The 144,179-nt window shown below is 39.4% G+C and overlaps 4 protein-coding genes across 7 annotated transcripts in view; 1 reads left to right on the top strand and 3 right to left on the bottom strand.

Moving 5' to 3' along the window:
- Window positions 1-40,294: 40,294 nt before the first annotated feature.
- RBM46 (RNA binding motif protein 46) lies at window positions 40,295-49,623 on the bottom strand. The gene is made up of 4 exons (XM_009898454.2): window positions 49,458-49,623; window positions 47,237-47,704; window positions 45,000-45,782; window positions 40,295-40,329 (listed from the first exon to the last, which is right to left on the bottom strand). Exons 1-4 carry the CDS (start codon window positions 49,606-49,608, stop codon window positions 40,295-40,297), a joined length of 1,437 nt encoding a protein of 478 aa, XP_009896756.1. The 5' UTR covers window positions 49,609-49,623.
- A 16,884-nt stretch (window positions 49,624-66,507) lies between these two features.
- Window positions 66,508-69,536, bottom strand: LRAT (lecithin retinol acyltransferase). Of its 2 annotated transcripts, XM_054165473.1 has the most exons (3): window positions 68,941-69,536; window positions 68,292-68,379; window positions 66,508-66,842 (listed from the first exon to the last, which is right to left on the bottom strand). In XM_054165473.1, the coding sequence occupies exons 1-3, from the start codon at window positions 69,475-69,477 to the stop codon at window positions 66,835-66,837; spliced, it is 633 nt and encodes a 210-aa protein (XP_054021448.1). In that variant the 5' UTR covers window positions 69,478-69,536; the 3' UTR covers window positions 66,508-66,834. The 2 variants fall into 2 exon arrangements, with proteins under 2 accessions (XP_054021448.1, XP_054021442.1); XM_054165467.1 differs by lacking the exon at window positions 66,508-66,842 and having other exon boundaries at window positions 67,837-68,379; window positions 68,941-69,530.
- A 5,318-nt stretch (window positions 69,537-74,854) lies between these two features.
- Window positions 74,855-132,121, bottom strand: LOC104298760 (uncharacterized). 3 transcript variants are annotated; one of them, XM_054165445.1, is made up of 20 exons: window positions 131,935-132,121; window positions 131,524-131,624; window positions 131,185-131,254; window positions 130,222-130,352; window positions 128,577-128,665; window positions 126,298-126,397; window positions 124,954-124,997; window positions 123,268-123,345; window positions 113,969-114,165; window positions 111,800-111,864; window positions 110,611-110,717; window positions 107,029-107,140; window positions 100,237-100,339; window positions 90,749-90,788; window positions 89,719-89,770; window positions 87,816-87,927; window positions 83,071-83,154; window positions 81,419-81,542; window positions 76,531-76,621; window positions 74,855-75,445 (listed from the first exon to the last, which is right to left on the bottom strand). In XM_054165445.1, exons 1-20 carry the CDS (start codon window positions 132,098-132,100, stop codon window positions 75,371-75,373), a joined length of 1,941 nt encoding a protein of 646 aa, XP_054021420.1. In that variant the 5' UTR covers window positions 132,101-132,121; the 3' UTR covers window positions 74,855-75,370. The 3 variants fall into 3 exon arrangements, with proteins under 3 accessions (XP_054021420.1, XP_054021428.1, XP_054021433.1); XM_054165453.1 differs by having other exon boundaries at window positions 100,237-100,336; XM_054165458.1 differs by lacking the exons at window positions 74,855-75,445; window positions 76,531-76,621 and adding an exon at window positions 82,403-82,442 and having other exon boundaries at window positions 81,431-81,542.
- Window positions 132,122-141,884: 9,763 nt separating this feature from the next.
- FGG (fibrinogen gamma chain) overlaps window positions 141,885-144,179 on the top strand; it is a 4,745-nt gene continuing 2,450 nt past the window's right edge. Inside the window, exons 1-6 of the mRNA XM_009898443.2 lie at window positions 141,885-142,033; window positions 142,133-142,177; window positions 142,609-142,792; window positions 142,877-142,970; window positions 143,502-143,632; window positions 144,071-144,179. The exon at window positions 144,071-144,179 is cut by the window's right edge and continues 25 nt beyond it. Of these exons, the coding sequence (XP_009896745.2) occupies window positions 141,959-142,033; window positions 142,133-142,177; window positions 142,609-142,792; window positions 142,877-142,970; window positions 143,502-143,632; window positions 144,071-144,179 (638 nt within the window). The 5' untranslated portion in view covers window positions 141,885-141,958. The remainder of the gene's footprint in view (window positions 142,034-142,132; window positions 142,178-142,608; window positions 142,793-142,876; window positions 142,971-143,501; window positions 143,633-144,070) is intronic.

The following is a 144,179-nucleotide window of genomic DNA, read 5'->3' as shown; positions in this document are numbered from 1 at the left end:
TCAAACACAAATAATACTATTACTACCTTTTCATTTCTGTCCTTCATTGTTACATTATCTCCCTGAAAAGATAGTATTCCCTGTTTAGCTTTAGAATTAAATTGTACGTAGTCACTTATCATCTTTCTCCACATTTTCACTTTCTTTCACGACAGGTCCTAATACCTCCAGACTTAGCACTTGGTAAGTGTCTGTATAATGAAACTTTGTAGAGAAGGTTACCCAATGTCATCCATACTGACCAGATGGAGGTGATTGCGAGTTAGAAACTGATTCATTCCAAGGTTTTAGCACAGGCTAGAAATCAATTCTTGTGCTGACAGCTACTCACCAAATTCACCTTCTCTTAGAGACTTCTTCATTTTAGTGTTTAACTATTTTGACACTGCATTTTAGAAGTTCCTTTGAATCCTTGTTCCAGTTCCCTACCTGAAAGGAACCTAAAAGAAAACAGTTGGAAAGAAAAACAACTAGAAGGAACTACTCAGATTCTGCCAAGCACACACAAGTACACTTTATTTTCTATTCCACAACCACTGAAGTGCTTTTATATACAGAGGAACCTCATTATTTTGTACTTCATTATTCGTATCTTGAGCAAGCTACACAATATAAGCAGAAGATAACAAGTACTTCCCACATCCAGTAAAAAAACTTGGCAGTAAAAGCTTAAGGAACTTGGTTTCAGCATATCACTGGTTTTACAGAAAGAAAATGCCCTGCTTTCATTTGTCTGCAAATAAAACTAAAACTGAATTGCAGAATTAATTAAAGCTAATTCACAGATTTCACTGTACTTCAAGTTAACTATACTGTTGCATTCCTCTTGAATGCATTTCCTCTTCAGAGGAGCAAGAGGTCTAATGCTGCCAGCAAAATTGCTGTGAAGCCTTGAATCTTCCCCTTCCAAGGAGAAGTATGTAAACAGATACAGAGTGACATGAAAATTGTTGCATAAAAACTTGAGTCAGCCAAAAGGCACAATTTACTTTTTTTTCTTAATTCAGCATGAGATGGTACTAATATGGAATCCAGTCAAGTTTGTGCTGTAAGCAGAACCAAAACCCAATACAGTATCTCCTTCAGCATGGATGTGTTTCCAGAATTTTCATTTTAAAGAATTCATTCCAATTGTACAGTCAAGGTTAGCATAGGCAAACCTTTCTGAAAAAAACCCTCATGTATGGCAGACACAGATATTAAAAGTATGAACATTTTGCAGATATTTCAATAAGAGCTGAAGAACTGCTTCATGTTTGCTTTTGTTAATTCATTTATAACCCATAGCAGCCTTGGCCTAGCCTAAGAATGCCAAAACCTGAAAATTAAACTGAGGAACATTATGTAAAGTTACAGATGGGAAAAGGAGGTGTTTAAACACAAAGTTAAATCCTGCTGCTGGAAATTAAGCACAACACAAGGAACAAAAAGCAATTAATTCAAAGGACTAAATCTGCCAATTGAATGGCAAGAAACTCATAAATATCCTTCTGTACAACAATAAACCGAGAACATCTGTTTCACTGTAATAATTGCAAACCTCCAGGTTTAGTGCAAGTCATTCTCTTTTGTGTATAAGGCCACTATCCTAATCAACAAAGAAACAGCGCTGCAAACGTGGGATCCAGCCCAAGGGTTTGTTCAGTTTGAAATCTTTTGGGTATTTTGCATCTCTGGAGTTTAGTTATTAATAATATTCATTCTGTTGCTTTTCATTCAAATTCTGTCTGTGGTCGTATTTTCATATAGCAGGTTTTGTGTCAAATTCTTAGTCCTGCAGCAAATCCAGACAAAGGTGGAAATGGACAGAAGATACTCACTTTTTATTTGTGAAAAATACTTTATGATTTTTTTTTTTTTTTTTTTTAGTTTAATCTGTAGTTAGGGATATGTTTCAGGAGATACTGACCTCTGCTTTCTCATGTGAACCTTTCATTTCCCACTACTCAGATGTCCTCATTTGGTGCTTTCTCCTAGTGTAGCCTGCATAGGACAGAATAGTGAATGTCTGATCTGTAGCCATTCAGAAAGAAACCAAAAGCTTTCCAGAAGAGAGGAACTCCCTGCTGCATGGTATACCTTGTTACACATGCCCTGGTGAACGGGAGCATAAGTCCCAAGACAGAAGGTTATCACTACACAGATTCCTAATTCAGGCCCTCAAGACTCAAAACCTGACCACTGCATCCATCTGTGCCCAAGTGTCCACCTTTTCCCTATGGATACCTGAGTGTGGTAAGATGGGAGCTGCCTGGGCCACACCCCAGTTGAGAATGCACAAAAACGACCAAAAAAACTAGGTGAAAAGATGTATAGGTGTGTGGTGCAGCTGTGACAGAGGTGGGTGACAGGTGAAAGTGGTAGGAAAATAAATAGTGGCAGATGTCTTGGATGAGTGAGTCCATTTTAATTTCTTGAATGAAAGTCTTTTGCAGCTGAACAAGGTTCGTTCTTTAAAGTATTTTCAAGTCCAGTAAAATATGAGGAAAAATTCTCTGCCTGTCTTATTCTGGTCCCCATATTAACCTTCTTAAATATTTTGGGTTGTTTTTGTTTGGGTGTTTTTCTTCCAAAATACCATACTTCTAAATTAGAATAAGATGTAGCAGCATATAAAGGCATCCTTTGTGACAAAGGGAGAATGTCATGTAAATGAATTCACTAAATCCAAGTATTTTCCACTTTTGATAAATACCAAGATTGGCAAATTCTGTAAAGGCCAAAGAGGCAGCTAATGTTTAATATTATGTTGTTACTGTGTGTGCACAGATTTTCCTCTTTGGTCCCAACAGAATTCCTACAAATCTCAACTCTAAAACATTTCTGTGAGTGAGTCATACGGTAAATTCCCCTGTCAATCTTGAAGATATGAAACAGCAATCCCAGCCTGGCACAGTGAGTCGTAATACTTAGTATCTAAAGAGATAGCTCACAAAAAGAGAGATGTAAAATTGAGAATTACAGTTACAGTAAAACTCCTGACACTTTCCCCTCCTGCTTTTCAAACTGCACCAAGCACAAAATGATTTAAGGTCAAATCCTCACTAGGCAAAGCAGTGTATGCTCAGTGTTGTGTGAAAACCACCACACTTATTATCACAGAACCCATTTAAAGTGAAAAAAAGAAAGAAAAATGTTATTAAGCCCAGTTTTACCAGGGAATGATCAAATAATTCTGAGAAAGTTCAGGGCTGAATGGTGCTGTTATAAAAATGATAACTTTTTGCCTCAACAGAAGCAATTCTCCCTGGATCAGTTCGTTATCCTCCTTATCTGCTACTTCAAATTTCTTGTTATTTATCTTCAAATATTACCATTCCTTTTCAGCCAACTAGAAATTAACTTGAGACTTTCTTGCAGCCAGTATATACATTTAAAAAAAAAAAAAATAATCTTAGCTGGTAGAAGTCTGAAAAACATGAAGGCCATCTTTATTCTTACAAAGGAACCACTTTTTCTAATTTATTTTTACTGTATTGTTAGCTAAGATGTTCCCACTGCAATTTTTCCTTTCTGTGAACTCTATGCTCTCTCTTCCTTTGTGCTTCATGGGGTCTGAGTGGATATGAAGAGAGTACACAGTCCCTGGATGAGGGCTTATGTACTCTGGCGGTGCCAATGAGGGAAGCAACGAACTATGTCCACTGGCTTCCCTAGCATCTGTACATGAGTCATCGATTTCTTTACACCAGTAGTCACTGGTGTTTGGGGCAGAGAATTAAATTCTTTGGCTTTGTGACTTAGGAGTGAAACATGCTTTATGAACAGCTTGATCCATTCTTCAGATTTTTGATTTTTTTCCACTCTAAATTTTCTGAAACTTCAGTATGTGAGAATAAAATTCTGCTCCCCTTCTGATCTGATGTGAATTCTTCATAATTAGCTGGAGTCCTAGAGAGGAGCCTGGGTACTTATGCATCTCTGTCTCTGCCTAGAGCTGAGTAGGCCTTTGGCTCCAACATGTTTTGGCAGAAGGTGACAACTGTCTTCCTGCTCCACCACCAGTCTGACATGCACTGAGACAACCTATCTGTAGCCTGCCCTTGTCTGCTGGCTTGCCGACTTACACCATCAACATTTGGATACTCAGACACAATGCCAGCTCGGTCCCTGCTGCCTGCTGAGTGAGATACCCAACCTTAGGACCTTCATTTACACTCTCCAAGAGCTATACACCATTACACACCTGTGGACCAGCATCCCTGACTCATACAAGTAAATAAAGGAATGCTGAAGCTTTGTCTGAGAACCTGAAATACCTATAGTACTCAAAAAAGGCAACAAGACCTGCTTCTTCAGATCCTTTCCTGTCTTGCTGTGGTACACATCCTATGGTAAGCAGGAGAATGAGTAACATCCTTATTTTGATCACTGTGCAGAGAATGGCTTTGTTAGTAAGTTACTTTGCAACAGAATATGAGATGATTGGACTAAAGAAGCAGTATAATAGAAACACACCCAAAAAAAGAGGCATGATGTTTACACCAAAACATTTAATATGATTTGGAGATAATCTATTATCTCTAGAATGTCTTTTCAAAGGAAATAGATTAAATGACACATCCAAAAGTGTATTTTTGCTTTTGATCAGTGAACTCTGCAACAAACTCAGCTCCTGGCTTCTTGGCCTAACGTGGGAGAAGAGTGCAGCAAGGGCAGTAAAATAGCTTCTGCATAAACTTACTTGGTTGACATGATAGTATTGCTAATGATATCTAGAATATGCATGTATGACTGTGAAAGAAGAAACAAAAGAAAACACAACACAAGAGCAAAATGACACATTCATGGGAAAAATAAAAGAAAAAAAAGAAAAGGTGATAAAGCTGTTACTAACAAAGTATTTTATCAGTCTGCACATGCAGACCTCAGTGCTGAAAATAATAAGAAATAAAATCAGAGGCCAGCAATTCAGTATGCCTTCAGGCCTATAATAATAATAATAATAATAATAATAATAATAATAATAATAATAATAATAATAATAATAATAATAATAATAATAATAATAATAATAATAATAATAATAATAATAATCCTGAGAAAACACTATGTTTAGATTGGAAACCATCTTTCTTTTGTGTCATTTGATATATTAATTCCCTTACCAATGAGTTTTACATATACATTTTCTATCATATACAAGTACTATCTCATTTTAGACTTATGCTTTCTTGTTTCTCTTCACTTTCTGTTGAAAAGTAACTATTTGTTTTCTTCCCAACTCTTCCCATTGTGCTTTTATTTAAAAAAAAAAATATATATATATATATGCACAAGCAATGGATAAGTTATTTATAAGCAAAGTGGAAAGACTGCCTAGGGAGCACATTTAAAATTCTTAATTTTTAACCAAGAGGATGCTCTTAATCAATTAATCTGAAGTACTGACTCAGAAGTAGGTGATTCATAAGTTTGGGATCTTTTCCTAAAAGAATGACATTTCAATGTACCCATGGTTCAAAGGGAAGGTATTCTGAGGACATCCAATCCCCAAGATGCTCTGTTTTGTGGTGATTGGCACTGTCATTAAAGTCATCATACTGTGTCTTAGTCTAAAAGAATACAAGAGATGTCATTACAACGTAATATTTTTTTCTGTAGTAAAAGTTCAAACGTGTCTGGATTCAACAAAGGCTGAGGTTCATATTCAGTATCCAGGTTCAGTAATTTTAGTCAGACAAAAAGTTTCTGTTAGTGAACCTGCAGCTAAAATTTCTAATTGCCATTCTGCTATCCATATGTCCACTTTTGCATCATTCCATATGGATATTTTGCAAGGAGCAGGCTTTGCTTTGAAATAGCCACTGACATTTGTGCAAAGTGTTTGTGTTATCTGTCATTTCCGTATGTAGCGGAGAGTGGAAATAAACTCCTAAGACTCCAACATAAAATTCTAATACAAAGCTCATGCTGAAGTTCCGTTCCTTACAAAGTATATTCCAGAGAACAGAGCAGATATTTTACTTCATTGGAGTTTGGTAGAAATGAGGGAAAAAGTAAAATTGTACAATCCACTAAACTGATTTGTTAATAGTCCTGATTCTTTTGTAGTGTCACTAGCTTCATCTGCTGTCTGAATGTCATAAATAGTTCATAGGTAATAAGAATTATCTTCAAAATCACACAGAAATCGCAGTATCTTTTGTATTGCTTGGAAGACTTTTATCTGACTACTAATAATTCTTGCATAATGATTTTTTTATTGACAAAGCATTTATCTATGTTAGAATCAACACCATGTATTAGTAAATTATTTGATTAGTCAGCTACTAATTACAATACTGCATTGGTTAAACTAAGTCCTTGACTTTTCTTCTGTTCATATATAGAATCTTGGCCCCTTAGATCTTTAAAAAACTACTAAAGCACATGTGTGTATGCAAATATGTATCTATGTATTTCTACCCATAACAGTTAAGTGGATTAGAACTGCTACAATTAATAGACTGTCTACAGTGATGGCCCACACAGAGGAAGTAAACATCAGTTGCACATCTTAAAGGCAGTCACCTGAAAAAAGTTAGAGCAGTGAAAGGACAGATCAACCACAGACCAAATTTATCCCCTAGAAATCCCAAATTCATCCCCTAGAAATCCAGTGGCATTAATTATCCCTAATGTGGTCTTGAGAGACGTTAGTCCAGAATGCAAACTGTTGCATTCCTGGCAGTGGGAGGGAGATGTTAACAGTATGTCACTCCCTCCAGAGAAATTTGAAAATGGATCTCTGTGGTCCATCCACAGCCATCAGCAGCATTCCCATACAAACACAGACACTTTCTGAAAAACGCTTTGCAGGGGGAAAGCATGGAAGCAGGAAAATGAGAACAAAGAGGGCAGAAGAGAGAGTTTAAAGAGTCTGTTCTTGAGCAAAATCTCCTCCTTTGAAACAGTTCATAGATTTTTATTGCCCAGCCTCCTAAGAAATAAACAAGTAGACAGAAACATCTGGCTGATCACTGATCTTTCTAGAAACAGCTTAATTACAGCAACATTTTATTAGTGTCATAAATAGCAGCACTGACAGCATCAATCATTGCTAGAGCTTCTTTTGTGTATTTTACATAAAGAATAAGCACTCTGTCATGAACCTCAGTGAGAGCCTGTTGCTGAAACCAATCTTCATAGCTAAAAACCAAACCAAAACAAAAAAGTGAAGTAAGGCATAAGAAGAGGTAAACCAACATGCTTAAGCCCTTGTGTTCCTCCTCGTGTAGAAACTCTATACAGATTCCAGTGTCAGGCAATTTCTGGTCAAGGATTTTTACAAGCAGACAGTACATTTATCAATTGCTCCCACGTGAAGACAACAAAAGATATGATAGCAGAGTTCTTTACTTGTGTCCTGGGGATCTATCTGGATGCTTAAAATTCTAGTAGAGAAGTTTTGAAAGAATTTGTTAGGGCCGTTGGCTTACTCTGATGCCCTGGGTCAGTTCCCTGCCATGGAGACACTGCCTACCCCTGCTTGTCCCTGCCTACCCCTGCTTGTCCCTGCCTACCCCTGCCTGGCTGCTGTGTGGCTGCCTCACCTCCCAGCTCTCCTCTCTCTGGGGAGCAGCCTGGCTCTTGCTGTTCTCCAACGGAATTGTGTATGAGATGGTTTTAAAACATCCTTTTAAATGTCAAAGCACTTTCAGCAGCTGAACATGTTACATAGTAACATGTTATTTCTTGGCCCTTGGTTCAAGGCCAGCTAATACATTCCACTGTGCTTGTGGGAAAAGGAGTAAGATTTTTTTTCCTGCTCTTTTCCCACTCTGCATTTACTGTTATGGAGCCGAGAAGACTCTCCAGCTGTGGAAAGTCCCACAGGAGAAATGTTGAGGAAGAAAATGCCTCTGGAGTATTCTGCTAGAGAGTTGCTCTCTACTCACTGCAGTGCCAAGGCAGGTAATTGACCCTTTGTGAAACGTGCTACAGCACTGAACTCCAGATTTGACAGCTAGAAGGATGTGGCAACTTTTGTGACATTCACATGCTATCAAATAGCTGAGCCTCAAGAATTACAGAAACATTACGGTTGGACCTTGAAGATCATCAAGCCCAACCATAAGACAACTACCATGACCACTAATCTATATCCTGAAGCATCACATCTACACACTTCTTGAACACCTCCAGGAAAGGTGTCTCCACCACATCCCCTGTCCTTGTGGTCCTTGTATCCCTGGTGAAAACATAATACCAGTGTGGTAGGTTGAGAGAGGGCCTAGCTCTCTCTCCTCCACACAGTAAGAAACCACAGCTAACCCAGTCGAAGAGCAAAGCTATATATTTACAAGCATATATGGAAAGCAGGTTATATATAAAACACAATATATACAGGTATTTGCAATATATACACAGAAATATACAGAAAAGAGAAATAACACAACAAAATTCCCTCCCCGAGGAGGGATCCCCTCCCTGTAACTCCCTCTCTCCCCCCCACCTCCCTTTTCCCCCAAAAAGGGGTTAGAGAGAAAGAAAGGCAAGTTATTAAGGAAAAGAATCGTTATAAAGCTTTCAAAAGCCCATGCAGGATTAGTGTTTGCTTATCTCAAGGCCAGCTCCAGCAGTTCGCGGAGAAAGCAGGCAGGGAGAACAGGCTGAAACCCAAACTCCCCAAACTCCCAAACCAAACTCCCAAAAGAATTCCAACTGCTCTACAATTTAAAGTTGCATTTTATCCATCCACCAATGAAATTCGTTTAGAATATCAGAATGTTTTTGTTCTGGTACCGAAAACATTCAGCCAGAGTGTCCCAGCACTGTTTGTTCCTTAAAGGCGCAGCCTCAAACGGTCACAACCAGGCCTGGCAGTATTATCTCAAGGAGCCCCAAATATAGGTGGAAAAAAACCATGATGCTAAAATGGTGAAAAAAAGTCCTAATGCTGTTTCCAAACAATCCATTAAATGATCAAGATGTGTTAGACTTCTGACATCAGGCACCCGCATTCAGGTGAAATAGAAGCAATCGCTGGAATACAAGGATCTTGTGATTTACAAAATGAATTCTGGGCTGTTCCAGCCTTGTGCTTGATATTGATTCACTGCCTGTTTCCAGGCCAAAGGGCCTTCTACCACATTTTTCTCAGGGATCTTTACCACGGAATCATGACAACTCTTAATTAGGAGGTTTTCAGTGAGTTTTCCCAGAAATCAATGCAAAAATATCTCAGCACTACTCTGTATAATGATTAGAAATATCATGAGTGGTTTTCTTTTCTTTTCTTTTTTCGTTCCCCCCACAAGTACAGATATATCATCCAACATTCTGGTGCTTATAGCTTTGGTATAGATTACAAAGCTTTGTAATAATACTGCAGAGATGTAATTCATCACTCAGCTCTTCACCCCGTACCTGCACTCAGGTCCTTAACTCGTCAGTCAGGGACATCATGAAAAATTTCAAACCACTCAGCAAACTCTAGCAGCTCCCATCCCTTCCAAAAACCCAGTTTGGCAGAATTATGTTTTCTCCTTCCTCTCCAACTGTGCAATTCACACACCCCCACAGACTTGTCTCAGAACCTTATGGCATGAAGGCTGGATTCAGGCCAGAAGCAGCAGGGCAAGGAAGAGTTACTGACCAAAGTACAATTGTTCTCAAAGGTATTCAGGCCCTGTAACACCATGTTGATACTATGTGTCCTGTTACTTAGTAACGGACAGCGCAGAGGCAAGGGGGTACTGGCAAGTGGAGATGAGAGGCGAGGACAGGCAATGGTGCAACTAGGAATGATGCAACCAAGAGTCCTACCTCCTACCTTGCCTTTCTGGCTCCAGACACAGCCTCAAGACATCTGAGGCAGCAGAAAAAATTAAGTCCTGCGGCAATTTGCAAGGGAAATACAATTAGTGTATTAAGGTTATTTCACAAAATGCCTTTTGCTCCATCACAAGAGTGCCTTCCCTGACCTCTACTGAGTAGTATTGTACACTCCACAGGAGGCAGGCTGAAAAACCACAGTTAGTCAATGGCTGGTTTTCTGCACAAAAGCATACAAAGTTCCATACCTTTGGAGTAAAGGAAGTACACAGCTACCACCTATTCAACATTTCAGAGAGGCTGTGGAGATGGGAGTTTCAAAGTTTGTATGGGAATTCGAAATGTTTTAAGGAAATGTTTCAAAGAATGACTATGTTCTTGCAAAGTGGTTGATTATAATGGCTTTCTGCATTCTATAGGTACCAAAGGATTGTGCTAACAATCCTTTTCCACAGAAACAACAGGAGAATCATGTAAGAAACTATCTGAAGAAGTTCATTTGCACGTTATCATTATAAACATCAGTTCAGCCATCCCTTATAGGATGCTACACACTAAATCCTTCTGTGACTGGCATCTGAATCTCTTTTCTCCAGCAGCACTGCAAGTTTTCTGTGTGCCTTTTGAGTGATTAGTTTAGCTTGTAACAACTTCCAAAGATCTGTTAAACCAGCAACATGAGATTTGATTTATCATAGCTACCTATCACCTCTTCCTCTGCTGAAACATTGAAATAGATGCACATTAGAGGTGAAAAATAGAATACAAATTCCAGTGGAAAGAATGCTGAAGCAGGAGACAAGCTGTCCTCAGACACAAAATTACAACTGTGATTGGTCTCAAAGCTTAGTATTTAGTATATTTACTAAAGTTTCAAGTTTACTTAAATTTTCCATTTAATCAAATCTTACTTTTTAAAAACTGTATACATGTTTAATCCTTATTACCTAGTACATTTGTTTAACTAGTATGAGGCAAAAAAATCTTCATATTTTTGAGCTGCAATGAAAAGGATTCCATTCAGTTACATATTTTCCATCACAACTAAAGTAAAACACGTGAGTGACCATGCAGTCTCTTCCTGAAACCCAACACCAAAGAATCTATCCAGACAGACAGACACCCAGCCACCCAGACAACCATCCACAGGTTTCTACAAAAGCAAGTTAACCCTCTCATTGATTTCACAGTATCACAGTGTCACAGTATAACTAAGGTTGGAAGAGACCTCGAGGATCATGGAGTCCAACCTGTCTCCACAGACCTCATGACTAGACCATGGCACCAAGTGCCACGTCCAATCCCCTCTTGAACACCTCCAGGGACGGTGACTCCACCACCTCCCTGGGCAGCACATTCCAATGATGAACGACTCACTCAGTGAAGAACTTTCTCCTCACCTCGAGTCTAAACCTCCCCTGGCGCAGCTTGAGACTGTGTCCCCTTGTTCTGGTGCTGGTTGCCTGGGAGAAGAGACCAACCCCTTCCTGGCTACAACCACCTTTCAGGTAAGTTGTAGAGGGCAATGAGGTCACCCCTGAGCCTTCTCTTCTCCAGGCTAAACAATCCCAGCTCCCTCAGCCTCTCCTCATAGGGCTTGTGCTCAAGGCCTCTCCCCAGCCTTGTTGCCCTTTGTGGCCGTTTGACGCTGTGCCTTTAAGGAAGGGGCACACTGGCTAAATGTTTGTAAAATATTTTGGTTTTCTAAACGAATTTCATTGGTAGGATTGTGGGAGGAGAGATTGGACCCAGGGGAGTTGGGAACTTTCTCAGTCTTCCTTCCTTCGCTGTCCCTCTCGGCTGGATCTGCTTCTGGGATTCTGGCCAACTAAGATAAGATACTAACTCCCTGTGCAAGGCCTTTATTCTTTTCCTGCCCTGTTAACTGTCCTCGTCTCTTCTTCTACCTCTTTGGGGGAGAAGGGAGGTAGGGGGGTGAAGGGGGCACAGGGGGAAGCCCCCTCTGTGGGGGGTCTGGTTTCTGGTTGAGTTCATTGGCTGTATATTCCTGTATATACTGTAAAATACCTGTATTTGTTGTGTTACATAGAATCTGTTTCCTTGTAAAATATACTCTCATTTCTCCGACTGGGTTTAGCCGTGGTCTCTTTCTCAGTGGGGGAGGGAAAGCAGAGCCTTTCCTTTCAAACCACCACACACTTTTTTATTGGCGCCCAACGTTCAAGTGTCTCGATGTCCTTCTTAAACTGAGGGGCCCAGAACTGGACACAGTACTCAGGGTGTGGCCTAACCAACACAGAGTACAGGGGCACAATGACTTCCCTGCTCCTGCTGGCCACACTATTCCTAATACAGGCCAGGATGCCAATGGCTCTCTTGGCCACCTGGGCACACTGCTGGCTCATGTTTAGGCGGGTGTCAATCAGCACCCCCAGGTCCCTCTCTGTTTGGGAGCTCTCCAGCCACTCTGACCCCAGCCTGTAGCTCTGCATGGGGTTTCCGTGGCCAAAGTGCAGCACCCGGCACTTGGACTTGTTAAATGCCATCCCATTGGACCCTGCCCATCTGTCCAGTCAGTCAAGGTCCCTCTGCAGAGCCTTTCTACCCTCTAACTGACTAACATCTGTTCCTAACTTGGTGTCATCTGCAAACTTGCTGATGACTGACTCAACCCCCTCATCCTGATCATCAATGAAGATGTTAAAGAGGACAAGCCCAGTACTGATCCCTGGGGGACACCACTGGTGACTGGCCGCCAGCTACAATCTCGTGCGCACTGTAGGTCTCGTGCACACTGCTGGGTATGGAAGTGTACTTGAGCAGTTACCAGGGAACCATTAGTTTACCTTGGTTTGTGGTTACTGCTCACGTAAGCAGCCACAAGATAAAGAGACCTGGCATCAGATCAATGACAATTAGTTGCAACTGGTGGGAGGCAAAAAAAAAAAGGTCTTTGTCTATATCTTGGACTAGGACCCTTGTTTTCTTAGAGAACATGGTTATCAGAAGGTTTTCTGTAATACAAGAAATTTGGAACAGTTAACTCCTGTGGATGCAAAAAATGCTTGAAATAAAATCCTCTCACCAATGATGGAGACTACTTGCAAATGGAAGTGTTGATTAATGACCTGTTTCAATCAAATATTTAAGCCTGCCTTGTCTAAACTGCATAAAGATAGAAAAATAATTATTAAAAAAAATCTCTGTGTGTTTCTTGGCAACAGGTTATTTGGTTTGGCTGAGTGAAATGCATTTTCATAGAACCTCTGATGAAGCTTAGCAGGAAGGTAATACACGCAAAGTCATTTGACTTGGCAGTAGGAACTAAATGGTTGCAGAGTGATGAATGATAACACTACATTTATTTTCACATACAGTATTTATACAGTACCTTTCAAAGATAATAGCACTTTAAGATTTTCCTCAACAGAATCCTAAGAACTCATAGTACCCATGGAAACATAGTCCAGTGCTTTACCAAGCTGTTCCACAGAGCCTTACACCTGAGAGGAGCCAGCCTTCCCCCAGGCTGAGATACTCTTTGTTTTTTAATTCCATGAAATTCTGAGAGTCAATAGGGAACAAAATCATGTTTCCTATATGTTTCCTTCTACCAGTTCCTGAATTAAAACCAAAACAAAACACCCACAAACAGTAAATAATATTCCAAATGCTGCAAACATTAGAGTTCAATGCACTTACATGGTAACAATATAGGAATTGTGTGGTACAGGGTGGTGATGAAGACATTACATGATCATAGCTATAAACATTGTGTGATCACAGATTCAGCTATACACATGGCCAAAGCAGCAAATCTTACATCTCCCCCAGCAATGTATTCTAGGGAATACATATCACACATTACAAGGATAGACAACAGCAAAAACCATATGCTGTATCAGTCTTTCAGATTTTGTAAGGTGTGGCTGGAGAGGTTCTCCAAAAGCAGTTGTTGAGAACTGCACCAATGTTAGATGCATACAGACAGACTGAAAAAGCACACCGAAACAGAACAAAAGTATCTGTTTTTAAAAGAGGGATGTTCAAGAGGGGATTGGACGTGGCACTTGGTGCAGGGGTTCAAGAGGGGATTGGACGTAGTCGTGAGGTCTTAGGTGACAGGTTGGACTTGATGATCTTCGAAGTCTTTTCCAACCTTATTGATTCTATGATTCTAAAGCTGACTCTGCTTATTACCTCAGCTAGACAGTTCTGGCAATGAAAAGCCCAAACCACATGCAACTTCTCTAGTTCCTGAAATTTTAGGGTCAGGACGGCTGCTGAATTGAATTTGCCTCAGCTAGGTCACTCATGATAGAGCTGGCAAGATGTTCACACTCACAGAAGTGTTTCTGAATTAATTTTTTTCCCAAATTTTGCACTGATAGATTTATCAATTATCATTTACTCTAGTAGATTAAGACTTAAGAAAATGTTTTCTTCTGGAACAGATACTTGGAAGATAAACTCATTGTATGAGTATTGGTAGGCATGCCCTGCACAGCAAAAGACCCTGATTTTTGTCTTATCCAAACACTACAGGTCCATTCACCTGATGAGACTTCATTCAACATGGATAGCATTTACATGCTTTTATTGGTTCAGAAACATAGCTGTTGATATATCTTACCAGCTTCATTTTTATTCCTATATTTGCAACAGATTCTTTTACAGAATCTTCTTCAACCTGAAATAAATGTACTGAAGATAAAGGCAACCTCTGTAATCTATGTATTTGCTATTTTTAGTTGTACTATGAAGAAATATACATACATAAGATTGTCTCTATTGGGAAGAAATCAGATGCAAATGTATTAATTGTGTTTTAAGTGTCACAGGGCTGAACAGAACAATATTTAAGACTAGTTTAGTCATTCAAAGGCTGATATATTGTCTTTTTTTTTTTTTTTTTGGTAAGAAATATAACTTTAAAAAACATCCTTAATAAATGCAAAATAATGAGTGTCCCATTGGAAGTTCTTGAAAAGCTGTTGTATAGAATAATCATATTGCTTTTATCTATTTGAAGAAAGTAACATTCCCCCTATGTAAGCAGAAGCTTACTGGGGTTTTTAAGTCAGTACTAGCATTTCCAAACAGATTGCCCAGAGCAACTATCCCTGGTGAATAACTCTCCAGATTTTCCATGAACTTGGACCAAAATCCACAGTTAATAGTCACCATTTTTCCAACTCACAGCTCTGGGCAGCAGTGCTAAAATATACTAATTTGAGCTAGCTCTGATACAATATTTCAAGAAGAAAGTTTATTTTTTTCCCCTCTTTTTGGCAGGTTATTTTAAGGTATTGCTTAAAATTGTTGGCACTGACACAAAATCTTTCTGCAGAAAAGCTGTTCCTATTCTCCACAGTGCTGTTAAATGTAGAAGCAATAGACTTTATTCTTCACTACTTGTAATTTTTCCAGTATCTTGTCAGCCCTGGTAGCTTTGTCTTACCAGAAGAAAGTTGTCTTTATTTGTTGTGTCTTGATGACATTTTCATCAAGAAGGAAGAGGCAGCCTGCAGCACACAGAGATTGCTGAGGAACAGGAAGGAGATGAGCAGTAGCTGTGGCTGTGATGTGAACACGTATATAGCTCACATCTGTATATTTTGTGGGGAGGATAAATCTAACAGTAGAAATAATAACAATGGCTATGGTGTGTGCAGTGACATTTTACAATGCGGAAAGTCTTTCAGACAAACCTTGACTCTAAGCATCCCCATGTGACATTAAAGAATGTCCTGACTGGTCTCTATCTGTTAATGTACTGTGTAGATGAACAAGGACTTATATCTCTTTCCACAGAGAGCACTGTCTTACTGCAACAAATTCCTCTATTTCTTTGTGTCTCATTGTACAGTAAGGTGCTGCTAAATGGCAGACACACTTCATAAGCTCAGAAAATCACAGAATCACAGAATTCTAATATAAGAAGGCCACTGAGGTGCTGTAGCGTGTCCAGAGAAGGGCAACAAGGCTTGTGAAGGGTCTGGAGCACATGATCTACAAGGAGTGTCTGAAAGAACTGGAGTCTGGAGAAGAGAAGGTTGAGGAGAGACCTGATCACTCTCTATGACTACCTCAAGGGAGGTTGGAGTGAGGAGGAGGCGGTCAGCCTCTTCTCCTTGATGACAAGTGACAGGACCAGAAGAAATAGCTTCAAGCTGCACCTGGGAAGGTTTAGGCTGGATGTTAGGAAATACTTCTCCAGAGAGAGGGTTATCAAACACTGGAATAGTCTGCCCAGAGCAGTGGTAGAGTCACTATCCCTGGAGGTGTTTAAGCAGTAGGTGGATGTGATGCTTAGGAACATGGTTTAGAGTTGACCCTCCAGTGCTGGGTCAAGGGTTGGACTGGATGATCTTTAAGGTCTCTTCCAACCAAATGTATTCCATGACTCTGTGCTGCTAAATGGCAGTCACAATTCATAAGCTCAGAAAAAGGAAACAGGAAGTAATATATCTGGATAAAGGAATTTACCAGGAAAATGCACAAGGCAACAAACTTGTTCTCCATGTTTAAATGCCTCACTCTTCCTTGGTGCCTTACCCCAAGGACTGAATTGCAGTGGTAATCCCAGATGGAGCAAAGCACTCAGGGAAAGTAATAGCTTCCTTCTGCACTGGATTCAGGCTCTGTGTCCAGCAATATTTCCTGTGCAGTACAAGTTCACAGAATCACAGAATCACCAAGAGACCTCAAAGATCATCAAGTCCAACCTGTCACCCAAGACCTCATGACTAAACCATGGCACCAAGTGCCACGTCCAATCCCCTCTTGAACACCTCCAGGGATGGTGACTCCACCACCTCCCTGGGTAGCCCATTCCAATGGCTAACAACTCTCTAAGTGAAGAACTTTCTCCTCACCTCGAGTCTAAACCTCCCCTGACGCAGCTTGAGACTGTTCTGGTGCTGGTTGCCTGGGAGAAGAGACCAACCCCTTCCTGGCTACAACCATCCTTCAGGTAGTTGTCGACAGCAATAAGGTCTCCCCTGAGCCTCTTCTTCTCTAGGCTAAACAATCCCAGCTCCCTCAGCCTCTCCTCGCAGGGCTTGTGCTCGAGGCTTCTCATCAGCCTTGTTGCCCTACCCTGGACACATTCAAGAGTCTCAATGTCCTTCTTAAACTGAGGGGCCCAGAACTGCACACAGTACTCAAGGTGTGACCTAACCAGTTCTGAGTACAGGGGCACAATGACTTCCCTGCTCCTGCTGGCCACACTATTCTTGATGCATACCAGGATGCCATTGGCCTTCTTGGCCACCTGGGCACATTTCTATTATGTCAGCTAAGCACTGTTGGGAAAGCAGAATATTTAGAAATGGGATGTCATGTCAAATTAACATCATAAACGTTTAGGAGGAAAGAGACAACTGCTCTGCTTTCTCTGTTTAGTCAGAAATGAACCTGCCATTTGGGATTTTAAAACCAATTAATCATGCTTCACATCAGTTTTGATCAGTAAGCATATGTTCCATCCTTTGTATTACTTTTATAAAAGCAGGAAGCAGATTTTTTTAAAGTGATTTTTGTCAGTTAAATGTTTGGATTCTAGAGCTATTGCCTTCCAGAGACAATGTCTTAGAAGTCCTTGTGTGCTGACAAAAGCAAGCACAGTGAAACTCTCAGGCAGTGAGCCATAATTTCTATCCTGGAAAGGAGGGCTGCTCTCCTAACAGAGCAGATGATAACTCTACCATTGTTTTCCTCAGATTTCCAGTCTTAGAGAAACCTCCAAACTGCAGCCCTAAAAGAGGAGGATCCCTTATCAGAAGCATTGAGAGTACCCTGTACTAAGCACTGGTTAGGCCATACCTTGAGTACTGTGCCCAGTTCTGGGCCCCTCAGTTTAGGAAAGATGTTGAGTTGCTGGGTCATGGCCAGTGAAGGGCAACAAAGCTGGCGAGGGGTTTGGAGCACAAGCCCTATGAAGAGAGGCTAAGGGAGCTGGGGTTGCTTAGCCTGGAGAAGAGGAGGCTCAGGGGAGACCTTATTGCTCTCTACAACTACCTGAAGGGAGGTTGTAGCCAGGTGGGGGTTGGTCTCTTCTCCCAAGCAGCCAGCATCAGAACAAGAGGACAGAGTCTCAAGCTGCACCAGGGGAGGTTTAGGCTAGATGTTAGGAAGAAATTCTTCATAGAAAGAGGGACTGGCCATTGGAATGCTCTGCCCAGGGAGGTGGTGGAGTCATCACCACTGGAGGTGTTTAGGAAGAGACTGGATTGGGTGCTTGGTGCCTTGGTTTAGTTGATTAGATGGTGTTGGGTGATAGGTTGGACTTGATGATCTCAAAGGTCTTTTCCAACCTGGTTAATTTTGTTCTATTCTACATAATGTGCAATTATCAGGAGACTTTGTTTTCACAGAGTCCCATGGTAAAGACAAGGGGCAATGGGTACAAGTTGCTGCTGGGTTCATTCAAACTGGATGCCAGAAAAAAAAAATATTAAACAATACCACTTGCACTATTAGGTATTGGAAGAAACTCCCAAGGGAGGTGATAGATACCTCTACATTAGACAGCTTCAAGTCCCAGCTTACCCTGAAAGGTTGGACTAGATGATCCCTCAAGTCCCTTCCAACGTGGTATTCTACGAATCTGTGAATATTGCAGGAGAGACCAGACTGCTTTAGCCTTAGATCTCCCAGAAAGACAGTTTGAAGGGTATTTGCTGAACTTTCTTCGGCCAGGAGCTCACAGATAGTTCTTGTGCAAGGAAAAGGTTTTAATGTGTTTTCTGTCCTTTGCATATTCAGAGCATTCAGAGTAGCTTGTAGGATTAAATATTTACCATTCCCTTCCTGCTACAACAACAGTTTTTGCCATCTGTATGTGAGCTGCCTTAGCTTTATAACATTCAGTATTGTAATTGTCTCTGTGAGTTGAAAGATGAGGGAAATGTTAGCCTTTATAAAGGTGCATTTTTCAAACCACTGTGCTATCAGTTACTTAAGCCAATGGGGAAAAATAATAATAAATAAATAAAAATGGAAAAGCACTGGTTCAGAAGTTCAGGTGAACTTAAGAATGAAAGAGTAGAGCAGTGAAAAACAAGTCATACAATTATGCTGCAAATGTGTCATTATACTCAATTGAACCTGTATTTCACTGGGACAAAATACTCAAAACTGTGCTAAAAAAGCCCCACAAGAAACCTAAATCCATGTCAACATCAGATCACACCCATACTGAGCCAGATGAGAGTTTGAGCAATTAGTGCAGGATGTCATTGAGTGGGCAGCTGTCTCAGAGGTTCTGCAACACTGGAAACTTGTTAGCCCAGCTTTAAATCCACTGTCATTAAAAATAGTGCATGCAGAGTCCAATAGGTGATAGCTCCACAAAACCCGGCTTGCAATGGTAATGGAGGATAGGAGTATTCAGCTTTGCTTGCTGGCTTGAAGTTAGTCAGGTCCCTAGCTCTGCAGGCCTTGAAAAAAAACATGCAAAATTGTAGGGTACCTTAGTAAGACTGCTGGGAGAAGTAATCCTGTCAGAACCTTTAAACAGGTTAATCTGTATTTCTTTTCTCTTTCTTCTTCTTCCTGCTCTTAAAAGGTTTATGACAAAGAGGATGATACTCTTTTTGCCTATTGAGGTATCCTATGTATTGAAGCTGCAACTCAATTATTTGTGAAGTTTTTCTGAAATCTTCAGAACTTCAGCAAAATTTATCATGGATTAGCTTCCATCTGGGAAAATATTAGGTGGGAGTTTTGTTCCTTTATATATGGAAGAACAAATACACAGATAATTCTACATAAAATGGTAGCAATTTCTTTTCTGTGTATAATTAATTACCCATGACTTGAAGTAGGTGAAAGCTAATGACTTTGCAACTCAGCCCTGTACCTACAATACTGGATGTCTAATCCTTTGGACTTTACTACTGCAACCCTGAAGGCCTTTTGTTTGCTGAGTATTTGGACTAGAAAAGGAGAGAAGTGGCTGCTGCAGTATTTTCAACACTCTAACATAAGAATGAAAAACAGGCCTGAGCTTAAATTCTATGCCCTGTTTCCTTATAGTATGCTAGTGTTCTTCTGAAAGCTAGGTTTTACTGATGCTTTGATTCCTATCTGTACTGCCTAGCAGCACATCAGTTCTTTGCATTTTAAGAGCATTTTAAGTGATGCTCTAGTTCATGAGATGGTTTGCTGATAAAAGTGATAGGGAAGAGGAGAAAACCAGAACTTTCAGGTGGATCAGTGGTTTGAGCACAAGGTACTGGTAGTTTACTTGCTATTTAAACTAAGAAATGTGAATGTAGCTGAGTAAGATGGAATGACCATATTCTGCTTTTTTTCTGGGTGGACTTTTTAAGATGTTTTCCCAAAGTATTATACTTGCATCTGAAAGGTTGAGCTCTGGTGTGGGAGGCAGCTATATGGAGAAATAAGTCTGAAACACAGTCCCAGAATATCCCCCTCTGTTCTTTCAGTAGGTGTAGAAAGCCGGGCTGCTGGGAAGGGAGAAAATGGTCTGCTCTAATTTTTTGTCTAACTAGGAAAAACACTGTAGAAAAATAAAGCACCTGTGCAGAGAGGGGAAGGAAAAAAATGTGGGGTGAAACTATCCATATATTTAGATTCTGAGATGAGGAAATGAATGATATTCCCTAACACCCTAGTTGATACTTACACAGTGGTAGCTGATTAGAAGAGGAAGCATTTATGTAAATGATCTTATTTTGTGATTCAATTTTCTTTCAACATCTACCATCTGTTTTAAAATACATGGTTCTCTAGGACGCTAATAGTACACGTGGTTTAGTGCTGCATTCTAGTCACCAGTAGCTCTCAGTGATTTAAATGCAAATTGTATTTTGCTTGAATCTGGTCTGCTAGATCTGGTCCCTGTTTGAATTAGTTTCTGGGAAATGCTGAAGAGGGAAATGTTTATGGAAGGATATGTTCACGTGTTTCTTTAGCTTCATTTGGAAATGGTCCATCAAAATGTAGCTGAACTTTGTGATGTTTAGAATTGTGTTTTGTGCCAGGGGAACCTATTTATAGCAGGCAAGTCTCTGGCTTTTTTCATTAGCTGCTACATGGTACTTTTCATGATAAAGGTAGCACTGTTTGGGCATTTCCTTCAGTTCCACATGAAATTTATCTGGCTATAAATAAATACAAGCCTTCCAAAATGGGATGTTAATTTGTTGGTGTATGTGAAGTTTCCTCCCAAGCAAGGAAGAACAGCTCTTAATGAAGGGGTGATGGTGAATGCTTTACATTCAGGATTCATGGGAAACTTTTAATACCTAAAACCTCCAAGAGCTATAGCTCAAAACTGGTCTGACAGTGGAAATTTTCAGCAACATCATGCCCCTTCCCTCAAAATTGAGTATTTAGCATTTCATGTAAGACTCTTCCACTCTTCAGTAAAAGAGCTTGCGTGAGTGTCTGCTTGTTCAAAGCATTTATTTATGTGCCTGGTCAAACTGATGGCATGGAACAGAGAAAAGGAGCAAATGTGGCATTGTTGGCTCAGCCACAAAACAAATACTTTTTTGTAGCTGTGTGGATCACCATTCCTTTTCACCCAGAGCCCATAAGAAGAAAGAGCACAACTGAACGTTGAATTTGTTTGGTTGCTGGGAATCTGTATGACTCACCTCTGCTAAAATTAGCTAATCTTAATGCGTAACCTGTACTCAATAAACACACCAAAAAAAACCCACAAACAACACATTAGGCACCAAGGGATGGTGTCGATTTTGTTTTCATGAAGATAAACTTGAAAACTGGTATCACTTACTATTATTTCTAATAATGTCTCAAGATGAACTGCAGACGAGTGAGTTGCATGCATTTTGTCTCTCTTTACAGTCTCACCTTAGTCTCACTGCTGCTGAGAAATCTGTGAGAACATACAAAACCTCAATCACAGAATCATAGAATGTTAGGGATTGGAAGGGACCTCGAAAGATTATCTAGTCCAACCCCCAAAGCAGGTCACACAGGAATGCATCCAGTTGGGTTTTGTATGTCTCCATAGATGCAGACTCCACAACTTCTCTGGACAACCTGTTTCAGTGTTCTGACAACCTCCTAGTGAAAAGGTTTTTCCTTATGTTTAGGTGGAACCTCCTATGCTCCAGCTTGCACCCACCGCCCCTTGTTGTATCATTGGACGTTACCGAGAAGAGACTAGTGCTGTGGGTTGGACTAACACTACCAAATACCTTTCTGGTCTAAAGCAGATGCTGGCAAGTGTTAAAATAGGAGGTAATGTTAACTTTGCCATTTAAGCTTTGTCTTAGTGCCAGAGATAGTATAGTCATGAGAAGCTTAACCAAATCTAGCAAACTTCAGTAAACATATCTTTAATGTTAAGATCTTTATTATAGCTATTTTCATCAACAGCCTTTCTTACTTTGAAGATGGTTGTTGAGATGATAGATTTTTTGTCTGAAATGACAGCTGCCCTGGCCAGGAGATTTCTGTTTTGAAAAACAGACATATCTTCCCAAGATGGGGATTCATTTTCTTAAAAGAGTGACCCTTACCTCACTTTAAACTTATTTGATTTCATAAATGGATATTAATACTAAGCAAATGAAGAATACCTCTGGATTTGCACTTTATACCTAGTGCCAAAAAAAAATCATCATGACTATGTTAATTTTTAGTATTATAATAAAACTTCATCAGAAATTGCTATCTTCTGAATGCCATATACCCAAGTTTAATGTCTTAAACTTATTTGTAAGAAGGATTAGACAGGATCATCTAATCCACACTTCATTTAATCTGTTTTATTAATAAATACTCATTCTAATTATGTCACATTCACCAAGGGCCTGACCCCTAGAGATGCTGAGTTCCGGACCCACATAGATTGCCATGGATGTCCTGCTCCGACTTCACTCTTGTTTTCCCTACATCCTGCTTTACCCAGAGCTGTATTGTCCTCTTTTGTCCTGGCTGAGGTTAAATGCTAGCAGTGTTTCCCCCAAGATGACTACTAGCTCATTGCATTTCTGGGACAGAACCACAGGCCAGCCCTGAGCTGCAGCCCATTAGCAGTTCTGAGTCAGCCAGCACAGCTGGCTTAAGCTGGCTCACAGGTGTCTCCCAGATGACAAGCATCACACTCAGTATAAAGGCAGAAGGTTGCTGAGGACAGGGGAATCTCATGTTAGAGTCTCCTCTTAGGACTCCTCCTTACCCTGCTCTTCTTCCTGCTCTTGAGAATATCCTTCCTGGATATTGTGCTGCATTTCTGCTGGACTGAGTGTAACTTCATACATCTTGTACTGTCAATGGTATTAATGTGGCTATTTCATTAAATCTGTTTTCCTTTCAACCTCTGGGTCTTCTCTTCCTGACTCCCCGACTCCTGGGGAGGGGTCATCGGGCAATAAAGTAACTGCCACAGTTGAGCCCCAGATATGCTAAATATAAATAGGGATGCAATGTAAATAGAGTTAAAATCTGTCCACTTGAGGTGTCATCACACCACTCCCCCAGTGATAATATATAATGAGAAGAAAAGGGTAAGAACTCTGCTTTTGCACTCAGTATAGCCGAGGATTTGCAAATCATTAGTAACCATGCTGCTGTGGGGTGAGAGAGACTTGAAATGGATGTGGGTGGGGAAATAAAGGAAATATATTTCATACACACGTAGTCCAAGCACAAATGGAATGGGTGACAGTATAAAATTGCTACTGCTGCCTCTGAGACATGTTCACAAATTCAACAGGAGCACAGAAACAAGCTGAGCAGCACATTTCAGGTCACTCCATCCAAGCACTTTTCCTTTTGCTGCTTTTTAAAGCCTACAGTTCACCATTGCACCAGAAAATGAGATTGATAGCAGATCTCTGGGAACAAAAGTGTCTCAGCAATCATCCAAGACAGCTTGCCAGCCTGCCAGGAGCAGGCTATGAGACAGGTGTAACTCCTTTGGTAACAAGGGTATACCCCAGACCCTGGGGGCTTCTAACTATACTATGATAGGGACACATCCAGTTGTAGAGCAGGGAAGTTTGAGGAAGTAATGGAGGAATATGATGGCTAGAAGCTGTTTGCACTGATGAAAAGTTCACTCAAAATATGGTTGTCCCCATTCTTGTCTTGTCACTAAGAACATGGGAGCCATTGCTTGAGATGAGATGGCCAGCGTTCCAGGAAAAGCTCTGGTTATGACTGACTGCTCTTTCTTGGGAAGACACTTGAGGTAGTCATAGGCTTGGTAAGTCTGAAGTGCTGCCCTTGTTGACTGGCACGTCGAGGGATACGAGACTCTGCTGCAATGTTTGACAGATGGCTCTGCTCAAACAACTTGCAAAGACAAATATAGATGGTCTTGGGAAGGTGACAAGAAAGCTAAAGGGATGAAAAATACTTAGACTCCTGTGTTCACAAGACTATGCAACTTTTTAACTTATAAAAGCCATCTGAAAGAAATTATTGAAAGTTGCAGTAGCTCTTGAAACCATGCACTTACCGCAATATTGCCAAGCTCCTGAGACAGACCCCTCAAATAGCACTAAAATAATATACAGCATGCTTCATAGATCTTGTTAAACATTTATTATTTGTCTTCTGATTTTTGAAATGCCAGAGTTCCCTTAAGCCACACTTAAAAGTTTGGGGGCTTTTTTTGCAACTAGCAACAGCAGAAAAACATCACTTAATTGGTTACTTTCTTTTTTTTCCCCTCCAGCAGTTGGAGCTCAAAGTAAACCCCAAGACAAAAAGTTTCAACAAACTGATGAAAGTTGGTGGTGCTGGGGTTGGAATCAATGATGAATGCATTAGATAATACAAAAGTTAGTTCTTTTTAGTAAAGTAGGGGGAGGAAAACTACTGCTTGTGAACATCAGTGAATAGAGTGGTGTCAGGGAAAGCAGAGGAGTAAAATTGGACATGAGTAAAACTTGGTTGCAAATTGTAGTCAAGTCATAACTCAGATGAGCAAGGCTCTGAGACAAGCCATTGTCATAGCAATGGGAGCAGCAGTAATCTTCTAAGAAAATTTGTTGAATAGAGTTGGGTGCTCCACTTCCTCCATAAGCACCTTAAAGAGGGTTTCTGGTCTTCCTAAAAAGGAACCTGTACTGTGGCAGCTCCGCAGTGGTGCTCATTTGAAAAGAGCAATGAGCTTCTGAAACAAGTCCAAAATGGTTTAACAATTTTATTTTAATGTCACAGTGAGACTATGAGTTTTACTTTGAGATGGAAACCAATAATTACCTTTACAGTATTAAACTATACATCCAGTAAAAGACCTAATTATCTATGTTAGATTGAGTCTTTTGTTAGTATTTCCCATGTCGTGCTGCGATGCTGGCCAGGTATGGTTATAGAAGATGTAAAAGGAACCAATAAAAAGTAACTTTGAACTTGTTTAATTCTAGCTTGTGGCATTGTTGTTCTGTGTTTAAAATATTAAACACTTTAAGGTTTTGGTTACTTGTCATCTCAAACAGATTTTCTTTGTGAGAAAAGAAACAAGATTTGAACTATGCTCTCTAAATGAAGATTTGTACTATTGTTTCCTACACAATAAGAAAAACTGGATCTGATTCCTCCCCCACCTCCAGTTCTTGCTCAGCCATCACAAGTTATTACCAAAAATATGGTGTAGGTCCTCAGACCTTTAAGATTGATGTGCCAGCCTGCTGCAAAGACATCCTTGCACCTCTCTGTGTTACATCCTTTGCTGTAAACTAGTCTCTTCCACACAGACACCAACACTACCACATTATCAGCTCCTCAACCCCCGAGCAGTTAGGCAGTTTGTAACTTTTTTGATACACCAGGAGAAGCACTCAGTCATGATGGTACGTGCTGTCTTGATTTCAGAGAGAAAAAGACTCATTTTAATTCAGACCAGGTTAAGGCTAAAGCAAACAAATATTTTATTTATAGAATTCATGCAGAGTTTAAGGAGAGTTTTGAAGAGATAGGACAGAAAGGAAAGGAAATCACATACAGTCAAGATGTTACAGGATGGTATCTTTAAAAGCGTCTCTTCCCTCAACCCAGCAAGAAACAGGCTTACCTGACATGCATTGCCAGGACTCCAGCTGTGCTGAACATTGTCTTCTGGCAGCAGCCACAGGAGGTACACTTGGATAGGGAGCAGGGGAATGAACACTTGATATGGCTCCATGGGAGAGAGGGATGCAAAGGATGTCCTTCAATTTCAGACCTTCCTGCTCTCTATTGTATTTCCTAACTTAGTTACCCTCCGGAAATGCCAGTGACACTAAGCACAGGTAGCATGTACCATCTCACATCTGGGCAACTGACATTTTGTTTAGTTTATCCTGTGTGATTTCTAGTTTTATGGCCTCATTCAAGTCAGGTGGGACTTCTAGTGCCTAGTCCAACTCTTGCTCCAGCAAGACCAAGAAGTAAGTCAGATCAGGCACTGGGGATCTTGTCTAAGGGAGTCCTGAGTATTTGCTAGGACAGAGATTTTACAATCTCTCCAAGCATCCTTTTGCATTCTTAACCACTTTCATTTGGGGGGGGGGGGGGGGTGAGCGAGGAGGAAAGAAAAGAAAAAATTAGATGGAATTTTTCATGTTCCTACCCATGATGATTGCTTCTTGTGCTTTCACTGTGCATCTGAGAAGGATGTGCCTCTCTTCTGCCCAGCTTTTCCCACCCTAGCACTAGTGCTGCCAGCCATCAGATCCTCCCTCAGCCTGCACGTTTGCAAGCTGAACATGCTCAGCTCTCTCTGCGGCTCCTCATGGATGTGTGCTCCAGTCCTTGACCATCACAGTAGTTCTCCACGGAGCACTTTCTCTCCTGTGCTAGGGAAAACACAGCCAAACACTCTTCCAGGTTTTACTTTGAGCAACGGAAAGCAGGGTCTATATGTAGGTAGCTTTCATCACTACAAAAATGTACTGTTGACCTGTTTGTCTGCCTGCACTCTTCTGCAGACTTGGTCCCCAGCAAATCCTGTCCTGAAAGTAAGGACAGCATGTTATAGCTACCCAGCAGGACAGAGTTTGCCTTTCAGTTTTCCATATAATCCCTTTCTGCACATGCTGAATTTCATTTTGTGTGAACCACATTTTCATCAGTCACATACTATGATGCTGTGTAGATAAGATTAATGCCTACCTCTTGCTAAGCATCACATTTGACAGTAAAGAAGTACTCCAGAGTGATAGTGGGTGATTTGGGATGACTGAGCTCCTCCATCCTCTTGCTGGTGTACTAAGTGTAAATAATACACACTTGACAGAGTTCTTTCAGTGGATCAAAAAGCTGTAACTTCATCTTTTTCCTAATGTAGTGAAGACTTGATAAGTTATTGCTGAAATCCAGTACTATTTATAGGTTGTTTTACTATTTAGTTCTGAACTCATGCTGATTAACAATAACAAATGATACTGTACAGCCATCAAGTGTTTCTAAATACTCTCTGGTAGGTCTCTCCTAACATTCATTCTTTCTTTCTTTCTTTCTTTCTTTCTTTCTTTCTTTCTTTCTTTCTTTCTTTCTTTCTTTCTTTCTTTCTTTCTTTCTTTCTTTCCTTCTTTCCTTCTTTCTTTCTTTCCTTCTTCCTTCCTTCCTTTCTTCCTTCCTTTCTTTCTTTCCTTCTTCCTTTCTTCCTTCCTTTCTTCCTTCCTTCCTTCCTTCCTTTCTTTCTTTCTTTCTTTTCTTCTTTCTTTCTTCCTTCCTTCCTTTCTTTCTTTCTTTCTTTCTTTCTTTCTTTCTTTCTCTCTTTCTTTCTTTCTTTCTTTCTTTCTTTCTTTCTTTCTTTCTTTCTTTCTTTCTTTCTTTCTTTTCTTTCTTTAAGCAAGGGGCAGGGAAAGATTAAAATACTTGTTCTTCTTTTCTTATTTTTTTTTTTTGGGGGGGGGTGGTGAGTGGGAACCAACCAACAAAACAAAACCCCAAAACCAAACCAAAACAAAAACACCAAAGAAGGTATTTCTATTTCAATGCAAACATTGCATAGTAAAATTTCAACAATGAAATATCGGCTCTGGCATTGATTGAAGTCAATTGATTTTCTGCCAACAATTTTATTACGGAGTTTCCTTAACACCCTTTTTCTGCTGAGGGAAGAAGGTTGAATCAGTCAAAAATGCAAGCATGTTGCCTGTGGGGAACTCAGTTTGTTATAATTCAGTGAAATCCTTCCCTGAGCCAGAACGAGTCTGTGTATGCCTTACCTCCTGTTTTGAACTCTGGTTTTAGTCTATTTTAATTGCACAAATTGTGGAGGTGTGATAGCAGATAAATACCTGTACAATGGCAATATTGCTTAGGACTGTAAGGTGCTTCCACCAGTGAGCATGACTGTCACCCTGGGGATGTAGCCATCAGGCTGGAAAGACCTTTTCCAGTTTTCTTTAGAAGGAGGAAGAAAGGAGGTAGAAATATACCACAGAATGGATCTTGCCACGGAAAGTAGTGTTACTACCATTCCTTGCCTACTACCATTCCTTGCCTACTACCATTCCATTTACTTGCATCTCACAAGTAAACTCAATGTCATCTTCCACAGCTGGAGGTACTTCAAGCCTGAGGAGGGTGTATTGAGAAGTGAGGAAAGGAAAAGAAGAAGGTATAGGCTCTACACCCCAGGTTACAGTATCTTGCATAGGTCTCCAGTAATTAATTTATGATGGACTAAATGTAGGAGAGGAGGCAAGTTACCAAGGGCAAGGACTTGCCAAGATTACTCGCATCAAAAGGCTGAATTTACAGTACCTATGCTAAAACCTATCAGTCCAAACTTCTGGGCTTGCATAAGCATTCAGGCTTTAAGGGGTGAGAGAAGCAGGAGATGGTGCCACTGTTGCAGGGATGCCCCTTGAGAACTGCTTCCTTCTCCCTGTCTGTCACAAGCTGGCACTCTGAGCCAAATGGTGCCCCAAAGCACCTACATGTGCTTTATTCTTCACATCACAGGCTACTTCAGGTTTATAATTCTTCTGTCTGGGCTGATTAAGTCAGATAATTAAAATGGGGTTGGAGGGAGATGTGTGTATTTCTCTGTGAGCCAGTGTTAGAATTATGAGTTTTCTTTTATTCATTTTTTAAGAAGTAATTTTCTGTGCATGGGTGCTGAGACCTTGGTTCAAAATAGCAGAAGTGTAACAAAGCGGGGGAGGAAGCCAAAGCTATTCATAACTGATAGGATCAGCTGCCTTCTTGACTTGAAAGGCAGTCTTTAATGTCTTTTAAAACTCAAAGGTAGCCAAATCCTTGCCTTTGGAGTAGCTGAAATTTATTCTATGTCTGGAAGTGGATGGTTTGCATATTTACAGCCTTTTTGTTATGCATGGGGTTCCCACTAAGCTAGGTATTCCCAGAGAGCTGCCCTTGGCTGCCTCACGTACCTAGCAACAGCAGCACCCCCAGCTTCTGTCCAGGAGGGCAGTACCTTTCTCTGTGCTCAGGGTTTCACCTTTATAGGTTAGGATATTGCTGGCACTGTCCTGCTCCTCAGCCTTCTCTGTTAAACTTGTCTTCAACAGCTGCAAAAAAAAAAATAATAATAAATTCTTCAAGCCAAGCCTTGTTTCTTTCCCCTTTGCCTTGTCTCTAGCCTGCATGGATATTTCAGGATATGCAAATATAAGCATATGTCTCAGGTTCATATGGTGTGCACACCTTCCAAACCCAACTATTATTTTAAATGCTTGGTAATGAGTTTTGGCTGTGGAGGTGCCATACTGAATCTGGTTCATCACATCTGAACGAAGTCAAAGCAGATTTGAGACTGGGTTTGTTCTTCTGCAATACTCATTCACTTGTAATAACTAATGAATTAGTTGCAGTACAGAAGCTTTGTTCAGTGAAAATTTGTTCTGAAATGTTGTTATCATCGTGTCTTTGATTAGGATTGCATGAGCAAGTGCTCTGAATAAAAATAAAAAACAATATTGAATAAGATCTTATTCAAAAAATAATGTTTCTTGAAAGCCTCTGAAATTCTTCACTTACCATGTATTGCAAAGTTGGATATAAAAGTTACCAATATTAAAAGAAATAAAGCGTATTTTATGTCATAAAGCTGTAAGTTCATTTCATAGCCAGAACCTTCATTGTCTCAGTAATTTAAATTACCACTAGATGTCTTGTCATCATAGGCTGATATGAATAATGATTGTTAAATATTGCCCTCAGTTCAGTACCTTGCACAATAAAAGGATTCATCATGATACAACATTTTATCTTTCACATAACTGCTGCTATTAGTGCTATTACTGAGTTTTACTGCATTCAAAGCCTAGCTTAAGCAACTGACTTCATTCTCTTGATGGTCATCAAGATTTAGTGTAGGGGAATATTTGCCTTTGTTCAAATTATGCTTTATATGTCTATGTCTACTATGTCTACTTTTGAAAAACTTTGACTGAATACCCTAGATATTGATGCTACAGGAATAAATTTTACAATATCAAAATTAAATGCCCTATCTTTCTTTTGTAAGTTTTGTTAAGATAGATGGTCCTTCATAAAAACAGTTCTCTGGAGAAGGGATTCCCAATGTGCTGCATGAGCTTTTTGATGAGAGCAGCTAATGCGGATGTTACGGAAATCTGTGTGCATCTTGGGTTAAAGAATGCAGCCTGGGAGAATTAGCAATGAACTGGGCTAGCACAGTCTGCGTCTTTCTGCATCCCTAGCTCGAAATACCACTTCAGAAAGCTGTTCTTCATTTGGGGGATTTTTACCCCATATATCTCTGCTACTTGGTGACCAACTTAACTATGAACTTTTGTATACTTTCTCTGTACTTGGCCTCTAAGTTCCTCTTTCAATCCCATGGTTGTTTTCCATACAGATTTTGGCTGCCATGGCCTGAGTTTGTTTTACATGTTCTCCACTCCCTGTATTTCTCAGAAGCTACCAGATAATAAACACTGAAAGTTCATCAAGTGCTTAATGAATTGTGTTTGCACAATCTACAAAGACACTGTATTACCACAGTACCTGTTTATCAGATATATTAATATAAAATATATGCACTGCTCATGTGGGAACATTTTTCCACTGAGTAAAGATCTTCTTGCCAAAGATACAAAGATGTGGTATATGCATTGAACGCTCCCTTTGTAGAACACTATCTGTCAAAATTTACTTGTCATGAAAAGAACTGAGTTTGTATTTGATGCTTAGCAGAAGTCTGTAATGCAAGCTTCCAACAGCACTCTGTTGCAGGCTCTGTTAAGGATAACAGAAAACATAACCAGTGACAGACACAGCTGAGCTGGCAGAAGCCTGTGTGCTAGTGATGCTGAATCCATACTCAAAGTGATATTCTAGTACTTTATCTCAAAAGCATTCTTAAAGATGGAGTATTTGAAAATATTCTGGAAATGCTCAGGAGTGGACTAGTTTGATATCAATCTATCGGAGAGCTGTCAGAACTGTTTTAAGTAAAAGAATGAGAATAGACGTGCTTGAGGGGTGCTCTGCATTGGGGGTTTCATTTTTAATTAAAAAAGGGAAAAAATCACAAACAAACAAACAAACAAAAAACCCCCACAATGTGAGCTGACAAGGGGGAAAAGCAGCAAATGGTTTTCACTTAAGCGTAAGAGTAGACTGAAACCAAGCTCAGGATGGGCAGGGCTCTGTGCAACCTGATGCTCAGTGCGGGGAGGCTGGACTTGACAATCTTTGAAGGTCCCTTCCAACCTAAACCATTCAATGACATAGGAAAATTTGAAGGGGGAAAAAAGGCCAAACAAGATCCACAAAATGATGAAGTAGCAATGAAGTGAGGGTGATGAGAAAGGCAGTACAGTTTGAGATACAGCTTGCTGAACTGTCTTGCAAATTGGGACAAAATGAGTAAACATACACTGAAAATGTTAATCATAGCTGACTTCCAGGAACTGTAAAATATCTGAGTCTTATTTACACTGACTAAGGCTGTTTGGTTATTCTCATTTCTAGACAAACCTCTGTTTATCCTATGATTATGAAACCTAATAATCCAGCATGTTTATAAAATTATGAAAGCTATCCATGTGATGCAGCTAAAAAAAGTCTACTGATACTTAGATCTTTATTCCTATTTTTCTCAACTCCCTCCCATGCAACAGTAATTAAATTGCCTTTTGTTTCATCAGCTGTTAAACTGCCATGAGAAACTGTAATTTAAAGTGGAATTTTAGAAATAATTTTAGAAATGTTTCCCAAAAATCCTTCATAAACTCTTCCATAAATTTTCAAACAAGATACTGACAGGAAGCTTCCTTGATTCTCATCTTCAGGCTGCTAGTATGTTCTTCTAGTGTTAGATCCCTATCCTATTTCAGCTGGTTCCTTTTTGACAAACAGTGGTCTGGGATGTGAGCATATAAAATAGGAATCACAGAATCAACCAGGTTTGGAAAGACCTGAGAGATCATCAAGTCCAACCTATTACCTAACACCTCCTGACAACTAAACCATGGCTTCAAGACCCCTATCCAGTCTTTTTTTTTTAACACCTCCAGGTGGACTCCACCATCTCCCTAGGCAGCACATTCCAATGGCAAATTCTCTCTGTGAAGAACTTTCTCCTTACCTCAAGCCTAAACTTCCCCTGGTGCACTTTGAGACTGTGTCCTCTTGTTCTGGTGCTGGTTGCCTGGAAGAAGAGACCAACACCAACCTGTCTACAACCTCCTTTCAGGTAGTTGTAGAGAGCAAGGTCTCCCCTGAGCCTCCTCTTCTCCAGGCTAAACAACCCCAGCTCCCTCAATCTCTCCTCACAGGGCTTGTGCTCGAGGCTTCTCACCAGCCTCATTGCCCTTCTCTGAACATGTTCAAGTATCTCAATGTCCTTCTTAAATTGAGGAGCCCAGAACTGGACACAGTACTCAAGGTGTAGCCTAACCAGTGCTGAGTAGAAGGGCAGAATGACTTCCCTAGTGCTTCTGGCCACACTTTCTGATGCAGGTCAGGATGCCATTCGCCTTCTTGGCACACTGCTGCCTCATGTTCTGCCTACTGTCAACCAGTACCTCCAGGTGCCTTTCTGCCTGGCTGCTCTCCAGCCACTCTGTCCCCAGCCTGTAGTGCTGCACAGGGTTGTTGTGGCCAAAGTGCAGAACCCAACACTTGGACTTGTTGAATGTCATCATGTTGGACTGCACCCATCTATACAGCCTACCAAGGTAGTTAATGAAATACTGAATAAGTTTCCCATGAGACTGTGAAAGTGCAGCAGGAAAATACAGCTGGAAGCTATTCATAGATGTTGTTACCAGCATGTGGAGCTGGTAAGTGGCCTTGAGAATTTCCTGAGTTCAGAGAAAGAGGAGGTACCAAGCAATTAAGTAATACCTTCTGCATGTGTGAAATCAAGTATCTTTGCAATGAAGTACTGCATCTGCTTAAAGTTAGAAAACTCTGATCCTATTTATGTTGCAAGACTCTGCACCTTGTGGACTTTCATGCCTTTTTGAAAGATGCGCTTTCATCAGCTGTTATTTGGCTTACTGCAGGGTCATGTAATGAAATTCAGTCATGTGTTTGGACTGCTTGACAAACTGGGTGCTGTTTGCTCTGGTCTTAATCTAACACTTTCATAGCTTCAATCCTTGCCTAGGATGGATAAAATAAATATGATTTCACAGTAGCTGAAAACCACATGCTTTTTTAAGGAAAAATATGTAGTGAAAATTTCATCAAAACATATGCCTCAGTGTTAAAAAGAATTCAGGTAGCTTTCTCTCAAGAATGCTATGTAACTACTTGGACATGGGATTTAGAGGGCAGAGGGTTGCCTATTTTACCCCACTCTCCCTCCCCCAAAACCAATCAAAAACCTTTCATTGGTGTTCCCATGATTACAGTTTTCACCATGAGACTTCACATAGCAAAAGCTGCTCACCTCCTCTCCTTAAAAGCTTGTGCTACAAAAGAGGTGTCATCTGATTTAAACTTCACTCATTGTCTACAAAAGAGAACTGAAACTGGGGACTTGGACCTTGTTGTGTAGTCCCACATCACTCCAAATCCAACCTACCAACTGTTCTGTAGAAGTGAGTTGCAGATAAGTTCTGATTGTGAAAAGGTACTGGGAAATGGAAAATTTTGGCCCAGAGGTAGGCTCCTGAATCACAGAGGTAGGCTCCTGAATCACAGAGGTAAGTTTGAAGATGCCTCTTTTGTTTTTCCCCATGATCTGATGATAAACTTTCTTTGTTCAGAGAGCTATTTTATCACTTGAAATGTTTTGACTTCTAAACAGCCACATAACTCAGTGAATACCATTCCTGCCATTTGAGTCTATTCTTTGCTTATGCACAGACACGTTTTCAACTCTGACAAAGATAATTTGACTCAGGATCTGGTTTTCATGCACTAGTGAATACTTCCCTCTGCAGGAAACTGTAAGCCAATAGCAGCCACAAGCTTCTGGCAGTGCAGAAAAAATGTTCGAAGCCTGAAGTGGCAATTTCTGTACTTACTGGAATGGGTACTTGTTTTCTGGCAAGTGGCCTGAGTGGTATGCACATTTTTCACCTTAAGTTTTCCATCAAAGCATTTCAACTTTCACTTAACTGTGCAGTTTTGTTTGTTTGAGTGGATTTTAATAGCACATAAATAACCTGAATTATCCATACAGAATATTCCAGTACTGGTGCTTTCAAATACTACCCTCCTTGGATTGTCAGAGCAGAAGGGTTGCCTCTCATGTCAGTCATACTCTGCCCTAGCTTTCTAAAAGAACTTGATTTCCTACCTAAACTGCACTGTAGCAAACAGCCCAGCCTTTGTGAGCTAGAATTTGCTTTGTTGATGCTTTTGTTTCCTGCGTTGCTTTATTTCAGTTTCTGATTGTGTCAATTATTTTGCGAGTCATAGTCTCCTGTACCTCAATTATTTCCCTTCCCCATATAAGTATCTTAACATTATGCCTTCTGCCTTCTTTCTGAAGCACCACAGGTTATAAAATGCAGAATGATCACTCTGTTTGATCCATGAGCTAGTTCTGCACTTGGTGGTTGTAACCCTGAATTGTTCTTCAAATACAAAATTTTACCTGTTGGCTTAGTTAAAAGCATTGCTGCATTCTTGAAACAGTAAGAGTGGAATAAGTTTGGTTTTGCAGGCTTCTTTTTGATGGTATTTAAATGCCCTCAAAATGTCTTCAAGCAGTACAAAAGATTTTCTTTCAATACCCATAAGCAGGTATTTACATTCCAGAGTCCTAAGAACTCCATCTAGGTTGACAGTGGTTGTGTCATTTAATTGCTCTATGGCTGCTGTTTGCATTCCTGGAAACAGTAAAGCTTCTTTTCCACCCGTAGAGAAATTAAGGCCGAAGCTTTATCAATTAGCTATCAGATGGATGGAAGACTATGTAAACAAAAATTAAGCTATTATTGGGGCACCCTTAGAAAATTCTTGCCACTTAACCCCTCCCCACAGTAGTTCTGCACTGCCTGCCCCTTTGGAAATTACTTGCCCTCATCCCAGTCCCACGTGCCTGGTGCCATTCCCAATACTTAGTGGCAGCCCTGGGTTTAAACACTGCTTTCATGAGGCAACATGGACTCCACCTCCTGAGGAAGTTAAGGGAGTTTGCTGGTCATTTTATTACTTGTTGCAGCTTGTGATGTGGTGATGCGGGTTAAGCCTCTTCACTTTCTGACTCTTAAGCTGAATACTTCAGCCATGACTTGGAACAAAGATTTTAAGTCATGGTGGCTTCTAACAGCCTTGTTAACACAGTGAGAAACTATGAAGGGTTGAGGAAGCAGCTCTGAGTGCCTTTGTAAACCATTCCTTTTCTTGGCTGTTTTCAGGAGCCTATCAGGACTCTTCCTCACTTTAAAGACTGTTGGATCAGTACCTGTTTTCCTTCCTCTGTCTATAAACTGGCTGTGAGATAGCATGAAGAGATGCTAAACTGGCAGTTCTTTGTTATGCACAGCAACTGTGCTAAGAAATTCAGAGAAGACTTCTTGGGGGTTGCTTTTCCCTGAAGAACATTTATTTGTTAACCTAGTAACTCCCAGGTGACTTGCTCCCAAATTGTCCATTAAATTAGTAACTCATTTGTGTTACTGTATAGGATGCTAGCTCTTGGTGACAAACAGATGTAGTTCCTCCCACTCCATCTACTGATTTTTCCCTGTGAACAAATGGGCTGGAAGATATTAGGCCCACAACATGCCTGCTCCATTGCACTGGCTTTACAAAGCAGTAAGAGTAGTATTTTTTAAAAGGCATGCAAGCAGATGAAAAGGGTGACTGTAAGAATAAGGACCATCTTATCTTATTTAGGGCAAGTTTTTAGTGCAAAGAAACCAAACTTGGTTTCACTGAAGTCAATGACCTGTTTTCAGAGGGACCTCTTAGTTCTTTAGTTGTAGAGCAGGATGGTCTACGTATTCTTTTATGAGTTACACAGCAGTACTGTTAACACCATGTCGTTTTTAGAAGAAATACATTGGTTTGGGCTTTGTTTTTTTGGTGTATTGTTTGTTGATTATTTGGTGGGTTTTTTTTCCCCAAAAGGTCAGTAAGCTCCAGTGAGACTTTATGAATATAAAAAATGCTAGCAATTTTGCTCACTCATTAGAGATTTTTAATGATGTGTTCTAAATAAACTTCAAAACCCCTCAATTACAGACACTGAGCACTACTGCTGCTTCAGCTGCTTACTCCTTACACCTTTGCTCTTATCTGCAAAACAAATACTAAATTCTAAGCATTGTATTTGGCTTACATTCATGCAGTACTCATTACATTCAAACAGCTGACCACTCCTTTTACAGCCACACTTCTTGAGAATAGTGAAAATAACTGCCAAGGTACATGCTCATGTTAATGATGGGAGTTACTGGTTTTAACAAAATTGCTTTCTGCATGAGACTGCTTCAAAGATGGCAGCACAGTTAGAAATTATCACAAGAACACACCTGAAAACTACAATCCCATGGCTCAGGTCAGTACCTCCTTTTGGTCACTGGGTAAGTCAGCTGTTCTATGCATATCCATTTTAATGCTATGCATCTTTGTGCAGTTCCCCAAAGTATCTAATTATTCATTCCACCTAGGTTTGGTTGGCCCAAATTTCCATCAGAAGTTTTACAGAATATTGTTTTATCAAATCTTTCTTGTATGTGCAAAAAGCCTACTGTATTTTCAAGGTGCCAAAGATGACTATATAAAACACTCGCAATAAAAAGTGATCTGTAAGGCACCTGAAAAACAGACATAAAGTTCATTTCAGCAGTGTGTAGACTAAAGTTCTCAGGCTGCCAGGCCCAAATACATTTAAATAGGTTCCCCCATATCCCATCAGCATAATACTGTGTAAGCTACCTCAAACACTTTTGTCTTGGCCTCAGGGACTGCTTGGCTTAAACATGAAGTAAAGTAAGCCTCCCTCTTCTTTCCTAACAGTTTCTTAGCAAATCATAACAGTTTAACAACTTTCAAATGTGACAGAAGCTACTAAGAAAACTTGGGTTTTAAAAATTATTTTTCTTTTTTTTTTTTTTTTCCCAAAGGTCTCACTAAGCCACTTAATTACCCTTCCTCTGTTGAGCAAAGCACTTCCACTGGAACTTCTGGTCAAAGCCTGTTTGTGACCACGTGTAAAATAATCCTTTTTTTTTTTTCCCAACACACCAAATACTAACAGCATAAATGTAATACAAATGTTAATTCAAGTATAGAAGTCAAACACATGATTTCAACATTAGAAATTACAACATTTAAAACTACTATGTAGCTAGTATCAAACACAAATTATATTTAACTTCTATAACTGCATCTAAATTAACATCAAAAAAAGACAATTCAATATGGTGATGAAACACATTGAACCAAGTATGTGATGAACCACAACAGGTGACTGGTTTAAGAAAAATTATTCAACTTCAAATCTTTCCATTGCATCATTGTCTGTCTACATCAAATTCCTTTTTGACAAATGCTTTTCAGAGAAAACAGATTACAAACAACACTTGCATAGGTGAGGCCCTTAGAGTTTTAACATACGTCACTTGACCCCTTCTTTGATCAGGAACTGAAACTACATAACAAACTCAAAAGAAGGATGATCTACCATATTACTTTCAGATCTTGGAGAAGAAAAAGAGGTCTTTATTTTTTTGTCATTCAAAGCACTTCACTGACAAATGCTAAATAGTCACAATAAAAATAAAGATGGCTCACAGAAAAAGAATTACTAATATCCAATTTTAAAAATCTATTTTCAGTTTAATGCTAAGTGTTTTTTAAGTACATGGTCCGCTTAGAAAGTGAGCAAGCTGCTGCTCATTATGGCTACCACAGGCAAGTAAAAGTGCTGGTTACAAGCAGTAGCCTGGGTAAGAGTAAGGCTTTTGTGAACATGGATGTACACATGTCGCAGCAGAAAGGTGCTAACAACAGAAAACACAACTTAGTGATCATCACAGAAAGGTACATGTAATTTGTATGTGTCAAGATTTTTCTTTTGCTCATTTCTGTCTCACAGAATTATCAAAGGTATTGAACCACAATGTTATGACTACAGCAGTAGATTTCATGCAGCCTGATGGTACACTGACATGAAGTCCTTCAAAACACCACTCCTCCGTTGATGTAATGCTATACCAGAACCAAAGGTTTTATTGGACATGTTCTTCCTATAAAATTTTACATCAAGTTACAGAAACAAACTGGAGTGTGGTATTTAGATTTCGTATTATGTATATTTATGTATGAAAAGGCAGGGTAACCAGGGTGGTGTGGTTCTGCTTGGTTTATGTTTGCTTAAGAATTACTTCTCACAGCAGAAGTTGTAGAAATTCTGCATGAAACTCAAAATACAAGAGTAGGAATAGCAATAAGTTATTTCAACACTAAAAATAAGCTACTGTTGTATAAACCATTATAGGTAATAAAAATCTTTTAAACAAATTATCTTCTCAAAACCAAGTTTATCAAGCCAACCAAAACAATTTAACATTCAATTTCACTAATGTTTAAAGTTAAATGTTTAACACAGAGAGACACACACATGTGCTTTGAAGAATTATTCATCAATAAACATGTAATGTGAATTTCCAGTAATTATGTATCAGTGTTGTGTTCTTTCCATGGCAAGATCCAAAGCAACATATTCTGAACTTCTCTTCTTCAGGGTAATTCAAGCCAAATAAGGTAACAGTTGGCTGTAGAAAGAGAGGGAAGAAGAAACTTTTTATTTCAGCAAGCACACTGAACCACCTATTCCAAGATGGACTTAATGAACTTAAGTTAATGGTGTAACTAAAGCATTCACAGTCTTATGTCCATTATATTCTTCCCTTTCTTCTGCACCCTTAAGAATATTTAAATCATTACAAAATTATTTAATCAATAGTCCAAGTATCATCAGAAAGGACCTAGTAAAAAAATGGCAATGAAAAATGAAAATGTATTAATCTGTTGGGTTTTTTCCTAAAAGCTTTATCCTTTAAAGAAATCCCAAACATTTTGCAGCAGTGAATCTATTTTCTCACTCTATATATGTGTATCTCTCTCTCTATATATATTCTTAACCAAATTTTATAATGACCCTTTATTTCCGCTCCACTGAGCAGAAAATATTAAGACAACTTTAATGTGCAGATCGCTGTTATGAGTTGTAGGAGTCTATTACCTATATCATACATATAGCAGCAGTCTTTCATACTGCATATTTAACACTTTAGATCAGTGTACAATGAACTAAGCACCAAGTTCTGCTAAACACACTGCATAAACAGAACCTAATTTCATTGTGATCATCAACAGAACTCAAAAAGGGCAGTAAATACAGTTCTGCAATTGACTCTACTAAGTCAGCCAAGTTATTTCATGGATTTCATAATCCAGCACTGTTGTGTTTCTTATGTCTTTTTCTCCAAGTTCTCCTACACAGGCCCAGATGTATAACTTTTTGTTCTGAATATATAAGCAGCAGAAACAGGAAAATAACTGAATCTTCAGAACAAATCCTGGGTGACTCAGATTAGAAGCTTCCAGCAGTAAAGTTAACACTAAGCATAGATTTAATGCTATTTTCAAACTGCTTTATAAGCTTTTTAAAACCAGTCTCACAACAGTCAGAGAAGATGGTAATCCCCATTTTTAAAAATGAAAGAGGCTTCTGAAATGACAGGCACCCACACTTAAATTCATCCACAATAGCATAATCAGAAAAAGATAATATTCACCCTAAAAATAACACTTTTTGCAAATCAAAGGAGACAGTACTCTTTTTTCCACGACCAAAGAAATAGTTCAGGTCACTGGTGTAGTAACAGCTCCACTTCTGAACATAAATTTAAACCCAAAGTGGAAATCTAAATCAAAGATGACTAAAATATTACTCCCAAGTCATTTTAGGAGGAAAAACTATAACCTTCCTTTTGTGCTACACAGTCCACACAAACATCAGCCTCAATGATCCATCAGCAAGTCTCCTTCAAAAAGACAACTGGACAGAATATTTCTACAGCCTTCTCAGAGGCAAGTAACCTTAAGAACAATTTCTCTAATAAACAGCACAGCTAAGACTTTTTTTGAGGAGAGGAAAACCTGAACCAAACACAAATCTGGGAAATTTACTCACCTGCACTATCCAACTATGTTGCATTCAGGACAGCAAAGTTATATATGCTTGCTCAGGGGCTGTGATAAAAACCATTATGTGTTAGTCATCTGGTAAATATTTAAGACTTAAAAATACATACTGTTAAGGAACATCTCATAGAATACATAGAATACATAGAATACATAGAATAAACCAGGTTGGAAGAGACCTTCAAGATCACCGCATCCAACCCATCAACCAATCAAACACCACCCAAACAACTAACCCACAGCACCAAGCACCCCATCAAGTCTCCTCCTGAAAACCTCCAGTGATGGCGACTCCACCACCTCCCCAGGCAGCCCATTCCAATGTGCAATCACTCTTTCTGTATAGAACTTTTTCCTAACATCCAGCCTGAACCTCCCCTGACGCAGCCTGAGACTGTGTCCTCTTGTTCTGGTACTGGCTGCCTGGGAGAAGAGACCAACATTCGTCTGTCTACAACCTCCCTTCAGGTAGTTGTAGAGAGTAATAAGGTCACCCCTCAGTCTCCTCTTCTCCAGGCTAAGCAACCCCAGCTCCCTCAGCCTCTCCTCGTAGGGCTTGTGTTCCAAACCCCTCACCAACTTTGTTGCTCTTCTCTGGACTCGTTCCAGCAAGTCAGCATCCTTCCTAAACTGAGGGGCCCAGAACTGGACACAGTACTCGAGGTGCGGCCTAACCAGTGCAGTGTACAGGGGCAGAATGACCTCCCTGCTCCTGCTGGCCACACTGTTCCTGATGCAGGCCAGGATGCCATTGGCCCTCTTAGCTGCCTGGGCACACTGCAGGCTCATGTTCAGTCTACCGTCAACCAGCACCCCCAGGTCCCTCTCAGCCTGACTGCTCTCCAGCCACTCTGACCCCAGCTTGTAGCTCTGCATGGGGTTGCTGTGGCCAATGTGCAGAACCCGGCACTTGGATGTGTTAAATCTCATGCCGTTGGACTCTGCCCATCTGTCCAGCCTGTCGAGGTCCCTCTGCAGAGCCTCTCTACCCTCCAGTAGATCAACTCCTGCCCCCAGCTTGGTGTCGTCAGCAAATTTACTGATGATGGACTCAATGTCCCTTTCTAACTCTCCACCCGTAATACCACTTGTCATCTGTATTTGCTAAACAAAGTCAGCAATTTCTGTTTTTTAGCATCTTTCATTTTGTCCCAGGCTGTTGTTTTTTCCAAGAGCAACACATTTATTCTGATAAAGCAAAACAAGACAGTGTTGAAGTTAATAAAATCCCTACAATAAAATGGTAACATTAAAAAACAAAACAAACCAAAACAAACAAAAAAAAAAAAAAAAAAAAGAAGAAGAAAGAAAGAAAGTCAAGTCACTTGAATTTTAAGTGTTTAATATCCAAAATCTGGGACAACAGTCTAAACCCAAGTTTCTTCCAAGACCCTGATGCTGAACACAGACCCTTGAACTTAAAAAAGTTTTATCCATGACTTGTAAATCACTCCTGCATGCAACATTTAAGAAGCTTAAGCAGGTAAATTCACTTTGTTCCACCTGTTTAAGTACTGTTTATTATATATATATTCTACTGGGAGGTGGTGGAGTCACCATCACTGGAGGTGTTTAGGAAGAGACTTGATGGGGTGCTTGGTGCCATGGTTTAGTTGGATGATAGGTTGGACTCGATCTCAGAGGTCTCCTCCAACCTGGTTAATTCTATTCTATTCTGTTTCTAACTGGAATTACCTATGTGTTATAGTTAGTCATTAAAAAGTTTTTTCTTGAATCTCAGATTACTATATTTTTCTTTTTAATACTTTCTGTTAAATGCTTTTGAATACTTTCTTCTAACTAAAACTTAATTTCTTAAATTGTGTTTCACTTAGACATTGCATGTGTGAGTGAACAAATACCCTAGTGTGGAATATGTGTATAATCCTTGCAGATCCCCAAAACCAAGAAAACTTCACCTAAACTTCTTCCCTTCTTCCTCATCACCCTTAAGCAAGACTCAGTAGAGAGCAAACTCCCCAGGTTACCTTCAGGACTAGAAAGAGGTTCTGACATCTTCTGGTATTGCCTTAAACCAGTTTAATTCCAACAGCAGTAAGTGAAAACAAACAAAATCACAAAAATGTCCCAAACAAACAAAAACCCCAAACTAAAGAAATAAAAACATCCAGTCATTCTCAGAAGAATGTTCTGCTTTTCCAGGCTTCAGATGTTTCCTCTTTCTGAAGAAAAGCAGGTGGAACTTTCCCTACAATTCAGAGTGCATCCATGTAACTTCAGGTTCTCTTCTGCCTACACTTTGAAGTCATCTGGCAGCACCAATGAAATTCCCTAAGGTACAAAGCTACATTACTGATGAAAAGGACCTGAATGGTAAATAATGCCCCCTTTTTTGGGATTGACTCTGTCCTAACACTTCCTCTGGACCAGAGGTGAAATACACAGAGTCTGTGATAATTAGCACAAATGTATTATACAATCGCCAAACTGGAGCTGCCTCATAGCTAGTCAGCCCCCATGACAGGCAAGAGTAGGACATCTTAAGTGTTTTTCCAACTGGATACCACATTTAATGGCCAAGCACCATTCTGTAAACATGAAGGTGTTGTGTAACTTCTGAAGATACAGAATTATTTGCGTTGAAATGGGATTCAAGTTAATGGGAAAGGTATTAATTTCTTTCATGGGGCATTCTGGGTTTTTTCCAATTCTGTTTCTCCCCTCACAACATCCACCCCCTGGAACTTCAACATTTATCTCTGATCTCTTTCTCAGGACATCCACACACATCATGTCTATATATTTAAACAAGACAGAGTTTTTTCAGTCCCTGGATCTATTAATGATTTATCTCATAACGTTAAAATGCAGTTTATTCACGTTTCAGTGAAACAATAGCCTTCTCCAAGCATCGTTTTCAAAATATTCAGGTGACACCAAGTGGTTAATTGTTGTACTGCTGCCTGTTCAGGATTACTGTATGCAGTAACAAGGAAGGACCCTATTACGTAAAAGTAAATACAGAAATAAAGATCCCAAAAAAACCAAAGTGCTTCGAGATTATTAATCATAACAGACCAATTTCAAAATTCTATTAAAGCAGCTCTTTTATATTCACTTACATTAGTCTGTTTATATGCTTTTAAAAAGAAAAAAATGTCTGCACACATTACCAAAAACAAACAAGCAAACAAAGTTCTTGTAAAAAGTTCCTTACCAGATGGAATTATTGCCTGCACCATATTTGTACACTCATCTTTATGGTAAGTTGCTTCCAAGAGGAAACACACACAAATGCTACTTGACCAAAGAAAAGGGAAAAAACACCATACAGAAATACTCTACAAAAACCCCACAGCCACCACACATGCATCCACCCATTCAACATGCCAAACCATCAAACATCCAGCAGTGAGGAAAGATCCTTTGTCAAATCAAGCAACTCTTCTTCAGCTTTAAATGTTTCCTTTAGTGCAGTGTAGGTATCAAGTGGGAACTCAAACAACTTCCGTAGATAATACAAGGGAAAACCCAACCAACACCAAAACAACAAAAAAAACCACAACCAAAAACCTCTATAACTTTTTACAGCTAGACAAGAAACTATATAATGCCTATCATCTCCAACACAATTCTTCACAGAAAAAATTCCACACTGAAAGAAGGAAAAAAACCCAACCAACCAACAACGAAAATCCTAAACAAAAAAACTAACCAAACTAAACAAAAAAGCCACAACCACCCAACAAATCAACAGAAAAAAAAAAAAAAGAAAGAAAAAGAATTAAAAATAAACCTTTGGCCTTAAGCATCATTAGAAATGTTTTTGGTAATGACAAAAAAAATATTTATGTTGTTCTAACAAAGAGAAGTAAGAATTAATTTCATGACATAGTCATGCTGAAAGAAACCCTGCAACAAATACACAAAATGTCACTCAGCAGATCAGGGAAATTCTGTGATGGTTCAAAATACTTATAAAATTATAAATATCAGATCTATCTCATTTTCATATATACCAGGATGTGAAGACCAGAAAAAGTGCTGACTAAACTGAAGAAAAACTATTCAAAAGAACAAGTGGAACAAATACACAAACCATTGCCTGGAAGTAAGAAGAGCTTTCAAACCACTACAGCATGAATTGAAAACAGTCTTCAAAACTGACAATTTCCCTTTTCTATTAGTTACATTCTAATTAAAAATAACAGAATATATATAAACCAAGTAATTAAGAGTAATGGTATTCCTATTTTCTCCCATTTTCTGGTTAAAAACCCTTCAGCAGTAAATGACAGCACTCTGCCCAAAGATAATAGATGCAGAGCCACATAATGATATTCCGCTTTAGCTATAAGCCTCAGAAAGACTTCCCAAACCTATTTATTTATGTGACTATGGATCTATCACTTCTGTTCTCCCTATTAATAATAAATCAAGAACACAGCCTTTCAAATAAATTCTCAGCACCATAATCTTCACACAGATGACCTTATACCTAAGTTACTTAACATGTCTTCTGCTTCTTCCTTACAAATCACTACAGTAGGTTAACACAAGCAAAAAATGACCCTAGCATTGCACTGCAGAGATGTCTACAGAGTGTTTCTTCAGTGCTCTCACCTCCTGATCCAGACTCAGATAACTACATAAGAAACAGTCCTTTCAATATAGATACACACACAAGCAAAGATTTATACACAAAGAATAATTTTAAAGTAACTTCTCTAGCTGCAGCTGAAAGTGCTCATGCTTACCTAGATGCAGAAGTGTGAACTGAGCTGCCAATTCCCTTGCACCTTCTACTGTTGTACAGAGTTTGTCTGGCATGAAGTAACTCTGGGAACCATCTGCAATACTAGGAATAAGCACCTTGTACACCAGGAGTATTTTTCCATCCTGACCTGTGGTTGAATACAAGTAATATTCTGGCGGTGTCCAGTTATTTTTATTGCAAAAATAATCCAGATGCATTGCTGCAGAACTGAAGTGAGTGGATTTTAAAGAATACATGCTAATTGGAGTAAGCTTTATTCCTGGAAAAAATGGGTAAGTACATCTCTCAACTTCGGAAGGGCCTGGACTGTGCTGACCATTAAGACGAACTGAAAGACTTGCTGGTTTCCCTAGGGATTTTTGATGACTATCTTCTTTGTTAGGAAACCCTAAGAGATTTTCAGAAATGGGGTTTATGTGACCATTAAAATGTTGCTTCCAAGTGCTTTCCTTGTTAACTGGCTTTGCCAGTGCTACTTCAATGGTAGCTCCATCAATGCACTTTCCACTCATTACAGACATAGCAGCAACTGCATCTTCTCGGTGGAAAAAATGAACAAAAGCATAGTCTCTGAGCTTTTTCACACGTTCAACTGCTCCTGGCTTGAACTTGTTAAATTCAGCTTTAATTGTGTCCTCTGTAGTAGACATCATTAAATTTCTCACATACAATACTTTAACTCTCTGCATTGTTTCTTCATCAACTTCTTTCTCAGGATCTGCCCAATCTACTTGAATAGCATGACCCCAGAGCTGGAATGTTCCTACAGCAAAGAAGTATTACATTAATAAGAAATATGCAAAGTAAAACAAAAATATTCTTGTCAACTCCTCTACAAAAAAGAAAGCATAATGCATGCAACATTGAACTAGTTTTTCTTGCCTGTGTCTACTTAAGCAAAACATGTAAAATAGTGTTACTTTCAATTACTAAATAAAATATGACTCCGCAAAAATTCAAGGTATTCTATCTGTACCCTTTGGGTTCATTAAGTACCATAAGCTGTCAAAACAGACTTAGTGATTCCATGACACATACGTACATGTGTCTGTAAAGCAATGACAAGCAACATGCTACTTTACTAGTTAATATATTAACACTGTCTCTTCAAATAATATTATTTCAGAAAGTAGGTGAACACCCAGAAAACCACCATCCAAATGTATATGCAGTAGCACAAGCTTTATACTATGTTGCAGAAGACACCAGAATCATAAACTAAAAAAAAACCACAAAACACACACAAAAACCCAAAACCCCCAAAACAAAAATCCCCCACCTTCTTACTCCTTTCAGGGCAACATTTTAAATATTATACAACGACTTTATTTTATGCTCAGTGATCTGGCCATATTTCTCCAATTACTTGGCAGGACCTATGCAAGTCTTCGGTAACACTCCACCAATAATTATCATTAGACTTGCCATCATTTTAGCCTTAATTAACTTCGGGGAGTTTTGCCATTCATTTCAGCAAGGCCAATGCTGTATTACCTGTTTTAATGACTTTGCTTCTCCAACTACACTGTTTCATTTCCTATTTAATTTCTCTTACTTTCTCTTCTAGAAATTCCTTTTTTAACTGCAACTTGACCTATTCTCTCTTCTTTCAGTATATTTAAACCCTTCTACTTTCCTTCCCTCAAAAGACATGAAGTGCAAAGTCATCTTCTTCTTAAACTCTCCATTTTCTAGTAAAATATTTTAAAAAACCTACTTTCAAACAGTTTTAAAATATGAAACATCAATAACATCACTCATGACAATCCAAAAATAAAAGGTCCACATTCTAAGCATTCTATTTTTTAAGTTTCGTTTTAAGAGAATTCATGTGCAGAGATCCAGACTTAGCAGCTAAGAGAATTATGTGCAGGGATCCATGCATACAAATGAAAACTGAGTATGTCCCCAAGAAAATACGTATCTTGGTGTAAACCACAGTAACTTGCATTTATAAAACACTTAAATTTCATCTTCTTTAAATAGAATAAAAATCTTCCCCCAAAAGTACAACAGAAAAAAAACCCAAACAAAAAACCATTTGATTCATGAACCAATAAAAGAAAATAAATCCTATTGGAGCTGAAAGCTACTATAGTGGTTTTATAACTCTCAAAATATCTTAAAAGAAAGGAAAACAGGGATGATTCACCACCCTGTCCCTTGCACAATGAAGACAGATACTAACCAAAAACACTCAATTATAAATTGATTTACCTGGGATTAGTCGCCTTCTAGCCATTGCAGCTGCTCTGTGAGATTCATATTCTACAAAAGCAAAGCCACGATTTTTAGTTTTGTCAGTGGCATTTGGATAAACAATGACATCCACCACTCCTTCTGTAACTTTTTTCATTTCATTCAGTATTTCTTCTTTCTTCTTTTCTTTTGGAATTGCTCCAATAAATAGCCTGCAGTTGTCCAGGCTTACGCAGACACCAATAAATTTCCCTGGACGAATTTCGTAATTATTAAGAATCTTGATGGCTAGCTGGGCTTCTTCTTTAGCAGTGTACATCACAAAAGCATAGCCTCGATTCTCACCACTGAATTCCATCATCAGTCTGAACTCGTAGATCTTCCCAGCTCTCTCAAAAACAGGAACTAATTCATCTTCGTACATATCACGAGGAATCTTACCCACAAAAACTTCACACCCACGAGGTGGTGGAGGACCTTCCCAACCTTAAAATAAATAGTTCAATCTTAGTACAAATGCCAGAGAGGTATACTTGCCCTGACCACTCATCTGGAGGCATAAGTTACTTTATTTTCAGTCCCAATTTAAAGCTAGCATATCCTAATCCATTATTTAATTCTTATGTTAAAAAAGAAAAATAATAAAATCCCCAGAATAAGTAAGTCTCTACATCACATCTAAAGTTACAAGAAGATCCACGCCTCTGTCCCTGAGCCACGGACATTCATGCATTCTTTTGTATCCCTGCCTTACACAAGGAAAGGTATGTTCAACAGATATTGCAAAAATGCATGCATACATTTAAAAATCTGGAGTTCTGTTCCGCAAATATGCATTTGTTAAAATAAATAATGTGGTTGTTTTTTGTTTTGGTTTAAAAACACACTGGACAGATCAGGCAGAAGGTTCAAAGGCAGGCAAACTGTTAAATCATAACTAACAGCTTTTTCTAAAGCTTTAGTAAGAAGTGCTCTCCACAGAACAGAAAGAAATGAGTACAAAGCTGGCAGAAAAAAAAATAACACAAAATCTGGTAAGTACTAGTACTTACTAGTTACTAGTATGAAAAGACAAAGTATAAGGAAGCAAGGTGAAAAACAAAAAAATACTGCTGACAAGCTGTAAGATAATTAGAAGATCAGAAGATCAGTTAGAAGATAACTGAAGTAGTATTTTGTTTTGAAGTTCAGAATGAACTCTATTTAGGTGATTTTGTAATTAATTTTAAACACTTCCCTTCATGCAAGTATCACCAAAGAGCACCTAATTGTGGGGGGGGAAAAAACAAACACCAAGCAGACAACCCAAAAAAATCAGAATTGGAAACTTTTTGCCTTTTCACAGAATGTATTTTCATCTATAAGGTGTATGTTAAGAATGACAAGGTACACAGGAAGCTACCAAGGCATCAGAACTGATACGCATTTGGAGACAGTGCTGTGGCTTATCTAGAAAAAAGTCTGGCACTATTCCAAACGGCATTCAAAATCTTCACCATTTTCAACTTTGTAAACATTTATGACCACATCATCTGAGGTCTGCCAGAACATGGCAGATCACACAGTTTGCAAGCTAGTACTGCTATTGCTCACACCATGCCAGTCAGTTACCTGACAGTGAGACTACCTCCTATGGCAGCAACACAAGCTTATAAAAACCACATTCTAAACAAGCAAAACTTACAATGAAGATCTTGATTTTTAGTTACTGCAATTTCTTACAAGCTACCTCAAACATTCAAGTCTCATTTGGCCTAGAAAACCATTTATAGTAACAGGGTAATTTCCAGCCTAAGCAAGTATGAAAATGCATGAAGATTTAAAGGAGAGGTATATAATTAACATCAATGAACAGATTTATGGAAGATAACTGGTCAGACACCTAGTCTCAGACAAGATAAACAAATTTAATTAATAAACGTAACTTTGCCAAACAAATGCACTTGATACCATTTCATGTCATTAAAAATTGTAATGTAAACAAAAAATTGAAATAATTTAAGAACAAGCTGAGCTCTCTAGAAGCAGTCTGTGACGCCCTGCAGTTCTCTTCTCCAGTGTCATTTTCAAAGTAATTTCATAGGGCTTCCTCTGACCATTTTACATAGCCTAGTAAAAAGATTCATGAAATTTTAGACAGGAAAAGCTCCCAAAGAGAACTAACTGTGATGCAGCTTCATCTTGCAAAATGAGCAGTGCACAGTTCACTCCAGATTCATAATTCAAAAGAAATTATTACCTGGTGGAGGACCACCAAATTTTCGTTGCCCATTTTCTTGAACCATGCTGTATCCAGTCTTCTCCATCAGGGCCAATAAAGCAGCCTCATTCTGCGTGCTGCTTCGGATTTTACCACATCCATTTGCTGCAGCATTGTTTCCCTCCTGCATATCTGCAATAGCTTCAGCAGAAGATTACAGATATTTCAATTCAGGTAATTAGAGTTTGTTCTAAACATACAGAAGCTACCAAAGCACAGAAAACAACTTACACTATGCTTGGCTATTTACTGTGACTTTATTTAGCAGTCAATTGTACATTCAACTACTACTACATTCTCTTTAATTTTGCATCTGGCTACTGTAATCTATACTCTCACTTTCAAAACACCGTTCTGTAGCTGTGATAATGTGAACTTTAACTTCCAACTATACTCAAACTTTCATAAATGAAATCACAACTATTTTTGAAACATGCTGTCCTCAAGTAGAATAAATTTTCATAAATCACATTACCACAGTTGTGTAGAGGATCTATATACCACTTGAAAAGTACCACTTCCATGTTACTAAAATGTATAGAAATGTCAGAATTTAAGACTGGTTTTGAGTACAAAAATACTTAAGTAAATTATGTCCATGTCATGAACAATTCACGAACAAAAGTAATTTAATTAAAACCATTATATAATAAAACTAGGCAGAACTGTCTGACAAAACTAAATGGTTGAAGTAATCCCAGCTCTGGAATCCTTATTTTCATTACTTCCTCCATTTTCACAATTTCCAAAACTAAAACAGGTTACCAATATGGTTGTTGCAGTTCTACCCACTATTTCCCTGGTGTGACAAGATCTCATCCAACAGCTTTACATTTCTGTCATACAGGTGATGGGAAACAATCACACCAAGAAATTCACTTGGTAATTACTAACTTTAATAGTTTACTAACTAGTTTACTAACTTTACTACAAAAAGTCTTTTTTCCCCACTCTTTTCGGTTCCCTAATTTATGTCTTCCTTTCCCAACAATTCCCACCTTAAGATCTGCAATACTTAAACAAGAAATCTTCAACACTTCAATCCTTTGCACAAATGGTATGCCCAAATTCTATACCACTCAGTCTCCAAAATAAATGCTTCCCAAAAAACTACAGCCAGAATAATAAGCTACAACTCCTCCCTTTAATATCCAGCTTGCTTTGTCTTCAGGATCAGGCTCCCAATAAAAAATGTCTTGAGACATCAGCAGTTCATTTATTCCAAGAAAGAGTTAAAATCAGCTTAAATTTCACTCATTTTTTCTTATCAACCCACTATTATTTGCTGAACAATGAGGCTTCCTAGTTAAGGCTTCAATGGGTAAGGTATCTGCAAAGCAGAGAATAAAAAAACTAAATCGAGGACAGTAAAAAGTGCTTAAGTAGTTCAGGTATTCACCTCTCTCTCTATTAGAAATCACTACTCAAGGTCCCAAGAAACCAACTATCTCCAGCACTGCAGTAAACTCAAATTTGTTGCACTGAACACTGCCAAAAGACAGTTCAGAAGCAGTTAAAATGGCATCCTTTTTCTACAGTCAGATGCTGAAACAACCTTTTCAGCTTGTCACTTCTGGTGCTTTTGAACTAACTAAACTCTTAGTTTTAGCTTGATTATCAAAATGAGCATTATCTATGTAGATTATTTACTTTACTTGACAGCTGACTATGTAACTCCCTACAACTGGCAGAAAGAACAGTTTGTAAAACTACAGCCATACATAGTAGTTAATACACCAAATGTTATGCCACTGATCTTTATATACATAGGCTTTCAGAGAATTGCCAATCACAGTAAGCCAGCTTTTGCCTCCACAGTCAAAACATTAACCATCCCCAGGGTTGCTAGTCCTTTTAGTCTTCACTTAGATGCTACATTCTACTGAAAACTACCCTAATATCTCAAGTTATCTTGCATAAAGGTTTCCAAAAATATTATGAAGTATATTTATGGAGTCATTAAGCCCCTTCCATTGCTGCATTTATGCAAGTTATGCAATGATATTACTGTCCAGAGGTGGACTTTCTCCTCATCCCTCAACAGATCGGAAATTTCAAAAGTGCTTTGAATCAAATAAGGAAAACTATTTTTCAGTGCATTCTTTCCACAAGTGGCATACTGACAGATTACACATCCCTTAACTACAATAGTGACAGAACATAACTGCACTTTTTTCTGTCCTAATAGTCCTCTAGCACAGGCATGTCTGTCTTTTCTACAAAGATGGTATTCACTTTGGGACAAAAATCCATGGAATCACCCACCCTAGGAAAGTTAATTTATGACATCCACCACAGGTTACTAAGAGTCAATCCCTAACTCCTCCTGGCTTCTAAAAATGAGATTCCACAAATGAAGCAGAGTACAGCACTGCAAAGGCAGCACCAGCATGATGCCTGTCCCCTACAAATGGTGTCCCATCATTTATTTTCAGCAAGCAAATTACATTTACATTCTCAGCCTTGAAGACTGCATCAATATTCTATAATCAGGAAAAATTCTTGGCCATTTCAGCCCCTAACGAGGTATGAAAATAGACAACAAATCTGAGGCAAAGGAGAGAGGTAAATTAATTGTCTCTTTGTCTCTACGAGTTCAAACATTCAGCCAAGAAGGTTTACTCTAAAAACTGAAAGGGGTGGCTAGATTAAAATCCTGGGCGTTGATGAGGTTGCCCAGAGTTCCCAAAGAGGTGAAGCAGCACAGAAGAGTTAGGGTAGGAGTCCTACAGGGGAAATAAGCAGACTATAGACAGGCCCCAGGGTGAAAACGTCGTCTGAGGTAGCAAGACCTCACATGGGGCACGAAAAAACAGCAGCCCCAGAAATACCCTGCGATACTCCCGACGACTTGAACGTTAAGGACGGCCGCTGCGACCCTTTCTCGCGACTCCTCCACACACCCTCCTCCCTCACGCCGTTCTGTGCCTTTTCCCACACAACAGCAAGAGCCCGAACCCGCCGCTATTCTCAGAGAGATGAGATGAGATGAGGCGAGGCGAGGCGAGGCTGCGGCACGACCCCCGATTTCCCGCTCGGAGCCCTACGCCACGCCGCCAGACCGGATCGGGGGTGCAGACCCGCCCACCAGCTCCAACAGCCACCTCACCCGCCTGGCCCCACCGCGACAGTTTTCCCTCGCTCCGGTCCCGCTGCCACAGCTTTCCCTCGCTCTGCGCCCGCCTAGCCAATCACCAGGCAATCACAGCGGGCACAGGCACAATTGACAGGCAACGCTAACCAATCGTAGCAAGACAGGGGGTGATGCCCAGCACGCGAGCTGTTTTAAAACAGATGCTGGTCGGAGGCTATAGTCTTGCAGGCGCGCGTGGCGGAGGTGTCGCGGGCGGGGCGGCTGCAGGAGCCGTTGGGGCTTCGCGCGCCGCCGCCGGCGGCGCGTGACCGTCTTTGGGGCGGGCGGGAGGAGGCGGGCAATGCCGCCGCCGTAGAGCCCCTGCCGTAGAGCCTTTGCTGAGGGCTTTGCTAGTTGCCAGCCCGCCCCTGCGGCACTCCCTGACCCTCCCTCTTTTCGCGAAGGAGGGCCGGCTGCTAACTTCTCCGTTAGCTTTTCAGAACCTGGCTGGTGTTTTTTTGTATCTCTCGTATTATTTCCGGTCTTGAAAGATGTCCCTGGGCACTTAGGGTATGCTCTGATGTGCAGTTATGCTTTAGAGAAGCATTTGGTTTTGTGCAGGTCTATGCTGACCTGTATTACCTACCAGAAGTAGGCCTGTTTGCAGTCCCTGTTGCTCTACGTAGTATTTGACAGCTTTTAGTTAAGGATTTAATGGGTGGACTGTTCCGTGGATAAAGAATTGGCTGGATGGTTGCATCCAGAGGGTAGTAGTTGATGGCTTTAAGTCCAGTGGGTATTGGTGGTAAGTGGTGTCCCTCACGGGTCTGTACTGGGCTTTTGTTGATGATACAGTGAGACAGAGTGCACCATCAGAAAGTCTGCGGATGACACCAAGCAGAGGGCTGTTATTGATACGTCACAGGGTCAAGATGTCATCCAGAAGGACTTAGAGAAGATGGAGGGTTGGGCCCAGGTGAACCTCACAAGGTCCAGCAAGACCAAGTGTAGGGTCCTGTGCCTGGGTCAGAACAATCTTCATTATCAATACAGACTGGGAGATGTGGTGATAGAAAGCAGCCCTGTGAAACAGGACTTGGGAGTTCTGGTGGAAAAGAAGCTGGACATGAGTCAACAGTGTGCACTTGCAGCCCAGGCGGCCAGTTGCATCCTGGTTTGCATCAAAAGAAGCATGGCCAGAAGACTGAGAGAGGTGATTCTGCTACTTTGATGGAGTACGTCCAAAGGTGGACCACAAAAAAACAATTCTACAAGGGCAGGCTGAGGGAGCTGGGGTTGTTCAGCCTGCAGAAGAGAAGGTTCCAGGGAGACCTAATAGCAGCCTTTCACTTCCTGAAGGGGGTCTACAAGAAGGCTGGAGATGGACTGTTTACAAAGGCCTGCAGTGATAGCATATGGGGCAATGGTTTTAAATTAGAGAAGAGTAGCTATAGATTGGATGTTAGGGACAAGTTCATTACCACAAGGGTGGTGGAACACTGGAACAGGCTGCCAGGGTAGTTGTGGCCCCATCCCTGGAGATATTCAAGGTTAGGTTCAACAAAGCTCTGAGCAGCCTGATATAGTGGAAGATGTCCCTGCTGACTGCAGGGGGGTTGGACAGTATGACCTTTGGACATTTCTTACAATCCAAACCATTATATGATTTCCATTTCTTAGAAATAAACGTTAGCTTAGTAACCATTACAGGCACTTTTCAAGCCAGTTGGGCTGGAGGCTGTGCAGTGCTCAGTACTGCTCCTGAGTTTCGATCAAAGCTCTTTAGGGAGCACAGCTGTGCAGCTGTAGCACTGCTGTTTGATGGGCAGACATTAAATGCAGCTGATTCAGTAAAGAATATGGGATTAGCTTGTGAGTTCTTCAATTTATGAGATAACCCATGTAAATTCCTCTTTATGAATACATTCCAGAGCTTTTAGCAATCTAGTTTTAAATATGCATTGCCATGGAATTGTCACATCGCAACTACTAGACATTTACCTGTTTGGGTTTGCTTATTTTTCAAAGAAAGCCTTATAATTCTTTTATCAAAATTAACATAATACAGTAATGTATTTTATAAACTGTAAGTCTTCATTGAAAAGTTCTGCATGACCAATGTAACCAAACCTATTGCCTTCAATATTAAATTTGACTGTATTTTCATTTTGTGTCTGCTTGGGTTTTTGACCACACCTAAATCAGCCACACAGCTAGTATGACTAAATTTGGGCTGTGTTAAATTAAAGTTTGGAGCATTTTGACTGCAGCTTGGTTTCCTTGTTACCTTGGAGATTGTTCACCCCATGGCAGAAAACTCCATGCATCTCAGTTGGTGTTGCTGACAGGAAGTACTGAAAGAATGCAGTCTCAAGTGGAGAAAAAAACTCAACAATGCACAACTTCTCAGCATTTTCTCTATTTCATGTATGTTACATCTTACTGAATGGGATACCACATTACAGCCTTTTTGGAGTACAAACAGCTGCTTGCTGAACCAGTTGCTCAGCTGGAAGTGGTAACCTGTGCCAGCACTTAACAGCAGAAGGTCTCAAGGAAAACATACAAATTTGCCATTAGGTTTTTAACTTTATGACATAATGTGAATAAGAGAAAAAAAAATCAAAATAAGCAAGAAGTATTCCATTTTTACATTATTCTCTTATTAAACATCAAAGTCAGACATAGAAACTAATTTGATTTTCACTTTGACCTTTGCCTCTCTAAATGAAATTAATGATCCTTTTTCCCTTTGTTCCCCATGTGCTAATTAGGTATCAGCATTTTCACTAGCCTTTTGCCCACAGGTGCTACCTGCTTTTTTTTGTTCACTATAATTTGGATTTACTAAGAATGACTCTTTCTAACGTGTGTTTACTTTGGATTTTGCTGTGACTAGTGACAAAGTCTGAGGTGAATATTTTAATTTCTTTTCTACTAAGACAAGCTTTACCGGGCATGCAATAGATTTTATTAAATCAAGCAATATATCTGATTTTCTTCAGGTCTTCAGAAAAAGTTTGTACATCTGGAAGCTTGGCATGGCTTAATCAAAAGTGCTTGTCCACCTCAGCACTCTCTGAGACATTGTTTTTCTTGTATTACAACAAGCAGAATCCTCAGCAAGCAAACCCTTCTGTCAATCCCCCATTTTAAAAAGCTAGGTCTAGTTACTTGTACCCTGAAACACAATGTCTAATTCCATCAAGTTGGAACAGTTGTAAGGAATAAGCTGCCCCTTTCCTCCTCTAGTAGGCACTGCTTCCAATAAGTTCAACCTTGCTTTAATTTCCTCCTGTTTCTCTCACATAACCCTTAATCGCATTGAGCATTTAAAGTTGTATTTCACTTGTGTAGCAGTAGCTGTTGTTGGGGGAAGTGTGAAGAACCATTAAAATTTTAAATCAAATTTCTAGGAGTGGCAACTATTCACAGCAAAAGGACAGTTTCTTACAGGTGTAATTTCTTTCTTCTAAAATGCATAAATACCATTCATTCGAAAATTTAATTCACTTATCTTTAATGTTTAGTAGAGGATAGGGAAAAAGACCAGGCCCAGAACGATATTTGTTATTTATCAGAGTATTTAGCTTTTTACTGCTTTATTAAATCAGTACCTTACTATGTATCTATTTAACCTTAGAACTCATTTTAAAACTTTTTTTTTTTTTTTAATTACTTTACAAGAGTTATAGCATAATTTACAAAAAGCACTTGGCACAAATTCTGGTTAGAAAATGACTTTAAATTGTAAGTAATACACTATTTACCCTGAAGCTTTATAAGGTTTCCATTAACACTGAGTAACACAAATACTTTTTTGAAACTATCACAGCTCTGATGGATGAGGAATGAGGGCAGAGTCCTGCCAAGATTATGACATTTATTCCTTTGGCTAAATTTGAAAATGTGAAAGAGGTCTTTTTCTTGCACATTTTATTTTATAGCACTGCACCAGACAGTTGCTTTTCTTTTCCTTCTAAGTTATTTTAAGTAGTTGTAACATAGAAGTCCTTGATGATTTCTAACTTCTTTTTCTTTGGAACTCTAGCAAGCCCTGGCATATATGTTCCTAGAGTGGGCTATTACTGCAGTTGTAATATACTTTAATAGAGGTGTAAGCTTTTCTTTTTTTTATTTTGTTAGGGTAAATTCTACTATGGCCTGGAGCAGGAAAAGAGGGTATGTAGTATTTCTGCATTCTGGACATGTTTGATATGTGGAAATACTTTAAAAGGAAGTAGACATCCTTTGATGTTTAGACAGCGGTCTCTGTAGAAAGCCTAGACATAATATGATTGTAAATCTAATTATAGTAAGCTGTCTAAAAAGACTTCAGTCAATCAGACCATTTTATTTGGGGTTTCATTTTATCAAGGAGCTGCAATGCCTGTTTAGCAGAATCCTCCTAGCAAGGCATTCTAGTGCCTAAAGGATCTCTTTACTTGAAAGGTTCTGTTTGCTGTCATTCAGCTTTCTTCCTTTAAAGTGTTGGACTCTTTTTAATTATAAAATTAGAAAATCTCATATCACTGGAACAAATATTTAAAATATTAATTGCAGAGAAAACACCATAGATAATTGCCTTCTTGATTCTGTGAATCAGTTTGAAACTCACATGCCGCATGATTTTAACATAAAGATATGCAATGAATATGAAAAAAAGGATCCTGAACCATGTCTGGGTTTCCCTAAGAGAGTATAAATATCAACATCAGTGGTGTAAATAGAATTAAATCAGCTTTAAGCCAATATTGCTGAGTGCAGAGCGATGTAAAATGTGCATAACAAAGTGTCTAAAATCTCTTTGCTTGTTTCCTCCCATTACTTTTAGAACTTTCTGCTTTCTGCTCCCTCTCTATCTCACTCTAAAAGCCTGGACGCTGTGTGACAAAGCTATACCCGTAATCACTCAGTGAAATGCCTGTTTTCTGGCAATACAGCTGACCTCAGAAGGATGGAGCAGATGAGAATTGCTGAAGAAATTAACACAGCAGAAGGTTGGCAGAAGAAGGGGTGAACATCAGGACATAGAGGGGAAGAAAGGGTGGGGAGGAGGGAAGGGCTGAGGAAGATGGGGAATCTTGTCCTGCGATACTGCAGTCTTTTGAGACTCCACCGTTACAGAATGCTTTCCTGTTTGCTTTTAAGGCAGACGTTTTAGATTAATTCTGAATGTCAGTATATCCTCCACATGTCTGTATAGCAGTAATTAAACAGGTTTGACATTTTTAGTGCCTGTGGAAGTGGCTACTGCTCCGGCAACATTGAAACCTAAGTTTTCTGTCCACAAGGATGTGAAACAAAGTGCTACAGGACAGGCTTCCTTTCATCATACTGCTGATATCTCAGTCCTCACCACAGGGCTTGGAAAGATCTGAGACAGTCCCCCCCCAGTCACTGCTTAGTTTTATATTTCTCTGCAAATATTGTCAGAAAATACATGAATTTATGGTAGCTTCTGTGAAAATCTTAGAGCACATTTCATCATTGGAACCAAACAGGTTTCAGAAATCAAACTGTAAACTCTGGTCGTATATACCTGACTCAAACGTTAAGTGGAATTTTACCAGGGAGGCTAATGATTTTTATATCACATTGCCTTTTGAATATTTGATTTTCCTGGACATAAATTACATTGAGTGCAGCAATGGAAAACAATATTTAATTTCTACTTTCCCTAGATTTAAACATTTAAAGTACCTTAGCAGTAGTTTGACAAGTGGAAAAGAGTCTGCTCGCTCTTTAGGCCATACTTGGCTTTAAATTTCAGCTTGTTCTGAGAATCCTAAAAGGCATCTATGTATCAAGCTCACATCCTTTAAATTTATAATCCTTCTGCTAACTAGCACTTTAGTCAGGAAACTCTGGACTGTCAATGCAAATTATAAACAACCTAAGATGCTTGTGTGAAATTTTCTTTATGTTTTCTGAGGCTTTGAGGATTTGGTGACGTGCTTGGGGACACAATTAAGAAGGTCTGAAGCAAAGCAACCTCTGTTTCTGTAAATTTCTTTAATTTACATATATATGTATATTACACATATGTAGAATCCCTGATTTAACTTTAGGGGTGTTTATAGTATTCATTAACTACAGCTAACAATGATTTATTTATTTGTTTAGATGTCTTTCCTACAAAGCCTCATGACACAACCAAAATTGCAGTGGCAAACTAAACCAAGAATCACTACCTTGTGGGCGACTCTAAACAATATCGGTGTTACGCAGTTTAACTATGCCTTCCTGATTTCTGGTTATATGTTACAACAATGAAGCAGGAATTGAAAATTAACACTTCCAAACCTACTGAGCAGTTATGTCAACTTAGTAAACATTTGATTTAGTTGTATTTTTAAACATGAGTTTTACAGGTTACTGTTTCCAGCTTACTGGAGAGCTGCGCAAGTGCAGTTTCCCTGAATACAAGAAAGCCACTAGGTGGGAGCATGTAATCTTAAAAGAAGCTTTGTCAACCCCATCTGTTTTCATATTGAAGGAGCTTTTCCCAGCATCCAGGAGATGCTGCAACACCATCCACATCGTGTCAAGTTTGGGATCAATTCGGGATTTTTCGAGGCTCAGGATCACACTGGATGCTGGGGGGACACTGCCTGCCTTGCTGCTCCATCAACCCAGGAAGGCTTGAGCTGGAGCAAAACAGAGGCAAAGTCTTAATAGAAGTTATAACCTCCAAAAAGAAGATCTCATACCTAAACAAGGACCACAAGTACTCTGCTTAAGATAATTATGTAGAAAGCCCCAAAGAGCTAGACTGAAAAAAAAAAAAAAAGGGGGGGGGGGGGGGGCGCAATGCAATATTCCATCCAAAACCTATGGAGATTTCATAGGATACCCATCCACCTTGTTTTGTTTGTTTGTTTTCAATGGGAAATACATCATCACATGACTCCTAACCTGAGGGGATCAATAAGAAAAATTGTAGGGCTGCCAAGTAAACTCGAAGTAGCCAACTGACCAGTCTGGGTTTAGTCAATTCTAAAGAAACTCCAGGATGATGTTGTTAGACTGAGAGGTGTAACGTGCAATAACTTTCTGAGAGCAGCCATAGTACTAGAAAGATGGTGCCAGATGAGCTGCTTTCAGAAGAATTTCATCAGCAAACTGAAAAAGAAAAAAAAAAAGAAAAAAATCTGACATCCACAGCAGGAGTATCTGAGAGTTGGAAAACTGCAAGCGGAAAAAATGAACACAAAATGATTTTTCATTGTTCCCTGTAGTATGAGAAGGGGAGGAACAGCTAATGTAATCATCAGGCAGCCAATTCAAAATAAAGTGGTTTTTCATATGTCATAATTAATCTTGCCATAGACTCTGTCAGAGACCAGACAGGTAAGCTGAAAAAAAAAGTAAGACAAGTTCACATAGGGTAGGAGTAGTAAACATGATGAAATGAATGCAAGCTTTAAAGCTGGAAGTTTGTGAATTGTTACTTATGGAAATTTTTGAGACTATACCAAGACTCTGTCTGTGCCTGTACCCTGTCCCCAGGTTCTCACTGTTGGTTATTGGTGGATTATGATACGTAGCTAAACTGATGTGCAGATATTGCCAAGTCCATTCCTGTCTTCCTGTGATGCTGAAAAATTTGGCCCATGTCTGTAAGCTCCAAGGCCCTCAAAGCTAGTTAACAGTGTCTGGTTGTCTTGGATTGAGAGGCCAGTATTCGTGAAGATTAATGGGAGTAGTTGTGTTCAGAGAAAAAAATCTCAGAAGCCAGCTGAAGTGTGCATTGCTTAGACCAGCACAAAACAAATAGGCAGAAATACTGGTGGCAGCACAGAAGCAACCATCTGCAGGTGGGTGTCTGAATAGATTTAAAGAAGTGGGGGGAGGGGGGGAGGAAGCTGTACAGTTCATGACCTGTAAGATTCTGTACGATTCTTCAAATCATAACTTGGTATAAAGTTCATAGTGATTGGATGTTCATTTCTGAATATCATTATTAAATTTCCACAGGTACAAGATTTTGTAGAGGCCAGGGAACAGCTGGCGAAACTACAAACTTAATCTTGCTCTCTATAGAGACAGTGACAAAGCTCATGTTGAGTTTAGCTAGAGGCATAGCCCAGTGATGCTCTTACTATAAAGCTTGGAGTGCTATGTACTCAATTACTGACAGACTGTCCTAATGGGATAATTTGCAAATATGCAGTACTAGTAAAGTGATTTTTTTTTTTAAAGTAACTCCTCTTACTATTTTTTTTAATTAGGATCAAATGTTTTTTGTGTAAGTAGATGACCTGCTCACATCCCATGTTCCCTTCCTGCTCAGTTATATAGTGAGCTCACAATTTATTCACAAACCCAGTGTCTTTCCCATTAATCTGTAAGAGAACTCTTAGCAAAACCATTCCCCAAACTGAAAAATGCATACTAGAAAGTTACTGAGGGAAACTAATTTCTGTAACTGGTTTGGGTGGATATTTTCAGTTTGCTTGTGAAAAAACCCTCTTTGCAAGTCATAAAAACCTCATTATAATTTTGAAACACATTTCATGTCTATGCATCAGGTCTGCTGCCTGTGCAATTCTCAATGCTTTAACAGTATTAGTTACTGGAATTACTCAAGACATCAGAAATAGAAACACTCTGTTCCTCACTGGAATTTTAGTTCATTGGCCAAGCAGAGTTACTGCTTTCTCCAGGCAAGTTTTTGAAATGTCATTCCCAGCCTCTATCCTGTATATCAATATATGATCAAATCGTCATTCTGAAATGCTTAACTGTACAACTGAGTGGTTATTTCTTATATACAGGATGACCAAACCTGCTCACTGTCAGAAATTTGGAGTAATAACTACATGGAAATAAAAAAATTGTCTGTGATTTAGTGCTATTTGGCTGATATGGGAGGTTTAGGCTGGAGGTTAGGAAGAAGTTCTACACAGAGATTGCCCATTGGAATGGGCTGCCCAGGGAGGTGGTGGAGTCACCATCATTAGAGGTGTTCTGGAGGAGACTTGATAGGGTGCTTGGTTGCATGGTTTAGTTGATTAGGTGGGTTGGATAATAGGTTGGACGCAATGATCTTGAAGGTCTCTTCCAACCTGGTTTATTCCATTCTATACAGTGGGTGAAGAAATGTTACTTTTGCCTCTATTTGCCAAAGCTTTGTCCTAATTTATTACACATTTGGATTTCCAGAGGAACTAAGTTTTGTGCATGTCCTGAGCTTGATGAAGGACTGAGGGAATTGAGACACAGCAACATGACTATGGCTACCATGGGCTACATCCTCATGTATACTTTAAGCATTGCAGCCTTATGCACCTACCAATCTGAGGTGATCCTCAGGCTTTCGGGCCCCTCTTCCAAAGCTTGGGAAGAGTTAGATGCTTTAGCAAGGACTTCTCAGGAACTGGCAGAGCTGGAACCTGTATGAATTAACCTGTGAATACAATGAGGCTTGGCATGGAATTTAAACAGTCTGGGGCATGTCTGCATATCTGCTTCAGGTGAGTCAGTGTGACTGCAAAGACTGCAAAAGAAGACCCGATCATGAGGCACTTTCTGTTCGGGCTCCAAAATCGACAGAGCTGTGATAGCATGATACTGAACCAAACAGCCTTTTTGCCCTAGGTCTAAAGGCAGTTCTGATTTTTTTCACAATTATGCTGTTTCTGGCTCTGGAAGCAACCAAGTCATTGTTAGCTCTAGGCTGCTTAACAGTACCACGTTGCTTAGACAGACTCCAAATTAATGAGGTTGAAACCAGATGCTTCCCTCCTACTAAGCATTCACTTGGAGCTACATACAATCTTATCTGCAAACATAAATAACAAAAGTTACTCTGTTTAATATCTAACTTTAAGTTTTCCTACCAGGGCTGCAGGAGACCTCTCATTATCTTCACACCCATATTTCTTTACTTTTATCAGAATTAACTACTAACTTCTTACCTACTGTATGGCAGACCCACCCCTACCTGTGTTTCTGCACAGTACTAAAAGGGAACGTGCAGGTACTTTCTGTAAAACTGCAAGAAATGCAGGTGCAAAACTAAGTTGGGTCTTAAGACTATGCAAAAGCACAGGATGAGGTGGCTTGGCAAGTTTAGCAGAGCATAACCCTTCATTTGCATGTATTGTTAATTATATAAAATAGTGCACCTCCTTTGCCTCACAGAAAACTCTGGTTTCACAGGCAGGGAAGCTGCCTTCTGCTAAGGAACCACATATTATGTTTATTTGGTATGTCCAATGCAGGAACCTGCAAATATTAACATAGTCTTGCAGCTAGCCCGAAAAGAGAGACGACTGTTGTCCCAGTTATAGAAATGAGGAAAAAAAATAAAAAGAGAAACCGGAGGCAATAGAGGCACAGCAGGCATCTGCTTTAATTTAAAATGCTTGCTTTAACTGAAACAACACTGGAGCAAAGCAGCAAACTTTTGATCTAACCTGGCTCTCTCTCCTTCATTTTTACCTGAAAATTGTCCTAATGCATTTTGTATTGTGTTGAAATCAGAAATGTCCCAGTTCTAGCATTTCTAGTTCTTGGCTGCATCTAGGGATCTGGTTCCAAATCAGAACCTCACTGAGGCCCATAAACCATGAGAAGTGACACTCCCCTTGGAGGGAACAAATATGTGAAGCCCAGACACAGCCACACAGAGTGACCGGAGAGTAATTTTCTCCTTCAAAGCCACAGGTGTTGCTCAACTTGATTAAAAAAAAAACCAACCAACCAAATAAACCAAACCAAAACCAAACACCATTCAATAATGACTGTCCTAATAATGAGGTAAAATTAGAAAAAGTGAAGAGGTCACCACCTCATAGCATTATCCAAAGGCTGGTGAGTCTGCTGCAGGATGAACTGAGAAGGTTCTAGAAGCAGGTCTCCCAAATCCCCAGAAATGTTGTAATCATCACATTTTTTCTCTCCTTATAAAATGGTATTGCTGATTCCAGTGTATGGCTCAATCAGGAAGGAACTCAAGGGTTTTTTGGGTAAAAAATGGGCATGTCTGACTTAAAACTCTGGCAGGGTTAATCAGCTAAACAAGGTCACAGAATAAGTTTGTGCATCCATGCGCATGTTCACATGGATGCTGTTTACACGATGCCAGTTGCAGCTGCTGGTAACAAGTGCTGTCTTCGAGTGTGCCTTGGGACAAGGCAGGCTGGGGACAAATAGCCACTAGAGGTGAAGCTACACTTGTGGTGAGGGAGTTCAACTATACAGACATGAGTCACGGTGCACACCACATGGATGGAAGATGAACCCCAGCCCATTCTATTTAGTAGGTTATATTACAGCTTGTGGCATTAATAGCATTTAAGGGAAGGCAAGTTGATTCAGTTAATCTCAACCCCAACATGCAACCCTGTCTAAAGCCCCCTAAACTCCAGCTGGGACAGGAGAGGAAACACACCACTGCACGTAGCCAAACAGTATTTGAGCCTTCATAGGCATGCATTTCTGCATTCACTGACTGATCCTTCAACACAGTATGCCCTACCCTTGCAAGTAAAACAAACCTACATCTGCATCCCACTTTTCACTGCCTCGTTCAGACGAAGAACCTAGTTGTAGGTGTTATAATGTGGTTGTAGGGGACCATGAGGCTGATTTGCTCCAAACTGCACTATCACAGAGAGCGACCACCAACCATTTTCCAGTTTACAGGTAACACTATAGAGAAGAGAAAACTACTAAAACAAGATCACATGGATAAATGAAATTCTCTAATACACAGGGAAAACATTTAAAAGCTTTAGAACATCTTACAGAAAGTTTTCCACCCTATGAGAGGCAGAAATAGTAAACACAAATCATCAGTTTTGTGAAACAAAACTGTGGTACTGCGATCAGTGTAACTGATTAAAGTCTTGTAAAGATCATCCCACTTCCCCTCTTCCTGTCTCCAAGCACTCAGAACCATATCTTAAATGTTGCCTTGACTTTAAAAGTGAAGCTAAGCCACAAAACACAGCATGGAATCGATTTTTAAGAAACTATGCCCAAAATAGCCCTCAAATACACTTAGTGATCTATTCTTACAGCAGATGATAGTTTATTTTACCAGCACAGTGTTCTGAAAGACTTACAGAAGAGTGCAATACAGTGCAGTAAAAAGCCTCAAGATTACTAAGCTTTTGTATCATTTCCCCTCAGTAAACCCATTCATGACAGTTAGAGGAATCAGGTCCTAAGCTGTTATGAAGCCCAAGGAACTCTTAGAGTCACCTGAGAATTTTTTATTAAAAAATAAACAAACAAACAACAACAACAAAAACCCCAATGGATAAAGGACATCCTAACTACTGACTGTCTAACACAGTTCTGTACCATTCAGTGGTGCATGAGACTTTATTTAATGTGAGAACATGCAATAAATAACACACCACCATATCATTTCTAGAGATCACTGTTCTAATGTTTCTTGTTGCTACAGCTTGCTCTCTAAAACCTGTCTGGACGATGTCAAGTCACACACAAGTTTAATTCCCTCTTCCCTACCCCCTCAGACTTTAACAAGTATTGCTACAATTTTGTTTTCATTAAAAGCTTCTAATGGTATTTATATGCAGCATTCTCCTTTAGAACAGGAGGACCCAAAGGTGAAATCAAGCAGCAGACGACTTCACCACAAAATGAGTAATCATTTATGTTCCAAGCTAAAATAAATACAAACAGAAAGCTCACTGTTCTAATGTCATTTAGCAACTTAATTTTTTCTAAACTTAGGTTTTGTAAAAACATTTTGAGCTCATTTTATTTTTGTTTTCTTTGGAAAGACTGAAGTGAAACATCTATGCTTTTAACTTCTTCACTACTTTCCTTTCCCTGTGGCACAGGGGTGACAGCTTTTCTCTTTCATTACATATTCTGGTTTAACCATGCACCTTTTCAAAACAGTCCCACCACTTATATGAGCTACACCTCTAGATTTACACTCCCCATCACCATCACTTACAGTTACCTATAAACAATTAGCACACACATTTCTGAACAGCTAAACTGCCCCAGAGTTGTCTGTGTTTTTATTATAACTAGTTCCTTCATTTCAGTGGCATCATGGATGAGCTCAAGTCTGAAAGGCAATGCTCCACCTAGGGCAAGTGCTTATTTTTACTCAAGTAATTACAGAAAAGAGTTGACACTGACATTTACAAAAATATGTCAGAGCACAACCACCACCCGCTGAGCTGAACATGAGAATTCATGCCTGCCAGTCTTGTTTTTCCCCTCAGAGTATGACTGATTTGACTCACGCCTGGCTTTAACAAAATTTCCAGATCTCTGTTAGAATTCTAGTTGGTAGGAAAAATTCCTAAACATGCATCTGAATTTCTGTTGCTGTGCTCATATTATGTCTTTGATGAAAAGATACAGCAAAACATTCTGTACCATTTTATAGTGTTTCATAAAGATTCACATGTTGAAGGAAAGTTACCTATTAATGCAGATGGGAATCTGCAAGGAATTGTTTTAATTTCTTTCACAGACATCTATGAAAATCCCAGTTTAGTTCCCTAACCTAACCTCAATGCTTCTTGCTCAACAGCATTAGCAAAGCATTGGTCCTTTGATATTGAAGCTACGACATAAACATCTCTTTGCCTTCCAACAATCCCACTTATGATTTGGTTACTGGTCATGACCCCATTGTTTGTTGTGTAGGTGAATTGTAAGGATTGCTGGAATTCTTATAAATCCCAAGTAAATAAAGATGAAAAATAAAGCCCACCTGTAATCAGACACCATGTAACTGCATGTTAATGGACTGTTCAGGGCCCTACTGGCATATGTTAGCAAAACGCTATAGCATTATACTCAATTTCATCATGACAGTGAATGTTTTAAATAAATTCTATTTATAAAATTACAGTAATGACTACAGTTGATACCTTACACACAGCCAAGTAAAAAACCCACACTGGAATGTATGTAAATATTGCTAAGGCATACACTATGAAAAAGCAATTAATTTTAATTAAAAACCATCTTCATTTTAAAAGTTTACCAGAATCTGTTACACTGAGCATTGCAGTCTTTGAAAGCAGAACAGAAGCTGTTTACAAGGATTAAACAGTAATTGATATCCAGCTGCTTGGAGCTGGGCTGCTGACTGAACATGTACTGAAAGCTGGGCTGAAATCCCCTCTCAGCTGATGGCAGTGGTCATGCTGCTGTTTCTATGAGTCTGGAATTTCACCCCAGTCTTTACATTCTTTGTCGGTTATAGTGGAGCAGCCAGAAGAAGAAAGATGGTTAGAGATCAAGTCGACTCACAGTTCAAAAATCCAATCTTCAAGCAGCTGCAAGGTGTAGAGGAAGGAGAAGGAGGTTTACAGCACAGTTAAAATGAGTATCTCTAAAAATGTGGTAAGTGGTCATTGAAGTAGCAGATCTGATGATACTGATGACCACTCATGGAAAGAAGTAAATCAGAGACTTGGTCCTTGGTGATGACAACATTGTATTTGCCTTTGACTAGAAGGTAGGCAAGCATAGTACATGAACATCTAGTGTGTGTATCACACACAAAGTATTCCAGAAGCTGAAAAATTTCTCTGCACACATCAAGATATTGCTAGATGAACTCAATTTCAAATTCAACTTTATACATTCTTTATAAAGAGAAAGGCCCCAACACTGAAGATGAAACATTTTTAGCACCAACTGCTGGCTTGCAAGTGAATACTTACTTGCAAGGGAAGAGTACAGACAGATGTTGTCTCTAAGAGACATATTGTTTTAAGGCAACATCCAAAATGACAATATAGCCACCACAGAAACTGCTTCAATGATGCTTGATGCTTTATGGCACCCATAGCTGAGGGAAAGTAGGAATTAAATTGGCATCTGTCTTCCTCTTCCCCACCATGTGCTCTGGAACACAGGAAACTGTCGACATTTGTGTGTCACTAGTTGTCATAAAACAAGCTGGTTCCTTCCTGTGTCCCATAAAACATTCTGTAGCCATTTATGTTAGCCATACTAATCACTACCAGTAGCAAGGAAAAGGCTGAAGAATTGTTGTCTTTCCTTACCACTAAGCAAATTAAAAAGTTCAATACGGTAGCAAATGCTTATGCAATTAGCATGAATGAGTGATTTGTGAACGTTTCCCAGAAGGGAAATGACGGTAGCCAATCTGGCCAGATGTGCTCCTGCAGCGCACAGCACCCAGCCTAGGGTTGGTTTTATTTCTTTGTTATCAAAACCAGTCATTTTACTTACTTGTGTCTCCACTAAACAGCATTTCAGGAATGGAGACAGTAACTTCTGAATATAGACTTATTATCTATAAAAGGAAGAGGTAAGTAGTGTCTCAGTATCCATCACTTCAAAAATTCCATCATACATTTTTATTAATAGTTACAGCACCTAGGTATGCAGCTAAGGAACTGAAGAACGTGAAGGATATTACCAGAATCACTTATGGCTACAGGCAAGGAGCAGAACTGCATCACATCCCTACTTTTTCATGATTTAAAGGTGTGTTAAAATATACCGAGATTTGCAGGAAATCTATTATTTGGCTTACACAGTAAGCTATGCCCTGTGCACTATATTATAGACAAAGTTGCATTTAAAAATTGCACACAAGGTTAAGACACTGATGAGTACTGTGCTTTCATAAATACAGTAGTATACATCTTATATACAGACCCTGGCTGTGAACTTGCAGGAAGGCTGTTAGCCAGCCATCCACAGAAAGAAGGGAATAAAGATAGTGGGGAGCGTGGTGGAAGGTGCCAAGCCTAGGCAGACTATTGATGCTAATCCCACAAGCATCGAAGCAAGAACACTCCGCTGGTCCCGAATGATCATCTTCACAGTCTCACAGAACTGAAAAATAGGGAAGAAAAAAAAAAAAAAAGGTTACATAGAAGGGCTTTAACTGGCCAACTGTAGTGGCCCACACTTTAGTACAAACCAGCGGTTGCTACCCAGCCTCTCAGGCGGGCTCAGTGCACGGTGAGGAGCGATTCTGGCACCGGCTCACAACCCAGCTGGGGCTTAACTCAGTGCTGCCTGCAGCTTCGGAAGAACCAGTCACTTCAGAGCATTTTGAGCGCATTTGTCCCAGGAATTCAGCTTCACTTTCCTCTCTGCTTGAAGTCAACAAAGGCCGAGCCACCCGCCCTCCCAAGCAGCTCCGCGGCGGCAGTAGTACCCGATGCGCGGAGCGCGGCCGTCTGCTCCGTCTGAGAGCGGCGTGCGGCACCGGGCAGCAGCGTCCCAGGTCGGCGGCGGCTGAGCTAGTCGGGGGGAGCGGAGCGCCCAGCAGAGCCGCGGCCGCCGCCGCGAAGGTCAGCCCGGCGCCGCCAACGCCTTCCCTGGCAGCTGCCGCCTTCCCGGCAGAGTGGCTCCCTGCGGGGCTCCCGAGCGCCCACAGCCAGGCCATACCTTGTCGGTCTGGAAGCTGACGGGCGCTCCGTACCGGCAGTAGGTGACAAAATGCTCGCAGTTGTTCCAAAGCAGGCTGTAGGCCGTGGCTCCCACCAGCTTCTCCGCCCGGCGGGCCGCCTCCTCGCTGCCCAGCACCTGGTCCTCGAAGAGCCGGTCCATGTGATTGACCAGGATGCTGCCGCCGTAGGCGAAGTCCTCCACTGTGTCTACGCGGATGCTGGCCGTTTTGGTGATGACGCCCAGGATGAGCCGCTTGTTGGTCACTACCTGCTGAATCTGCCGGCGATCGCCGGTAAGGGCGGGCAGGATATCGGGCATCAGGTGGGCGACGCGGTTCTCGCCCAGGTAGATACCGAAGTGGATGAAGAGGGTGCGGGGCACCTCCAGTAGGTCGCCCCGCTTGAAGCAGCTGGTGTCGTAGTACCCGGGGGCCGGCGGTGGTTCCTCATCGGAGCCCGCGGGCAGGGGCCGGACGTGAACTAGGAACAGCAGCTTCTCCAGCAGCGACGCCGCCTGCGGCACCAGGCTCTTCATCGTCGGCGAGGGGCGCCTTCGCTGCCGCCGAGAAGCCCCAACCCCCCGGCCCCGCTTTTCTATGCTACCGGGCGGGGCGGGGCGGCCACCCGGGCCAGCCCACCGGGTGAGCGGCGTGTGGGAGCGCCCGCCCCGAGGAGCAGTTGTATTTTATTGGGAAACGCGACGGGCATACTGACCCGAACCGGTGGCCCGTGGCTCCGTGTCGCCTTGACCCTCGCAATAGCAGCGTGCCCGCAGCCCGGACCCGGGTGCCACCCGCAGCTCTCTCCGACCTGTCCTCGGGGCTGCCCAGGTATAAGAGTGCGTTTAAAGCCTTTATTCGCTACAGGAAGTTCAGCGAATGGTCCCGGGGCCGCAGGCACTTCATTTACCTTCCGCCGCCGATGGCACCTAAGGAGCTCTGGGCACCCGCCCCGACAGCAGCCCCGCGGGGCGAATGGGGCAAGTGGCGCCCGGCTCGGAGGCCGGTGGGGGGCAGTGGGATAGAGCTGCCGCAGTACTCGCTCGGCGGCGGGAGGGGGTAGCGGGTCCCCGGCTCCCGAACGCGCTTTTCTTCCTCGGAAGAAAACAGGGGGCCGAGAGAGAGAAGTTCACATTTATAACTGAACTCGCCCGAAAGGTCCGCCGGCTAAGAAAGAGTGGGAAAAGGCGGAGAGGCATTATCCTGCGTTTTGGTTTGTGCTAATCCATTATGTAAATGGATAAATCCTGGCAACGGAGCCCACAAAAGAATATCCCTGTCAGGTCAACAAAGCCGCCCCGTCTGAGGCTCCGAAGTTTCAGTAGCCAAATTCCCTCCGCATAGGGGACTGAGGTATGATGGATGGGACAGACATTCATCTTACCTGGAAGATGGCAGGGCCCGGAGAGTGGCAGGGGAGGGGGCCGCCCTCACCCGCCGCCCCCTTTCGCCGAGCCCTCGCCATCACCACCGTCTCTCCCTGTCCCGCTGCCACGGCGCTTCTCTGGCGCTTCTCTGGCGCTCCGGCTCCAGCGGTGCCGCTTCGGCTGCAGGACGAAGCTTTTGCTTCTGTGGGAAACTCGGAGTGGGCGGGGGAGGAAGCAATATTGGTGAAGTGGTAATATGTTAAAACATCTTCACCCAAAACCAAGCTCTAATCTAATCTAAACCAATTTGCGTGATCTGTCCTCTGGCAGGTTGTGGATGCTTCAGCAAACACGGCAACATACTCGATACCACGTACGAAAAAAGGAAGCAAGAAGAGGAGTGTGTAGCAGCTAGTCATGTCTCCACAGTCAAACCGTGTTGAAACACCTTATTATTTTTCCCATTTTAGTCACTTTAAACCTGAGAGTCTGTGGATCAAGAATGAGATCCCCAGACCATCCTTATGCTAGTCACACCAGCAAAAAGAGAAAATGTTCACCATCCTTTTTCTTTCCATCAGGGATCAGCTCTGTTGGGACTAGAAAGGCTAAAGAGATGTGAGGGCCCCAGCAAGTGAGAGTCTCCCTACCACCATGGATACTGAAACAGGGTGCTGACAAGATTTTGTGCACAGGAATGATGAGGGTTATCAATAACTAATGACCCAAAGCAAGCTTTCCACTCAGTGAAAGAAAGTATTTCAGGGAAGAAGGTTACCTCACTGCTTGCCAACCGAAAAAGGATGGCTGGTGTGGCCCTCCCATTTCCTCCTGCTTGAAGCAGAGAGCAGTTTCCCAGGAAAGCACCTTGCTTCATCTGCAAAAAGAGCGCCTCACCATAGCCTCTTGTATATTTGTTGTTTGCAGGCCAGAGCCTCAGCGTTTCTTAGCAGGGTGATCAGGCATCAGGGATTTTCTCTGGAGTCTCAGCCAGATTTTTACACAACAGAGGCTTAGCCCTCTCAAGCCTCTAGTTTGAATCACATCACTTACAAAAGAGAAAATACTTTACAGATACAGCTTATGATGTTGCCAAGAACCCTGTAGATTAGCCACCAGCCACACAACATCTTTTAAAATCCTGGTTTTAAAATGTATTTGGAACATTTGAAGCTTTTCCTAGTAGTGAATAAAAATGGAGTGGATGGGAAGCTTTTCTCATTTTTAAATAGTGCAGTATTTTTAATGAACAGGGGAAAATATCTATCTATCTATCCATCCATCCATCTATCTATCTTAGAATCCCTCATCATGACAGAGGGGTTTACCGATTTGGTGATGGCCACAGAAGCTGGTCCAGCGTTAGACTGCGCCACAGCCAGGTGGTTATCAAAGATTCCACAAAAAAGTCCTGACACAGAAAGGTTCCTCCCTCCCTTCTGCAATATAAGCACTGGGCGTGCCCTGTGCTGCTGTGTCAAACAGTCCCCACACCTCCCACTTCCCCAAAGCTGTCAAGGGAGTATCTGGATGGCTGTTATTGAAGTAGGTGTTAGAGATGCTTTGGTCTTGCAGTTCAGATTCTTCTACCCTGCCCTAAGGAAGGTAGAATTCACCTGAACACTGTCAGAAAAAGACATTTCCCAATGGGATCTTTTACTTAGAGGCTTTCTTTGTTCTCTTGATGTCAATTAGCTTTAATTCCAAAATCACCAGAGTCCATTTCAAGTAAATCTGTAAAGGAAACCAGGATGAAACTGAAGAAGAGGAATCTCCATTAAGAGGAGACTTAAGAGCCTTACTGCATGGAAGTGTTTCAAAGACCTAAGGTGAGAGGTGTGGCATTTCTGCAGTGCAATTTCCTCATACCTGAGGCACTAATGAGCCTCCCCTCTCCTTCCCCCAAACCACTCTTTTACTATTAAGCCTGGACACCCCAACCCTAATGGAACAAGCACAAAAGGCATTACACAATGGACAGGTCTTTGAAATGGTTTCACTCCTCCAGCCAACACATGTACCCAGTTGCAGCAAGTGAAACCCACCCAGACAAAGCTTTGCCACTACTTTGCAACTGCCTGCAGAGCACTTAATACAACCTCTCAGAGTAATTTCTGAATGAAACTAACTGAGGTTCTTGAAAGGTAACCTGCAACCCAACATTTTCTGCTTTTAGATTTTAAAGGCTGCAGTCCTTTTAAACTGCTATGACACAACACAAATCTTAGAAGGCATACTTTTTCTCTTCAATGAAGAGGAAAAAGTTAGTGGAAAAATGGTTTCACTGGAGATGGCTAAACTGTAAATATACTTTGTGCCTCAAACAGGCTGGCACATGCCTCATCTTGGAGCACTTCGGTAAAACTACTTTTGTACCTTTAATACACAAATTGCAGTGGGAAAATCACTTTGAAATATTAAATAGCAAACACTGACAAACCATGCTGGGGCCACTAGCTGTGGGCAGAATAACTTAAAGATAAACCTCATGATGTGAGAGTTAGGTAAGATGCATTAGGAAAGCTGTGAGTGGTAAGAGAATGCAGCCTTTGTTTTGTAGCGCAGAGAAGGCACAGCACAAAATCTTCCCGGGTAAGAGGTGTGAGCCAGTTTCCATTACACTGAAACTCCTGTATTAGATAGAACCTTATTTTATGTGCTAGGAATTACTATTTCCATCCTGCCCTTGCAGCTAACACAGTGGGGAAAAAGCAGGAAAGAAAGGAAATTGGAAGGCTGAGGAACAGCCCTGATTTAACAAGCAAGCAAAATGCACTTTTTTAAGGGACTGAAGGTTCATGAACGCAAAACATGTTAAGGCGGTCAAGAAGAATAAAATCTTTGGATAGGGATTTTTGGAGGCTGTAATCTGCAAGAAAACTATTTGAAAAGCAATGCCACTTGCTTTAAGATGGTGCACTGAAATAAACAATAGACAGAAAACATTCTTGTGAAGGATGGTTTTGCAGCTTCCAAAAGGGCAATTCCAGAGATAAAATGTAATGCCTTTATATTCCCATATCCCATCTATTTGAACACCCTACCATTCTTTTCATCAAATTACAGCTTCTGCTGTGCAGCTGCAAACGACCAGCTCTCTAGAAAACACTATCATTTGCCTCTTCAGTTTTTGCATTTAACAAAGACTACGGACAGAACAGACACAAAGTCTGAAGGAAAATGAGAACCAGCAAGACAATGCACAAAACCGCAGGCAAGCGAAACAACCACAATACAAAGAACCTTTGAACTAAGTATCATTATTCCAGCAGAAGAAACAACATAAATGACTAAAACAAATTTACTCATTATAAATGTTCACTTTTATTCAAACATTATTGCATATGCGTTTACAGAGTCACTTTTGCAAATATTTACTGTAGCGTTTTTATCCTCGTAGCCTGCTGCTGAGGTCTGTCACTTTATTTCTTCTGAATACTTTTGTTTTGCTAAACTAACAGGCTTCCAAATTATTAACAAGGGTTTTCTAACGAAGGTTGTAAACATTGTAAAACCAAAATGCTGTTTTCCCTTCAAAGCTATTAAACTGTATGTTTTTGTGCAGTGAAGTAATGACTCATTTTTTTACAACTAGGTTGAATCATGCTGTATACACAGATAGTCCTTACAACTTGCTAAGAGAATAGTATGTTTAGATGGATGTAACATTCACTTATGATACCTTCACTTCAACTTAACAAAACCACAGAAAAGATGGGAACAATTATACAGCTCTCATTAGCAAGCAAGAGGCTAGGAAATTAGTAAGAATGGTAGCACAGACTGAGATTTAGGCATGACTAAGAGATAGCTTTGGTGACAGCTGAAGAATACTTCTTTTCATAAATTGATATTAGTAATGTCTCCTTTTGTCAGCACTAAACAATTATCAGACTCACCAAAACAAAGGAAAATATCAATTTCTGGATATAAAATGCTTGAACATTTGGATTAATATTCCTATGGCTTCTGCAAAGGAAATACTGACAAATATTGGCCTACAATTTCCACCTTCATATTGTCCAAGTAGGTACAATTCAGATTTTTAAGTCTCTGCTTAATCAGGTGAAGTTAATAGTATCCTAATTTAAAGATGTTAGTCATATTGTACAGGAAGGGAGATAGAGAGGTGATAACTGGTAGTCAGAAGAGAAAGGGAGCACAGAGCATTCATCATGGTATCTGTTCACTGCAGGAGACAGATCTTTCTGTGGGAAGAGCAATGCAGGACTCTGCTGCACAAAATTACAACGTACAGCCCTGAAACAAAACAAGGTATTCTTCCACCACCCAGCCCCCCTTCCTCCCTGAGAGGATTGCAGCATCACAAGAGAGTGAGTGGCAGGCTAGATCACAGCACTCTCCTTTCTTCATCTTCTAGTTTATTCCCATGACAAGATCTGCGATGTACTACTAGTCAGTGCTTTCAACAAGGGATTAATCAGTAAGAGATGTGGGAAAACGTAATAATAAAATCTGTCATTAATTGGACAAAGTGCTGGAAGTTTAGTGGATCACCACCAAAGGTCAGCATGTACTACTATAACAGTAACAATTATTACTTTATTGCCCAATGGTGAAAGCTGCTCCCCAATATCAGACAGTGCTGACTTCATAGCAATGCACAGCAGGTTACCCAGCCTCACAGATACAGCTGAAGGAGCTCATCAACCTTGGTCCATTTATTTTTCAAATAAAGATTGAAAGAACAAAAAGAAAGGGGGATTAAGAAGGAGGCAATTTCCATTTTGAAACAAAGATTATTTTGTCTAATAATTAAATGTCATGTTGCAATTTGATTAATTCTGTTTTACAGGAAATCAATTAATTCTTCATCCAATGTATTATCTAGACAGGAAATGTTATCAGTTACAGACAAAGTTATTAGTCTGGTATTACTCAAAACATTCGCTAATCTGTGCCATATAGCTAAGCCTGAGAGATAATTGTCACTAATTTCTACTCTTTGACTTTTAAAAAACCTCTCACTCAAGAAACCAGCTCTTGTTTATAACATGTTTTTCTACCACTCAGTGTCAAAAGCATACGTATTAAACACCTGTTACTCTATCAGTGACTTTAAATCAGGAACATTCTTAATCTGGAAGTCCAACAGCATCTGTCCAAATGCCTTGCCCTATAAGAAAGAAAAAACACAACAAACCAACATTTCATTTTACCATCTTTGGAAATTATTTTTTTTAAACAGTTTCATAAGGTACTTCTCCTATAATCAAGTGTAAGAATTCTGTATGTTGTCTAAGTCTTGTGTGCACTTATTTCCATGAATGTTTATATATCATTTTCAGGTGATTTTTTCCAAACCTTGGAGTGTTGGCTATCCAAAGTTATATATAACTTTTCCATTTATTTGGCTTTTTCTTTTGTGAATCAATATACTTAAGGAAAACTCTACAGTTGAGTTTTCAAGCACCTAAACCTGAACAGATTGAATAGCTTCAATTTATTTGGTACCTAGTGCTAAATTAACTTTCTTTTGTGTTCTATTCTGCTCTCCGATTCATACATCATCCTAAATAACCATCAGTCTCACTGAATAAGAATTTGGTGAAAAGTCTTCTTTACTAAGCTGAGATGATTTGTACCTGTAAGCATTTCTCAGCCTATGGTGGCAGAACTGTGCTTTGCTGTAGCCATAGGGAGTGCCGCATTAAAGCACCTCTAGGCTTAGATGTTTAAAATATTGAACTCACTGTACAATTGCAAAAAAAATGCTAGTTTCAGTTTCACACAACATTGGCAAGACAAAGGGTGTGTCCTATCTATCTAGATTTTTCCTGCAGATTTATGTTACTTATCGGTACAATTACATTTATAGGAGTCACAGGCTAAGCTAGAGGTGCTGTTATACAGTTAGCAGGTCTTGTATTCACAAGGAGACACTTCATCAGAACTGTCTAGTAAATCTGCATTCTCTAAGACACAACAACCTTCCTGAGAAGCTGATTGTGCTGGTGAATCTAAAAACATGGGTAGCACACGATAAAGAGCACAACTGATTTGAAAACTCCTTAACAGTTTTCTTGTACATGTATTTTTCACCAGCTATTCTAAATGGACTTTCTACTTCTCTATGTATATTACCAGGAAAGAGTCAAAACCAAAAGTTTACAGTTCTAGCTCAAAACCTCATTATAAAGAGATTGTGTAATACATAGTTATAAATGGTAACTACATTAAAACCAATGCTTTGATACATGCCTGTGGGTCACTTCTTAGAGATGCTACACCACCACCACCAAGGGCATTCTTCAGCACAAAATTTAATCCATGGATTCCTGGCAACTCATATCTGTAAAATAAAATCTACACATTGTTTCTCAGGAGATTTTGTAAGATACTTGTACACAACATCAAGTGAAACAAAGCATGCAAAAATGTCATGCTTCTGACGGCATCCCACTGTGGAGTCAAGCCTAGAAGTTAACTCAAGATTTAACCCACAGCCATCCTTGCCTTCTTATTCCTTCCCCTTCCCCAAGATGAGCAGTCCTTAATAGTTTTAGGGTAAGACCATAAAGAAATCATTCTCCCCTTATTCAACTTCAAAACTCATTAGTTTCTAATCAGACTGATTTCTATATTTATTTACTTCATAAGATATAAAGCCCATATAGAAATCTCCATAGGCAAGAAGTTCAAGATCCAGTATGAAGTCAGAGAACACAGTGGGCAGAGGTTGGCACTTTAAACATTTCTTACTTCTTATACTGCAACATACACTAAATTTGTGGAACTAGCTTTTGCTAATGTAGGCTACCAGATAACTGGGAAGGCTGCTTCTTCATTATTGAGAAATAACTGACTCATTAGGTCAAACTCTTCAAAGTAACTACAGAAATTTTGTAACAAATGAGAAGTATTTCAGCGCTTTCTTGGAGTCAGATACTTTGTTCAGATAAAATTTTAGTTTAGTGTAACAGACCTATTTTTTCTGTTCCACTGCTACTATAAGCATTTTTCCATCCTTGCTTCTGACTGGTGCAGTTCCAATTTGGAAACTTGTAGAAGTTTGGCAAATGGCTCTGTGGTTTCCTCACAAAGCTCTTTAAAATTCCATAAATAGGTCTACAACATATTTCCATTTGCCTCTCCTTGCACAGGTTTTCAGTGTTTTGTCATCTTCCTTGCATTCTTCTTGTCTTCCTTTGTTTTTGTTTTCCTCCAACATTTTCTTTACCTAAGGACTTGACTCTTTTATCTTTCCAATAGGAAAGGATTTAATCAGAACACGATCAAAACATGGACAATAGCAGAGAAAGATTATATTCAATTCTTGCTGTTTCCAGATGTTTGACTGCTGTAATTTAAATCAAGGCTACTCCAACACCACCTATTTCTCTTTAGGTACCTATCTGGATCTTCATCTGTTTGGGACATTCTTCAAACCTACCCTCTGAAATAGCTGGAATTTCTTGCAGTATCCTGGTACTGCCTATTTTGTCACTCTGAGGTTTATATTTTTCAGATCCTTTTGCACATTATGAAAATTATGGCTGTTGATATTCATGACTCTTGTATCTTAGGCACGTGACCCAAACTTATTGTGGGAGGAGATCATTCTGCTGAGTGACCTGGCACGAACTAGTTTGCATTATGCTCTTGCATACAGTCATGGAGTGTCAGTGCCTGTCTCCCAGGCAAGGAGTTTGCACTGTTCCTCCTACTCTTTTATTACCACTGTAATTATGCTGTACTTTAGTATTAGAATTATTAGTAGTTATTAAGAAAAAAACCTGGTGTTAGCATTCTGTTGACCTTCCCTGAAAACAAGTTGCCAGGCAACATCACCACGTTTAAAGGATAACCAATGGGAAGTCAGGAAAGGTCAATTAATCCAATAATGCTCTACTAAACAGCGGGAATAGGAAGAATAAAGCAAATTCCACAATAAGTTATCCACACAATTTACTAAATTTAACAGAATAATCAACTACCTAGCAGGATTAGAGTAGCCCACAACATTTTCAGCTAAAAAGACCAATACAAATTACCAATAACCAGATACTATGAGAGCTAGAGATCTACCAAAACATTACAATGTAAATTTTACTCTAAAACACTGCCCAAAACTTCCAAACAGCAGATTCCACAATGGGCAGATCTCTCCACAAGAATTAGACCAATGGACTATGTATCCCACCAGCTAATAGCTCTCAGAACAAGTTCCATGAAAACCAACCATTTAAACAGATCAGGAGAGAAAGTGAAGAGTCTACAAAAGTAGAAGCAAATAACAAGAATACTTGAAGAATTTAACTTCACTTTCTGCACTTAATTCTGGCAGAGAGAGTGTGTAATACAAGCAACAGATCTTAATTTGGAACCTTCCAGAATGACCCATTCACTTCAAGTACTCTAAAGAAGTATTTGCAGTGAGATACGCTAGCTAAAACTAGGATTATGAAGTAGCATACAAAATCTCAGCATTTTCAATAATTTAAGGCCTCTTTGAAGCACCTCAGCATCCAAGATATTTCTGCGCACACAAAAAAATACACTTCCACAATAAAATAAAATAACTCAAACACCATTGTAACCGCCTTAACAGTCTTAAGCAGCAACAATACATTAACCAAAATGCTGGCATACTTTGTTTAATTATGCTGGATAAATGCAAGCTTCACTAACTGACATCTAAAGGAATAAAACATTATCTAATTGTACAATTAAATGACAGGTTTTAAGAGGTGCTTTTAAAAAGCACAGAAAACAAACCCTTCAAAGAATATCAAGTCTGTGACAGAAACCAGTAAAACAAGGAAAATTCACTGTTCTAGCTAAACTCCTATGCTTATGCACAATGGGGTGCCTGCTTAACTACTTCCTTTGAAGTGCTCTCTGCACATATTCAAAGTAGTCAGGTTTCCCTGTGAATTTCCTGTTAAAATACATGGAAATAATAATAGTACAAAAACTGTTTAATGCATTTGTATTAAGGAAAAGATAGGATTCCTCCTATCACAGGAAAGCAGGAACTGCCTCCATAGGCTTAAAGAGGTGTTTGTATATGAGATACAATGTAGAGAATTGCAGCCCCCAGATATACAAAAACCAATCTAGAAGCATCACTGTCCACATTTCTTATTCTTCAGCTTTTAGTAAAAATATCCCATAAGAAGAAAATCAGTTTTCATATTTTTCTGAGTGTCAGGATACTCTCAAAGCACAAAGAAGATAAATCATATTTCAGAAGATGAAAGAGCAAATCTGACAGGATAATTTTACTGTGCTTCTTAAATGACTGACTCAATATCACAAAATGAAAAGTTGCTTATCTTAAGATATCAGATCTATTAAGAATGTACTCCACACAAGGGAGGAAGCAATCACATAAGTTTGGGATTAGAAAGTATGGGGGAGGTGCCCGAAAGACCATTTTTTGTTAGTATGTTACCTGAAAATCTGGAAGTTTATGAGTTTTCAGTGTTCTCTATCAAAATAATCCCACCTTTTCTCTGTTTACTACACCTATTTAATAGCTTTAATGAAAAAGATTGAAAGGGAACTGGTTGACAATCTCTAGTCTGTAGAGAGGCAGAGCCATGGCCGGCAAGTTTTTAGTAGCAAAACTAATACATAATTTTTGGCCAGTCACAATTTAAATAAAGAACATGAAGGGAAATGAAAGAATAAGACAGCTCTTTTTATGACAGTCAAAATTAAAAAATAAACAAGTAATTTAAAAAGAAACTATACAATCTGAAACACATGAGCGTAATCCTTATAATCCTAAATATTTCCACAAAAGGGTTTATTCTTTTTCCCCAGTAGTTTTTCAATTCACTCACAGAGCTCCATTATCACATCATGAAAGGGCCAAACTCAGGAACAGATAATCTAATTAATCGAAATAAATTCGCTTTATCCAGATACAGCAATTTTCAACTTGTATTTATTAACATAAAAAACATTAAGAAACAACACTGAATCAATTTCTAGAAGCATCATTATGAGGCATAATGTTTCTTTTATTCCTTGCTCTGCTCTGTGTCAGGGGAAATTCAATTACATGTCTTGCCATCAGTTTATTAGATACAAAGATTTGTTAGCACTTATGAAACAGCATGTGAGATTCGCACTGAGCCGCTTATGAGGACAAAGAACAGCCCTTACAACTAAAACATCAGGGGTTAAAATAACTCCAAGCTCCCGCTGAAGTTTAAACTGCACCTTTCTGACTCAGGCTCTTTGAACAAGCAAAGAGACACTTAACAGTTTATCCATTACTCATGGAAATATAGAGTGATGTTGGCAGAGTCTCTGTATCTGCGGAATAACTGGCATTGTATCAAAACAGGTTTTAGAAGACTGAATGCTTTGTTGCAGTATTAAGCTTTTGATTGTTTTTGAAGAAAACTGGAAAATTAGTTAGGCCTATCACCTCATGCTATGAGAACAGTTTATGTCTTACTTGCCAGTCCCCAGGAAGGACCCTAAGCATCAGCTGAGGATACCACGAAAACAAAAATGTTACATATCCTGACTGCTGGCAGAGGATACTCTTTGGAAAAAGAACACCAGGTAAAAATGTCCTGGTTGGGCTGTATGAGGACTACAAAGATGCAGTGAAGCTACACAGGGAGAAAATTAGGAGACCCAAAGCACAGCTAGAGCTCAACAGAACTACAGCCATTAAGGATAATAAAAAATGTTTCTATTAAATTCATTAACAACAAAAGGAGGACTAGGGAAAACATCCATCCTTTGTCAGATGCAGAGGAAAGAGTGACTAAGGATGAAGAGAAGGCCAAGTTGCTCAATGCCTACTTTGCCTTGGTCTTTAGCACTGGAACCAGCAGCTCCCTGGACTCATGTACTAGCAGTCAGGGAGAGGAGTCAAAATGAGGTCATCACAATAAATAAGGAAGTGGTCAGTGACCTGCTACGCCACTTAGACACGCACAAGTCTATGGGGCCAGATGAGCTATGACCAAGGGTTGGTATTTAAAAATTTAAAGGAAAATACACAAAAATATTGGAAGATGATGCACACGTTTGCACTATTTATGTTAATGTACTTTAAGATAACTTCTGATACCATCACATATTTACCATACAACTGTGGAGTACACAGCAAACAACTCACCTTGTTACTAGTTCTTCTTCAGGTTTTCCTTGCTCTAAAAGATGTTGGAAATAATTCTGTAGGGCCTCAGCAGTCAAAGTTTTCTTCAGGTATGGGTAGTAGAGGGGATGCCGTGCTATCACACCTGTTAGGTATACATGGTGTTAGCTGGAATAGGAGCTGTTAAAGCCGATTTGTATTTATCCTTTCAAAACTCATTTGAGATTCTCCTCTTAACTGAAACTGTACATATAGATCCTCTTTAATGAGCTCCTGAATAAAACAAAACAACAACAGTGTAACAGCTTCCCCTCTGTCAGTAAAGAGAGCGTGTGGGGCATGACATGAAAAATTGCTCCCAGACTAAGCAATTTTTCTGGCTGTAAGATGTTCCTGCCACCAAGAGACACCTAAAGGGCAACATCATAACCCACAGGCAGCTGTCTACCCCTAAATGATTTCAAGATTTAAGATAAGTAATTGCAATTAACCATAACAAGGCCTGATCAGTGACTGAAGGTTTGGTCCTTGCCCCACTCCTTGCATGAGATCCTGACGTAAGTGTGAGAAATTGCAATTACATTTTTATTGCTGTAATTATGCTTTTATATGCTTCAGATAACTTTATGCTGAAGCTGAAGTTCCACAACAGGATCAGGAAAAGTAGATTTGTGTCACAGGGATCTTTTTATCTGCGGACTTCAAAGCTAAATTAATCTTAAAGGTCAAGTTTGTTTTGTTACTCTTGCTCTTTAGTAAAGAAGTAGTGTCTTTACATCTGAGGAAGTCTATTAGCTATGCATCCTTCATGATTTGTCAATCCTACACTGCAACAGTGGTTAACCATTGGGAAAGAAAGAAAAAAAAGAAAGAAAAAAATCAACATTTCTTCATTATTCAACCCAAAAAGGCTTCAAACAAGAACAGGAAAACTATATTCCTAAATGAACAAAATTCATCGGTTTTAGCATCACAGCTAATAAGCAAATCAAGTCCCAAACGCACCTTTAATTCATACTGAGCTTTGAACACCACACACTCTCATCTTCCAACAAGTGAGAGAGCCAATTGTTGCATGCAGAAGTAAGGAACAGAAGGAATTATTAAACAATGGAAGGAGCAGCAGAATCAATGTAAAGAGACTGCACAGTGAAATACACCATTTGGATTAACAATGTAAGAAAAGCTTTCTCTTACATGCAAGATCACCTTTGGTATTTCCCAACATCGTCAATGTTTTAGCCATATACACGTTACAAAATTCATGTATGGAAATATACATGAGATCAGACAACCAAGAGATTATATAAGGTAACACATACACAAGAAGGAGTGGCAACTAACATTCAAAGGAAACATGAAAAAGGCATTTCTTAACCTGGGGGAGCTTGACTTTGAAAACCTCAAGAAAAATCATTGTAGTATGATACGAAAGTATTTTTTCTTAAGCACTTTAGATTTCAACAGCTGCTAAACAGAAAACTACAGATGTTTAATCAGTAAGGTCATTGGCTTGTATGGATTATGTTTTTGTTTCAGCAGAGAGACAAATTAAAAAAAAAGATAAATCAAAATCAACTGGCATGTGATTTCAAAAGAATTAAGAGCACTTTATATGTAATGACTCTTAGGTGAAAATCTTACATCACTTCAGCAAGCCAGAAAAAATATACCTATGTTTGCAGAGTTGCCTTTGTCTCCACTTCTAGTATAGGCAAGATCTTCTAAGCGGTAAGTATGTGGACCACTTGGTAAATCTGTACAATAGAGAAATGGATGTGTTTTAGTGATAACTACAAATAACAGTACATTTTGAAGAAGTATGCTGTCTGCACCATTTGTAGTACTCCAGAAAACACAAACTTTCTTCCCGCAAGAGCATCCAGAGAACAAGAGGTGAGGCTGGTGGCCAAAATTACGAAACTGATCCCTTCTGCTCTGCCTCCCAGATTCCTATTGCCTTTTTACAGCCAAATACTGTAACAGGCACCCCTCTTCCACCACCTCTGAATGTGAGACTTCATCTTGGTCTTAGCAATGTGGTATTTCTAAAGGATGCATAGCAGCTACTTCTAATTTCTTGATTAGCTGACAACTTTTGTGCCCTTAACACACCAACCTCCCTGCTTCCCGTGCAGGTGGAAAATACAAGTAGTTGCCACTGTCTTGGCAATTCTGCAACATCTCTTTATTCCAATAATGTCTGCAGAAAATGGTCACAATTTAGAATTCCTTTTCAAGACAACCTCCATATGCACTGTTGTAGCAGTTACTTACTCACCTGCACAGAATAAAACCAAGAGGGTTTTTTCTGAGTTGCTAATTTTGCAAATATCTTAGTATTATATAAGAAAAGGTTGTAAATGGTCATAAATGTATGCACTATAGGAAGCCAGTCAAATTTTGTTACCTTGTCAATCTCTGAGTAACAGACTTCCAAACCTTTAGGAACATTGATTTCACCAAACAAAATTTGTATTTTTATCTATATACACATAAAAAAAAGCCAACCCTCTCCTGCCCAAATCCAGAAATTCAATCCTGTGGGATCCACACAGTTTACATGTGAGGTTTGATGGTTAAGTTACAGAGCACAGACCCCTTGCAATCATTGATTACTACAAGTAGTAGGCTGTCACTGCCTAGTTTCTGTTCCCCAAAGCCAGAGATTAATTCTTCACTTTGTCACCAAGTGTCAATCATTTGCTGACAGCAGTGTAATACTGGAACTAGAAGTTTGGGTTGTATCCCAGTTTTCAGGCAGTGAGAATCCAGTCAAGTCCAGATGGTTTTGCTTCTGATCCAACTTCCCTGAGTTTGTATCAGCTCTCCCAGCATCCTGGAGTTTTTCAGTCACAGCACCTCCAACCAATCACCTGTGGTCCCGACTCACAGTAGACTTCTCACTCCTCAGTTGCCCTCTCCTCTATCCTCTTCCCGTCATTTTCTCCTCCTCCTGCACTTAAGTGGCGACTCTCCCAGTGTCTGCTCTTTGAACACCAGCAGGGGGAACATTCAGTGCAGGGAAGTGACAGCCTTCCTGCTTTCCTTTGTCAAAGCTGCTGCTGCTACATCTACAGGAGGTGAATGTCCTAAAGATAATTTCATTTTTTTGGTAAAATACAAAAAAAAAAAAAAAAAGGTGTGCTCTGGGCACATGCTTATCACAGATAATGGATGTCTGGGGTTTTAACAACTGTCAAATTTAAAAGGAACTGAAAAGAGGGACTCATATATCAATTATATTGGACAAACTTCATATTGTAAGCCAACAATGCAATCTGAAAATGCACCAGTCTGTCTTCTCTGTATTGTTACTGCTTCTGCTGTGGATATCAAATATTGTGCTGGTTGTGTGATTTTGTTAATTTTAGGGATTAAGAGACCCAATACTAAATATGTTATGCTCTGAATGATGGCCAAAGGCAGACTGTAGTAAGTAGTGTAACTGTATCTATTTAAATTAATATTCAAGATACAAAGAATGTTTATATTATACTTAAAAACATAATTAACACTGTGGTAAGTTCAAGTATGATTTAAAGTGCACCTACTATTAAGGCATGGGTAGATATGCACTCTGTGAATTGCATTAAGCAACCAATTAATCTCAGCCCTAGCCAAATCAACATTATCATTAACTCCTTCCTGCCCACAGAGAACTGCTGACTCCTCAGACATGAAGCAAACTGACCTGAAGAGCTTTAGAAAAGTAAGAAATTATGTCTAGATCCTACTGGCTGCAATTTTCACCATTCCCTATCAAAAAGGGAGGCTGCAAGTCTATGGCAAGGGAAGCTGGACAGATCTCAGTTCATTTGGGTATGATGTGGAAGATACCAGAGATGACAAAAATGCCTCACCACAACACATTATTTGTATTGTGTATCCTGGTAGTTGGTTGAAACAGATCAGGTGACACCTATGAGAGCAGGTTTACTGGCACATCTGAGCAGCAAGAACAGGTAAAATAAAAACCAACAACTAGGGGCTCACTGCAGCAACCTCTTGTACTGGCACAGCTGGATCTACCCACACACCAAACAACAATAAACCAGTGTTAAGCTGCTTTAACTAAGACCTAAAGCTTTGTAACACATATTAGCTCACTGGCAAAGAAGAGTTGAATGAGGGATTACAGTTTAATGTGGTACAACAGTTCTTCATTGGCATTTGTGTCATGGTAGCATGAAATTTGAAATGGTGAAAACATCCAATGAAAGAGTTGGTGCAAGAGGTTTGCTTTGAGCTGGATGCCCAGTCTTTTCCATGTTCACTTCTGTGTAAAATGCAAGCAGAAAAGTGCCATGAAACTCTGCAGAAAACATTAAAGGGTGCATTTATTTAATTAGAGAACATTATTTTTTATTAAACATCTCCACTGAGAGAGGATCTGTAAAGGTCCAGCTAAAGCTCATTGTTAATTTTGGACAAGACTACCACACTTCATACACCAGAGGAATCACATTATTTTTAATAATTTCATTCAACACAGAATTAAAAAAAAGTCTGAAGGATGGCAACGTTTAAATTGTCTAAGATGTAGAAGTCTTTTCTCCATCAGACATTTTACAGTCTCTGACAGTCTCCCTTTGAACAAAACCAGTTCTAGAATGTTCTGGTGCTCTTATTTATTATTACCCTAATTGATTTATCTTTCATGATCTGTTTATCAGGAAATTTTTTGCATTTAATAAACATCTTAAATGAATCTACAAAAGAATTTCCTTCAAAGCTAGGGCAAATGCTAAATCCAAATCCCGCTCTCCCAGAACCATATGTAGGAGCGTTTTTTAAATCTATTTTTACATATTTCTCTTATCTATTTAAAGACAACTAACAGTCCCTCACACTTGAGATAACCATGAAACTAAGAAAAATATTTCCCTCCTTACTAAATGCTGACAGAAAATGCTTTGGAAGAAGTTGCTCCTTTTACAGTCTAACCTATTGTCTATTTCTCATTTGTACTGTCCATGTGTACAGAAGCCACAGAAGCAGGTAAGTACTTAGTTGCATACAGAAAACAGTTCTATTTACAACTAATGGCAAAAGTTTAGAGAACCTTCATAGGGGAAAAAAGCAAGGGAGCTCTGCTGTGCCTCCAAAGTGGTGTTTTGCCTGCTTAAATGATGATGTCAAGCATCTCAGAAAGTCTTCTCAAAATGGTAAGAAAAAGGAAGTCTAATAGCTTTTTGTTTCTCCAATATCTGGCATTGTAGTCTACTTGAACAAAACAAACAAGACAAAAACCCAAGACCTTTACTAACCCCTTTATTAAGCAGAACAATGACTTCCTATTCCTTAACCAGTCTAATGGAGCAAATCCCCCACTGTCCTCCTGGGAACTCCCAGGCATCTAATGTGACATCAGATTGGCAATAGATGCAACAGTTGAAAAAACACTCAAGGGTTTGTTTCTTCACAAATCATTGCACTAAATAGGTGTTTGAGTATACACATACTTAAATGAGTTACTCTTTCAGCACCAGCATTATTTTTAGAAATATTTCTAACAAGTAATCTTTAAGCACAGTCACCTGATTTAGATTTGAAAATAGCTATCCACAGCTTTAACTTAATTCTCATTTTTCTGGTGAGCAGGAATAAGGTAATTAAGATTCTGTTTAGAGCAAAATGGAATTATGAAGTGTGCTATACGTTAAGTAACAGTGTATATAGTTCTTCCATTAGAAAGAATATAAATATTTTCAAGTGTCTAGCACTTCTAACAATCCATTATGCAGTACCTAGCTTGTATGAACAACTCTGATTGAACACTTCCTTTTCACTACAGACATCCTGACATGTTCCATTCAGCTCCTTGGTTTGCCCTTCTCAAGTTTCTCCTTTTCTTTCTGCAGAGAATTTAGTTAGACAAGTCTAACAGCAACACAGGAGTTACCATGCTGGATCATTAGCCAAGTGTGGTTTTCTTTGTAAGCCACTAGTTGCAGGTTGATCCCGTTCTTGTTCATTTTGTGGAGTCTGCCATACAAAATGGGGCCAAATTTTATATTTAGATTTTAAGTAGTCTGTAAGTCTGTCCTCCACACTGAACACAATTAATTTGGTATAAGGTAAACCAAAGTGTTTCCAGGATTAACAATGTAAAATGCAGTATACTTTGAAACCATGTTTCAATTTCAAAGTAGTATTCAACTATCTTCAGCCGTGTCTAACTAAGGCTTAGGTTTTTTGAATAACAATTTCCTTACATACCTGTTATAGTCTCAAATACATTTTCTACTGTGTGATGCTAACCTCCTTTCTTCTGAGGAAAGTATTTTATGTGTTTTGCAGCATACTTTAAAATATATGGTATGAAGAGGTAAAATATGTTTCACAGTCAAAAATTAGTCCATGATTTTCCAGGTCAAAGATAGCAATAGATTCACAAACAAAAAGATGAACATACCTTTCAATTCACTGCTAATCTTAGGTGGATCACACGAAACAATCTCATCTGATGTAAATGTGAGATCCTCCTCAAATTTCTCAACATGCTGCCCATTTAAAAATAGGTTGATCTGGAAGAAGTACCCATTTTCAAATTAGAAATCCAGTATTACAGGAATAAATATAGCCTATTTCTAATTTAGTACTGATCTTGCCTTCAGTAGGCTTGATGGAATTTTTCTCCCTGAGGAAAAGTTTGGGATACTTTTTAAGCATGAAAAAGCACACATGTTAAATAAATACTCTTTGCACTGTAAAACCACTGGTGAGCTATGATAAAATTGGGACAATTGCATAAGAGCAGTGGAAACAACAAACAATATATTGACTCCAAACTGACACCCTGAAAGTTGTTATCAAACACAAAACAAAAGAACCCACTGTGGCAATGTTAACATACCTGACAATCTCCTTATGGAGGCTTTTTGGTTTTAGGTCAAATGCTGACCTAGGGCAACTAGACTCTTTATAACTGAAATTCCAATCTAGAAAAGCAGTTAATTCATACTCTACTTCATAGTATCTAGCTAGTCCATTGCTGTTAATACATGGCTAAAACTTTTCATGCAAGGACTTGAATCACTTACACCACATTTTTACATAACCTTTATTAGTGCAGTACAATACTGATGGGTCACACGGCTTGTTGCTAATAGTGTATCAGTGCATTCATCACGTTAGCTACATAGAGCAAGGGGTTTGATTTTCTGTCTTGGAAAGAATAGATGAGACACTGCTTTCTTTCCCTGCTAAATTGGCTTACTATTTAATCTCAACAGCACTTTACCGTGTCTGGATCACAGAGCAGGTTAGTGAGTTCACATTTTATTTAATGAACAAAGGAGGAGAAGGCTAAGCATCCATAACAATAATAATGTAATCCTAAACTTGGCAAAGACAACCCATTTGTGTAAAGCAAAGCGTAAATGACAATAAAAATAGCTACCTGAACTTCAAATAACAAGACTAAGATTCTCAGGGGAGACCTTATTGCTGTCTACAACTACCTGAAGGGAGGTTGTAGACAGGTGGGGGTTGGTTTCTTCTCCCAGGCAACCAGTGGCAGAACAAGAGGACACAGTCTCAAGCTGTGCCAGGGGAGTTTAGGCTTAAGGTGAGGAGAAAGTTCTTCACAGAAAGAGTTGCTGGCTATTGGAATGAGCTGCCCAGGGAGGTGGTGGAGTCACCATCCCTGGAGGTGTTCAAAAAGGGACTGGATGTGGCACTTGAAGCCGTGGTTTAGTAGTCATGAGGTGTTGGGTGACAGGTTGGACTTGATGATCTTTGAGGTCTTTTCCAACCTTATTGATTCCATGATTCTATGATTTTTTAAATGCTTTTCTACTACACACTTTATAAACTTAAGTTTTAACAACTAAATAGCATCTCTTCTGTGAAATTAATCCTTAATTATTTCCCATTAATGCACAGCACCACTCAAAGAAAAACTTAACATCTGGGGTTGTATTGCTAAGCACCAGTATGCGTGTTAGAAAATTGAAATGAAACATTCCTTTTCTAATAGGCTTAGAACACATCTATTGACTGCTGATAATTGTTTTGCACAGTTGGGTTTTTAATCAACTGTTTTCTGTTTGCACCCACATCCCCCTCACCCTCAACCTGTGCTCCTAAAACTTCCTTTCACCACTCTAGCAGACACCTGTCACAGTATCTGTAGTTCAACTGTTGTAAAATGTTTTGAGTGAGTAACATTAGTCTCTGGGAAAATACTTCTTAATCAAAGTTACCTGAATACTTTTCAGTTATATGATTCAAAGGCACCAAATAATGCCAGAGTCAACAGAACTTTTCATGCTACTCCAAACTGAACAAGGTAGGCTTTAAGCAGTTAGCCTTACCTGAACATTGTTTTTGGGATAATAAAAGAAGAATGGCTTCAAAACTGGAGACCTGGACACACAAAACAACAAGCATAACTCCAGAAACTGTTGAATATAATAGATCATACATCTTTAGGCTATTCATACTCCAGAAAACACCTGGGAAATCAAAAGCTACGCAGCCATAATTAGCAATGCTTATTCAGACAACTTTCCAAAGTCTGAGAAACATTGTTAAGACAGTAAATATTAACTGGGGGGAGTGGGAGGAAGAGTAATCAAAATGATGAAAATATTTTCTTGACAAAGTATGTACTTCATGCCATGGAAATCTATTCCACTGTCATTAGCTCTACATTAATACCTAGATTACTCACACAGAGCTACTGGATATATATCCACAGTTTCTTCCCCCATCTTTACATGCAAGACAGGACATGATGGAGAAAACAAAACTTTTTAGATGCTCTCATGAGTAAGTATGAAAACAGGAGCATATATATCAACAGCAGATTTTAATCATATCTAAAAAATTACTGAAATAAACCAAGATTGTTTTTTTTAGCCCATGCTCAACATTAGTATGTTTACACTCACTCACATAATCGGTTCATGCCAGCTATTTGTGGGATGTCTGAGGACATTTAACCTCAAATTTCTGGGGGAAATGGGCTGGTACAGACAAACTTGCCATACCTGTATTCCAAACTAACAGACAGATATCTGTTCCAGAAATCTGCATGTGTTAGCATATGCTTGAGCTACTGCCCTTCTGTAAAGACACATTATAAGTTCTCCCTACAGTTCATTAAGCGAAGAGATTGTTATGAGCTAATCAGAGACTTACATAATTCACTTTCAATATAGAATTTTATTATTTGAGTATGTATCTTGTAGCACTATGATCGTGCTGTCAGTTATTAAGCAATGGAAAGATTTTAGTTGCTTCTGTGGTTGCTGTTTCAAGGTGGAGAAGCTCTGTGATGGTGAGTGATAGGAACACTACCATCATACATTACAAGTTAATAATGATCAGGAGTTAACTTACACTCTGGGGCGTCCTCCAACAACTGCAGTGAGGCCAGGTGCTGAAAATGGAAATTAAATTCACAAAAGAACCGTTAGAACCATCTTTAACACACTAGTGCTCATAGCTTACCATAGCTTGAACTGTTCTTATAATACACATTTAATTAATACTGGGAAATTTCTAACAAATTACTTATGTTCCCACTAATTAACAAGGCAGAACATACTATACAACAGCTACAAAGGTAAAACGTAAAAAGGTATAGACAGACAGAAGGAAAGGCAGACGGAAAGACTCAAAATGTGCAAAGCATAAACTAAGTCTTCAGGTTCTTCTTCCAAATATTCTGTATAACAATGCCAGTCACTTGATAGCTTTGGTCTTTCTGTTGCTGTTTTATTTACTTTTAAAGGGCAGAGAAACAAGTCAAATTTGAACCATAGCCTGCTGTAGTGCTTGTTTGATATTACTCCATTTACTAACTGTTTCAGACTGACCTGCATCTTTTTAGCTTTTTCACTGACTAACAGCTTTTTCAAGGTACTGGGCACTGCAAATCCCACTCTCTCTTTGGTAGATAGAGAATTTAGGGGCTTAAGTCACAAACACCATCCCAGATTTGCAGTAAATCAACCCTGTGATTAGATTCTGGCTTCTTCTCACTGTCAGGTGGCCAGGCTTCACTGCCATTCTACTCATTTCAGCATTGCTGACAGAAACAGTTCTGTTCTCCTCTTCCTGACCATATCATCTCAACCTTCTTTCAGGCATGGAGAGCATGCATACACAGTACATGAGAGCTCCATATAGTATTGCAGGAGAAAGAAATAGTAAAGTGTGCACGTTAAATCAGTCTAGGAATTAACAGGTATGTTAGGTAGTCCCATAGAACTACATGATGTGTAAAGATGCCCACACTCTGTATTTACTCAAGTTAATCTTGGCTAAAACTGGCTTCATGCTTCCTCCAGGTGTGAATTCTCTCTGTTTGTGCTCCAAACAGACTAGAAGCCACATAACTGTGCTGTTGTGGTGCTCAACTCACACTGATAACCTCCGCTTCTCAGCTTCAGCTTGCATTCAGTGCCTTGGTAATGTGGATACATACTAGTGGCAGCACAAATGGTACAACGCAGCATGGATTATAGAGTCTTACCACATTCGTCTTCATTGGAAGTGATTTCCCTAAAATAATGGTTAACAAGGTGTTTTAAGGAAGTTTCTGAAGAGGGATGCTGTTATATAGTCCTTCCTATCATGATCGTGCTGCTTTATAATTGTAGACATGTTTGGAATCAAAAACACTAAAATTCAGTGCACATCTGAATGACTGATTGAGAGAAGGTAATTAAAATGAATCAACCTGAAGTTACAGAAGAAGTCTTTTGCCTGAGGCTAGACCATAATCACTCTGCTAGCCTGGCTAGTGCGCTAGTACAATACTCATGCATTTTAACTACTTCACAAGATAAACAGACCTCACTGACTGTATTTGTAGCCAGATGCTGAAAAAAAACCCCAACCAACTTCGTAACACACCAACCTTTAGAAGGGGCTATAGTTGAGAATAACTGGAAGGGATTTGGGGTATTAGTATTAATGTCCCTTCTTTCCCCAAATAAAGTCTAAGTCCCTTTGTATAAGAACAAAATAACAATTACAACCCAGTAACAACAACAACAAGCAATGCATAACCACCCCCCTACCCAATAATTTCTGCTGCAAAAAATGTAGTAGTGGATAAAATGTGAAATAAACCCTTAGTGTTACACAATTTTAAATGATTGAGTGAAGAGTGACTCCTATACCAGTGCAATCTCAAGCAGAAAACTGCCATTCAACATTAAAACCAACTGGAATGATTCTACTGAATTATGTGCCTAGTTTGTTTATTTAGGCCGTTGGAGGACAAGGCTAGATATGGTAAGGTCATGTTGAAAATATAGGTTCATGAAGTTAGTTAATTTAAATTATCTGTGGATTGTCACACTGCTCACTTCCTGCTAGACAGCTGACCTGCTCATTAAGGACACCAGATTTTGTTCCAACATCAATTTCAAGTTCCTGAAAGCTCTCAAAGTTCTTCACTTGCCTGCTCTCACACAATGGAACTTGCCTTCTACAACAAAGCAGTTTCCCAAACACTGACAAGAAGACAATCTAAGAGAAACCACTGCTTATACCCCAAGGCTGATAACCTTCTAATGTTACCTGCTATTAGTAGTGTTGCAAGGAGCACAAAATACCAGTAACAGCAGATCTGCAGCTGGACATACTACGTCTACCCCTGCACATATATGCAATTGCAGACCAAAGCTACACCAGTATCCCAGTTGCAATGCTAATTTCTATCTTACAATTATCCAATTCATGATTTATGATAACATAAGTAAGACGTAGTCACTTTTAAGTACAATTTAACTTTATCTATTTAGAGCTCAGGCAGAGAAGATGAAGAAAATTTTAAATTGCTTATGGCTTATAATCAGTGATGTAAACAGCTGTGTAAACAGCTCTAAGGTACAACATCTCACCTCAACCCAGAGCTCAGATCCTCATTACATTTCTCCAGTAAAACTGAAAGAAGGCAATGGAAGGTGAAGCATAATCAGATAATAGTGAGCTTCTCACTGTGGTCAAACCTACTTCTAATTGTCACCTAATTGTCACATCCTTAGACCCAGTGTTCTCCCAAGACACCTTCTTTAAAAAGATCTGCTTGTGCTGTACTTTATGCTTACTTTACATTTCTTCCTTAAATATCTGCACAGATGCTCTCCCACCCTCCTTTCTGGGAAAAAACTTACAGAATACATAGAATAAACCAGGTTGGAAGAGACCTTCAAGATCATCGCGTCCAACCCATCAACCAATCCAACACCACCCAAACAACTAACCCATGGCACCAAGCACCCCATCAAGTCTTCTCCTGAAAACCTCCAATGATGGCGACTCCACCACCTCCCCAGGCAGCCCATTCCAATGGGCAATCACTCTTTCTGTATAGAACTTTTTCTAGTTACAATAACAGGAATAATTTGTGATACTTGTAGAACAAATATCAATCAGGCTGCACTATTGAGTTGGATTATCAGTTAAATTGAAGCTTGTTGATCCTCCTTCCCGGAAACTTTCCATGACTACTGTTTGCTATTAGAGCTCTCGTTCATTAGTTCATGACGAAGTATCACTAAGCACAATGTCATCCTGTCACTGCTCACCCTCCTGAACAAGTGCTTTACTTCAAGCTCATAGACAACTCACCACCACTACCTGCCAGCTTCTGTGCCTCAAAATGGCACAAAACTGATGCACTGCAAAATGAGCTAAATGCCTTTGAGTCCTTCTTTCTTTATATTCTCTTCATGTTCATCTGTAGGTATAGTATTTTTCTGGTATTATTATGTTTACTTTGTTTCAAGTATACATGATCCAAAAGCTCACCATTTCCTAGAACATTTCCCCTTGCAGGGCATAAGGCCTTAGCCCAGTAACTGCAAATTCTCCAGGTGGCTGGGCATTTCAAAGCAATGAATCAGTACTAGGGATGCTGGTTGACAGCCATCTGAACATGAGTCAGTCATGTGCTCAGGTGCCCAAGAAGGCCAACTGCATCCTGGCCTGGATGAGGAATAGTGTCACCAGCAGGAGTTAAGGAAGTGATCATGCCCGTTTACTCAGCACTGGTGAGGCTACACTTCAAATACTGTGTTCAGTTTTGGGCCCATCACTACAAGAAGGGCATTGAGTTGCTGAAGAGTGTGCAGAGAAGAGCAACAAAGCTGATGAAGAGCCCAGAGAATGAGTCTTATGAGAAATGGCTGACGGCACTGGGATTGTTTAGTCTGAAGAAGGGGAGGCTGAAGGGAGACCTCATTGCTCTCTACAACTTCCTGAAAGGAGTTTGTGGGAAGGTGGGGGTCAGTCTCATCTCTCTAGTATCAGGTGTTAGGATGAAAGGAAATGGTCTGAAATTGTGCAAGGGGAGGTTTATACTGGGTATTAGGGAAAATTTCTTTCCTGCAAGAGTGGTCAGGCTGCCCAGGGACGAGGTGGAGTCACTGTCCCTGAAGGTGTTCCACAAACATAGTAATCTTAGAAGTCTTTTCTAGCCACAACACTCTATGATTCTATGCGTATTTGCCAAGAGTTTTTTCCTTTGAGTCCCTGATTCTCCCAACAGACCTGCAAGGCCACATTATTTTGATTCTATGGCAAATTTCACCCAAAACTGCAGGATGAAGAGGAATCTCAAGAATATCAAAGCATGCTAACACTGCAGGACTGCCACCACTCTCTGATTTGGCAGCAGTGTAGTTGACAGATATGCCTGCACGTAACACAAGGGAAGACCACTCAAGATACATTCCTTCATACAGCAGTTCCACTATTTCTGAACATGCATGTATGTTTTCTCTCTCCAGCTACCTCTCTTTTTTCCTCACCCTGAGAATGGATTTGCAAATTACCAGTACTTTTAAAGCTCATATATGATATGCTGAGAAAGACAGCCAATTTCTGATAAATTTCATGAACACTGGTAGCACGCAAACAAAAGAGTACTGGTAAAACCAGTGTTGCCCTCAGTCAGGGCTGTCACAGTTTCCTCCCTCCTCATCCTTTGTCTCTCCTTCTCTCCTTCCCTGTACCCAGTTTCTGGTGTTCACAGAAGCATTTCAGGGACTGGATCTACTGGAAATCAGCCCTGGTAAAAAGAATGCTTACAACTGACCCAAACAAGCATCTATTTCAATATCTAGACCCACCATGTACCAATACAGTATAATCATAGATTATAGTAATAGATATGACACTCTGTTAAATGCCCCACAGCAGGAAAAGCTCTGGTAGGAACCTGGAATTATAACCTATGAGATGCAAATTCCCAGCAAAACCAACTTCATGCCTTCCAGCTCTGGATTTTCAGATGGTAGGAAAGCCTCATGTTTTGCCTCCTTGATAGATCCTCTAACCTATTCAAATTCTACTTTAATAACCACACTCAAGTTTGGTTTATTGATTCTCACTTTTTTAACTACTTCTGTCAAAAAATAATAAATCTTTCTCTACAAACCTCTGTACTTTTCAACAGAATAAAACATTAGGCAATCTATGAAAAAAAATCATATACTGCATAAAACGTTTTGTAAAATGTTTTTGGAACAAAAAAAGCATGAAAATACTCTTGACTGCTAGAAATCTAAAAGGCTCTAAGTACTTTAAATTCAACAGGTGGCACTTCTTTCTTGGAAACCTGATTGAGTTCCAAATGTCTCCTGCTCATCAGTTTGCAGTTTTTTTATCCTACATGATTTATTCCTTATATTTCCAGTAGCTGAATTAGGTCCACCAGAAGGTTATCTATTTACTGCATGTTCTAAGGAATGATATATACTACATCTTTATATATGAGAAACAGACAAAATGCCTATTTTTTTCAAGTGATCAAACCAGAGAAATCTGAAATCCAATTTCTTCTGTATAGTTGAGTATAGGCAGAAAATACATATTTTGTGTTTACAGGGGTCAATTGTATAATCTTAATTATTCTATGTCCTCTGAATGCAACAGATAAACTATCTTCTGCAACATTATTCTAAAACATAAAATAAATAAATAACTGCAGTAAACTCTTACTTCCAGAAATGTCCTTGTTCTGTCTTCCAACATGCTTAGGAGATCAGTCATAATATTTACAAATACTCAAGCACTTTAAAATCTCAAGTTGTATTAACCAGCTGTCATCTTAGTGTCAAACTCCGGTCATTTTAATGTGAAATAAGGGTCAGCACATGATTTTAGCTATTAGTAAAACACTTCTTTGCTACTGAACCCCTATTAAACTATAAATGTCAGTTTCCCACAGAAAGGCTCTTCTTGAGCCTCTTATATACCGCATTTTATTCAGAAAAGAAATCTGAATTTTAAAAAGACAAAATAAATACACTGCATCAACACCAATTATTTCAATGCTAACTATACTGGACAGTATACAAAGATATTTTCACTGTGGAGTACAAACCTGGTCAGTGATTGCTACCTTTTATGAAGGAAGGTTGAATTGCTATAGCCCGGGCAACACAGAACTGCACTGAACTCCCACAGCCTACTACAGACTTTAAAATCTGAGTCAGTCTGTCCAGGATTCTTGACTGCCAAGTATATTAAAACTCACTTTACAGAAAAGGAAAATAGCTCCAAAGACCCCAGTATTATAAGACTGAACATTACAGACATACAAAGGTTTTACTTTTTTCAGAAGACCATAAATTCATGAAACTAAACAAATTTGCCAGTTGCTGTTAAAAATCCTGGTTATTATCAACTTTCAAAGTATTGAGGAAGAAAGAGAAAGCATAGTCTTACCAAATGAATGTTTAACAATTTCAGGCATTAATTGTAAAAAAAAGCCCAAAACAACAACAACAGCTTGGATTAGGTAGGTTTTGTCAGTTGTGGGTTGGGGGGGGTGGTGGTGGTGTCTGTTTTTCCTTCTTGTTTGGTTTTAGTTTTGTGTTTTTTGTGGGTTTTTTAATAGTTTGTGTCCCTTTAAGACCACCAGTAGAGCACAATCTAAATTAAAACAATCAGATTAAGTGTTTGAACAGTCAAACTAAGTGCACTGCTTAACAGAAACTTACAGGAAAAGCTTTCCATTCCAAACAGAAAATAAATGACAAGTCACTCTCTAGTGTATAGCTTCTCTATAAACAGTAACTTCAAAAATCTTCTCTGGGTTTAAGAATCTCATCTGCATTTTAATAATGCTTCATAAAATCTGTCCAAGTACACTCCTGTAATCCACTAGTGTTAAACAAAAACAATGAGAATTAAAAATGCCTTAGATAAAGATGTTAGGGAACAGCTATGGATTTCTCAGCCTTTCATTCTTGGTCGTGGAAGCTTTCCAAAAGATGCCACCTTCCCAATCTCCTCTCTTGTAGCTCTAACTCTTTGTACTGCCAAGCACAAACACACATGCTTCAGCCCATTCCAGCACGTAAGCAGCATTCCTCTATCTTTTCTTTCTGACACAGAAGATGAGATTTCCCAAGAAATAAGAAATTTTGAAGCAGCACAACACCTCGAAATGGTTGTCTTTCTAGTGATTTTCAGAAGTATAAATGGGGTGGTGGAAGATGCCAGTTTTAAGACAATTAAGCAGCAAGTACTCCTTGTTCTGCTCTTCACAACAAGTTCTGACAGCCTACACCGTTGTCAGAAACTAAGCATCATTAATCTGATTCAGTTATTAGTACACTGCTAATTACTGTTTGGTAGCAGTGCACAATTTGGTGGTTGTTTTTTTGTTTGTTTTTTTGCTAAGTGTCACTGAAAGAAATAAGAAAAGAGACTTCATAACCACTGCCTTAAGAACATTCCACATCAACAAGCAGCTTACTAAGCATTTAGATGCCAAATTTGACATTTGTCTGCATACACAGTTTATCTGTGCAGGTAATATGGAAGTCAACCACAAAACAGCAACTGGAAGAAGTGACTGAATAAAGCAGTCACAATGTATCTTCCACAAATTAAATAAAATACTGTTTACAGAGTGGTGATTCAAGCACTTGGAAGAATGTCAGTAAATAGCTCTGATATCCTCTGACACTAGTAATTTACATCATGGAGGCCAAAAACTTTGTTGCAGTGTTGTACCTGGCAAGCAAAAGTGCTATTTATCACTGGATGCCCCCAGTGATTCCAGAAATAGGCTCTTTCTCATTGCTGCTCATTAGCAGCAGTTCCATGAATTGAAACAGATTTATTTTTCCTTTTGAGAATAAATGTTACAGGATGTTATAAAAAGTTTAAGCTGTTCCTTAGGAAACAAAACCAGCACCCTCATCTCTGTCCACGCAGACTGCCTAACCTGATTCTCCACAAGAATGCATCTGTTTCATCACAAAGAGCCCTGATAACATGAACTGTAAGCTTGCCAGCCACATTAAGACACATATTCTGGTAACTCAGTTTCAATACTGGACATAAGCCACCCAACCCAGGCAGCAAATATTTTTGATATTTTTATTCTATGAAGAAAAATAAAGAAATTAAAATAAAACCTTAATAAACCTAGCACATTCAGACTTCAAACAAAGTTTATATGCACACCAGTTGCTTTACACAAGAAAAGGAACAGATTAAGAATTTGGAGATACAAGTCTATGTCCATTAACACTAGAGGCAATGTAGGCCCACTGCTACATTTAGTGGGTGCCCTGATGACAAGGGATACAAACAAGGCAGAGCTACTGAATGCTGTATTTGTCTGTTTATATTGCTGGAGACTGATCTCAGGAGCCCTAGACCCCTGAGGCCCCAGAGTAAATCAGGGTAAAGGAAGAGTCTGCCTTGGTTGATGAGGACTAGGTTAGGGATCAGTTGAGCAACCTGGATGTCTATAAATCCATGGGTCCTGATGGGATGCACCCTCAAGTGATGAGGGAGCTGTCGGAAGTCATTGCTAGACCACTCTTCATCATCTTTGGGGAACTGAGCACTAGAGGAAAGCAAATGTCACTCCAGTCTTCAAAAGGGCAAGAAGGGGGACCCAGGTAACTATAGACCAGTCAGCCTCACCTTCATCCCTGCAAAGGTGGGGGAACAACTTATCCATGGCACTGTCTCTAGGCATATCAAGGATAAGAAGGTCACTGGGGGCAATCAACATGGTTTCACCAAGGGGAAGTCATGTTTAACCAACCAGATAGCCTTTTATGAGGACATAACCAGGTGGATGTAATTTATTTTGATCTCAGGAAAGCATCCGACACCATCTCCAACAGCATCTTTGCAGCTAAACTGAGAATTAGATGCAGGCTGTTAGCATTCTCACTGCAGTATTGTGTTAAGAGGTTTTGAAATATAACTGAAACTTTTAATGACCAAAATAAGCAGCCACACATTAAATAGGTTATAATTAAAGTAGTATTTATAAAAATCCTTTGTAGTAACATCAGATACCTAAGTGCTGAAAAGACCCTTCAAAACCCTCACAGTGAACAGCTCTTGATAATCTACAATGTTATTGCTAGACACTATGATAAATCTTTACTAGCTGAATAACATTCTTAACGTATATATTACCAGTGAGATCTAAAGGCAATCCTCAGTTTTAATAACATGGTAAAACAGAATAGGACACTGTTGCACATCAGTGTAACCATGGATAGGAAAACAAAGACAAATGAGGAAACAGAAAAAAGACAAGCAGCAGCAGCAAAAGGATAGTCTCAAAGAAACAAAAAGGTGGACTTTCAGATATTTCATTTTATCATTTTCTTAATGTCTGAAGGTTCCACTTGTGCACCAAACATGAATACCTTTAAAAAAACCCAAAACATTATGATCTCACTATGTACAGCACAATGAAACTGAACACAACTAATTCTCTGGGTTCTAGTCATGTTCAGAAAAACAAACAAACAAACAAAACCCAACCAAACAAAAAACCCAAACCAACAACTGTGAAATTCTTGTAAGATGATGTGAGTATTTACCCATGCCAGTTCCAGCTGCTGCTATCTCTCTGGAGAAGACTTCTACAGCTTCTTTTTGCTTATGGTGTACAGCAAGCCAAATAACAGCTTCCCGAAGACTCTGCTTCAAAAAAGTAGAAATTAGATTGGCTAATGTGCCTCTCAACTAGACTTGGCTGCTCAAAGCTTCATCCAACCTGGACTTAAATGCTCCCAGGGAGGAGGCATCCACAGCCTCTCTGGGCAGCCCATTCCGGAGTCCCACCATCCTCTTACTGAAGAATTCCTGCCTAAGATCCAGTCTAAACTTACTCTCCCTCAGCTTAAAACCATTCCCCTTGTCCTATTGCTAGATACCCTTATGAAAGTCTCTCTACAGCCTTTCTGTAGGATCCCTTCAGGTACTGGAAGGCAGCTATAAGGTCCCCTCAGAATCTTCTCTTCCCTAAGCTGAACAACCCAGCTCCCTCATCCTGTCCTCATAGCAGAGGTGGCTCAGCCCTTGGAAAACAACTCTAGCTCCAAGTTAATCTAGTTAAATCTAATGGAAATGCTTAGTGCTTACTGCTACAAACTACAGTTTTTATTCAGTGGCTTTTCATCCAGCACTGCTGTAATTTTCTGGTAACATTTGATGACATTATTTTGCTACTACAAAATCTGTCGTTTCAGACTGCTAGGACACTGTGTGTCTTTTCCATCATTCTCAAAGGACCAAGTACCATAATACTATTTTATAATAATAATCATCTATAACAAATAAAATACTTGGCTTCACTCTCAGTAGAATTGGAAAGGTAACTATCCTTTAAGTGTGCTGACAATACTGGGGGTCAATTTAGAGAGCCAGGTTTACTTCTGTTAACATCAAGAAGCAAGCAGATCTGCTCATGGGAAAGAATTCAAACCTAGTCCTTGGGACTTATATGAGAGAATGGAACTTGTAAAAGCCACCAGATTTCCAGGGAATAGAATGGACATTCCTCTGAAGGTAAGCCCAACCATCAGTCTGCTCCCTGCTCCTGTCAATTAACACACTCACATGCACTCTCTCACTTAATTGTACTTCTTTAAAAATCTCTTTTCTGTCACTCACACATCTGCCACTGGAATCAATGCACTGGCAAAAGTCTTAGAGTAAGTACGAGGTTTCACTGTGGGCAAAAAATATTTATTCAAGAATCTGCATCTACCAGTAAGAACTACTTTTGGTCTACCTTTCCATCACACATATGAAGTAGAACTGCACAAGGCCACAAAATCCACAGCTCAGGAGTTTCTCACACATCACTACTCCAAGTATGGAGTTGTACAGCAAGGTATTTCTTCTCTCTGGTAGTCAGCTACCTGAAAGTCAACTTGTTTGGTTAATGAGCACTAAGAAAGTTCCTAAAGGTTCTCTGGTAACCTTAAATTATTGACTTACTTAAATCAATGTAAAATTTAAAAAAGGAGGACTTTTACTACAAGATACCAGAGGATTTCTTCCGATGTTTAGGTCTTTCTTTTTTTTTGTCAACAGGAACAAATGTATTTCATAAGAATCTGAAAAACATACCAAAGTTTGGATTTGTGGGATGGTGTTTTCTGTTATTCTACAGAGCTCAGAGAACTTCAACACACTCCAAATGCCCTGTCTAAAAATCTATTGTAGATTTGGTATCTGCTCTATTAAAAATGTAGAAACATAAAAGGAAAAAAGTGATCATATAGCTAGTTAGGATACTGCAGAGGACATCTTCCTGGAAGAAAGGAACAACTGGATTTTGGAAGACCCAAGTCCTTAAGAATGTTTCAGATGTTTGGAGCATTAGGAAATGAATATGCATGACTAAATAACCCATATTTAGCTTATTCCAACTTTTTTTCCTTATATGTAGTAATTTCAGAAGCATTTAATAGATTCCCAGTTGTGCATAAAATCATGAGGAGTATCTTGAAATAATGTTTTTTCTCCTAGGTAAAATTTTTAACAGATTTTAGCAAAAAGCCTAATTCTTTACAAATACATAAACCAGGTAATTTTTTTAAGCATCAATGATTAAAAACTCAGCAGACATGAAGAACACAGACATTGCTAAAATTCACCAGCAGTTGAGGTGTGCAGCAGAGGGAACATGGGAGATTTTTGGTCAGATGAAAAGAATGGAGTCATGTCTCCTTAAAGGAGTCCTCCCTCCTCTGGGCTAAGGAATAGCACCCTACATAGCACCTAATTTTTGATGACTTAACACTGGAAAGAGTGGAACTCCTCTTCATGTGAACAACATCTTTCTTCCAATACACAGAACAGGAAAGAAAAGATAATTTCAAGTTGTTGTAATGCAGAGAATATCTAGATGAACTGAATTAAAGTTGCGATCAAACAAAACCTCATCTCACCCTTCTTGCTGCATGTTTGGTATTTATTCACTACCCAAAGTTGAATGGGTATCCCTGATTTCAAGATCTAGAAGTCATGTCAAAAATTACTTGAAGCAATTGTCAATTTAAGCAGCTGGCAGTAAAAAATGCCAGACTATTATGCCTACCCAAAGTGTAAATGTACTCATGAGAATTCTAGTAATTTAAAGGTACCATAACAAAACAAACTGCTTTCCCCCTCTGGATTTTAAGAGTTGGCTAAACATTTTGCACTCTTCAAAATAACCTGGGAACCATGCTGGATTTGATCTCTTAAACTGACAACCTTTTAATACACCTTCTAACTCTACTGCTGCTTACCTTAATTGCCCACATTTCTGTAAATCTGCATTCTTTAAAAACACTACGTAAACCTGCAAACTGAGTAATAGCTTCTGAAATACTGATACCTATCTTGCATATTAGTATCAATTTCCTGTGTGCCTACAATAGTTTTTCCCAAAAGCAGTACTGCTGAACATGTCAACATTAGAAAATCTCAAGCCAATTTCAAGAATGTGAGTAACTTCAGCAATGTAGGAACATGGATGTATTTCCTAGTAGCAGCTGCTGAAATGGTGTTTATCATAAATGTTGTAATATGCTGCAACAAGCATTCTGGCTACTCTAAAAGTGTCCCAAAGAGACCATTATGTTAACAGACTACTAAATCCTCTGTTCCAACTCAAATGCATAACAAAATCCCAATGCAAACAAGCTCATTTATGCCATTTTATACCAAAGGAGGAAAACTTCCTGATTTTATAGCTGGTGCTAAGCTAAAAAATCCATAATAAAGAGCCTTCTTGTACAATTTAACCAAAGTCCTAAATATTCATGAAGTTGAAAGATGATTTTTCTCTTTTTTGTATTCTAGTAGCATACCCACAGAAAGGCACTCCAAGGTACCAGGACAGTAAGTGTAATTGCTTTCATCTCTCTTAACTACCCCTGTGTAGACATACTCACAGAGAGATACACACAATTCATTTGTCAACCTACAAGCTCCCAGACTGGAAAGTATCTACCACAATACTATCATGTAGGAAAGCCAACTTGTTTCACATTAACTTGATAGTAGGCAAACCCTAAAATAAAACTTTATCAGTGCCACAGTTGGACAGGTAATATTACTCCAGCAGATCATGTATCATTAAAAATACAGTATTTCCTTCATTGAATACAGAAACAGATGTCCCAATCAAGATACTATAACTAAGAAACCAATCAGTTTTCCAATTGAAAAGAAGCTTCACTAGATTTTGGTAATAAACTGTCGCTACAAGGAAAATATGCAACCAGGCCACAAATTCAACAAATATTTTGGTTTCTTTTAAAAACACATTTAGTGTTCACAAAGGTACTATCAGGTTCATTAAATTACTACAAATAATCCTTAATAGGAAACACTGCAGCATTCACATTTTGCTTCCTGGTTCTAAACTGTGCCATGTCTTCAACATTCCCTAAGTTCTAAGTTCACTTCCTTGTCCACAGTTTTAAGACACAATGGTCTATGAAAATAGGAAGATGAATCCTGGTTTGAGTGGGTGAATCCAGTATTAAAAATAGATTATTTTTTAAGAGATTTCTCTTACAGTATCATAATTAGGGAAAAAATGGCAGATCAAGGTTACATTTCATCACCTCTTAACAATTTATTGTAAATTGGTTATAAAAGGGTTAATAGAAAACTAAGACCTGTCACACGAAGTTTTTCTATAGCAAACTCTTATACCTTATTGGCTGCTCGTAGATACTTGTCACATGAAACACACCCAGTATTTCTAAACCATTAACTCATTGACACTGTGGCACTGTCAGATATTAAAAATTAACTACCACTAGGGTTACCCAGTGCTGATTCAGGTCTCTTTCTTGCTTGTGCTTGGCTGCAAGCTATCAGCAAGCAACAATCACATAAATAGGTGGGGAAGACAGAAAAGAGGCAAGCATTCCTTGATTTCTCAAGGATACTTTCAGTTGTCCACACAGTCAATACTCCACATAGTAGCTCAGACTACAGCATACAGGCGTAGATAAGCCTAAGATATACAATGATTTCACAGTTGCAAAGGCAAACCTTTGCACCTAGTCCAGCTATACAAGAGCTCTACACTGAACCTCAAATACTGTTCAACTTCACCTGTCTCTGTTCTTCTACATACTTGCTTCTCCTCATTAAATTGAGATGGTAAAATCTCCAAAGCAGAAACTACTTTCCTACTGCCTAACATAAGATGGCTCTGGTTTTGAGCACTGTTACCTGCAATCCAAAGAACCATGTCCGATTTTGTATGGAAATGCACAGTAGGAAAGTGTTTCAGAGACAACATGATTCCTACTTAAAGCCCCAACAGGCAGATGTTTTCATTAGGATTCTATGACTTTGTATTTTAAATGGAACAGCAAATCCCACTTATCATTAATTCTTCTCAAGCTACTGTGGCTGTTTTTAAGATCAAGACTTCTCTGATTAGTTTCTCCTAAACTGCTGGGAGGAGCACAGTGAAGATGATACAGTCACTTCTGCATTGTTTAGCCTGGGGAAGAGGAGGCTCAGGGGAGACCTTCTTGCTCTCTACAACTACCTGAAGGGAGGTTGTAGCCAGGAGGGGGTTGGTCTCTTCTCCCAGGAAACCAGCACCAGAACAAGAGGACACAGTCTCAAGCTGCACCAGGGGAAGTTTAGGCTTGAGGTAAGGAGAAAGCTCTTCATAGAACATACAATGTGCTGCCCAGGGAGGTGGTGGAGTCACCTACCCTGGAGGTGTTCAAGAGGGGACTGGATGTGGCACTTGATGCCATGGTTTAGTAGTCATGAGGCCTTGGGTGACAGGTTGGACTTGATGATCTTTGAGGTCTTTTCCAACCTTATTGATTCTATTCTATTCTATTCTATTCTATTCTATTCTATTCTATTCTATTCTATTCTATTCTATTCTATTCTATTCTATTCTATCCTATCCTATCCTATCCTATTCTATTTCTATTCTATTCAGCCTTAGCTCCCACATCCTATTTCAGGCATGTATGAGACGCACACCACAATGGAGGTAACAGCCTATTTACTTTTAATAAACAACCTGGGAGTTGAGGCTGGAAACAAAAATTCATAGAAATACTGAATTTAATTTGGAAAATCTATTTAATGAATTTTGTAAACAAGGCAAACTGAACAATAAAGAAGAAACTGCTCTTTCTCAAATCATTATCCATTCTACACAATGAGACAGAAAAGTTTCTATGCAACAATTTAATTAAAGAATGTATTACAATGCAATAATCATGAAGAGCTGGTACAAACAGAACATGGCCAAGCTCAACATCTGGAATACATGTTCCCATGTTGCAAAATTTGAATTCTGTAATCTAGGCACCACTCTTAACAACGCAGGGTTTGTGGGCCTAAAATGAAAAAAGACCACATTATAAAGCTTAACCTTAGGAATATTATTCCCTGCTGCTGTTCAGAATGAAATCAAAGCTTAAGCGTTAAAATGAGTATATAGAATACATAGAATAAACCAGGTTGGAAGAGACCTTCAAGATCATCGCGTCCAACCCATCAACCAATGCAACACCACCTAAACAACTAACCCACGGCACCGAGCAGCTGCAGATAAAACTTGCCTAATTTCTATGAACATTTCATTTCTACAGTAAGAAGCTTGTGGTCTTCTACTCATTATTTTTGTTTCCTATAGATATAATCTGTCGGCTCTCTGAAGTGTTGGCACTCTTAAGATCAAACTCAGAGCTGAGTTTTGCCACGTGTACCGTAAGATTTTTGCAAGAGTACCACTGACAAAGAAGAATTAAATGCTTCTGGCTTGGAACAAACTAAACTGTCTAAATATTTAAAGTGCATGTAAGCAAGGACAAAATTTATAGTCTTTTTCCTTCAGAAAAGGATTTTCATATTCTAAATTAGATAAACAGACCATGGATATTGCAGCTGCAGTAGCTACAGCCATCATTCCCATTCTTACACATGAATTTAGTATTCAGACATAGAATTATATAGTTGAAGAGCATTTCCCAAACAGTACTCACAGATAGTTTTAAAGTTGCACTGGCAACAATAATTATGCCATTTCCTGACTCTCTCATTTTTTAATGTGGTCTGTTAGAGTTACCTATAATGCAATTTAAGTCTATATCATAACAACTTTCATAATCAGAATAGATTGTAAGAACATTTTTGTAAGATTTCATGTCAGTGTTTCTAGAAGACCCAGTACTGCAAAGACCTTGTCAGTGTTAATTTTGACACTGAATTTTCTGCAAAATAATGGAGTGAAATTCCCAAGATTATAGTGACTTCCTTTAAAGTTGTGGAAAAGATAACCATATGAAGAGATTAAAACAGGTCAGTAAAAGTTTAAGAATACTTTGGTGAATACTTACACCATCTATACTCCTTCTAGCATGAGGTCCGTATGTATCTTCAGACCCTAAAACCTGTATGTTAACTGCACTGTAATCTTCATACCCAAGCTGACTGAAAATGAGACGAGTCCTGCAACAAATGATTATTTTTTTATTAGTAAGCTGCCTCAAAATGATTATCTGAAGTAGCCCTGTGTGGTCCCCAAGAGTTAGCTCTGTCGTGTACACTGGACCATGAACACTTCACATTAAATAAATATATCTGAACACTGCAAATCAAGTGATTACTGACATGGAAGTCATGCCTCTGATTTATCCTTAGGTTTTAAACTCAGCCTTTTGTTTATTCAAATTGTTTGAAAGATGACTGGCAAAGACAAAAGAATGGATTTCATCTCGTTTATCTTTAAACCAAATACAGCTTGAAACGTAATTTCAGTATATGCAGTCTCCCTGGTTTTCATACTGGTAGTTCGGTTCTTAACTTTGTTTCTGCTATAAGGCATTATGAACTACCAATAAATCCATGAAACCACTTCATTACATCAAAGGCACCAGGGAAGAAGAATTGAACTGAAGAAGGAACTTTTATTCCAACCTTAAAGGTATATATTTGGGGTTAATGAATATAAAACTCAAATGCCGAAAGTTTTTCAAGAGAACATTTCTTCCATTATTCATGCCTTTCCAATCTGGCACTGAAATCACACAATCTCTATAAGGATATTTCCACTAAAAGCACATTGTGCCAAGAGTGCCAGGTTTGTCCAATCACAATCAGTAAGGGGGATGAACACTGCCTCCTTTTATATGGCATGAAAACACACACTGCTTTAAGAGAGACATAAATTAATTATAGATTTTGACAAATACTAAATTTGGCTTAAACAGACTGTTTTCAACAACTCTTACTAAAACCAGCCCAAATCTCAAGCACCAAACTGAAATCAACCCTTGTAATTTAAAAGAAAACAATATGCGAAGTCCACAATAAATGAAAACAAACAAACAAACCTCACAGAAACAAAAATCTAGAAAAAGTTTTAAAAGAATCCAACTATTAAAACCAGTCTAACTTATTAACATGTAGCATAAGCTAAATTCTGAAGCACCTAAACTGGCTTCCCAATTATCCTGACGTATCACCCTTCTATCTGTATGAAAGATTCTATCAGTTGAAATATTGGAATTATGTTAGGATGAGAAAAATATTTTAGAATACATAGAATAAACCAGGTTGGAAGAGACCTTCAAGATCATCACATCCAACCCATCAACCAATCCAACACCACCCAAACAACTAACCCACGGCACCAAGCACCCCATCAAGTCTTCTCCTGAAAACCTCCAGTGATGGCGACTCCACCACCTCCCCAGGCAGCCCATTCCAATGGGCAATCACTCTTTCTGTATAGAACTTTTTCCTAACATCTAGCCTGAACCTCCCCTGGCGCAGCCTGAGACTGTGTCCTCTGTGTCTTCCATCAGGAGAACATTATGAAGGCACTGTTAATGTACCATTGTTGTTGTAAATATTAGCATTCTACCTGAAAAAATAAGCAGCATACAGGACTTAAATACAAAATGTAATTTTCTATGAAGATTACATTACAAGAGACAAAGATGGTACATGTACCAAAAATGAGGCCATCTTTATTTTGATAACCACAGAAAGACAGACACTTGATTAAGGTACATAAATTTTCAAGCCATGTCTGCAATTAGCTATTTATTTATAAACATTACAGTTCAAGTTACTTGAGTTCAAAATGCATTCTGTGGGTAATTTTTAGCCATTTCATCAATCTTTGTAATGCAACAGAGAATCATCAAAAAGGACACCAAAGATTACTTCAAATAGACTTCTTCACACATACTGCCAAATCTCTCCTGCTTTCAGAAATGAATAAACAAAGGAGAAGCATGCAAGAGAGAAGATAAAAGAAGTCATATTACAAGGTGTCAAAGCTATTTAATGACTTAAGCTACCAATTAATTTGAAGCGTACAACTGAAGCACCTTAAATTTGTGCCCCTTACTCTGTACTTGTTGCCAATAAGACTACAGAATTTAACCTAGGATGCACTGGAAGCTGGCTAGCTGAAATTATCATGCCCTTACAACACTCTCCTGAAAAATAAAATTGGTAGAAAGACTGAAATCAGAGCTTCCTGAAGAGATGCAGTTCAATGTATTAGATGCAGCAGATATAGGTAGAATGCTGGTAGAGCATTCTCTGACAGTGATCAAAATAGCTGTATTCTTTATCTGGGTTGCTGTATACAAATCTTTCAAATATGCTTAATAAATGATTCCACACATAAAAGCTGTTTAAGACTTTTTGAGATGGAAAATATATTTATAGGCAAAACTTTATATTGTGGTTCTTAATCACAGAACCAGCCATAGCTTCTCCACTTACACTTTAAGGCCTAGAGACCATTTATACAGCCACTGAACCAGACTCTGGCTGTCTCATATCAGCCATCTTTTGATTATCACTTGGGACAGCACAGTAAGCAGGCTGAACTAATGTTCTAGTGGCCACAGAGGCAGCAGCAGACCGATACAGTCTGGTCTGAAATAATGTGTAAGAGAAAACATGAAAGAAAACACACCATTCTAACACACACACACACAAGCACACACACCCGTCAAAAATAATCACCTAGCTTCCAGAATGATTGCTTTTTGGAGTCTTCTGAGTCCCTGAGTCTTTGTATTCAACAGCTCTTGAACGTTTCTTTTATTTCACTGATTTTCTCAGTGGCCCCTGAACACATAACACTTCTAATATTTGAAAAACTCTGAAGAAAAGATTCCATTACACATCCCACATCACCTGCTATTTCTAGAGGGAAGTCACACAGTTCCTCCTTTATCACAGTATTGTACATGGGGACATGAGCATTAAGTCACTCTAAGTCCACAGTAAACCCTGCACTTCTGACAGGTGTCCATCCTAAGGTACTTGTTGCATGAGTCTATAATAGGGTGAGGGAGAGTCATATATAAAACATGGCAAAAAGAGATAGATCTCATCAATGGAGTAAATGCTCAGAGATATCCATAAAGATATGGAATTGTATTGGTATGGCAATATAATGGAAGTATGGAAATATACTGGCATGGCAATACCACTAGAAGCTTACCAGTCTCTCTTACAATTCTAAATTTTTTCTAGCAAACAAAACTGTTAGTCACATTTTACAAGGTTTTAAGATACCTTTGTTTAACACATAAACTTGGTAAACTACCTACATATTAGAATACTAAAATTTGTGATAAGAAGGCCTGTGAAAATCAGTGAAAATTAGTTTTGCATGGGTTTCTTTTTGGCACCTAATACATTGAGCTGATCCCCACTATCCAACCATGTATTCTCAATATTTGAGACCTTTCTCCCTCTGTCAAATGTAGCTGAAGTGCAGATTTCCTTTACAGGATACTTAAGTCTTGAAACGTTTCGCCCAACCAAAAGGTTATCATCATCTGTGGTTGTTACAAAGTTGATATGGCTGCCATCATATGTTACTCTTCTATTTGCATCATCCCTGAAGAGAAAAAACCCAAAGCTCCTTCCATGACTCAAATACTAACCTTTGCAGAATACTTTCGGCGGTGCGTTTCCCTTTTTCTACTGCCTTTGGACCTCCCACTGGACAGACAGCAGTAGCTCTGAAACCATCAAGATAAGTGGCATTTACCTAAAAATAAGAGATTACGAAATACATGGGATTTAGTACCGACATGCTCTGAATGCTGACAACCATTATCCATACGTTAAGCAGAAACGCAAAAGCAAGAAATCGCCATCATCATCATCATCACTAAAATTAGTTCGTTATTTAAAATTCAAAATTCTATTAGAGGAAGATTGAAATCTGCAAAACTGAAACTGAATCAATCAGCTCCTCTTGTCATCCTTAAATTCTCCTGTATTTACGTACTTTGATACATAGGACACACTGAAGCTGAAAAGCTGAGTAATCCATCCCAGTGAAATACATCAAACATGTTTCCCAGAGGTATTAACTATTGGAAAATATCACATACACACAGAAAAGAACATGCTGTACTCTGCAAACACTTGACTAACATGCACTTTATTAGACTTCTAGTGCTATAGCTGCTGAACAGAGCCCTAATGCAGCGAAACTAATGACCATAATGCATGGCCACAAATGGTAGAAAAGCTTTAGTAGATTTACCTAAGAGTGATGAGCATTTTTAATATTTGTTACCCTAAGAGGACAACAAATCCAGAAATCAGACATTCAGCATAACTCTCTACCACCAGAAATGTTTTTTCTACAGTAAACTTTCAAACACCTTATCCAGCTTACTTTTAACTGCTGCAAAAAACCAAGTGTTTCAGCTACTTCTTTTGAGAAGCTATTTCACAGGTGATTTCGTTTTCTGTTTTTTTCTCTCAAATCAAACTATTTGGCACATAAATTTCACCATGAAACAGAACAAAAATTATCAGATCAGTATAAAAACCAACAAGTATAAAGGCGTTGGTGGGCTAAGATGTTTTAAAAGTTACTATTACTCTTCTAAAATAACCATGCCAGTCTTGCCTGGAGATTTGTGGATAAGCCTGTTACACAAATTAAAATGTTTTTGTCTATCAAAGAAGGTTTGTTTTTTTTCCTTTTCTCCCCTCTTTCTTTCAGTCTCAGTGCAGGGAAGAGAAGTAGTAGTTTTTGGTACAAAGTTTCTCCAAAATAAAAAAAAATATTCAAAAATTCAAAAACACTTTAAACTCCACAGAAACAGATAGTACCTTATAAAACTTTGAAGGAGGCAATCCTTTTGCTCCATGCACTTTCACTGCCCCACCATCAATACCTATAGTGGTTAAAAAAAGAAAATATAAACAAAAATCAAGCTTCCTCAATAGAATTTCAAAGTCATTCTTCTTTGATACATATTAATCAAATGCACATAATTGAAAAGTAAATCATTGAAAGCTGTACTGACACAGCTCTCCCTGCCTTAGAAACACAAACAGTAAATTAGTGACTAAATTTATTGCTTCAACGAGCCTTTTAAATGAGCACTTGAAATGTTTATTCATGTACTTTAAAAATACTTAACACAGAAAGTAGCCTTAGGACTTCAGACCCATTTTCCACTTAACAACCAGTTATTGCACACACGCACACACACAGATCATACAATTTGCTATAGCTGGCTGGAGACGACTGCAGTCCTTCACTTGGTAAAGAAACAAAACAAGAAAGATGACAAACCAGTAAGAGCTCATTTGCTGAGAGCTTAGGAAGTGAAAGGATGACTTAACTTTAGCCTTTTTCTCAATAAGAGAAACAGAACACACTGAATGCACATTTCAGGGCAACTACTATGTTCAGTATTAGGAATAATAATGCCCACAAAAAGTGGAGAATATTGTTGTCATGGCATCAGGTTCAAGCTTGAAATGGAGAAAATCAATACCTGCAACAACTTGAAAATTAGCAGTGTAAAATCAGCACCTGATGTCAGAGATTCATACTGTAACTCACCTGTACCTAACCTATGCTTCCAAATATTTAGGAAGCAGTTCAAAGCTTTACACAAATACTCTGAAGGGATCAAATCACAATGTAACTGAAAAAGTGACTGTGACTAGCAGAAATTTTACACATCATTCAAATATCAGCAAAATAGAAATAAGTTCAAATTAATTCTTTCAATACAGAACAATATCCATACAGTGACAGTGGAGAGTTTTGTGTTCCAGGTAAAGGAGCAACAATAAAAAACTCTATGAAACAAAATGCACAGCATCCATTGACAAAAAGAAAAGAGAAGCACCTCTCTGTTCACAAACATTGCAAGTAATTTAGAAATAAAATCAACAATGTAAACAGCAAAAAATAAGATATCTTGCCTGTTTTAACTGGTGTGCATGTCAAAGCACTTCAAACTAAAAATATTTAAGAAATCTGCCCATTTTCCATCTGTTATATTTCTAAGAAGGCTAACTGAAAGTTCATGTGAAAGTTCATTTTAAGTTCAAACATGTCATTTTGGGTCATTTGCAAGCTAAAAGTTCATAGGAAGGTTAGGGTTTCTTTAAAAGAAAAAAAAAGACGAGCAGCGAAGAACAGCAAGCTGGCCTTATCAGACTGCCATTTGGTTATGTTGCATGAGCAAAAAGTTCAGTGTACAACTTTGCAAGTTATAGTTATACAGTACTTTCATTACTCAGGCCAAACAATTTGGGATGCTACAGCATTTTGGGGTTTATTACAGCAAGTTTTTAACTTGAGATTTCAACTGTGTTTGGTTTTATAGAGACACTTAGCATACTGTCACAAATAAGTTTCATTAGAATGGAAAATGATAAATAATACAGATGCAGGGAAAAAAACAAACTTCAAATTACTGTAGCTAAATGTTTTTTTCAAGCTGTCTTATCCAGCCTACACATCTTCAAATCTGTTATGCCTGGGGTTGTTTTGTTTGTTTTGCTGTTAAAGCTAAATCCAGACCATACATTATATTCATCTCTAGTCTACTGGCTGTTGAGAGTTTCAAGGATAGCAAATGGACTTTTGAAACAGATCCTCTGGTGAAAATCCTGTAACTAGGTATGCTTCTACCACTTGTGATGACTCACCTAACTGTCTAAGAAAAACATCATTACCAAGTAGTGCTTTGGAGCTGTTTCAGTGTTGCTCATGCAGAATACGTAATTGAAAGACATGGTAGGTACAAGGCATGCATTAAAAATTAAAGCAAAAGGAGCAGTGATCAAAGATTTACATTAGTCAGCTAGCATGGTAAAAGTACTATTCAAATTACTGAAAGCCCTGGAAAACATCAGTTTAACACAGTATCACACTTTATGGAACAAATTGAACATTAAATATGCAGAGAAAAGACGGACATTAAAGTAACTCTGTTGGCTTGATAACTCAGCTTCTTAAGATGTAAGAGGACTAACCTGGAATTTCAGTGATGGAAACATTGGAAAAGTCACATGTGACATCTGGTAAGAGATAGCGCTGAGGATTGCCCAATTCATACACCAACTGTTCTGCTACAGTGCCAAAAGAGATTAGCCCCCCTGTGTCTGGTGGTTTGGAAAGAGTAATGACTCCTTCAGAGGAACATTCTACAATGGGAAAGCCTATGTTGTGCCTAGAACAAGAAAAAAATTGGGAAAAAAAACTATAAATAAAGGGGAAGTGAAAAGAACAAGAAGTAAAAACATACCAAAATTTTATGGTAATGATTAATGAAATAAAACTGTCCAAGAGTTATAACATATCTGGAACATACACATGAAAAAGCACTGAACAAACTGGTCAAACAAAACAACAAGAGGATGCATTTTATTGTGTGTCAAAATAGGAAACAGGAATAATCACACTCATTAAAGACAATTTCATGTTACTAATAAATTATACACTGAAAAGTTATAATGAGAAAACAGAAAGACATACAAAAGTTAAGATATTCAGCCCAGAACAATAGTAAAAGACAAATTAAACAGAAAATGATGAGGCATAGCAAAAAGAAAACCAGTACACCAGAAAATTATATACATATTTGTAAACTAAAACATTCCTCCTCCTCACATTATCACAATAATAATATAGAGAAAGTGATGAAAAAGCTCATAATAAGAGGCACATGCTGGTCATTACAGCAGCACTGTAGAATTTCAAGGTTATGTGAGTGAGATCACGATACCTGCTTTCTCAGCTAAAAGGCTTTTATTTGCTGAGAACATGAGAAAAAGGAAAGAAAACAAAAACCAACTACCAAACAAAAAAGACACTACCTTTAAAAAAAATACTTTAGAATCTTTAAAATACCTGAAAATTAAAATAGAGCTTTAGTATTCTAAAAAGGCTAACTGGTTCACTCTCCTCTTCCACAGCAAGATGGAAATTAGACTCAGACACAAAAAGGGTTAAAGACATACAGCCCCTTGCAAAAGCAAAACTGTTCTAAACATGTCTTAATAATGAAAGGTGGTGAACATCACCACTCTGAAGTCAGTGACCTTCAAGTCCTTCGCACACACTTAAAATCAGTCCATCCTTGACATTGTTTTTGGGTACTAGTGGTAACAATGTGCTGAACACACAACTAAACTGGTTATCAGTAAAGGTTAGATTAACATGGTTTGTATAACTTAAATCCGCAACATTTTGAAGGAAGTAAGCAAAGAAACCAGTGAACTCTGAAGTGACATTTGTAAAAGTTCATGGGAGTTTGAACAGATTCCTTATCACTGGGAAGCTTCAAACATAAGCCCATTATTTGAAACAAGGATTAAGAGACAAGCTCTGTTGCCAGAGATCAGCAGCTTTAATACTGATGGTGCACAAAACTTGGAAAGTACAGTAGCTGTAGGACACCTAGAAAAGCCCACATTCAATCAGTAAAGATACTACTTCATTAGATTGCTCTTTGAACAACTAAAGTGATACAAAAATACCTCACCATGGTGAATACAAACATTTGCATGAAATCAAGATTTTTTTTTTACACAAGTTATTCTAGGGGTTTTTTGCTTGTTTCAAGGAGAAGTAGAGGGACAAAATATGGTGGCAAGAAATATGCAACTTTCAAGAGTGACACAGAAGAAAAATCAACACCCATAAAACCTCTCCATTCTTGAACATTAATGTAGGGTAACAGACTAACATATGTAATTATCCCCATTTTACTAGTAAGGAGACACATACAGAAAGCCTCAGAATTTGCTCAGGATCAGTGACTGAACAAGGCTATAATTAAGGAGCCATGCTTGTGTGCTTTGACTCTACCTCACTAGCAGGCTCAACACAGCTTATTTGAATCGCTTACTCAAAAGAGAAATTAATTCCATCAAGATAGATTACCCAGTACAGTCCATCCCAATGAGGTGACAACTGGCACTCTTGCCTCAGCCCACTTTTATCTAATTCATCAGTACATGCAATTTTTATGACACATTCCTGCACCTACTCCCCAGTGAACTTTGTTTTGAAAGCAGAAGTAGTAAACTGCAGACACGCAACTTTCTATTCTGAACCACTGAGTCTACATACACTGATTAAACCTCAGTTTGTCCATGCTCTACCATCAAAAGATCCAAACCATTTAAAAACAAAAAAACAACATTACAGGGAGGCAGAAAGAAATTCCACCTCCTAAAATGGTCAAAACCTGGCAAACACTTCAATCATTAAGAGCAGACCAATCATGGAAAACAGCAGATAAACAGTATCAATATAAAGCATTCTATTATTCAGATCTTTTAGTATGCATAGGAAAGGACAGACTCTGATTTTACTGTTATCTTAAGGCCAAAGTCAGAGGATCTTTATGGTGGAACATCTTATGCTGCCAGGGTAGCTGGAAGGAGACCATGTAAGTAAAAATGTACTTTCATGAACAACTTCTAAACAGCCTCTAAGGTTGAGACACACTTGCTATACAAAAAAGACACTCAGTTCTTACCTCTTGAAGTGAAATGTTAACTCAAAGCTTCTAAGAAAGTTTTGTGAAGAAGGACATTCTAACACACAAAACCACCCCCAAACAACAGACAAAACAAGCTTGCCCTGTGCCTCTTCCCAAAACCCCTCCCCAAACCGGAAAACAAAGGGGAAACACAAAACTCTTTCTAGGAAAGACATGCTGACACAAGATACTAGCATGTCCTAGCAAGATAACAATTTTTATCTTTAAACCATTCCAAAATCCACAACCCAGAAGGCCAATGAAAAGAACATTAAGTGACTTACTCTTCCATCACCTCTTTCAATGTTACACTATTAGAAAAGGTGTCAAGGAGGACTTTTGCCCTCGGGAAGTGTGAGGGATGTCTCCTCCGCAACATACACCACCACTCGATGAACTTTCCTGAACACTCAGTTGCAGAAAATGTGTTTTGTCCCAGGTCACATCAGCTCTGAAAGCTTCCCTCTCTTTTTTAACAATTACAGAGATGGAATGAATCATGCAGCAAGCCCCTGGATTCCACCTGTATTGTAACTGGATGACTGGGAAAATACACACGTCCTATACTACCTCGTAGCAGATGCCAGTAAAAAACTAGAGTAAGATTTGCATGCTTGAGAGAAAAATGTGTTCTGTATATTGCTAGAATCAATATTTAAATTTAATTTTCAGCTTGGAAACAAACAGGGCTAAGTCAGCATCACTCGGTTAAGGGACAGCTACTGAAGCCCGGTGTTAGAACTCCCAAGCAGCAACAGCTACCTTGATAGGGGTGTTCAAGCACATATCATAGGCACTGCAATCACATCAAGCACCTTATCAGTGCTTCCACCAAAGGAATAAATCTATTCCCTCTTCACCAGTAAGTTTGGCTGAATGACTACATACCATACAACATCATCTCTAACTTGCATAACCCATAACCAAGATGCAGTTTTATACAGTGTAGTAAGGGAGTTAAACCACAAAACTCTGTGCCTGAATTTCAGCATCATTTACAATCATGGCACACAAAGTGGCACTGTGCTCAAGCTGCTCCTTTTAATAATAAAAGAATTGCATCAGTTTAGTGATAAAACCCCTAGTAGGGTGGGGCAGTATCAAACAATGTAAACCATTCTAAAAACTACTAAAATTAATTCTAAATAAATGATGTAATTGTGAAATTAATAGAATAGTAGAGAAAAATACAAAAGAAGTACTTCTAAAATGTTTTAAGCAGTTCTTTTAAAACAGAGTTAAAATACAAAAGTAATATGTATCACTTTGTGCAAGGAAGTGAGAACTACCACTCTTTTATCCAAGACATCTGGTTTGGGTTGCGTGTTTGGTATTTAACCATTAAGCAAACTATGTACATTAGAAAACTGCAGCACTAAAAGGCCAAGATTAAACTTCAGAAGCACCCTTCAAGTTAGGGCTGGGGGGGGAGTTAACAGTTGAAGGTGGTCCTCACGGACTGTTGCACAGAGGTAACTAGGCTCCAAAACTAGACTTCCTGATGAAGCTACCTTCTCAACCAGCACCTACAGCTGCTCTCCTACTCTAACAAGAATCAGGCCTCTGAAAGTGAGTCTTCTGTTAGTCCCCCATCTGCCAACAACTTACTCTTGGGTTAATTTTTCCCCTGTAAAACTCTGGACTTTCCTCAGTTCTGGCTCTCAGAAATGTTACAATTTACAGGCATGTCGCAGGTGATAACATGAACTGCTTAATCAGCGATGTCATCTCTGCCTATTCTGGAAAAATGCACTACTGAATCTCTGGGCAGCAGAACAGGAGGGAAGGCTATCTTATACCATTTGCATCACACAAAAAAGCAAAATCCACGATCAGCACTAGATTCTGTTGGGCTCATGGAGAAAGACACTGAGATAAAATGGGCATTTCTTCCCTCACAAGGTGCCAAACCTCTCAAGTATCTCATTTTGGCCACTAGTGGTAGAGGAGATTACTGGCAATGAAAGATGGGACCATCAGTATAGTATACTCACTTGCAGGGGAAGATGATGAAAGAAAAAGAACAAAAACCGCTGCAGCAACACATGTGGCATGGAACTGAACCAGGGTCCACATAGGCTGTGGTATGAATTTTTAAGCTTTACAGCTAATGCAGTTTCCAAGGATGTGTGACTCAAGGCCTATCACACTGAAAAGAGCTCTAAGCCATGTTTCTCAAATCCCTGGGCAAGTACTTCAACCACAAAAAGTAGAAACTGCTACCACTTCTAGCACTGTCTCTACCACCAACCCAAAACTGCTAATGGATGCCAAGCAAGATCAGCACAAACATGTGAGTAAGATATATGCATCTCTTCACTTGTAAGTATCAACATGCTGCAGTTCTGATTTAGGAAAAATCTATTGATTGCATCACTGATCTTCTCTGTCTAAGGCATTTCAGAACATGCTTTGAATGTAAACTCTTAACGCCTAGACCAACTGCAGGCAAATCAGGCTGATTTGTTTTCAGCTGCCTGGAATAAATGGTGCTACAGAGAGAAAAGGATTCCACATTGCTAACTGGGACTCGCATGCTGGATTCTGTTCAAGCCCCAAATTAAGCAATCTGGATCCAGCCCTTAAAGAGACTACAACTATTGACTTACCCTTTCGGTCATCCCAGGCCAGAGGATTATGCGGTCTCAACCATTGTACACTCCTGGCTTAGGGCAAAATGTCAGTGTTTATCATCTCCTCAATATGATTACTCTACTGATCAGCATTAGCTTATTCTCTCCTGCATTTCAAAACAAAACAAAACAATGTTTTGGCACTAAATAGTCTTAAGAGACACCAATGTCTGGGGTTAAATGAAAAATAAAATACAGAGATGTGCATTATCAATATTGTTCTGTCTTCACACTTCGTTTTTACACATTACATGACTCCCTATTGAGTGCTGTAAGCTAAACATTAAATAGGGAGCAGTAAGGTATTATCACTTCTTCTGCCATCTGCTGATACTTATTACTATACAAATAACAGAAAAGGAGCAAGTGTCTTTTTGGACAACATCTACTTAAAATCAGTCATTTAAGAATACTTATTAGTCCCCTATGAATTGTGATCTAATGATTTCTTGCATTTTCTCTGCTAAACAAAGAATCCACACAATGGGTGAGTCAAGCAGCCTTCCTCCCACTGGAAAAGTAAACAGTATCTACCTGTCTGCCCATTTTCAGGAAAGCCGGATGAAATTTTACAACTTTAATATTCCTTTGTTTAAACCAAATACGTCACAGAGATACACCCAGCACAAGGAAATCCCAGAATCCTAACCTGCCTCACGTCAGCAGACAGAAACCAACCACGTCTAGCTTATATCAACAAAAGTAGTGAAAACTTCACAAGTTGGAATATGCAACTTTGTTTTATGTTAAAAACTTACTTAACTGTGACAATAAAGAAAAAAAAGCTTATGTTTTCACAGTTAAGCATTCGATTGCCACAATATACCAACAGGAATATTCCTGATACATAAAGCTCCCTTTTGCACTCGAAGTGAGCTCCCTGAAGTGGTCAACATCAAACATTTCAAGAAAACTTGGGAAAAATGTGAGAAGAATGAAATGGGTCCAATCCAGTGCCTTAATACTTATAGAGACATAATAATACATACAGGGAACATAAGTTCTAACTCTGAATTGCCTGACGTTACATGGTTTAAGGTGCTTCTGTTTATATAGCTAATTATTTTTGCTTATGCATAAACTGTACACAGATATGGTTTATAAGCCTAAATGTGGTAAGCTCTTCCTTTTTGTGTTTACAAGTTAAAAAACTCATACCCATCAGTCCTTAGAGGTACACTTACATCTTTTTCAGCAGCCAAAAACAGATGAGCAACATGGACTACAGTTCTTGGTGAGGGAAAAAACCCCACCAAAACCCCGTTAACAAATGACACAAGTCTAATAGTAACCGAAGCTACCTTCTGCAATAGGATGTGAGGAAAAGAGAGATTGCCCTCTAGTGTTTAAGCACCAGAGCACAGCATAAAAGCTGTAAAAGGTTCACTAAACATTTGGAGAACTAAATGACAAGTGGTATTGGCTGCATGAACACACCCATGGCAGTGAGAAATTTGTATGTGAAAGGCATTTTAATGGCAAACACAGAGATCTGACTTGACTTCCTTCCCCCACATTAACCAACTTCATTGGTCTGGTTTGGATTTAACATTATGTATTGAAGACACTATGATCTATTGAAGTATCAATTACATATGCTTGTTTTCAAGAGACTGATAAAAACATAACTTTTCCTAAACGAGGGAGAACACATGAATAGACTGAAGACAAGTAACTTCTGACAACTCTGCCAGAGCTCTGCTGACCTACTGGCAATATAACTAACGTTGGTGGTAGCAGGTACTGCACGGTTTTGTCATCACTGAGACTATGAATTATCATATTATTACTGTGCACTACTATGCAATGCATTATCTGCATGCATTGAAAACAGATTATCTAAGTAACAAAAAAACCCATGCCATCAGGTTTTTTTAATTCAAGGAGTCAACAGGTTATTACTAAGCCCAGGCAAGCAGTACCAGAACAAGAGGACACAGTCTCAGGCTGCGCCAGGGGAGGTTCAGGCTGGATGTTAGAAAAAAGTTCTATACAGAAAGAGTGATTGCCCATTGGAATGGGCTGCCTGGGGAGGTGGTGGAGTCGCCATCACTGGAGGTTTTTAGGAGAAGACTTGATGGGGTGCTTGGTGCCGTGGGTTAGTTGTTTGGGCGGTGTTGGATTGGTTGATGGGTTGGACGCGATGATCTTGAAGGTCTCTTCCAACCTGGTTTATTCTATGTATTCTATGTATTCTATGTATTCTATCAAATGGGAAATGGATTTTTCTACAGCCCAAAGGCTTTCATAATATTTCACTTTCATGCTTTCATGCAATTGGGCCTAAATACAGTAAAAAAAAAAATATTTATCAGGGGAAAGAAGTAAAAAGAAAAGGAGAAAGAAAAAAAGAGGCAATGAAGCTCTCTAACAATTCTCCTTCCCTTTCTCCCTCCCCCGTAGCTTAAACAGATCTGGCTGGACCACAAGCCCACTTTTTCAGTAAGTCCTCTACTCTGCCTCACAAAACATATTATTAAAGCTCAAAAATTATTTTGTGTTGGACTAGTTTGGGAGTTTATCATACAGACCAACATCTAACAGGCTTTTACTTCAAGCATTTCATTAACTAAATGCCTAAGACTTTTTGAATTTCCAAATAAAATCACTAGTTGTTAAAGGCACCATGATTAATTCTTTTATAAACTTAACCTAAAGGAAAATAAATTACTGTTATGTTAGCATGGATACAATCATGTATTATTCAGAAGTATGCATGCAGATCAATGGAGACAAGACGTTGGGTGCTAAACATATTCTTTAGCAGGGATTCAAGTCAGCACCAGTCAGCTCTAAGCCACAAGACTATGACACAGTTAGATGATTTTAATAAATACATACACAAGTATTAGCTATGCATATAAAATGTATATTTGTCTGCAGAAGTGTCTACTCCCACTCCAGTATTTCACAGCTTAATAGACTCAAACGTCCTTTTACTTTTTTAAACCAGACTGCCATTTCTCACAGAAAAATACTTAAAAATAAAGAACTGCAACACATTTTAATAAGGAAACTAGTATTCAGTCTGACCCTGATTCCTTCAAGGCCTTCTGTGCCTTCACTTGTAAATGAGTAATGTTCAGGCACTCAGAAAAGCAAAATATATCTTTCAGGACCTCACTCTGAATTAGAAATAGTCACCACAAAGAGGAGGAAAAAGCTTGGCAGCCCTAGGGAACTAACTCAGAAGAGCTGCTCCTCAAGCGGCAGGACACAGTGTCCTGCTGGTTCATCCACCTGGACTATGGGCTGCTCCTGGTGGCCTCCTTCTCAGGGTCAACTTGGGGGCAGGAACACACGCAATGAAAATTTCAAGCTTTGCTCTTGCATCACTCCCACTGCTCTTCAGCCCTTTCATCCATCAGGTAAAGGAAGCATTGTCATTCTCAGAACAGCACAGGACAAGATTCCTCCCTCTCATCCCAAGGAAAACAGGAATAAACTGCAGCCTATGCAAAACACATTCCCTGACCTCTTTTAAACTACTCTTTAAAAAAAGAAGCTGGTCAACAGCAGGCTACCTTAGTCCTTCCTTGTGGTATTTCTATGATCTCTAAGGTCTTTTCCAACCTGGTTAATTCTATTCTATTCTCAGCTGGCAGAAGGACATTTCTATGTGAAAGTCTAATTCAGCAAGCTTGAACTCAAGAAAAGCACATGTATTTTTTGAAAGGACTGACAGCTCAACATATTTGTGGACATGCAGTCATACATCACGAGAGGACTGCGACATACACTCATCCCAACCAACAGCAGATTATGTAAAATTTGTGACTGAACAGTAGGCAAATCTGATCTAACAGAAGAAGCAGCATCCAAAATATCCATAGTGCCTTTTTTAATACAATCACACATGAAACCATGTAACAAACTTTTTTAAAAAAAGATGATATAAAGTGGAAATCAAAATCTAAAAGAAAAAAAAGGAACAGAAATCTAAAAGAAAATAAAAAGCAAGGGACTATTTTTTTATCAGCTTAAGTTCACAAAGAAAGTCTCCAGTCAACCAGAAAGGAAAACAGCAAAAGGGAGAACAGACCTTTCAGAAACATAACATTAAAACAGAAAAATATTAAGAGGCTCATACTGACTCCTTCAAAAGAATAAAGTAGAAGTAGTCTTCACAACTGGTATCACTGTTACCTACCAGTCTGGTACTGTATGCCAGTCAGTGAATATTCCACCTGTACACTGAGCACCACATTCAATGAGATGACCTGCAAGGCTGGGAAAGTGGCATTCAAGTAACTAAGTATTCCACAAAGATCAAGCTTCACAAATACAGCTTTAGAATATAACAGCACAATAAAGCTAAATATCAGAACATGTCTATTTTTTTTAGCTTCACAGGCAACAAATACATTTATAAATTACACATTAAACATAACAAGGGATGCTGAAACATGAATGTAAAAAGAGTTGAAAGGATTAACTTTTATATGAAGAATCAATTTCCTGAAAAGCAAACAAACAAACAACAACATAAGGATATCTGACATCAAAACCCAAGTTTTGTCAGTCATTTCCAAAAGTCTTAATCTAAAGTCAGACGCTGTCTAGGCCACACCTTGAGTATTCTGTCCAGTTCTGGGCCCCTCAGTTTAAGCAAGATGGTGAGATACTCAAATGTACCTAGAGAAGGGCAACAAAGCTGGTGAGGGGTCTAGAGCACAAGTCCTGTGAGGAATGGCTGAGGGAGCTGGGGATGTTTAGCCTGGAGAAAGGGAGGTTCAAGGGAGACCTTATTGCTCTCTACAACTGCCTCAAAGGAGGCTGTAGCCAGATGGGGCTTGGTCTCTTCTCCCAAAAACTAGTGACAGACTGAGAGGACACAGACTCAAGCTGCACCAGGGGAAGTTTAGGCTGGATGTTAGGGAAAAATTCTTCAGAGAGTGATTTGCCATTGGAGGTGGTGGAGTCATCGTCCCTGGTAATGTTTAAGATGAATGGATGCAGCAGTTAGTGCCATCGTTTAGTTGATTGGATGATGTCAGAGGTCTTTTCCAGCCTGGTTAATTCTGTGATTCCATGATCTTAGCAGTCTCCACCCTATGTAACTAAATATGTAAAGCTTATTTTTAAACCAAAAGCTAGAACATCTTATTTTCAATTATGATTAGGACTTAGGATTTTCAAATCCTTCATTACAATAATCCATATATCATCCCAAATTCAGCAGAGCTGGAGTTTCTCTCCACATTTATTCTCAAACCACAGGAGATTCAAACATAGGTATACTCATGTCACCTAAGCAGTCACTCATTTTTATGGACTTCAATACGGTCAGATGATGCAGAAGACTACTTTAGGGTGACAGAATTTTACCCTATACTAACTGGTTCAGATTCCTACCTTTAGGATTTACAACTACGGTTTGCAAATTGAGGACTCTGAGTGCACTTCTGCAAAACCATACAATGATGCTGATCTCTGACTGGACCTCCTTCTGCACATCTTTGAGGATAAGCCCTGCAACCATTTCAACTATCAACAGTGATGGCTAAACATAAAAAGCTGATAATCACTATTCTGTACTGCAAGATTACATCTCCTACCACAAAAAGGACAGGACAATAATTTGTTAAGTAAAATAATTTACTCCTTTCCTCATTTTGTTAAAATTGGTCCAGAATGAAGTTTCTACAATTTCAGTTGCAAATGAGAAAGTTGTATTAGGTGATCATTAAAAAATGAACATAAAACCTAGCAAAAACATTCAAATAAACAAATTCAGTAACAATATGCAAAATCACTAAGTGCTTAAAAAGTTCTGTTATGCTGACATTACATGATGTGCAATATAGATTTACCCATTTCCTCTTATATCGTTTACCTTCCCGCAGCTAGCAAGTCAAATTCATCCCTATTCCAGCCAAACTAGAAGAAAAACAGAAATATGTTACACATATAAAAGTTTTATACAGTACAGAAAACTGCACATATGTTCCTTGTTCTGAGTAACAACACATCAAATACATTTTAACTGCAGGAATCTGAAGAATAACAATTGGCAAGTGCTGTACATGGATTTGAATTGCTGTATGTATTTCAATTTTCCTGTTCCTGATACACCCAGACAAACAGAAAATTCTCAATCAGGTCCTCTTCAAAAAAAATGGAAGTACAATGTTCATATTATTTGAAATTTGTGAACCCCAGGTCTTAGAAGTCTAGCACCTGTTTTGTGTCTGGAAAACAAACCACTATGATTTTCATCTTTTGAAAATGATCAGTTCCTGGAATACTACCATTCATCCTTAAAAACTGGAAGTATGTTTTCTGTTTAACTAATTTTTCCAAAGTTCAATACATTGCAAGCTATACACTCCTTACTTACTTTAGGATTATACCTAAAATCTTACAGTAAATCTGATAAGGCCCCTCTGGTGTAAATAGTACACACTGAGAACTACTTTTGAAAATGCAAATAGCTAGGAATAAAATAACACATCAATTACATGTGTGGAAGTTTAATTCTAGATTAGGCAACGGTGGTCACACATGAAGTCCTAAGCATGTGAAGTTTGAGAAAACATGTTTGTACCCAGACACTAACACATCCCCTCATATTGTTTAAACATATATGCCCCCCCAAAAAACATTCATTCGCTACTTCAATCACTACATATCCTGTTTGTATAATTCGCTGAAATGTGAGGAATTTGAGAAATGTTGCACTGAATCTTAACGACTTAGAAGTGCTTATCCACTGAAAAAGACCAGTGTTTCAGACCACCTCATGTGCCCCTCCCAGCAAAAGCCAAGTGAGCGCCGCTATCGCCACCTTGCGGTAAAGAAAAACAGACGTGTTTCTCACTAACCTTGCACTCTGCATTTTAAAGGGGGTGAGTGGGCGGGAAAATCAATACTGAAACACTGGTGAAACATGGTGAGGCTTCCTTAACTTTACCAAAACGCTTTTCAGCTTCATGACACACAAGTTCATAAACATCCCTGCTATAAATGCATGAGAAATGAAAGCTGGCGACTTTTCACACATGCAAGAAGGTACAAAGAAAATAAATAAAAATCAAGATGCTCATTATTTTAAATTTATTATTCATCTGCATTTTCCTAAGGAGCAAAAATTGTTCATTTTGTCTCCATTCAGCAGCAATGATTGCTGAATATGCATTCACATATGTTCATTATCATTCAGAAATTAACTTATACTTACAGAATGAATGAGCGGTCCTAATACGATCCCACTGTCAACGCATCTACCCGTCACAACAATATCAGCTCCAAGATCAAGAGCCCTGCTTATAGGTCTTGCACTGTAGAATAGAGTAGAATAGAATAGAATAGAATTGAATTGAATAGAATAGAATAGACCAGGTTGGAAAAGACCTTTGAGATCAATCAAGTCCAACCTATCACCCAACACCATCTAATCAACTAAACCATGGCACCAAGTTTCTAAACACAACCATAAGTACTTTTACTTTTTAAAGCATTGTTTAAAAAGACCAGTTGCCTGCCATGCAGGAGAATCAATCACACAGGAAATAACAAAAACATCTTTAGCAACCAGTCTGTCATTTTGTATATACAACAGGAATATTTTAAAAAGCAATCATCAGATCTGATCACCTGTCAAACTCAAGTACCTATATGACAGATTAAACACTTGTCTTGATGCTCAGAGAAACAGGTAAAATTAGTCAGTCTTGAAAATATTCACCCAAATGAACTGCTTAGGTTTATACACTTTAGTAATCAACTCTGAACAGCATCTGCAGTGCCTGGATTCTAAACGCATGCTATTTGCAGAAGCCTTCTATTCTTCACGAAACGGGCATCCTGGAAACATAAACCATGTAAGCCATGTGCCTTGGAAGAACAAACCAAGGGAATTGCTTTCCTATGGTTTCTATAGACTTAGCCCTGGTTTTCTAAAGACAAAAGTTAAAAGACGCAGATTCTATCAGTGATGTAAACATAAAATGTAAGTTTGGGGGTGGTTTTTTCCTAATGCTACATCAACCAAGACACTGTCTAGAACAACAATCAAATATGCAGCATAGAGAAATAATGTACACCTCTCACACAATTTACATAGTGTAAGAAGCACAAATAGAAGTTTGCATGTATAGATACAGGATACTGATAGGAATACTCTGGAGCTACCTTCAAAAAGCAGTGAATACAGCTGTTTGGTTCTTATCAAAAGTCCACATAACCTCAATCCACAGAGCTCCCAGTAGTCCATATCAGAATGGACAGAAGAAACACATCAGGTCTGATACCCCAGTGCAGATTTTTCAGGTGGAGTTTACACACTTGAATCAAGACTCAAACTGTAAACACCATCATATTTAGGGAACTAAAAGTGATCTACAGAACTTACACCAATTTTAACCATTACAATCTGATATTGGCTTATTTTATAAAGTTATCATTTGCATTATGAATAAGCATCCACTGCTAATGCTGTCAATGAAAATTTTAACTTATGAAATGGCTAACTTAGGAAGCTAGTAATAGTTTTACATTTCAATGCAACTGATATTAAGGGGCCCATAAAGAAATACTGCCTTTATCAGAAAACGAGGAGCAAGATTCTACTGTGCTAGCATCTATTTATGAAGCAGTGACAGAAGCAATAGCTTTTTTTAATGTCTGAACCTCAGAGAAGTCTGCTTTTGTCCTCTCTGATTTGTGTTGCTTTTTAAATGTGTTAATAAGTCACAAATCACCAAAACTGGAATGAAAACTTTCTCACAATTACAAATCTCAAAACACGATCTCTTCATTTTCATTTACAGCTACTCATGATCCGCAAATGTTGCAAGCCAAAGTTTAACAAACCAAAAGTGCTATATTTAAAAAGACTATAAAAGGTTCTTATTTTACAGATAAAAATACAAGCTGAGTTAGGTACAGCCATACTCTGTATCTGCCAGTGATGCAACTTTGGAAAGGAGAGCACTGCATTTTTTCCACAAAGATTAATGTAAAAGGTGGGGGTGGGAAGGTGCTGTGTGCACAGACTTTAGAAATACACCAAACAGAAATGCAGGAGGGATTGCATATATGCTATGGAGGATGGAAAAGGAAAACCAGGATCACCATCTGGAAGATATACTGGATTCTGGGAACACCTGTCCACTGTCCCATTTCTCAGGCCCTCCCCTGATACATGTGACTGACATCAATTCTACTCAAGTTGTTGGTGACAATGGAAAATGACAACTTTTCATGATCCACTACCTAGAACACCAGCATTTAGAGACATATGGGAAGCCTTTAGCATCATGAAGGAGGCAAGCAGTCACAACTGGCAAGGTTCTAAATTAAGAGTTACAATCAATTTTTATTTTTTTTCTGGTTGTCTGAATAATATAAAGATGAACCTCACATACCAGGTGGTTCTACTTGCAAAACAAACCAATTTCATGTAGAAAATGTGTTATAATTATTTTTCCATTAGAAAAATTTGTTAAAATAACTCACCCAAGATATACATTTATGCTATGGATGCTCTCTGGAAATTGTTTGCCACTCTCTGAATCAGTAATACCAGCTCCTCTTAGGTTCTCTTTCTGTTAGAAAACAAAGAAAATGTCAAATCTTTGAGTATTTTGTATTATCTACTGTAAGGTTTTTATTCGTTTCAGACAACAGATCCACTTCATCACAACTCTAAATAAAGTATAAGCAAATCACTAAAATTAGCAACAATACAAATCAATTGAAAGGCTAAAATCTCTAGACTTTAAACTGTACTTTGTGAACAGACATGAAAAATGGAGTCAGTCTTTAAAGAATGACAGCTTGTTCAGAGATGATCAACTACAATGCACTGGTACATTCCAGGGGCTTTTAAACTGTCTTTAATTGCTGTAAGACTGAATAAAACAACCCCTGCAAAAAGAAATGTGTCTGCCACAACTGCAGTGGTGGTGTGGCCAGAAAACAAGCCTAATTCTAGCTCCAGATGATACTTAGAATGCATCGTATTTCCAGAGAGATAGGTAAGGGTGTAGGTGCTTTTAACTGTGTATTAGACAGCTTGGGAAACCAGTGGATGCAGGGGCAAATGACTGCAGAGATTCAATGTCTACTGATAGTTACAGGGGAGATCCATAGCATGGTGAAAAACCTTCCACTTCAAATCACTGTTAGGGACTAAAATGTTCCAAAACACAAATAACATTTCCTAGTGTCATTTGTAATGTTTGGTATCAACAGTTCAAGTTGTCTCATTTTGTTCCTTTAAGTTAGGTACTGACAATAGTACGAAAAAATAATTCATTTCAGACCAGAAATGCCCATGCCAAGCTTAAACATCGACCATTTTACTGCTGTACCAATAGTGAAATTCCAGACCACTGATGCTAAAACAAATTTCAGTAGGGCAGAAATTTCTTGAAAGGAAGTCCATGTGCTGCACATAATTTGCAAATGAAAAAAAAAAAAAAAAATAGAACACTCTTACTTGACCATCTTCTACATTCAATAGCATGCAAGGAGTAACAAAGCATACACAAATAAATAATTTTCCAAGATACAAGCAGGGATCTAATTATAGTGCAAATCTATTTCCATATCATAGCCATAAACATTCTTAACAACAGGAAACCAGCTACCTGTGAGCAAAATAAGAAGAAATGACTGTAAACTGCTAGAAGGGATGAATATTTGAACACATGTAACTACATCACATTTAAATTTAAGAGACGAAACAGTCAGGATTATTTAATTTAGACAGAAGCAGTAAGTAACAGCACATCCTAGCCTCTCCTTAAGAGCAAGCCAACCCTAGATTGTATTTCCTTCAAAACAGTACACAGCAGATCGAGAGTCTGGTAAAATTCACCCCAGTTACATGCCAAGAGATATGCTAAGAATTTGGTTTATTAATTAAGAAAAAAAAGAGAGACAGAAAATGAAGCAACAATTTTTAGATGCCTTTTAAGAGTAGAAGGCTACTGCATGAAGATATACAAAATAAGTTCCCAAAGGCTAGTAAATGCCACTTTGCTATATGTCACGAGTAGATTTGCTCTGAATTTTTTTTTAAAGGCACAGCCTAAACTGTCACACTATACAAACTAATTTCCATAATGCTATCAAGACTTAAGACAAAGCAAAATACCTCATTCATTAGGTCATCTCCAGTAACAACAGCTATTTTCAAGTCAACATCTGCTTTCTTTGCCACCTCCTGAAGGGCAGCTGCACAAGCAAGTGGATTAATTCCACCAGCATTACTGATGACACGAACACCTAAACAAAATAAACAAATTAAGTTCAGCAGCCTGAATTGCTTGTGCAAGGTATTACCTTTGCAAGGTGTCAAGTACCTAAGCAAGTAAAGCAGTAAAAATCACATTGAAATATGAACACTATTTAATTCATGAAAGGATCAGAATAAGCCGATGCAAAACCATTCACTGAAAAATAATTGTTATAGATACTACTCATCTTTCCTTTACGCATGGAAACAGAAGGTGTCCAAAAAGACACAGATGATGAGACAGAATCAAAACGACTCCTTCAGAACCAATATTTGACATCAGTCATTCAGGCATCCATGCTCCCCAAAGAATTGCATTTTAGCAGAAATATGCCTCTACCTCTATAAATTCCAGACCCTGTTAGCAAGGTATTGAGTACTTAGAAGAATTCCCTTTGTCCTCTCAACCTCAGAAAGCTATGAAGCTGTACCAATGCAAACAAAACTCAAAAAGCAATCCAAAAAGCAATCAGAAAATAACTTGATATTCTAAAATTATATGGGAATGTTGAAAAACACTTAGATGGCATTGAAAATGTCTTTCAAGAAAGATCTGTAAAGCAATCTTCCATTCACAAAAGCTACAATAAGAAATACACATATATATTCTGATGACAGCAAACATTTCAAATTAACCCAATTTAAATGTCACCATTAGACTTGAACTTCACAATGGAATTTCTGCTGATGTTTAAACATTATTCCTAGAGGGCAGCAATATATTGGGGTAAAAACCATCTGTTTATAGTGATGAAAGTCATACAAAACTCATTGTAAGCAAATGAACTTAATTTTAACAAACTCATGAGAAGAGTGGCATACCTTTCCTGTGAATGTCTTTTATATAGGGAGCCATGGCAGCGGAGACGAAATCTGGAGTGTAACCTAAAGCCTGAAAAAAATTAAAAGCTGCAATAACATGTCACTGTTAAATCAGCCTAATCCCTGTTCTTGGTTAACAAATCAGGGAAGAACAAATGCAATGATGTAGAAGAGCACGTGAACGCTTTTGCTAGATGAAACTAAACATACGAAACTAAATAAACACATTCAAATAATAAGTATACAGCAAACGTGCCCCCATAACCTGGCATGTCTTAAACTGGCTCCCAGCGTGATGCGGGTCGGATGCGAGTCGGGGAAGTACGGAGGGGTACTTACGGGAGACCGGGCTTTGGCAGCCGTCAGCAATGACATGGTGATCTCGGAGAGATAATCGAAGACGAGGAAATCCAGTTTCCCTCCGTACAGCAACTGCGGCACTGTCGGAGCAGGAAAGGACCCACCCTTAGCACAACGGTACCGCGGCCCGGCCGCAGCGGTGCGCCGAGGCAAGCCGCGCTGTCCGGCCTTTACACTCCGCAGACGGCCCGCCCCGTCCGGGTGAGCGGCAGCAGCCTGGGCCCGGCCGCTTATGCAATGGGGCTGCTTACGGCAATAGACAGCCACCGCCCGGCAGCTTGATCAGCTAGCCTCGCCAGGCCTCGGTACCCCGGCGACCATCGCCCGGACGGGTCACCCTGCCGCGCCTGCGGGCAGCCTCCGCCGCCGCTGGCCCCGCGCCGCCCCTACCTGCGGCAGCCGTGTCCCCCCAGAAACCCGACGCGCAGCCGATGCGCACCGCGGCGCCTGCGGGAGGATCGCAACCGGCACTATGCCGCCTGCTCCAGCGGGGCGGGCGAGCCGCGGCCCCCAGGAGCCGCGGCCCCCGGCATCCCAGCAGCGCGGCACAGCTCATCGTAGCGGCGGCGGGCGCGCCCCGACGCGCCGCCCCGGCCCCGACGCGCCGCCCCGGCCCCGACGCGCCGCCCCGGCCCCGACGCGCCGCCCCGGCCCCGACGCGCCGCCCCGGCCCCGACGCGCCGCCCCGGCCCCGACGCGCCGCCCCTGGCCGAAGCCCGCGACCGCTCCGGTCCAGCCCGCGGCAGCAGCGCGCCAGGTCGCCGGGAAAGCGCTGGGGGCTTGTGCGAGCGTTTGGGAGAGGGGACTCGAGAGAGTTTACAAGCCCCGAGTTCGATGGGGAAAACGACAGGGGCGCCAAGGGTTCCCGCTCGTCCCGGCTGGCTTACTTGGTGCAATGCGTAGCGCCCGGCAGCTGAATGGCAGTGGTGGCTGCGCTGCAGGGCGTGCCTAAACGGCACGTCTAGTTTTATTCTAGCCCGTGCCGAACATGGATCAATGCCAGGCAGGTTTGGGGTTGCCGCATCTTTGGGGTGCTGCAAGGTTGGCAAGTCACTTTTGTCCTTGTGACAAAGGCACTAATGGACGCCTTGCGTGGAGTGGTGGGGTTAAAAGTGCAGCCTTCTTTGAGGGTTGTGGTAACGTCAAAAGTATGTCAAATAGTCTGATTATGAAACGTTCATTGAACTTTTTCCTCCTTCCCTAAATGAAAAGTGTGATTTCTGTGGCAACACGGCTCAGTTTCGACAGGAAGGTTTTCTCAGGTCCCAGACTGAATTTCTAAGCAAATGGACATGAGGTGAATGTCACAAAATTCCCAGTTACATATGGAGGAGCAATATCCAAGTCCTGAACTCTGAATAAGGGGGCTGTCTTTGAACATCTCCACAGAGATATGTGCATCTCCACAGAGTCATGTGGAGATACTTGAGCGTGACTCACTGGCTAGAGAAAAATCCATGTCAATCGTCTGGTATGTGACTACATACATCAGGACAGTGACTACAGTAACTGCTAGGTCTAGCTGTTGGTTTGTTGGTTTTTTTTAACTCTAGGTGATTTTGAATAATCTCTTGCAAATTAAACACTTATAAAGTGTGGGGTCTTTGCAGGAATGCTGAAAAATGCAATGTGTGATATAGATGATGCTAAGTATATGATGATGACAGGTGGTTTTACTGATGTAAAATGCAGCCATGTTGAAAATACTTAAGTACTTTTGAAAATTGCTGATGAAGTGTCCAATTGTCCTGATTTCTAATTGCAGATAGAAATTATGCAGCTGAAAGAACAGAAAATATTCATGCTGTGATCTCAGAATCTGGTTCTTTATTTAGGGAGCTGCAGTGTTTTCCTATTGCAAAAAGGCCATAAAGCACCATCTTGTAACCTTCTAAGTGCCAAGAAATTACAAACAATTACTGTACTAAGTTATTAACAGGCAGAAGCAAAGAGGTCACAAAGAAGAAAAGGTGGTTCCCTACACACAGAGAGGGCCTAACTTTTGATTATTAAAAAATTGGTATGGTGAAAGCTTGCAGGTTTTGAGTCCCTATAAACTAGTAAACATACAAATAATCACAGTGGGGGGAAAAAAACATGTATACATAGCTGTCTCCAGATAGCTTTGTCCTAAATATACAAATCTGTCTTTATTATAGGTCCTTAAACTTTGAAGCAAGAACCATAAGGACAAACACTTTCTGTAGCTAAAGTTCAAAGTGTCTTCCATTGCAATATGGCATTTCAATGTGGAATACATTGCAGCAAGATTTCAACATACTATAATGTATCAGAAAACATGACTAATCCTCAGCAAGTCTTGCAATGGTCTCAAATCCTGTGGTGAAATTCAAAGTCATTTTACCTTGGCTGAGACTCCATAATCAACATGCTGCAGCATCACTCACATCTGTGCTTAAACATATCAGAAATAAAAGCCAATCGCTAACAAACATAATAATTTACAACCCATGAACGTAAGTAAAACCCCTGATGAAATGGGTTGGACCAAGATGCTGCAAAACTGATTTTCTGGACATGAGAATACAAGGTTGCTCAACCAACCAGTAGAACCGGAGGCCAGCAGGTGGCTGTGTTTCACCACTGTGCACCTGCCTCTTTCGCAAAACTATCCCCAACTCCAGAAAGTGTCATCTCCTGCCAATATCCCCTGTACTGTCTGCGCTATGCAGAGAGGCAAACATGTGCATTTTGCCCTGTATGAACAAATACATTTTATCTGTATTAAGATACAAATATTCACACGTGCAGACACACCTTGGCAGAACAGTCTTGGAATCTAGAAGGTGGTTTGTTCTTCCAATTTCTTTCAAATATTTTTGTAGAACAGATTTTGACAGCAACTGCTCATGGTTCTGCAATAAGCTGGACTGTACTTTGTCAGAAACCATTTTAAAGAACTTATGGAACATGAATACAATTCGCAAGTTTGCGTAGGGATGTTTACATGCGTATGAGAGAATGTCTGTCCTACATGTGTAAGATACTAAGACAGTGGTGCTTATAATGATTGGTTCAGATCCCATTTTTTCACTGTAGATGTCAGGATTGTTTTACTGAAAACAGAGGCAAGTTGTTTAGAGGCTTGGGAAGCAACAGTCTGTGATGGACAAGTTGTAACGTTGAGATTTTAACTTCTCACAGATTGTAGGAAAAGTTTATGACTCTTTGAGGACAACAGATGGCACTGTGAGATTGTTGGTGAAGCCTGCAAGAGGCTACAGATAGCAACAACTCTATACATAATTTATACATGGAGATGCTAGTAAAAAAAAAAATTACCAGATTTGTGGCATTTGTAGAGCATAAGTGTCAAAAAAAAATAGATGCCATAATCTATTTCATGGTAGGAATCCACTTCCATCGACTTAAGAGTAAGCCAGATTTTTAATTCCTTTCACAGATTTTGAGAGAGAAAGGCAATAAAAACAAAACAAATACTTCTGGGTTTCATTTTTATGCTGGAGAAAGAAAAAGGTTGCAAGGTAAAAAAATAATTAAAGAATTATTTTTTTTTCTTGGTCATGGTTCAAATGTAGTTCACTCTGACATTCAGTTTCTTCAGTGACCCCAAAGACTCAGATTTACTTTTACTAATGGCTAGTGCCATTAATGTCCCCTATGTAGACTTCTGCTTTTCTCCCTGTAAACAGATTTGTGCGCTACCACAGAGCACAGATGAGGTGTAAAAGAAATAGAATAGAATAGAATAGAATAGAATAGAATAGAATAGAATAGACCACGTTGGAAGAGACCTTCAAGATCATCGTGTCCAACCTATCAACCAATCCAACCCACCTAATAATTAAACCATGGCACCAAGCATCCCATCAAGTCTCCTCCTGAACACCTCCAATGATGGTGACTCCACCACCTCCTCAGACAGCCCATTCCAATGGGCAATCACTCTCTCTGTGTAGAACTTCTTCCTAACATCCAGCCTAAACCTCCCCTGGCACAGCCTGAGACTGTGTCCTCTTGTTCTGGTGCTGGCTGCTTGGGAGAAGAGACTAACCTCCACCTGTCTACAACCACCCTTCAGGTAGTTGTAGAGAGCAATAAGGTCACCCCTGAGTCTCCTCTTCTCCAGGCTAAGCAACCCCAGCTCCCTCAGACTCTGTTCATAGGGCTTGTGCTCCAAACCCCTCACCAACTTTGTTGCCCTTCTCTGGACATGTTCCAGCAGGTCAACATCCTTCCTAAACTGAGGGGCCCAGAACTGGACACAGTACTAAAGGTGTGGCCTAACCAGTGCAGCATACAGGGGGAGAATGACCTCCCTGCTCCTTCTGGACACTGTTCCTGATGCAGGCCAGGATGCCATTTGCCCTCTTGGCTGCCTGGGCACACTGCAGGCTCATGTTCAGCCTACCATCAACCAGCACCCCCAGGTCCCTCTCTGCCTGGCTGCTCTCCAGCCACTCTGACCCCAGCCTGTAGCACTGTGTTGCTGTGTTGCTGGGTTGCTGTGGCCAATGTGCAGAACCCGGCACTTGGATGTGTTAAATCTCATGCCGTTGGACTCTGCCCATCTGCCCAGCCTGTCGAGGTCCCTCTGCAGAGCCTCTCTACCCTCCAGCAGATCAACTCCTGCCCCCAGCTTGGTGTCGTCAGCAAATTTACTGATGATGGACTCAATGCCCTCATCCAGATCATCAATAAAGATGTTAAAGAGCATGGGGCCCAGCACTGATCCTTGGGGCACACCACTAGTGACTGGCTGCCAGCTGGATGTGGCACCATTCACCACCACTCTCTGGGCTCGGCCCTCCAGCCAGTTCCTAACCCAACCTAGTGTGCCCCCATCCAAGCCATGGGCTGATAGCTTGGCCAGGAGTTTGCTGTGGAGGACAGTGTCAAAAGCCTTGCTGAGGTCCAGGTAGACTACATCCACAGGCCTCCCCACATCCACCAGGCGGGTCACCTGATCATAGAAGGAGATCAGGTTGGTCAGGCAGGACCTGCCCTTCCTAAATCCATGCTGGCTGGGCCTGATCCCTTGGCCATCCTGTAAGTGCTGTGTGATTGCACTCAAGATGACCTGTTCCATAATCTTGCCTGGCACTGAGGTCAGGCTGACAGGCCTATAATTCCCTGGCTCATCCAACCAGCCCTTCTTGTGGATGGGCACCACGTTGGCCAGCTTCCAGTCTTCTGGGATGTCTCCAGTGAGCCAGGACTATTGAAAAATCATGGAGAGTGGCTTGGCCAGCTCATCTGCCAGCTCTCTCAGCACCCTAGGATGGATCCCATCTGGTCCCATGGACTTGTGGGGATCCAAGCGGCTGAGAAGAGTTCCAATCACCTGCTCATGGAACATAGGGAAACTATGCAGCTCCCTGGCTCCTTCTGCCAGTTCTGCAGGCCAGCTGTCCGGAAGACATTCCATCCTGCTAGTAAAAATTGAGGCAAAGAAAGTGTTAAGTACCTCTGCCTTTTCCTCATCCTTTGTTACAGCGTTCCCCTCCGTGTCCATCAAGGAGTGGAGGTTGTCCTTGCCCTTCCTCTTGCTATTAATATATTTATAGAAGGATTTTTTTGTTGTCCTTCACAGCAGAGGCCAGTCTAAGTTCTAAATGTGCTTTTGCCTCCCTAATTTTCTTCCTACAAGACCTAGCAACATCCTTAAACATTCTATGGGTTGCCTCCTCTTTCTTCCAAAGATGATACACCCTCTTTTTTTCCCTTAGTTTTTTTACAAGTTCATTGCTCATCCAGGCTGGCCGTCTGCCCCGGCGGCTCATCTTCCAGCACATTGGCACAGCCTGTTCTTGTGCCATCAATAGTTCTTCCTTGAAGCAGGTCTAGCTCTCCTGGACCCCTTTGTTTTTAAGGGCTGTTTCCCAAGGAACCTTCTGAGTTAGTTCCTTGAGTAACCTGAAGTCCAGAGTGGAGGTCTTCTTGCTGCCCCTCTTAGCTTGACTGAATACTGAAAATTCAATTATCTCATGGTCACTGGCCCCTAAAAACCCTCCGACCACCACATCACCCACCATCCCTTCCCTATTGGTGAAGAGGAGGTCAAGCATAGCCTTACCCTGGTAGGCTCACGCAGCACCTGGGATAAGAAGCTGTCCTCCATGCACTCTTAGTACCTCCTAGACTGCCTCCTCTCTGCTGTGTTGAGATCCCAGCAGAAATTAATTCTTCTACTACTGCCATCCTGAATTCACAGCATTCAGAGCTAATTCTGCAAGTTGGGGAGGACAATACAGAGTACATACATTTTCCTTTTTTTTTGGCTAGGATTTTTTCTAAGAGTCAAGCTTCCTCTGATTGTTTTAAAAGTACAAGCAAAGTATATCACAGACCCAGGTTTTATTGTGAAATACATTAAATTTTTGTTATTTCCTTTAATGTCACAGGAAATAACTTCCTGTCCTAAGCAACAGCATAAGCAGATAGTAACAAATATTTTAGTTTATTGAGTAGGCTCTGTTTAGTTTATTGAGGCTCTGTCCTCTCAACTAATTACAAAATTTTCAGCAAATATTTGAATTTATTACTTATCTCCTTCCCACAAATTAGTGCATCTCTTTGTTTAACAAATGGAGTTCACTGCTCTTGCCCTCAAGGTAAAGCATACATTGCAATCTCTCCCCTGCAGACAGTCTGAAAACCAACCTTTCCTAAGTGAATCAACAGTTGAAAATGATCTCTGTAAATCAGTAAAGGAAGAGATTTGCCATGTTGCATCTAATAGCCCAGTATAAAGCATGAACAACTCAAGGATCAATAATGATGTTTGATTCAAACACATGGTTTGGGGTTTCTTAGTATTTTAGAAAATACCTTTTGTATTCACAGTGTTCATGCATCAAAATATCCCATGAATTCTTTCCAATATGGGAAGCCACTGCTGACACAAGTACATCCATTTCCTACTTTTCCTCAGAAACAGAACAGTTTACAGCCTGTATTTGAACAGAAGCATAGCAAATGTCTTACTCGTTTCCTAAGTGAAAAGAAACAAAATCTTCCTTCTATGCAGAGCAACTGAGAGCTAATTTTTGCTGACTCATGAATCCTCCAGGCATTTCACTTCAGGAAGGGCGAGGAAGAACTGTTGCGCAGAGTGGACTATCAGATTGGCAAAAATGTTGCCATTTACCTTTTACCCAAGTGTTGAATATTGAAAGAGAAACAGAAAGATGAGTTACAAAACTTTTTTTTTTTTATTTTCACTTTTTTTTTTGCTTTTGTTTGTAAAGCAGTCACCTTTACAATGCAGTAGCAGCATACCTTGAATACTAGCCAGCTTTTTAGTCATCTCTGTTTCTCACCCTAATTGTCACTCACTTACTGATTGACTCAGTGTAGGGGATTTTGCCCACTAATCTGTATAGCTTGCTAGTACTATAAGCAGGGTAATGCATATTGATAATGGATTGCAAAGCAGGCAAGTTTTTCCCCCAGTATTTAGTTTTGGAGTGTTTTCAACATTTTTATTTGGTGTTTATAGGAAAATCAGTATCTTTAAAAAAAAAAAAGTTTAAAAAAAAAGTAAAAAAAGGTTTTAAAAAAGTAAAAAAATTTTAAAAGGTAAAAAAAGTTTAAAAATTAAAAAAAAGTAAAGAAAGGTAAAAAAAGTTTTAAAAGTTTTAAAAGTTTAAAAAGTTTTAAAAAGTAAAATAAAGGAAAAAAAGTAAAAAAAAGTAAAAAAGTTTTTCAAAGTAAAAAAGTTTTAAAAAGTAAAAAAAAGTTAAAAAAAAGTTAAAAAAGTTAGAAAAAAGTAAAAAAACAAAAAGTTAAAAAAAAAGTTAAAAAAAAAAAAAAGTCAAGGAAAAAACCCCACAACTTCCAGCCAAGCCCACTGAACAATTTCAGTTAAAAAAATGCACTGATTTTTCAAGTTAGATTCTTAAAGCATGTAAGTATGGCTCATATATTTAAAAACCCAGTTGATTTTCTAAGACAGCTGTAAGGATACTCTGATATTCGGGAAATAATTTACAAGCACAAACCTATTTCATCTGATTTGTATTTCTGAGGGAAGATTTACTGTGAATAATGAGAAGGTGTTGGATAGTCTCCTAGTAGCTGTTTGACAACAATACTAATCGAAATGGAGTTGAAGTTCTTTTAATCAAATAATAATTGACCTTTACTATCTACTAAAAAGATAAAAGAAAAAAAAAGGCAAGAGAAAAGTGAATTTACTTTGAGAACTCTTGTTTCTGCCTGTGCTACACAAATTGTTCCTTGTTTATTGCCAAATCAGCAAATAGACTTACTGGAAAGAAAAAACTGTCCAGAAAATCAACATGGTCGAGTCATGTTGGGCACGTCTCAGAGTACAACTAGGTCTCTAGTACATTTTGGTAAATGGGTCAGCTATTTTGCAGCCAGAAACAATATTACAAAGCCATCCCACTAAGCATACATGTTGTTTTCAACTTAATGAAAAAACATCCATTTCTTAGGTGAAACCATAGAAGAAAGGAGAAGGAAGTGAAGGACTAATTATTCAAGGCTAAATCATGACCATGTAATAAGTAAAATAAACAAAAATATTCATTTTAAATATTTATTACCAACAAAAGGGAAGGGTATGCTCTTTACTCTGTTAAAGTGGTTCACTTGTGTCACACACATGTGCCCATCTGTACTATTGAGTGTATATCTGTGGTTGAAACTGGGACAGTTATTTTATAAAGTTCATACTAGCAACCTACTCATACTATATAATCATATTTAAGATAATCCTGGTGGTGCACAGCCACTGAAATTACACTTCCAGGATCCACTGGTCCCCATGTCATTCATATGCTAACAAATAACCTGCACCCAGCAAAGCGGCAAAGCAAGCTCAAGCAATGTGTGGGTAGCAGTGGCAGGGAGATTCACTGGTAGTTTCCTGGGTCCATGTTAACATAGTTAATGAATCAACAATAGAAGACACAATAGCAGGTAGACTTTTACCCAGTTTTATTTACTTTCTTTTCACTCTTTATGAAAGAACTCTGTAAAAGGTGGATCCATGTCCTGTTTGTGTCAGTAAGGACAACAGGCACACGTTCAGCACATGCCTCTTGAAGGTAATCAATGCCAGATTTGGAAGGACAAACTTCTAGTACTGGTCATTCTTTGGAAAGAACTTTTGGCAGCCTAGCACTGGTCATCAGTACACTTACTGGAAAGCTGACTTTCTCATGAATAGTGCTTCAGCTTCACATAAGTATCCCATTAATTGATTTTTACCACTGTAAATGCTAGGATTTCCATCTGGAAGTAAGTGTCTAGAACCTCAAACATGATGGTACCTTCTGTTTGACCAGTTGTGACCAGATGAAAAGAGGATATAAAGACCAGGAACTCTATGCATTTCAGGACACTATCATGTCTAATTTTGTAATAATACAACCTCTAGCTTCTGTATGTTGTTTCTAAAACATTGGTCCTGCTATACAGAGGTGAAGTAATTTCCCTGAAATTACAAAGACAACCAATAACAACAGACCTAGCAGCAAGCCCCAGTCCTACCATTCTTTCCATTATTTGGTCAAACATCTGGAAGTCAAAAAGCCTCACTGAACATTGTTTCATCACATGATACTTTAGACACAAGAGCAGGCTTTCTCTGTAGAAGCCACAGCCTAAACACTTGCAGGATATGAGTAGAAAGCTATTACTGTTATTAATGCATATACTAAGCAGAAGAACATACATAAATAATTTGGCTGGGGTAAAACCTGTAGTGGAAGAGGGAACCTGTCACCAGTCTTGTAGGTGTAATGAATAAGGCAGATACTGACAACATTCTTTCCCCAGCAAGGAAGCTTTCGCCAAAGTCATTCAGATTGACTTCTTGAGTAGAGTTATAGGGAAGATTTGTGCTTTCATTGCCTGTGAGAAATCACACAGGCTTCTTTTAATGCCCAGCATGACTTTTACCTTTCTCAACCTAATTTTTTTCATCTAGTGGGTAAGTAAATTGATGTTGATTCTCTTTGCAAAGTACATTGAGAAAGTACTATGCAAGTACAAAATAGTATTAATCGTTAGGCTATTGTTAGTTGTTATGCATAATTCATATTACTTCTGTGGCTCTTCCTTGTGCTGTTTGTGTGAAAATTCTGAAGCCATGTGTGAGTTTCTTTATGCTCGTATTACTAGAAGTGGCATCTTCATGCCCCTCCTAAGAGGAGAGGAGATGGAGCAGAGATCAAGCAGATAGGTGTGAAGCAGGTTCTGAAAATGGGAGGAGTGAGAGATGTGCAAATTCTGGGAATCCACCTCACCCCCTACTCCACCTCTTCCCACCACTTCCCAGTGCCCGCCCCCAGCTTCAGCCTGCGCCCTTAAACTGCTGCCACCCTGTGCTGGGTCGAACATTTTCAGCTGCTAACTCCACAACTGTGCTGAGTAGTCAGCAGCACCTGGTGGGACAGATATGATGGTGCTGAGATTAGGCAGCTGGGCTCCCCTGGGGCCTCTCCTCTCCCTGCTCTTTTCCACTTGCATGGCGGTAAGTGAAGAGACAGTGTTAGAAAAATCAATGTGGAAAGTACTGTCAGAGAAAATGGTCTGAAATGTCACTGAAAATGGTCTTCTTTCTTCTCTTCAGTATGTTGCTACCAGAGAAAACTGCTGCATATTAGATGAACGATTTGTAAGTATCTGAACAACTTTATCTTAAGGCTCTAACTAAAGCTTTCATATGCTGATTATTAACTACCATTATCACTCATGACTTTGTTTGATCTTCACTTATATTTTTTATACTCGTTAAATGTGCTGTGCTTAAGCCTCTTATCCATTAATAGATGTGTATGCTGGTAAAAATGTAGGAGAGGCTGTGCTGTTGACAAAAGCATATATCTAGAAGATATTACAAGTAGCACCATGTACCATTTCTTTTCTGTGTGTGTATGTATATAGTGTGAGAGCAAACTGCCTCTTTAAATTCAAATACACCAGGCAAACTAGGAAAAGCCTGCACTTTTTTATCCACAATCGTTTGTATAAGCAATGCCTGAAAGTTCTTGTACTCTCCTTTTTTTGCTCCTGAAACATTGCCAATGATTATTCTTTCCACTTTAGGGTAGCTACTGCCCAACAACCTGTGGCATTGCAGATTTCTTTAATAAATACCATCTCACTGTGGATGGGGAGCTGCAGGAAATGGAGAGAATGTTGCGGCAAATTTCTAACTCTACAGGAACAACAGAGCATGTGATTCAGCACATCCAAAGCCTCTATCCACCAGAGAAGCAGACGCTACCAAGTGAGAATATAAAAATTACACAACTGAAGTTTTCTTGCTTTTTAATTTGCTTCATGGCAATAATTTTATACCTTTGTTTTACAGGTTCAATTGATGATTTTACTAAGAAGTCCAGGAAAATAATTGAAGAAATTATCAGATATGAAAACACTATTTTGTCTCATGAAACTACTATACAGTAGGTATCTTCCACCTTTTGTATCACTTGGTAACCCAAATAGCTTTCTTTCTGTTCTTTTATCAAGTGCAGGTAAGGCTCCCTCAGAAAGGTTTTTGTGCTCCTGTGGACCATGGTGGCCACACTGTCATTAGTAGCTAGCAATATACAGAAGGATCATGTGGATCTTACATTGCATTCTCTGGTCATCTTCATAAGTCATTAATTGTGCAAAAAGTGCAAGGCAAGAACACTGGGAAGCATGACAATATTTGTACTTATGTTGGGGTTATTTTGCTGTGCTAGCTATTCCAAATATTTTTTCCAAGACCTTTGGAGATTTTATGTGTGTTTGTGCTGTAATGCAGAGTATGTGGAATATTTGTACAATTTCTCTAACTAATTCTGCTGAACATGAAAAATGAGCTAATAGCGGCACCTCCTTTTACAGAGGTGTATCATAGCAGCATGCTACATAGGTGAGGCATGTATGCAATGAAATTTGTATTACGCATGCAGAAGACAACAAACCAATTTTGTCTCCCTGTCCAGACAGTTGACAGATACACATATACTGAACAGTAACAGGATCTCACAACTGAAAGAGAAGATTGCCCATCTTGAGTCACTATGTCAGGAGCCATGCAGAGACACGGCTGAAATACAGGAGACAACTGGAAGAGGTACACAAAATGCTTCTGGTGTGGTGGAGGGTTCATTCAGTTACAAGTATTGCAGTGATGATGAGTTGTTTGTAATCTAGTGGCCCATAGATTTCTGCAAAGGTATGTAAGATTACAAGTTATGGAACCAGTGCTTGAATCAATAGGAGTGCTAGGTTGATGCTCTGCAAAAAAGGCATTCAGATGGAACAGAGATCTCTGGCCTTTTTGGCCAAAACCCGATTGTCCTAACATGGACATCTTACACAAGTCCTGTGACCCTCAGTAGGATTGTTTTGTGGCAATGACATTGAAGTATGTGAATTAAATAGCTAAGTGTGCAGCACTGCCATTTGAATTAATTGTTTTTCTTATACTAAGAAAGCTAAGATAGCAAATAAATGTGTGTATAGAATTGTGGTTAGATTAATAATGATCCTTTGAATATCTTTACCTCAGACTGTCAAGACGTTGCAAACAAAGGTGCCAGGAAAAGTGGTCTTTACTTTATCAAGCCTCAAAAAGCCAAGCAGTCATTCCTAGTCTACTGTGAGATTGACTCATATGG

The sequence above is a fragment of the Dryobates pubescens genome, chromosome 1 (genome assembly GCF_014839835.1).
Source record: "Dryobates pubescens isolate bDryPub1 chromosome 1, bDryPub1.pri, whole genome shotgun sequence".
Lineage (NCBI taxonomy): Eukaryota > Metazoa > Chordata > Aves > Piciformes > Picidae > Dryobates > Dryobates pubescens.
Note: the sequence above shows the minus strand (reverse complement) of the source record. Positions and strands in the feature narration are given on the sequence as shown.

What these genes read in the sequence shown, in the direction of transcription:
- LOC104298760 (XM_054165445.1), bottom strand. Translation starts at nt 132,100, where the DNA reads ATGAGCTGTGCCGCGCTGCTGGGATGCCGGGGGCCGCGGCTCCTGGGG. An exon ending in GACTTGCTAGCTGCGGGAAG is followed by an intron (nt 123,346 to 124,953) that starts GTAAACGATATA and finishes CCACTTTCCCAG; the next exon opens with CCTTGCAGGTCATCTCATTG. An exon ending in ATCCCAAAAACAATGTTCAG is followed by an intron (nt 87,928 to 89,718) that starts GTAAGGCTAACT and finishes TACTTCTTCCAG; the next exon opens with ATCAACCTATTTTTAAATGG.
- RBM46 (XM_009898454.2), bottom strand. Translation starts at nt 49,608, where the DNA reads ATGCAGGAGGGAAACAATGCTGCAGCAAATGGATGTGGTAAAATCCGA. An exon ending in ATTTGGTGGTCCTCCACCAG is followed by an intron (nt 47,705 to 49,457) that starts GTAATAATTTCT and finishes ATTTATTTTAAG; the next exon opens with GTTGGGAAGGTCCTCCACCA. An exon ending in TAGAAGGCGACTAATCCCAG is followed by an intron (nt 45,783 to 47,236) that starts GTAAATCAATTT and finishes TCTTTGCTGTAG; the next exon opens with GAACATTCCAGCTCTGGGGT.
- LRAT (XM_054165467.1), bottom strand. Translation starts at nt 69,477, where the DNA reads ATGAAGAGCCTGGTGCCGCAGGCGGCGTCGCTGCTGGAGAAGCTGCTG. An exon ending in TCAGCTTCCAGACCGACAAG is followed by an intron (nt 68,380 to 68,940) that starts GTATGGCCTGGC and finishes CCTATTTTTCAG; the next exon opens with TTCTGTGAGACTGTGAAGAT.